Here is a 144179-nt window from a genome sequence, read left to right as displayed (position 1 = left end):
CAGTTATTAGACCCTATCTTGTGTCTGTTGTGGCTGGCAGTCATGGCTTCCAGTTCCCACCTGATGTCGTGTGGCAGTTCCGAATGCTCCAGTTTAAGTTGAATAACCACTATCTTGCATAACGTCTTCAGACTAGGACTTAGGTCTAAAATGAACAGTTCATCACAGTATCTGTTGTAACCTCTATTCACTGTAGATCTGTATCTGTATCCCCCAAATAGGATGAGAAGATCTCCCACCATGCAACAGCACATCTTAGTTATGCAACACGGGCCTTTCCCCTTGGGCTCCTCCTTCTTCCAGGAAAAAGTCTCTGGATTGAATTTCCACAGATCGTTGAAAGTCCGGACCAGCTGATAGTTGTGCCCACCAAATATGTACAGCTCTCCATTATAGGCAAAGGCTGAATGGCACGTACGTCGTTCTGGAAGAAACTGTGCCAAAGGCATGCTCAGCCAGCAGTTGGTCTCTGTGTCAAACACACCGATGTTGTTGTAGTCGATCTGATGGTCCCCTCGGCCCCCAAATACAAACATCTTTGTCCCGATGATGGTGGCAGATTGATACATTGAGGCAGGTGCCAGAGTGCCTCTGGGTGCAATTAAAGACCAGGCCATTGTGGTTGTGTCCAACTTGTAGATGTCATTAGTGTAGTATCTGGTCAGCCGATTGTATCCACCATATATATACATGACCCTCCCCAACACACAGGCTGAGTGGCCGCCTGTCCCCTCTGGGACAGTCCCAGAAACCTTGGGCTTGGACCATCTGTGGGTGTCAACAGCAAATGCATAAAGCACGTTGCAGTACTCATCTGTGTATGTGCACCCTCCCCAGATGTAGATAATGTCTTCTATCAGCACGGCTGTGTGACCGTCGCGCATGGAGGGAACCTCAAGGGTACTTTCTCCTCTTCTAGCTGTCACTGGGGGCAACTTTATCCAGTGTAAAGACACCGTGTTGAAGACATGCACATGAATCTGACTGTAATTATAGGTCTCTCCGTCACAGTTCTCTCCAAAGGAATACACTTTGTGCCCCACTGCCACAGCAGCATGGACTCCTTTTGGTCCTCCTTGCAGTGCAACCGTCCAGTCGTGTGGGAGTCCCACCTGCTTCAGGCGATACTTGATAACTGCTCGGTTGCATATCGCCTTCAGTCTAGGAGTTAACTCTAAGATGTACATGTCATTAGCAGGCACGTTTCTATTGCATGCTCTATCCACTGCAACGGACCTGTCTCTGAGTCCTCCGAAGAGGATGATATGATCTCCCACCATGCAACAGCACATCTTACTCATCCAACACGGGCCTTCGCCCTTGGGCTCAACCTTCCTCCAGGAGAAGGTTTCTGGATTGAATTTCCACAGATCATTGAAGTTCCTGACCAGCTGATAATTTACCCCGCCAAATATGTACAGCTCTCCGTTGTAGGCAAAGGCTGAATGACACGTGCGTCGTTCTGGAAGTAACTGTGTAGAAGGAGTTCTCAACCAGAGGTTGGTCTCTGTATCAAACACACTGATAATGTTGTAGTCGATCTGATGGTCCCCTCGGCCCCCAAATATAAACATCTTTGTCCCGATGATGGTGGCAGAGTGATATGCTGAAGCAGGTGCTAGAGTGCCTCTGGGTGTAATTAAAGACCAGACCATTGTGGTTGTGTCCATCTTGTAGTGGTGTACATTCGTGTAGTATCCGGTCTGGTTGAATCCGCTATAGATATACATGATCTTCCCCAACACACAGGCTGAGTGGCCACGTGTCCCCTCTGGAACAGTCCCAGAAACCTTGGGTTTGAACCATTTGTGGGTGTCAACAGCAAATCCATAAAGCACGTTGCAGTACACGTCGTCTGTACTCCCGCCCCAGATGTAGACGATATCTTCTATCAGCACAGCTGTGTGGCCGTAGCGCATGGAGGGAGCCTCAGGCGCCCTTTCTCCTCTTCCATTTGTCACTGGGGGCAACTTCACCCAGCGCTGAGACACTGTGTTGAAGACATGCACATCAAGCTGGTCATAAATGGGGGTCTGCCTGTTACAATAGTCACCAAAGGCGTACACCTTGTGCCCCACTGTCACAGCAGCATGGACTCCTTTTGGGCCTCCTTTCAGATTAAATGTCCATCTCAACATTCCACACACCAAAGAAGACTGTCGACCAAAGTCATGCTCTGTAGAAGAATGCCGTCATGTTGCGTGTGCTACCACTTATATCGTACAGCATCACGGACGTCACACGAGGCTTGGCCAATCCGCAAAGCCATTGGGTTGGGTTGACCAATCAGGGAAGCCGATTGCCTGTCAATCTCCCTAGCATGGAAAATGGATTGCCACAGCAACCCCAGTGCATGCTCTGGAAATTCCCCATGTACCACACAGCAGTCTGTTCAGATGGTCACTGTCTAAGACAGTGGTTCTCAAACATTTTCATTTCAAGGACCCCCACTTTATCATGCTTTAGGCCACGGACCCCCATAACTCAGAGAGTTACCAATCATTTAGCTGGGGACCCCGTGGAACCCCCTCAAGGACCCATGGGGGTCTCCGGACCCCACTTTAAGAACTACTGGTGAGAACATTTGAGTGTATACCGTATCTGTTTGTATCTGTCCGTCTGTGTGTCATCAGGTTGAAGCCATCTTATGAAACAAAGATATTGTTCCAGACTTTATCCCATTGACTGTATCTGAATATAAGTTGGCGTTCATGACCTAAATACTACTACTAAGTCTTTAGCTTTTAGGTACTCTGAGAAAGCACATTACATCTCCCTACCAACAGGGACTCTGAATCTCCCAGTACATGAGCTAGTTTTAAAGCAGCAGCACAGACAGCAGCAGGCAGCGGCAAATGGCAAGAAAGGAATGAGCAATGCAACTTCCCCCTTTTAACTCATTCCCTGCCATTGACGGGTTTCCACTAGATGGCGCTGTTCGCCAACCCGCAATCACCATCTGAGACCCTCAGAGGCACAGAAACAGCAAAACCACGTGATCGCAAAACAAAACCAGCACTTCCACTTCCGTGTAAAAAAAAAAAGGCTTTTTGAAAACCACCCCTCATGCAACTGCCCACAACTATAGAATGGACCATCGCGGGGGCACACATTTTTTTCTCAGAGTCTACGAGACCCCCCTACGTATTTTAAAGCGATCGGCGGGTCGATCGTTGTGAAGAAGAATATTCCATGATTTTTCACAGGTTAGTGAAAACACTCCGAAATCGCTGGCAAGGGCAGCATAGACGATGTTTTAACTCTGGCAGTCAATGAGTTAAATAGGGTGCTCTGTTATGAAGTGAGTAATGTGATTGGTTGAGAATAGAAGCATGGAGCACTGGAGCAGAGACCGACCAATGATCGGCCAGCAGCAACTGCACTGAGTTCCCTGTCAGAATTTGCTCTGCGCATGTACCGTGCGCTCATTTATTGTAAAAGTCCAGGTTTTCACATTTAACACCAGTCTCTCTCTTCTCTCTCGCCTCCTTACAGAATCTGTTTGCTCTGGCAGGGGATGAGGAAGCAGAGGTGAGGAAGAACGTGTGCCGAGCCCTAGTGATGCTGCTGGAGGTCCGAATGGACCGCTTGCTGCCGCACATGCACAACATCATAGAGGTAAACACATGCACAACATCATAGAGGTAAACACATGCACAACATCATAGAGGTAAACACATGCACAACATCATAGAGGTAAACACATATGAGGTTTCCATCCGACAGAGACAATATGAAGATACGTTGAAAATGGGTGAAGTGGTCCATTTAGTATGCAACGTGTCACATGCCAGTGAGTGTGGTATGATCATAAGTAATGCTGCTGTAATGCTTTCCAAATGAATGATTATTTAAGTAATATAAGTGTATTTCTCTGGCTCGGACCGTTGGCCTAGCGGTCCGGGCACCTAGACTATAGTATAGCTATAGCCTGACAACGCGCCGCGGTTTCGAGTTCGAATCCCGTTTTTTGCCGACGACCTTTGCTCCGTGTCTCTCCCCGTCTCTCTCTCCCTCTTTCCTGTCCATCTTCACTTACAAAAACCTCTCAATAAAGGCAGAAAAAGCCAAAAAATAACAAATCTTTAAAAGGGTATTTCTCTGATCTTTGTGTCTCAGTACATGCTGCAGAGAACCCAGGACCAGGATGAGAACGTAGCCCTGGAGGCCTGTGAATTCTGGCTCACGTTGGCCGAGCAACCAGTCTGTAAGGACGCACTGTGTGGACATCTCTCCCAGTAAGACACCACATTTGAACATTGGAACATATGAATACAATTTTTATTTCTGTTTGCCCTTTAGGCTTCGTAATAAAGAATTGCACAGGGCAGATATGACAAATAACTTAAATAGACAAAGGGATTATTCACATATTTAATAATTTAATACATGTAAAAATAGATCTACAAGCTTACAACGCGTTGTAAGCTTGTAGATCGATGTAAAACGATTATGCAAAAATAATTGCGATTATCTCAAATAATTGCGATTAGACAATTATTTAATAATTGTGACAGGCCTACACACATACACACACACATACACACACACACACACACACACACACACACACACACACACACACACACAGCACACACACACACACACACACACACACACACACACACACACACACACAGAGAGACCTTGCAGTGCACAAAAAGGACAAGGTCTTGATTCACAGCCCTTCAGGCAGACCTTGGCTGAGATTGCTCATACTGTATATATCGTTGCTGACAGTCAGAAACCTTGTATTTATATAGCGCCTTTATCCCCTACACCAAACCTCTTTGCCGAAAATAGCCGATCTACACACATTGACGGGCTATTTTGGACAAAGGTTTTCCTATTATGACATGCTCCGAATAGAGACGCTAGGGTTCAAGTGGTTGAGGAGACCATTAACCTCGGGCCAGAACAGCTGTCACACCACACTAACACATATGTGTTTGACATAAAGCAGTGAGTGGCTGCCTGTACTGTCTGTGGACCCTGACCCAATCCTCGAACCTGTGTTTGTCATCCGTCTCGTGCTCCAGGCTCACTCCGGTGCTCGTCAACGGGATGAAGTACTCCGAGATAGACATCATCTTGCTCAAGGTCAGTCTCCAAAGGTCGGATGCTCCATGATTCAAGGCCAGGTTGTGGCTCACAAGCAGGGATTCTGATCCCTATTTGATTTCAAGAACCTCCCCCCCCCACCCCCCTTCTCCAGTTTGATATGCATTAGACCACGCGCAGTTTTTTTTTGTAGAATCGGCCTCATGTCTTAATGGGTTAACTCTGAGAGCATACAAATGGGTCCATTTGGTTCCATGTGTACACTCTTAGAGTTATACAGACCCCTGGTAGCTTTCAGTTTAATACCATGTAAAATCCAGAGTGTTCGTTTAAAGGGAAACTTTGGCCATTTTGTTCTGATGTGAGATCATTATGATGAATGTAGTGTAGGGGAAATACAATCTGCACAATGCGGAAGTGTTCACCTGTGACTACAGTATGCCCGATGAAGCAAAAACGACACGACACATACGTAGTATATAGTACATGACGTGAGTTCTGGGTTACGAGCATCTGAAACCAAAACAAATTCCAAAACCTGTTTCAGAACCGTTTCATGGCACGGCACTGTCTATATCTCTATCTGCTGGCATTATCCGCAACAAGGCTTTGGTGATGTCTGCAGTGAGAGCCGTCTTGTGTGGCCTGAATTGAATTAGTACCATAGAAATATGGACAGCGTCACGCCATTGGTTTCTACAGACCGTAAACGAAGCCTATTTTGCAGCGACTTCAAATTCGCCATCTTTCTATATCCGGTTGAGACGGAAATTAATGCTATTGGCTGAAACCGCAGCGAGGGCGGGTCTTCACTGGGTAGAACCAGTTGAAACTTTATCATAATTTTTTTAATAAACCTATCCGCTTGAATAGAGCCTAATTGCTTCTGCAACCAGCAGGGGTGAAACAGCGGTGAAACAGCAAGACTACAGGCCATTCATACGAACTGTCACACATCCTATATAGCCTCAATTTACAATTCGGAAGCTAGCCCCTTGGTCTTAACAGACCAGGATTCAGTCAGCAAACACTGAGGCATGGGTTACCCGGCATCATGTGACGATGCATCAAACTCTCAAAACACCCTCAAGGTCCTTACACAATGGGGGAGCTGTTTTCACGTGATTAATGTATCCATAAATGTATGTATTTTTTCTGGTGCTTTTGCCATAAGTACATCCACATAGAAAGTTCATATTACGCAGCGACAAAACGATGGAAATGTTTATTCGGAACGAGGTTTATTTTTCCCCTCGTGTATAAAACCATCAACCTGTATGAGGCATCGACTATATAAAGTGTTGAATCATTCAACTATTCAGATTAACACTACGTGTACATTATTTATTTCATTTATATGTTTATTTGGGAGGGACAGCACATATTAAAGGAGGAGTTCACCCAAAAAATTACTTATTTTCTATCAATTACACACCCCATGAGGCCTTGATTTCATGGATTTATTTTTGTTTTTGTGGCATTCCTAAGACAATAATTTGATTACCGTGTGTATTTCCGGTAGGAGACACAAATAATCTACTTTGTGTCTCCTACCGGATACATTAGCCGGTAGGAGACGGGAATCAAATTATTAGCTTAGGATGCGACAAAAACAAAAAATAACCCATGGATTCAAGGCTTCATAGGGTGTGCAATTGATAGAAAATAAGTAATTTTTTGGGTGAACTCCTCCTTTAATGAACACCACACATACAATGCAAGAATGCTAATCCCCGCCCATACAGAAAACAAGCAACATTACAAAAAGAGCACATACTGTAAGCATTACTATAAGGGTGCAAACCGAAGAGAAAAAAGCAACAGTAAAAAAGGCCTAGTTTTGACCTAAAATACCAGAAAAGAAAACCTACATTTAAGCCTATTTTAAAATGTTCTCATGTTTGATTGGCCATGATCCATCCTTTTATTTGGACCTGTAAAGGATGGACACTCTTATGTTAGTGGGTAGATTGTTTTAAATTGCGCTTCCTTGAACTGGAAAGGCATTATAAGAAGTCTAATCCATTAATTGTTGCGTGATAAATGAGGTCCTGTGTGTAACTATGTGTGATAACAGGGTGACATTGAGGACGACGATGAAGCAATCCCTGACAACGAGCAGGACATCAGACCGCGCTTCCACCGCTCGCGCACGGTTGCCCAGCAACACGAGGGCGATGGAATTGAGGACGACGACGACGAGGACGACGATGACTTGGACGATGATGACACGATCTCTGACTGGAATCTCCGTGAGTTCGGCGCCGGTTTTAAGCACCAGTCTTAAACCACTCCACTAAGTAACATTTGTAATGACTATTACTAGCACATTATGTCCCATACAAATAAAAAGTTGCATTCAGAAGCAACACATTCCACCCTTCCCTCACGCTGTATACAGACTCAGGAGTTTCAGCGCTAGAGGCTTTATTTGGTATGTATGTATTTGTAGTGTGACCAGTGGGCGTGGCGGCCAATCCGGCCATCCGCGCTCGGAAAATTCACCATTTGTTGAATTCTTCTTAATCCATTAAGACCGGGGGAAAGCATCATTTGTCATTTTAAGATTTCTTTGGCTATAAAAAAAATAGATCTACAAGCTCATAGCACGGCACCGAGTGCCGCGCTACAAGCTTGTTGGTCTGCTATTTTTAAAAAATCGTGAAAATTTGTGCATACTGGCAAGGCAGGCAGGCAACTGTCACGCTTCTTAAGTGTACGTTGTATCGTACTTGTTGTGCGACGTGTGTCTGTATTATTTATTCGTTTGTGTTTGGTTACCAGGGAAGTGTTCGGCCGCGGCGCTGGACGTGTTGGCCAACGTGTTCAGAGACGACCTGTTGCTGCACATCCTGCCTCTGCTCAAAGAGCTGCTGTTCCATCCGGAGTGGGTTGTGAAGGAGTCTGGCATCCTGGTGCTGGGAGCCATCGCCGAGGGTGAGACAGACATCCTAGAGCAGTGGTTCTCAACCTTTCCCCCTCTGCCCTGAGCAAGCATTTCTTTGCGACTGTGGCAAGGAGAAACTCCCCTTTTTAATTGGAAGAAACCTCAAATAGAGCCAGGCTCTTGGGTGGGCCTGGTTCTGCCTGAGGTTTTTCCCATTAAAAAGGAGTCGTTCCTTGCCAACATGACATGCCCAACTTAGGGAGTTCAGGTTTAATGTGGTTACTTTTAAAAACTGGATTGATTCATCCAAGACATTATTGTTTAACACAGTGGTTCTTAAAATGGGGTCCAGGGACCCCCAGGGGTCCTTGAGGGGGCTTCAGTGGGTTCCCCAGCAAAATGAGTTAATATAACATCAAAATCAATTTAACCACTTTGGCTATTTAAAACAAAATTTGAAGAAATCTTATATATTTAGATTTATATATTTTCAGATGGAGGTCTGCGGCCAAATGCATTTCAATTTGGAGGTCCTTTACATGAAACATTTTGAGAAGCACCCGTTCTTCTAACTATCTATGTGTGTTGTTCCACATTTTCTATTTCCAGGATGTATGCAGGGCATGACACAATACCTGCCTGAGCTGATCCCCCATCTGGTGCAGTGTCTGTCGGACAAGAAGGCCCTGGTGCGCTCCATCACCTGCTGGACCCTGAGCCGCTACGCCCACTGGGTGGTCAGCCAGCCTCCAGACACCTACCTGAAGCCCCTCATGACCGAGCTGCTGAAACGCATTCTGGACGGCAATAAACGTGTCCAAGAGGCCGCCTGCAGGTGAATGGTTTCACACACCGACTTGACCCATTTATAGACATGAGAGACCGATTCCACAAAATGCCTTGTAAATCGGTAGTTTCTCGAAATTTGTAGTGCCAAGGAGGACCCCCAAAATGATATGTATTTGGCCGCGGACCCCCCCCCTGAAAAAGTTTTGTGCCAGGGACCCAGGGACTATTATCGATTATTTCCTTTTCCTATTCGATTCATCGAACAATCTTGAAGGGAGTTTTCTGTTCTTTTTTAAATGACTTTAAAATATGTATACGTATATCAACCAATCACCATAAAAATATGTGAATTCATTTTATATAATCGACTAAATTGATTAGTCTGATAAGCCTTTTTGTACGATAAATGGTGTTGACGATGCGAAGCGTTTTGATCTTGTAGATTTCCGCTATATCAGAAAAACAAAAACCTATATTTTTTCATCATTAATTAAATCAATTAGTTTGATTATCTGTTGCACCTCTCCATCCAAATACATGTATATATGAAGTCATGAAACTCATAATGCCATAATAACCTTATTGTCCTCTTTGCCTCACAGTGCCTTTGCCACTCTGGAGGAGGAGGCGTGTACAGAGCTGGTGCCCTACCTGGCCTACATCCTGGACACGCTGGTGTTTGCCTTCAACAAGTACCAGCACAAGAACCTGCTCATCCTCTACGACGCCATAGGAACCCTGGCAGACAGCGTGGGACACCATCTCAACAAACCCGTAAGCTTTATGTATAGACTTATATACGTCGTAAACTCAAGTGTCACGTTGCCCAAAATAGCCGGTCTACATATTATCGATGTGATGCCTTGTAGATCAGGCAGGATGCAGGACACATATAATCGTCCACTCACTTGTACATTTATATGTACCTACTTAATCCATTAAGAATGGGAAAAGCATCTGTGTCATTTTAGATTTCTTTGGGCTATTCAAAAATAACAGATATACAAGCTTTGAGCTTGTAGATCTGCTTTTCTTTTTTTAATCATGAAAATGTGTGCAAATCTTTGAATATAATTTTTTAACTCAAATGTTTGGTTCTGGGGGGTCCCTGGAACAAAATATTTTGAGATGGGGGGTCCACTCCGTGGACAAATACATATCATTGTGGGCGTCCTTGACATGAAAAAAGTTTGAGAACCACTGCTATTATAGCAATATACGTTTTTTTTAAAAGACATTTGTAGAATCTCCAGAAGCAATGATTTGAGTTACAAATGTTCGCTTTAAAAAAAAAATATATATATATTCAAAGATTTGCTAAAATGTTCATGTTAAATGTCAAAATAGCTCATAGTGTGGCACTCTGTGCTCTGCTATGAGCTTGTATATCTGCTATTTTTGAATAGCCAAATAAATCTAAATTAATGACAGAGATGCGTTCCCGGATTGAATGGGTTAACTCTCCCCACACCCCTTCCTGCCACCTGCTGTTCAATTGATGCTAGTGACTGACCTAGATAAGATGACCATGCAGACAGGCCTTGGTCATTTGTTCTCATGTGTTTGTTACTTAGGCTTGTTTTGTTCTTGACTACAATGCTAAAAAGCAATTGACATAGCATAATATTTAAACAGATGCTATATGCTCATTGTTTACCTGGTATCCTATAGTTTCAATGTACAGATTGTTATTCTGATAGTGTATTATTTTTTAGACTGATGCTAGTTTCTTGGTTTCCCTGTCATCCTAGTTTCTTGAGGCACTACACTGTCTCTCTTCGTTTAACCCTTTAAGACCTGAGGCGATTCTTAAAACTGTTTTCTAAATCCTAACAGTTTTTTGAAAAAAGTATTTAAAAAAAAAAAATCACGATTTTTTTTAAATTGCAGATCTACAAGCTCATAGCGCGGCACTCGGTGCCGCGCTATGAGCTTGTATATCTGCTATTTTTTAATAGCCAAAGACATCTAAAGTGACACAGATGCGTTCCAGGTCTCAATGGATTAATGTATGTGTTGGCCTTGCTTATTGTGAGTCGCACTGGATAAAAGGTGTTTTCTTAATGCCTAAATTGTAAGTTGTTTCAGTATAATTATTCCCTTCCTCAAAGGGAACCTACTGTAGGCACTGTACATAACCTAGATCAGCGTTCCCAACCACATAACAGTATGTAGGGTGTGTGACTAATCTGATCCCTCGTGTGAACAGGAATACATTGAGATGTTGATGCCTCCACTCATCGCGAAATGGAACCAGCTAAAGGATGAAGACAAAGATCTCTTCCCCTTGCTAGAGGTGAGTGTCTGGAGCAGTTTGCCAGTTGCACACATTGCGGAGCAGCTAGGGTTAAACCAGGTCTATAATAATGTGTATACACCTTGCTTGATAACCGCTCATTTGAGGTGGGAATATTAACTTGCAACTGCAAGCCGTGGAATCAAGGACTGTTCTCCACGGAATCAAAATGTATTTCTCAGCAGATTTGAATCCTGGGGAGACTAACACAGCTGGGACTGTTAGGGGTTAAAGCGATAGTTCACCCTCAAAATGACTTTTACTATCGTATCGATTAGTCACCCCATGGAGACTTGAATTCATGGATATTCTTTTGTTTTTGTCGCATTCCTATGCCAATAATTTGATGACCGGCATTGGTCACAAAGAGTCTCCTTTGTGTCTCCTACCAAAACCGCTGCCTACCGGTCCACTGGTCATCAAATTATTGGCTTAGGAATGCGACAAAAACAAATAAATATCCATGAACTCAAGTCTCCATGGGGTGACTAATCGATAGAAAACAAGTATTTTTTGGGGTGAACTATCCCATTAAAGGTGCTATAAGTGATATTCTTTTGGTTTGAAACTAAATGTTTTTTTATTCTGAGTAGCAGGGGTTTCCCCTTCTCTCCAGCTCTTTAATAAACAGAAAATACATTTTCAGGTTAGACACCAATTTTATCCAATCAGGAGAGATAAACCATTTATCAGCTGTGTGATCGTTTCTTTGTTTCATCACGTCAAATTCCACTTGTTTATCCTCTATCCTGTAAGAGTTCTCTCTTCTGATTGGATGAAATTGGTATCCTGAACTGAAATTGTATTTTCTGTTTACTAAAGAGCTAGAGAGACAGTGAAACCCCCGTTACTAAACAAACACTCTATGGCAATGATTACTATCAAGATACAGTATATCGTCTGTCGGGTGGAAACATTATGTCCAAAAACTTTTCAGGATTCAAATTCAAAAACAGCAAAAGTAGCAGATCTACAAGCTCAAAACGCGTTGTGTTTCGAACTTGTAGATCTGCTATTTTTTATGCTTTTGTGTGACGTTGTAGTATGATCAAGTAGTCACATTAATTTATGAAAAAAACACAAAAAGTTATAGAATATGGAGATAAAAGGGTTTCTCTCCGACAGCAACGATATAGTAAATATATATTATATACAGTAGTATACACACTGACTGTTAGCTTGTTGTTCCTCACTGCAGTGCCTGTCATCCGTGGCCACCGCCCTGCAGAGTGGCTTCCTGCCCTACTGTGAGCCTGTGTACCAGCGCTGTGTCAACCTGGTACAGAAGACCCTGGCCCAGGCTGTGGTGAGTCTGCAGGGCTCACACTATTATATCCCCCCCCCCCCCCCCCCCTAGGATATGGATGCAATGCTAGGGATGGGACGATAATCGTTATTATCTCTCTCTCCTTTTTCTACACGATTTCAACATGTTTCCATGAACATTTTCCCTCGCTCCAGCTTCACCAGTCTCAGCCAGACCAGTACGAGGCCCCCGACAAGGACTTCATGATCGTAGCTCTGGATCTGCTTAGTGGACTGGCTGAAGGACTGGGAGGCAACATCGAACAGCTGGTCGCTCGTAGTAATATCCTCACGCTAATGTACCAATGCATGCAGGTAAGAACTACAAACAAACACCCTAATGCACCAATGCATGCAGGTAAGAACTACACACAGTAATGTACCAATGCATGCAGGCAAGAACTACACACAGTAATGTACCAATGCATGCAGGTAAGAACTACACACAGTAATGTACCAATGCATGCAGGTAAGAAGATATCTCACCAGTATTTGGAGTGAACATCATCAAACTACACAAACCAAACCTCCACCGAAGTCCAGTTTTGCTTTAATTGCATTCGCGGGAACCAAAACGTAATTTTTCTCTGTTCACAATATTCAGGACAAAATGCCAGAGGTCCGTCAGAGTTCGTTTGCGTTGCTGGGGGATCTGACCAAAGCTTGTTTCCAGCACGTCAAACCATGCATCGGTATGTACCGTACAGCCACGCTGATGTCATCTGCTCACTGTGTGACAGACAGGTCACTGACTTATGGCCCTGTCGGTTCCTAAAGCATATTCACTTTTCCTCTTCCAGCTGATTTCATGCCCATACTGGGCACTAATTTAAACCCGGAGCTAATATCGGTATGCAACAATGCAACATGGGCAATCGGAGAGATCTCTATACAAATGGGTGAGTGCCTCACTCTGGACTGTATTCATGCTATCGAGTTGTCTCGTGAATGATCAGTCACCTGCCTTTTTTTTCATAATGTATCTTCCCACCGCCGCAGGGCCTGAAATGCAGCCTTATATTGCCGTGGTGCTGCAGCAGCTGGTGGAGATCATTAACAGGCCAAATACCCCAAAGACTCTGCTGGAGAACACAGGTACCACATGGCGGCGCTACTGAGCTAGCCAGGCCGCCACACACACACACACAGGGAGGTGGCCACACACAACAGTATACAGACAGAAGTCTCTCTCTCTGTCTGGAGTAGGGGTGCAACAGTTCATCAAAGTCATTGATTGACTCGATCATAGAAAAGAATTGATAATTTGTCATTTAATAAAATAAGCGATTCATAAGCGATCCCTATTTTGGGCATGTCATTATAGGCAAAATAAAAAAATAAGACACTTTCATTGTTTTTGAAAGTGTTTACACTGTTGTGCGACAAAGTGTAAAATAGGACTTGAGTGGTTTATCGGTTTGTTGATATATTTATAAAATATATATATACAGTATATGTATTTTTTTAAACGTGCTTCTTTAGTATTCGAGTAATCAAAAAAGTAATCGATAGGATATTAGATAAGACGATAATTTGTAGTTGCAGCCCTACTCTGGAGCGCCTGCCCTACCCTTTAATCTTGATCTGAAAACCTGCCCCAAGCCTTGGCCCTTACAGGTTCTGTCACTCTCCCCAAAATATCCAAACTATTTAACCACTTTAGCCCTGGTGTCACTATTTTGGGTGTGACATTATGGGCCAAAAATAATGACTTTGTACAAAAATAACACATATTTTCCCCACGTGAAGTGGTTTATGGGGGGGGGGGGCTAGATTGAAGGTGCTAGATTGAAGGTGCTTTTGGGTTCGAGTTCAATACTTGGATTCTTGAATCAAGCGAGCCATGTTAAGTGCCCAGGCTTGGAATGAACTGATCTGGATTCAGCAATCAGGTTAAGTAGCTTGTAGGAATGAAAGAACATGCAGAGCACAGATAGGCGGCAAGACAGCCTCATTTACAGTAAATATTACCTTAAACACTTTGGACAAAGAATGTTGATGAATTTGCAGTCAGATTATAGTTGCTCTTTAAGTCATCAAAAAAGGAAATACCTAAACTGATTCTTGTGGTGTTGAGAAAAATATATATAGGCACCTAGCCTATCGACTTTAGGAATCACGGTTACACTCTGCTCTGCACATTCAATTGAAAGTTGTGCTTTCATGAGCCTAAATTACAATTTAAATTAACAATAGCTAATTGAAGGGTGAAGTGTAACCTGCTCGAAATAATAGAACACTAGGGACTCTGTAGATTGTGTTCCTGTTTGTTTGTTGTCAGTTTATTTATTTGTTGTTTTGAGTTACTGTTCTTTAAATGTGAATGCATATCTGCCAATAGATGTTGAATGTTGTTAAGAATGGCAAATGTTTAATGCAGGATACATACTCAGCCACCAATTTAGCAAATCATTCATAGAATATCTAGAGCTATAGATTTGCACAGGAACAGGACAGATTGTAGAGAATATAATACGACACAAAGTGCACAAAACTCACGTCGTGTTCCTGTGTAAATCTATAGCTATAGAGACTTCAGTTTAAGAACCATTCCTCCACTAAGCCTTGCGTTGCCAGGCGATCAGAGATATCCACCCACAGATACGTTTAGGCCAGCGGTTCTCAAACGTTTTGTTTTTTTAATTTCAAGGACCCTCATAATTCTCAGAGTTACAGACCTGTAAGATTTGATTTGATTTGATTTTGGCAAAAATAATTACAAGTAATCACAATATAACTTAAAAACCCAGGATAAACACATAAAAGCGTAACGAAACACTTGTTTCCAATGTGATCCTGAACATTTGGAACCCACTGAAGGAACCATGAGGATCCCGCATGGACCCCGCTTTGAGAACCACTGTGTTTAGGGAAATCTACATTCAATGTATGGGCTAGAACGGCAGAGAAAGCCAGCAGTATCAAACCTACGCCTACTGCTTGGGAAACCAGTACAGTTAGTTTTTGAATCTCCTAATTGCTTTACACAGTTTTAGCCCCTACATTGAATTTAGATGTCACCAGTAAGGCCCGTCACAATTATTACATAATCTCCTGATCGTGATTATTTGAGCTAATAGCTATTATTTTTGCATAATCGTTAGAATAGTTTCCATTCATCTGTATAAAAACAACTGGATGAAATTAACAGGAATGTCATATTTCCATCATTATTCCTGTCGTTGTCCAATCTCTTTCAACCACTTTCGACTTAGCTTCCCTATTTTGGGGATGTAGTGCAAAATAAATTCCCAAAAGGTTGCGATGTGATACGTGAGCTAGTGGGTCAGCTATTTTATCTTTGAAAATGTATGAAAGTATAACATTATTAAGTATATGGCCTGTTTTGGCCACAGTACATTATTTATTTTGATTATTGGCACCGGCCATTGTCAGTCATTACTTTGTATATTTCAGTAATAGACTTTGTATATTTAAATTAATTGTCCTATCTGCGCAATGTGCAATTGTTTGTTTACAAAGCCTAAAAGGCAAACGTAAAATGGAATTTTTATTCATACCTTCCAATGTTCAATGTCAAAAACAGAATTCAATCATTCATCAAAATTATTTGTATGACAATTAATCGTCAACCAAGATTTAATGATCATGGCAACTGGAGATCTCCGATTGTCTGGCTACGCAAGACTAGTCCACGACTGGGTCTAAAATGTATGCTGAAGGCTGAAGGCCAATACATGCTCCTTTCCACGTCCAAACATTTGTTCGGAAAGGGAGGTGATATACTGTTCACTACAAATTGACGCCATTTTTTTATTGATTTATTGTCAGAAATGTTAAACAGCACGTGGTACAGTAAGACATTAAAGCTATAAGGATAACACATAAAAGTCCTGGGGACTCGTTTCTATTGTGGTCCTATGTATTCAATTCATCGACATAACATACAAAATTATCTCAATAATACATGTCATCAACAAATACGAACACTATTATGTGCAAAAGGAATTACATTTAACTCCCCTTGAGGTCTCCTGATAGATGTTTTTCAGGCCAATTTTTAAATAAACAAGTATTACACATCCTTTAATGGATTGTGTCAGGGCATTCCACATTTTGGTGGCAGAGCAGCAGAATGAGAACTTTCCCATGTTTTGTTCTAAATTTGGGTGGTACCAGATCATGGTCGCTCCGTCTAGTGTTGTGGCTGTGGGTGTCGCTCACTTTGGAAAAGTAGTTTGACAGGTACAGTATGAGGGTAATGAGGGCACTGTCTCTTTGACTATTCAGAACTTTTTTTGTTCAAGGTTTCTTTATTGGTATTTTCCTATTCACATACAGGTCAATAAGACAAAAGCATACAAAAACAGTGTATGTTACCCCTCCCAACCCCCAAAGTTCCTGCTCCAAAAGAGCCACAACCCTGGTATCTTGTTGTACCATTAACGAAAAAAAGACAATACAAAAAATAAGACACATTTGCAATGAAAGTTTAAAGAAAAAGTTAAACAAGGATAAAAAATGTCAAATAAGTTAAGTATACACAGCAGAATATGTGACTATTCGGAACTTCTAATGGCCTGTCTCAGAACTTCTTTCTCAGAAAGTTCCTGCACCCCCCAGATGTCCTGACACTCCGAACTAATTTAGTTCGGAAAGCCTGTCCAAACCGGAAGTCTTTTCCAGACATCGGAAGGAGCATGTATTGGTCCATAGTGAGTGAGTCACATAATACCACAGCAAACAGGTGGAAGTGGCATCAAAAGACACTAAAGACCGCATATGTCACAAACATATTATCTGTCTCTGATCTGTTGATCCTGCACTGAACTCACTGTTTCTAATTTAGCCTATCATCTGCTTTCTGCATGTGTCATTGGATTGTTCATAAATGCCTGTTTGTTAATGAGAATGTTGCATAGTTCTGTGTCTTTTAAACTTAGGTTCCTCCTTCCTCTGTGCCTCATAAGAACCTGCTGTACTGGACACTATTCTCCTTCCATGTAGTTGGCTTGGAGTAATCTTTCATTTCTTTAAAACACAGACAAAAACAACCACATATTTCTGTTGGTTAGGGAAAATTAACATTTTGTGAGTTTAAGGGAGAAATCTCTGAAAGCCCCAACCTTTTGTGTCAGGACACATGCTCTTCAGTTAGCTTGTTGTGTCTTACATTAATTGAACATGTTTAACATCTGCTAATGGTTTTCAAATTTCACAAACCGAATGCATGGGCTCGAACACAAGTTATTGTTTGATCGACATTATTTGGCACGCCACATTATTTGCCTCATGATTGTTGATGTGTGGTCAGTGTTCTCCCTTAAACGTGTTTGTTTTTAAGCCTGATTTGTACTTTGTCATACGACAATGTCCCGCGCCAAACAATAGCCAATCTTCAAGCTCACAACGCGTCGCATCGCAATGCGTTCCGAGCTCGTAGATTGGCTCTTTTTGCCGTGGGACACCGTCATACGACAGCGTACAAATTAGGCATTAGAGTGTCATATTTTTATGTTCTACCCCATTAGCTATGGGGGCAGTATAATAATCAACACTAGTGAAATCTTCTGTTTGTTATCACACACAGATTCTGTTGATTTATGTTGTTTCTGAGTTGTTTGTTTTGTTCTTTATTTTTCTCCCCCCTCCCCCTCCTCTTCATTGCTCATGTCTTGGTTGGCGTTTGGTGGTGTATAACCGTGATTGCGTTACCTTAGCAATAACAATTGGTCGTCTTGGTTACGTTTGTCCTCAAGAGGTGGCACCCATGCTACAGCAGTTTATAAGACCCTGGTGTGTATTATTCAATCTTTTATTTAATTCATCTCCTCTTCTCTTCTCTTCTCTTCCGATCTGTCCGTCTCTCAGGGGCCATGTCCACAGAAAGCTTCTTTTTTTTTTAGCTGTGTCAGTGCCTTTCCACCATGCATTTCTATGATAAAGACCTTTCCACCATAAAGACCTTTCCGCCATGCATTTCTATGGTAAAGATGCGCTGGAGCACTCATCTTCCTGGCACCGAGCATCGCATTTCAGCGCTCTCGGCGTCCAGTGTTTCTTTTTGTTTTGGCTGAGGCGCTAGGGCGCGCCTATCTTGCCCTATCTTATCTTTTATAATTTTGAAGAATATTTTTAAATAGTTCAAAAAAGCCGATCTACATCAACACGTTGTGAGCTTGTAGATCGGCTATTTTAACAATTTTAAAATGTTTTTCAAAATAATAAGAAATGCCTAAAAAGTTAAGGCATAAGGGGTAAGGCAAGATAGGGCCAGCGCTTCAAGTTGAAAATAGTCAAACTTTTGAAGTGGTGCGCCGCTCATCAATGTCACGTTAGATCCTCCTGGCTGCAGTCAGTGTCAGTAAATTGTTTTTTTTGATTGATTGGGTACTTTATTAAAAGTTTGCAATTTGTCGCTTTACAATGATTGTTAAAAGGATAACATCAATGTGGTCCTGTGTATTCAATTCATTAAGACCGCAGCCATGAGAAGTGCCATGTTTACTGTTATTTCAGCTAGGCTGTTTGTGCTAATAATAATGCAGATGACATGATCGTTTGAGCACAGCAACGACTAATTGGTTTGAACGTTGCGGGGATCAATAAATGTTTCTTAGTAAGAAGCGCTCTGGATACGATATCCAAAGCATTCCTCCACTCACAAACGCTTTCCGTGGACATGGCCCCTTACCTAATCTCTTTCCTACTGTCGCTGTCTTCCTCTTCTACCTCTTTACTCCTTCTCTTGCTTTCTTTATGAAAGAAAATCTTTTCTTGTTTTCCCGTTGGTTTGTTTCTCATGTATTGTTTTATTTCAATGAATCAATTCGTAATCATTGCCAACCATGTTACTAATCCTGTCCTCTTTCAAGGTCCTATCTGTGATTTGTTTTGCCTCTGTAGCACTTTCATGTATTATTACATTTGATTTGTTTTAATTTCTACTTTTTTGTCGTTGTTAACTGTCGCTAACAACCTACACGATGCATGGGATCAGACTGTCACATGCATGCTGGTTCAACGAGAGCATCCCCTTCTTATTTAGTAGTTGTCCAGCTGCATGTGCCTATCCTAGAATACCCCAAAACCTTCTCTAGTTGAAGTGTAATTTAATTTAACCACATCAACCCTAGTGGACGAAAACAGGAGGGGGCCTAGTATAGAGCCTTGGGTGTAAGGTATAAGTATATAGGGTTAAAGTGGTTAACTGCCAAGGTAGATTATGCTGAATGCCTTACTCCTAGACACAGCTAAAGTGTAGTTATTGTCAGAGCGCAGGAAGTAGGCTAATCATTTGATAAATAAATAGTACATAATAATAATAATAGCAAGTTTTGTTTTTAAATCGGTTTGATGTGCATGCTTAAATTTGCTACTTTCTTAGGCTATTTGAAAGTATTTTTTCTCCTCACAAGAAAGTTTGATATTTGCAGTATGTTTACATGCTGGAGTAGAAAAGGCACTTTCATATATGATGATACACTACTTAGCATTAGATTGCATTTTATACCTTTCCTCAACTTTTTCCTGCAATAAGAATGATGAATATGTCCAGTTTCTCCAACCTGAAAATCCCTTGTTTTGTTTGCACTAATAGAGTCAATACATACCGTATGGTATGAACATATCTATCAAGGTTTATTGGATTGTCGTTGGTGCTTAATGTGGTCGTGCTTATCGCCAGGTGCACTTCTCTACGAAACATAAGAGACAATGAGGAGAAAGATTCGGCGTTCCGCGGCATCTGTACCATGATCAGTGTGAATCCTGGAGGTGTAGTGCAGGTGAGCTCCACCACAGAGGCTGGTAACCGGAACGGTTGGTACTAGGCATGTAATGATTCACTCAACTCACGATACGATTCGAATCACGATACTAGGTTCACGATACGATTTTTCACGATTTTTTCATCACAAATTTATTTTCTAGACAAATGACAATTTTTTAAAATAATTTCTTACACAAATCCAGTATTTCCTCTCTTTTATTATAATTTTTTACAATACTGTGTTTTCTATTATCCTCTTTTCAATACAGTAGCAAATGACTTAAAACCCATTTTTAATCAATTTTCTTACAAAGATCCTGTATTTTCTTCTCTTGTTTTTTACACACCCTCTGCTGTTTGCATTGCGATACTTTTTTTATTACATTGATTTAAATTGTCACCAGTTTGAATCGATTTTAATCGATTTAAGATAAATCGTGACATGCCTACAGTACAACAAACTAGTCGTTACAACAAACTAGTCAGACCGCTCGGCCCCAGCGGTTCTTGCATTCTTGTATTCGTTTTACTGAGGTTAAGTTTAGGAATAAGGTTAGGTTTAGGCATAGTTTTACTGAGCTTACGTTTAGGAATAAAGTTACGTTTAGGCATAGTTTTACTGAGGTTAAAGTTGAGGAATACCTGGTGACGACCGTTCCGAGGTCGGCGGATTTGACCGGGTCGAACTAGGTTGTTGTACCGACCGTTCTTGTATTCCAGAGACTCCCCTCAGTAGAACAAAGAAAATGAATGTGTTTAAAGGTAGGGTAAGTGATATTGTTTATGGTTAAAACAATAAAGAAATATATCAAAAATTAAGAGTGCTTGTTCAGCAACTAGGGTCTCCCCCGTCTCTCCAGCTCTTTGATAAACAGAAAATACATTTTCAGGTGGGTTGCCAGTTTCATCCAATCAGGAGAGGATGAAACTGGCATTTATCAGCTTCAATTTGATAGTGTTCCGGTTTCAATCGTGTCCGCTCATTTCTTTGTGTCTTCACCTCCAATTTCACTTGTTAATCCTGTTTGACTTAAGAATACATTATCCGTTTACTAGTGCTGGAGATACAGGGAAACCCCTTGATACTGAACAAACACTCTATAGCAACGATTACTATCAGAATAATAGAGCTATTTAGCACTTATTTTAACAAACAAAAATCACTTACTGCACCTTCATCTCGATTGAAATACCGTGTTGCCTCAGCTTCCTCCTTCACTCTTTTAGGATTTTATATTCTTCTGTGACGCAGTGGCCTCCTGGGTCAATCCCAAGGATGATCTACGTGACATGTTCGGCAAGGTAAACACGTTTCATTACTGCGAGGCCATACACCCAAGGCATTAAGGTTAACTAATGGCTCTTTTTCGACTACATTAACGAAGTGTCGAACCGTGTCGTGCCGTGTCAAGTATTTCACAGTATTTCAGTATTTCACAGAGTTGTTTCCATACTACGCTATACGGCTGGGTTTCAGATAAGGTTATTCAGAACGTCATATGCGTTTCGCTCAGGAGGTGCTACTAAGCCTGAGATCTGTGTGGAACCTATAGACCAGACCACTGTTTCCCAAACAGTGGGTCGGAACCCATTTGTGGGTCGCGGGCCTATTTTTATTGGTCGCGAGTAGATATCCCTTTATTTTTTGTTTCCTATGTTTTGAGTTTTTTTTTTTTTTTCAAAAGATTAAAACATTGAATTCAAACATTTTTCAAATGAATTTCATGAATGAAAAAAAAAAAAAAACTTTTAAGAAGTAGTGAAAAAAGCTGATCTTCAAGCTCACAACGCGTCGCATAGCGACACGTTGTGAGTTTGTAGATCTGCTATTTTCACTAGTTTGGGTCCTGGGGAGACATCAGATTTCTCTTTTGGGTCTTGAGCTAAAAAAGGTTTGGGAACCCTTGACCTAGAAGACTATACCATCATTTTTCAAAAATTATCCATACAAGCTCATTTTTGTGAGCTTATAGATCGTCTATTTTTGCCTTTTGTGCGTACCTCCCCCTTCAGGGGTGGTTCTGGTTATAATGTGAACGTGTGACATCATTGTATGATGAAGTATACAGTACGTCAATCAGAGCTTCTTACCCTTTCTTCCGTTTCAACCTTTTCACGATTTGTGGTGCACTATGACCTTCCAAGATACAACATAGATGCTATTTTGAGAGTGAATAATGTTGTAATGGGTCTGAAGTGCTGCCTGGTGGTGCTTTTGTTTTGTTCTTTTTTTCCTTTTCAGATCCTTCATGGCTTTAAGAACCAGGTGGGCGAGGAGAACTGGAGCCGTTTCTCTGATCAGTTCCCCATGCCTCTGAAGGAACGGCTGGCAACCTTCTACGGGGTCTAACCGGTTCCATGGTCAACGGCCCTGTTCTTTGGGGTCAGTTTATTCTAATCTTGTGTTTGCCCCAATCTAGGGAAAAACCCGAAGGTTGATGGTCAAGTAGTTATCTAAGGAAAGCAGGGAGAAAGCACAGCACATACTGTATACAAAAATAACTGCTTGTGTCAAGCTGTACCCAAAACAATGAAGGCCAAAGGTGAACAACATAATAACAATATAAGGTGCAATTCTACAATAATTGCCACACAGGGTTTATTGCTTTATTATATGTCATAGTCTAACACACTGTTTCTCAACGTTGGGTCCTGGGAACACCAGGGGGTCCAAATGGATCCTTATGGGTCTGTAACTCTGAGAGTGTACAAATGGAACCAAATTGGACCCATGGAAACCGGACGAATCTGCCAGTGCAAAAAAAAATAATCCCTTAGCCTGGGATCCAGACTGCTTCGCTACGTTCGCTGAATTGTTTTTCTCACCCTCTACACTTGAAAGCCTCCTATCTCCATGCTTCTGATTGGTCTATAGGGGGGGGGGGGGGGGGGGACGGTCGGGACCAGAGGCGTACCCACTGAGGCAGGACAGGCGGTCGCCTGCCCAACTAAGATCTCGCCTCCCCTAGAAAACCCAAATAACCCGAAAAGGTGTCATGCGTGCTTAATGTCCTCAAAGTCACACATCCAACAAGCTTTGTATTGAGCAGATTGGACCTTCCGTTCCAGAGATAATGGCCAAAACATCTTGATAACGGCCACTTTCGCCGGTTTTCGATTGAGTTGAAATTTCTTTTTTGGGGCTAATAAAAATCTTGCCTGCCCTAAATGTAATTCCTGGGGACGCTACTGAGCGGGACCAGTGTTGTCCAATGTAAAACCTGCCTACGCATATCAAACTTGGGGGGGTCCTTGAAATGAAAAACAAAACATGGTTGAGAACCACTGGTCTAACGAATGCTTTCTTTTTTTCCTTTGCACAGGGTCACATTCACTATGGGAGATAGTAGGGAACCTCTTTTCACCAGGGGACATGTCACCGGTTAACCCTATACTGGGGGGAGGGGACTGCTGGGCAAGGGACAGCCTTCTGGATGGGGTTGGAGCCCCGGGACAACGCCTCCTCCATGCACAGGGGAGGGGGGCATGGAACTGGCAGAACAAGTCATTCACATCTCAATCAGGAGTCATTATATTCAGCAAGGCCACTTGTTTCTCTTCTCACTTTTGTTCAAAAAACATTGGCCTTGGGGCTAAAACGCTCTATGGAAATAGAAAAAACACAAACAAACCAACCGTAAACTGGCAATAGTTTTGCAAGCCTCAGCAAAGCATTTGCCCTTTTTTCCCTTATTTTTTTGGTGAAAAAAGAGGTTACATACATGGGGGTTGTTGCTGGAATCCTTCTTCATGGAAGAATGATTCTTTTTTTAATAAAATCCTGTTAGCCGGCACTTAATTATGCTGTAAATGATATGGCAATGAAATACACTGAATTATATAATAGAAGTAAGAGATGGTTAACAATCGGGAAATAGCTGATGGGATAGAACTAGGTGTAAGGTCCAACATAAAAAAATATGTTTTAAACTGAAACTAGATTGTATCTATTAAGGAACTCCAAGCGATGGCAACAATGCTGATAACGATCACAACGGTTCAGCGTGTGGCGATCGTGCAGCACCGCATATCTCGTCTCTGTAGCTATCAGCCAAATTGTTTCACTGATGTAACGTGTCTCAACGAAGACTCAATATTCTTAATCAGGGCAAATAAGGCTGTTGATTTTATGTGACTAGAGTGCATAACGTTTTCTTTGTGGGTTTTAAGTGGCCTGACTTAAAATTAAGGTAGCATGCTTGAATCTAAATGAGAAGCTAAGCTATACGGCGGTAGAGTGATGTGTGTTCTGTTGTGTTGTGATTGTCACCATTGCCTCTGTGATAAGGCTCTACTTTCAGCCAGTAAGTTTGAAATAAATAAGAAAATGTGTCCTTGTCCATCACGCAGAGAAATGCAGTGTTCAACTGTAGTGTAGCCGGACTGGATTCACAAACCGACTTTAGGCGTTAACGTAAGCCAGACAACAACAAATTGTAACTGAGCAAATCCCTCTACTTGGTTCTGTGCTGTGAAATTTGCGCGCTGTTGTACAAGGACATTTATCAGCAAGCATATCAAAGTGTAAGATGCTTACAAGGCTTTATATGGTCAGAGCTTCTGGAAGGAAGGTTAAGGACTGGAGGAAATAGCATATAAGGTAGTGCAATGGTCATCATTTTCTCCTCGACTGTTGCAACAATAATGGGACACGTCCTGTCCCACTGATGTGTTTGTGATATTGGCTGTCGATTCCCCTAACAAAACATCTAAAAAATGTTTAAAAACATAAGTTTCTTTTTTTTTCGGTGTACTGGAATTTTGTTATTAGTGGTTCTCCTTTCTGGTCCTAAAACGCATGATTTGTAGGATGATTGTGTAGTGCTGAACGGCTGTTGTTCTTACGGGGTACATGGATGCCTGATCCCTTGCATGTTGGTCGCCCCGTACGTCCCGACATAGATTGGGATAAGGGGGGTTGGGTGGGAGGGAAAGGGAGGGGGAGCTGCAATAAAAATGTAATTAAATGATAAAATGATGGTTTCTCAACCACTTAAACCCTATATACTATAGTTGACCGGAGTCCCCCAGGTCTCTAAACCAGGCCCGCATCCTGTTTTTGCTCTACACTAAATAGCCGATCCGCTATTGTCGCCGAATGTTCGCCCCCCAGAATACAGACGCTAAAGGGTTCATGTGGTTAACCGTTAGTTAACAGTTGGCAATTCATTTCTCAACTGAGTTTAAGTTTCATATGCCTCCTGCATGAGTGTTCTCCGTTAAAACTTTTTACCCCACAGCTTTACATTATTCTTTTCAGATACTGTGAAACAGTTCTTGGAATAGTCCTATTTGTCTTTGTTTTGTATTTTTCGTTGTTGTTTTTTTGTCGAAAGGCAAATCTGAATGTATTCCATGATGGGCTGCAGTAACGGGGAGGAGGGGTGGGACGATAATCTTTATTATCGTAGATCGCGATAAAAACCCGCTCACAATAATCGTATCGCGGAGGTTTAAATTTATCGTGAAATTGTCCTCCGTCATACACTGGGATGAATTGGTTTTTATTGAGCTGCAAATTCAGACCTGTAAACCTGGTCTGAACTCTACACAAATCCATTCGCCCAAAAATAGCAGATCTACAAGCTCACAACGTGTCGCATTGCAACGTGTTGTGAGCTTGTAGATCTGCAATTTTTGGCAAACGTTCCGCCCAGAATAGGGATGCTGGGGGTTCAAGTGGTTAAACAAAAGTGGCATTTTACATTTTAAGCATATTTTGATTATCGCGATAATATCGCTTATCACAAGTATTTTTGCCACAATAATCGCGACTTGTAATCGTCCCATCCCTAACAGGGAGGTCATTGTCTTGTGCAAACAATCACGTTTTGTTCTCTGCAGGTCAGAGTGATAATTGCAGTATTTTTAAAAACCTGGCAACGCACATGTCTGCCCATAGGAATTTATTATTAACCATCTGTATTACTATGAATCTCTTAATAAATATAACGCAATAATAGAACAATCTAAAGTCTTGATGCAGTGTTAATGAATGATGATTAAAATGAAAATAAACGAACCACTTAAGCCCTATTTTATACTACATCGAATGACGTCACCGTGTTACGCAAACAATTGCCGATCTACAAGTCCTTGTGAGATTATAGATCTGCTATTTTAGCAAAAATAAATAAAATCATATACATATTTGGAACATTTTTTAACATAAAATTAAATAATGTCTTTGCCTATAATGACATACCCAAAATGTTGCATGTCCGGTTGAAAGTGGTTAGACTAGTGTGTTGGCAGATAATTCATTGTACAAATGGTCTGCTACTAAACGTGGAGTAAAGTTTATGAAACTTTAGAAAAAAATATACAAGGGTAAAAACACTACACGATGCATCATGGAATACATAAGCATATGAACACACGCATTATTTGTGCTCCTTTGTGCGACAACATTTTTATGTCCTGAAGTTTGAAACGATTGTCTGTCTGTCTGTCTGTCTGTGTCACATTCCAAATGTTTTGGCATGCAAAAACAAACAACTATACGAAGCAACGCTTCATGGACTGTCTGCTGCCTGTCAATCTTGATTTGGTTAGAAGTAATAGGCTTTAGGGATGGGACGATAATCGCTATTATCGTTTATCGTGATAAAAAAAACGCTCACAATAATCGCATTGTGGAGATTTTAATTTATCGTGAAATTTTCCTCCGTCATACACTAGGATGAATTCGTTTTTGTTGAGCTGCAAATGTAGTACCACTTACACCCTCTACACTTGATAAAACAGACCTTTTGGTACGCTCTTAGTTCACTCTACACAAATCGATTCGCCAAAGATAGCAGATCTACAAGCTCACAACGCGTTGTGAGCTTGTAGATTCGCTATTTTTGGCCAACGTTTCCCCCCAGATTAGGGATGCTGGGGATTCAAGTGATAAAAAAAAAGTGCCATTTTAAGTTTTAAGCATATTTTGACTATTGCGATAATATTGTTAATCGTAGTTATTGTAATTAATTTCATATCGTCCCATCCCTAATAGGCTTAAAACATAGAATGAAACAATCACCATGTCTGTGCTGTATTTCTGAATTGAACGCTGCTATAGCCTACGTTCTAATAGTTTTATTTCACTACTTGAATATTTGTTGTAGTCACCTCAGGTCGTCAGTGTTTACCGTTCCTTTTTCTCTTTTGCATTATGTATGCCTTTTTCTTTTTCTCCATCTCCCTTTAACAAACAAGATTAGCAAACCTCCCCCACTGACTGAAGTCTAGTTTATATTCCGTCGTAAGGCAGATTATAAAACGCATGAAATTGATATCAGCGAGTATTCCTAATAGGCATTTGCGTATTATGTGCGATGTGATGCTGAGGTCACAAAGCACAAGCAATTATTAAATGACATGATGGGGGGAGGGGGGATGGGGCAGTGAATTGGAAAAATTGTAACTTGCACATATTTTGTATTTTTTTGTCAAGTGATTGTAAACAATTTTGGTAGGTATGTAGTCTAATAATAAGTACAAAATGCCTTGTGAGCAAATATGTTTTTGTTGGTTTTGCAATTATATATTTGAAGATGAAAAGAAACACTTGGCAAAAAAGCTATTATGATGACAGCTTACTAAAGGCATAATGTGATTTCCAGATTCAATTTGGACTAAGCAACTTTTTAGATACGAGGCTTGATACAAATTTGACTTTTATGCAGCACCAACTAATACGATTTGTCAGTTAAAGAAATGCTGTATCCTGATTATAATTTAGTCTTTGAAACATGATTAGAATGTCTGCCTTCATCTTTTCACTAACCAAATATTTTGGATCATGCAAAGAATCTATATTGTACTGTAGTAATTTTGTAACAATATTTGTAAGACAATGTAGTTTGTGTGAATGGTTATCATTGCTTGAGTCTGTAAAATGTCCAGAATAAATTGTTTACATAAACATGGGCCCCGTTTTATGTTTGTCTGCATAAACTGCTTACGGGTATGTGTACTTTTTGCAATGACAAAACTGTTTTCAAATACAGTAAGGGGTTTTAAAACGTCAGGCCAAGGACCCCTCAGCTGAGAGAAATACATGAAGCAGGGACCCCCACAGGCCCCAATACATATTGTATAAAATTGTGTTGGAGATTAAACTTTTTCATAGACTTGTTTGACAGCATTATCATTGTGTAGAATTGTGTTGGGTTCATGTTAAATGTGTATTTTCAGACAGTTAACCACTTAAACCCTCAATACTTAGAAAACTTGTGCTTGGGTTTCTCTTTTTTTCCCTCTACACCAAACCTCTTTGCCAAAAATAGCCGTTCTACAAGCTCACAATGCCTCGCAGCGTGAAGCATTGTGAGCTTGTAGATCTGCTATTTTTGGCTAATGTTCCCCTCAAAATAGGGATGCTAGGGTTGAAGTGTTTAATGTAAAAAAAATAAAACACATATTTGGCGACCCTCCTGTAGTAACTGAGGACCCCCTAAGGGTCCCGGACCCCCTGTTGAAGACACTAAGGGAATGAACATCTGTAACCTCCAACTTGAGTTAGATGCTGAATAGGTCTTGTACCCTTTGCAGTCACATTCAAAGGCTTCATGTACAGTAGGATCATTCAAGATTCACAGCTCTTTGTTCAAACCTACTTTACAGTCACAGTTTTAAAAGATGAACACGGATGCATCAGTTGAGTGGCGTTTCGTGCAGAGAAGCTGCTTTGAAAATCATTCTAGGAAATAATCATCAAAAAAAAAAGCTAGTTAATGGTTATCCACAAGTTAGACCAACAGTTATTAAGATCTAGACTCAAAGAAAAATTGTGTTATTCTTAAGTTATAGTTAAAATTACAAAATATGTATATATATATATATATATATATATATATATATATATATATATATATATATATATATATATATATATATATATATGCAATAATCTACCAAGAAAAGAGATGGGATCTTTTAATATAAGTTAATATTATTTATATATTTTCAAGTATTGTTTTAAGAAGTAACTATATCGTCAACACTTTATTATGCCATTAGTGTATTACTCTGAAGTTTAGATGCATTAAACCCCAGGTATTGGAAAACGGAGTTGTTCAAATTCAAGTTTACAATAGTAAAGCTTATTTATTTGAATTTAAGAAAACTAATATGCAAAGTAAGACATCATAGAGTTCACATATTAAAACATTTTTAAATGACAGTTTAGAGCTAAACATATAAATGTGACAAACGCCATGGTGTAGTCGTAGTAGCAGTAGTAGCAACAGTAGTAGTAATAATACTAGTAGTAGTGTGCTTGATTGATTGAATACTTTATTAACAGTTATTAACAGTTACAGAGGTATGTGTATACGATAATGCTAAAAGGATAACACAAAAAGCCCTGAGGGCTTGTTTCCATTGTGGTCCTGTGTATTCAATTCATCAAGACGTAAAGACATACAATATTATACAAGAGATCATCAATGCTAGGAGCAGTAAAAGTATATTTACAGAAAAACAGTGGAGGGCAATTTATTCTGGTTAACTAGAAGACTTGTCTAGAAAATAGCAAATTACAGACAGATGCTCTTTTATGGAATATGTCACATTTTCATCTATTTTATAAATGTGGGGCCAAATACATAGTACTCCTTTTTTTGTAATGACATTTAGGGCCTAATATTTCTAACAATTACTACAAACCTGTGGAGAGACAGATTTTGTGTGAGTAGTAGTAGTAGTAGTAGTAGTAGTAGTAGTAGTAGTAGTGTGTATTTTTTGCCACCAGTCGTCGCTGTTTCTGCAGCGCTCAAATCAGTTGCATTCTCGGGCCTCTTTCGAAAATAGTCAATCTACAAGCTGTATCTCTGCTCCTCCCCCAGGGCATTGTGAGCTTGTAGATCAGCTATTTTCTGAACAATATAGAGCAGCGGTTCCCAAACTTTGTAGCTCAAGACCCAAAAGACAAATCAGACGTTTGCCCCGGGACCCACTAGTGAAAATAGCAGAGCAGATCTACAAGCTTTGATTGATTGATTGACTAAAAGGTCCGACCAAAAAAGTCCTTGCAGACTTGTTTCCGTTGGGGTCCTTGCATTAATTTCATAGGCATATGTAGTAGCAACCAAACAGTTCAAATCAACATAAAAAACAGGGGGAAAAATACCACTATGTACATAAAAAAAATGAAACAAAATATATACAAAAAAAGGGGAGGGGGTCGTCTGTCTACAGGGAAACTGGTACTACCTCCTCTTATGGCCTCCAGAAAGATGAGTTTTTAGGGCTGTTTTGAATGAGCCCAACGAACTGCATTTTTTGAGGGATGGGGTTAGGCTATTCCATACCTTGGTGGCCGTGCTGTAGAAGGAGAATTTGCCCATGTTTGTTTTATGGGTGGGTGGTACCAGATTGTTGTTTACGCTCCCTCTAGTTTCGTGACTGTGGGTGTCACTAACTTTTTGGAGGTATTTTGACAGATAAGCGGGGCATTTCGGGCAAATCTGCATTTACAATTTTGAAGACCAGTCCCATTTTTAGTTGTTTAACCCTGCTCTGGGTGGCTCACAACGCGTCGCTTCGCACCACTACTTCTTAATCATCTGTTTTCTAATTTAGGGAATTTCTTTGATTCTTTTTTAGTTTATTCCGGACATTTTTATTGAAAAATGTTAGCATTTTATTTTCAACTCTTGAAATGTTCGTGGAAATCTTTAGAAAAATCTTTTAAAATAATAATAATGAATGAAAAAAAATTGGAAACAAAAAATAAAGGGATATTCACTCGCGACCCACTAAAAATGGATCCCGCGACCCACAAGTAGGTCCCGCCCCACAGTTTGGGAAACAGAGGTGGAGCCTGGGCTCGTTGTCCGAGGGAGGGGAGAAGAAAAAAAGAGAGGGGGGGACAGAGAGCAGAGGAAAGGAGGAGGGAGGGGAGAGAGCCAGAGGAGGGAGGAACAAATCGGGGAAAAGGCGGAGTGGACATAGAACACAGACCGGGGGGAGGAGGACTAGAGGAGGACGGCAGTGTAGGAGCAATAATACTCCTTTAAAACACAACAAATAACAACACCATCACTCCAACAAGAGGAGTAACAACTGCACCATGATAGCGCCATACTTCATAGAGAATTTCTGGGTATGTTGATGCTCTTTTCCTACGTATACATGTATGTTAATTAATATTGCTATGATTGTAAACCTCCCCCGGCACTTCTTTTTTCTTATGTATTGTCTTTCTCGCTCTCTCTCTACTAGCTAGTGGTGTGTGTGCGTGCGTGCGTGCGTGCGTGTGTGTGTGTATGTGTGTGTCTCCTCCCTGTTCCCTTCTTTACATGTCAGCCAGGAATTGCAACTATTCACCCCTGGGTTCAAATATTGACTCAGCTGCTTCGCCAGTCTTTTTTTGTTTGTTTGTTTGTTTGTTTGTTTGTCTTTTTTATCTCATTTGAGACATATTGAAGTCAAGTGTCGCTGCTTGCTTGTTTTTTTTCCTAGCTCTGTGTGCGTGTGTGTGTGTGTGTGTGTGTTATTTGTGCTGTGCCCCCCCCCCCCCACCCGCCGTGGAGAGGGGGGGTTGTGGGGTGGGGGGCGCTTTTTTTGTAATGCACTCTAACTTGAGAGCTCGCTGCTGTCTCCTCATTGGCTGCTACACGCCGTCTTGGAATGTTTATGGTCAGCTCCGCGCTTCCTATTGGCTCCCGTCGGCTGTCAATCATTTGGGCCGTGTTGCGTCACGTCACGTCCCCCCCCTTCCCCTTCCTTCCGTAACAAAGTTTCAGTGAGAGGCCAGATGTTTTAATAAAGTTTTGTAGAAGTTGTTCCGATTTATTTGTTTTGTTTTGTTTTGAACTAAGACGTTGTTTAAACGTTAATGTAAGGCCTGTTAATGTAACCGTTGGCTTATAAACGATGTCATAATGTCTGCTGCTAATAATAATAATAAGCTAATGATGTTTACAATCCTGGGGTTTCAGTTTCATGTTGTTTCTTCCTGGGTTGTTATTACCTGACGTGGCCACATTGTAGCAGGTTCAATCGTTACACTGTTACCACCATTCACATAGGCAGCTACAATGTATCTACAATGTTACAGCTACAGTGTAACTGTAGCAGATGTAGCCTAGTAGCTATCTGATAAAGTGAGTGTCTGTCTGTCTGACTCTGGCCGTTTGTCTATCAGGGCTGTTTTGGGGAAACAACAAACACATTAATAGTAACCCTGGAAAATACTCTACCGTAAAATCTTTTCCTGACTGCTAGTTCCAATAATCCATAAAGGTCTGTCTGCATGTCAATCTATCTGTCTACCTTTGTAACTCTGGTTACAATATGGAATATGTAACCAAATGGGTCCATTTGGTTACATGATTTGTAAACTCAGCGTTACTGACGGGTAAATATACTCAGGATTCGACTGTGTATTATTGTACTATACTGCTGTGCTTAATGCTACAGCTGTGTTGGGGAAACACCAAACCCAATTATAGTAACCCTGAAAAAAGACATGGGTTATATACTCTACCGTAAAATCCATTCCTGACTGTTAGTTTCAATAATCCGTAAAGCTCTATATGTCTGTCTGTACTGTATGTATATACTGTCTGTCTGTCTGGCAGTCTTTGACTGTCTGTCTACCTTTGTAACTCTGAGACGACACAAATATGTAACCAAATGGGTCCATTTGGTTACATTTGTAAACACGCCGTTACTGATGGGTAAATAGACTGAGGATTGGACTGTGTATTATTGTACTATACTGTGTGCTTAATGCTACAGCCGGAGGCGTGTTGTGTATGCACTGAAATAGTGCCTGTGGATCATATTCTAGATACTGTAACTGCAGACTCACACCAAGTCAGGTCAACTTAGGTACAGGTACAAATAGTGATACTGTAATCTATGTGGATGGGAATGTGGTCATCTTTGTTTTTTTGTTTCTGATAGTGATACCAGTATCGGAAAAGCTGCCGATACCGCCTAAAATGCTGGTTTCGGTATCGGCGAGTCTGTGCCAATGCTATACCACGTCATTTATTACATGATGATATTTCATTTACATTCATATTTTGAATGCTTCAGTTGATGCACTGCTGTTTCATACTCTTACTGTACTACTTCCATTTTTTTCCTAGATCAGTGGTTCTCAAACCTTTTTTAATTTTAAGGACCCCCATTCTTGAGAGTGTACAAATGGAACCAAATGGAATTTGTACACTCTCAGAGTTACAGACCTGGAAGGGTCCATCTGGAACTCCCTCAAGGAACCCAGATGGTCCCTGGACCGCACTTTGAGAACCACTGTCCTAGATGTTTTTTAAATTACACACTGGTATCGAATCGGTTCTTGGTATCGACCGATTCTCAAGTTGTGGGTATCGGTATCGGGATGGAACAACTGGTATCGGTACATCTCTGGAGACATGAACTCTATAGTGTCCACCGTCCCTATTCTTGTGGGGATAACTTTTCTTGAAAATGGCAAAGATCTACAAGCTCACAATGCGTTGCCTTGTGAACTTGTAGATCTGCTATTTGCTGCGAAGAAAGTGTGAAGCGAAAACAGGAGAGGGCCAAGTGCTAGTGTTTCTCAAAGTGGGTGCCGTGGCACCCTAGGGTGCCATGATGAGGCAAGTCCAGGGGTGCCGCAGAAAGCTTTGATAATATATATCACTTCAGTCTCAAATCTGTTTGACCAAAAATAGCCGATCTACAAGCTATTTTTGACAATGTTCCCCCCCCAGAACAAAACGTTAAGTATAAAGTTATTTTCAATCTGTCCTTATAGAAACTGATATTCTCGGAGTCTCATGTTTTCCTCGTGAAATACTGTGTCTTTGAGGGAAAGATTTACCTGCAGGTATTTATGTACCATAATGTAAGATGCAGTAAAGTAGCAATGTAATTCAGGGGTGGCGTGGATGAAAAAGTTATTTGCAGGGGTGCCTTTTCTCCTCCTCTATCTTTCTCCTTCTCCCTTTCCTGACAACTGCAAATGATGGAGCTCGCACGGAAAGAATTTCACCCACTTCTTTACACCTGTATACCTAGGCTGTGATGTGACAATAACATTTATTCAGATTCAGATATAGAGTTTAAAGTGGTTATTAAGTGAACGGTGAACACTAACTTAAAAAAAAAAAAAAAAAAAAAAAAAACGTGATTAATGTAGAACAGTCAGAAAGTAAAGCTTTACATATATATTTTTTACATACTATAAGATGAACATTAATGTCCCACACCGCATGGGGAAACCAAGAGTCTGTGTTTATCCACTTAAACCCTACTCTGCCCCCTCCTTTTTTTTCACCTTCATCAAATCTCTTCATAGAAAATGGCCAGAATCAGAATAAACCTTATTGTCACACCACAGGTTTACAGAGGTGTAAAACAGTGGGTGAAATTCGTTTTCGTGCAAGCTCCATCGTTTCTTGTTATTTCCATAAAAAAAGAGAAAGGGTAGAAGAAGAAGGGGGGGTTGTGTTAGGGGAAGAGAAGGGGATCAATAAAAACTTATCAAACTTATCTACATATTTACACATAGTATATCTATACGGTGCGGTAATTACCTGAGGTAAGACATAAAGGTGTGTGAGCATAATGAGCATAGCAGCAGATATATATACTGTACATCAGAGGTCTTCAACAGGCGGTCCGGGATCCCTAGGGGTCCTCAGAGTTACTACAGGGGGTCTGCCAAATCTTTGCGTGATCGGGAGTTTTTTCCTCTTTTTATTTTTACATTAACCACTTGAATCCTAGCATCCCTATTCTGAGGAGAACTTTAGCCAAAAATAGCAGATCCGCAAGCTCATAACGCCTTGTAGATCGTCTATTTTCGGCAAAGAGGTTTGATGTAGAGCGGGAAAAAGAGCAGACCAAGTACAGAGCCAAAGGGTCAAGTTTACTAAGTATTTAGGGTTTAAGTGGTTAAATGTCTGAAAATACATATTAACATGAATCCAACACTGACAGTGCTGTCAAAGAAGTCTATGAAGTTTTCTATGAAGTTATCGATGAAATCTATTTTATACAATATGTAGTGGGGGGGCCCTACTTCCTCTCTCTCTCAGCTAAGGGGTCCTTGGCCTGAAAAACGTTGAAGACCCCTGCTGTACATGATATACTATGGACGTTAGTTAAGGTGCGAGAAATAAAATAATCAGCGCGTTGTACATCAATCTACAAGCTCACTACACAGCGTAACATGACGAGTTGTGAACTTGTGGATCGGCTATTTTTGTTGAATGTCCATTCTGCTATGTTCGCCAAAGCTTACATTTCTTAGTTTAGAATATTGGCCTGTTATGGTTTATTAGGACGCTAAGAGTTCATTTGGTTAAAGTAACTTTGGAAGTGCCTTTTTTAAATTTCCAATGCCATTTTTCTTTTACTAAGAATATGGGGATTCATCATCAACTTGATGCAAGAAGAGGAGAGCAAAAAAAAAGACGTACCCATGATCCCTCAATCTGCCCTTTGTGCCCCCGTGATGAGACACAAGAGCAGCCAGTGACAGCCACATCAGCTGTGCTTTTAACATGCAGGACACACACACACACACACACACACACACACACACACACACACACACACACACACACACACACACACACACACACACACACACACACACACACACACACACACACACACACACACACACACACGCAAACTCTTTCATTCACACATTCTCTGAGTGTGTATGTACAAATGGCCATACAAAATGCTAAATGCACACAGTAATTCTTGAGATTGTATTGCTAGTTTAAATTTTAAGCAGTTGCCGGTCTTCAGAGTCCATACTTATTATTATTTAAATCCTAAATCCTATTTTCTTCAAGCAATTGGCTGATTTTGTTCCTCCTTTGAACTACCTACCGGATGCATTTGTTTCTCTCTCTTGTTGCCGTACAGTGTATCGTGACGGCCTTAAAGTACAATTATGAGGTATTTTACTTTACTGGAGTATTTCCAGTTTTCAGTACTTTTACTTCTACTCCACTACATCTCAGAGGCAAATATTGTACTCCACTACATTTATTTGAAAACTTTAGTTACTTTGTAGATTTTGATTATTATTACAAAACCACTTCAACCCTACAGTATATACATTTCGGCCATTTGAAAATCTGCCGATCTACAAGCTCACAATCTGCCGATCTACAAGCTCACAATGCGTCGCAATGCGACGCATTGTGAGCTTGTAGATCGGCTATTTTCAAAAGATCGTTATCCTCATAATGAGTGCTTTTACTTTTGTACTTTAAGTATATTTTGATACCAATATCTTTGCACTTTTACTCAAGTAAAAAATTGTACGTTTTCCACCACTGAAAGTAACAACCCAGAGCGTTTCAGGATGTTGGTCATCATTGCCAGTCACAAAACATTATAGACGAATCCACACTAGCGATGCCCTGTAGTTGCGCAATCATCGTTATTGCGGTTGTCAGACGCCTGCTGCACTGTGCATTCTGCTCACTTTGCCTGCTATTTTACTAACTAAATACTCTGGCAGATACAAAGTGTCACTGACTTGCCTCAAGTTACTCCATCACTTGTCGGATTCGTCTATAATGAAGCCACCTGAGGTTGGACCAGTGGTTCTCAAAATGCTTTGCCCCATAGGGTGCCACACTGCACCCACTTTGAGAAACCGCTGGCACTGACTGCAAAATGTTAGTCGGGAGACCTGCCGTTTTAAGCAGTGTATAACCCATATCTCTGTAGTGGTCGCGGACCCCCTTCTGAAAAAGTTTTGTGCCATGGACCCCCAGAAGAGAAGATTTGTGTTTAAAATAAAAAACGGTTTGCTGGGGACCCCCTGGAACCTGTCCAACCCTGGGGGTCCACGGACCCCACTTTGAGAACCACTGTTTTAGAGACATGATTTCTCTTTTGCTTTATTGGTTGCAGTCTTGACTTGGGACTATCACTATAGTATTTGGACAGAATCTCCCCTCAGCTGAATAAACAAGTAGTTTTAAGAATGAGCTATAATCGGACTTGAAGGCGGTATAGCTTGTCTGCCAACTTACGGTTGCATCACTTGATGCACCGCTTCCCTTATTTGACAACTGATTATACACATCCACTCCACTGGCCATGACTCATTTCAGTTCAAATACAATGTTGTTTTGTTCTCTTAAGTCTGTGGTTCTCAAAGTGGGGCCCCGGCAGAGACCCCCAGGGATCCTTGAGGGGGTCCCCCCCAGAAAAAGTAGATTATATAGCATAAAAATGAGTTGTTTTCATCAGTTGTATTAAAAAAATAACCAATCTACGATAAGCTGCTACAAACGCATGCAACATGTTGTTGTGAGCTTGTTGTGGATCTGCTGGTTCCAAAGGATCCTGATCCTGACAAATAGTGTAAAACTTTGAAAATAACACAAATCTTCTCCTCCCTGGCACAACAACCTTTCAGAGGGGGGCTTTGACATTAAATTGTTTGATAACCACTTCTCTTAAACCATTCACGCATACTGTGTCATTTTAGATCTTTAGCTATAACCATTATTTTATACTTTTGGCTATTCAAAAATAGTAGATCTACAAGCTCTACAAACTTGTAGATCTGCAATTTCTTGTTGTTTTTTAAGCGAACATTTTAACTCAAATCTTTGCTTCTGGGGATTCTACAAATGTCTTCTAAATCCTTTTTTTCTTTTACTCAAGTTGCTATAATATCAGTGGTTCTCAAACTTCTACTACAAGTGCCACGCTATGAGCTTGTAGATCTACTATTTTTGAATAGCCAAAGTAATCTTAAAATGACACGGATGCGTTCCCGGATTGAATGGGTTAAAGTCTTGTCATGTACTTGTTTAATTAAATATAATCATGTATCTCACACTTGCTTTAAGAAACTGTATTTGGGTGTATATAAGGTTCTGTTAATTAATGCACAGTTGAAGCCAGGCCGCCTCACAGTGCCGGACACAAAGTGCCAGGCAGCCAGTGTGAGACCATGTGACCAGCGCTGGTTACAGTGGTGCCATGACCCGGATAATACGTTGAGCCACAGCTCTCATGCAGTGGTGGACAAAGTACTCAAACCCCCAGTATACTTGAGTCCCAAGTACAGATAGTTACTCCTCCTGGTCAGATTTACTCACTGCGAAAGTGAAAGTTGCTATGTCAAATTTCAAGTTGAGTTAAACTAACTCAAATGCTTTTTAAAAAAGTACAAATTACAAAGTATATTTTGTTTTTAATATCAATGCATTGCAGTTTTACATTTTTGATTATGAAAACGTTATCAATCAATCAATTGTGAAAATAGCAAATCTACAAGCTTGTTGATCACTATTTGAAATAAGGCTTAAGTGGTTAATTTATAATGTACTTTTTCCCTGCCTAGAAATGGAGTGGAGTCAAAAGTACAACAGTTGTCTTTGAAATGCAGTGGAGTGAAAGTCACAAGTATCCAAAAATACAAATACTCAAGTAAAGTGGAGAAACAAAACAAATGTACTTCATTACTCTCATGTTAGGCTAACTAACTGCAGTGTGAGGGTGAGTTACTCACTATAACCAGATGGGGGCTATAATCTCCCACTGTGGTGTAAACGAAACATCCCCACCTTGCATGTCAATTGGATGTTCGAGCTCTGTACCACTAGAATATTTTAACTAATCCTCAAGGACCACCCCACCCCACCTCCCCAACAACAACATTCCGTATATATTATTGTATATAAGAAGACATAAGGTTCCCAGATTGAAGAAGACATAACACAGTCATTTCCAGTCATAAAACATTGTTATGTTAGCTGCCTGGCACCACACGCGACAGAAGTAAATCAAGTCTTTACAGTGAATATTTCATTTCAAGCTTTTTTCCCCGCTACGTCAAAATTGTTCTTACATTTAGTGGACTTGCCATGGATCGCTAGTGGTCCGTGGAACACTGGTTGACAAACAGTGGACTGGACAAGGCTGTGTGAATTGAACTTCAGGGCTGGTGAGTGGAATGGTTTAGATTTATTTTAGCATGTGGCTGCTGCCACTGTATGCATTGAATTAACCACTTCACTTTTTCGTGTCAAGGACCCCCAACAAATTGATACATATTTGGCTACGGACCCCCTTCTATAAATGTTTTGTGTGAGGGACCTCCTGAAGAGAAGATCTGTTTTTCTATTCAACATTTTCCAAACATTTTAGATATTTTCCAAATATTTTCAAATATAGCAGATCTTAAAGCTTAAAAGTGCCTGCCAGTATAGCTGTGTGGTCACTGAGCCTGGTTTATAATGAGTTGACAGTGTTGCGCACGGAAAATAGCCAATCTACAAGCTCGCAACGCTTTGTGAGCTTTTAGATTGGCAATTTTCGATTAGCCCAAGTAACAACATACTGAGCTAATGTTTCAGTAGGTTAGAGTTGTATAGCACTATCGATGACACACTGATATTTCAGTAGGTTCTAGAGTTGAACTAGATGACATACTGATGTTTCAGTAGGTTATAGAGTTGAACTAGATGACATACTGATGTTACAGTAGGTTCTAGAGTTGAACTAGATGACATACTGATGTTTCAGTAGGTTATAGCAGGGGTCTTCAACCTTTTCAGGCCAGGGACCCCCAAACTGATGGGTAGATGGAGCAGGGACCCCCTACCTCGTAGGGTAGGGGGGGCTACCACATATATTGTATATTTATGTATACATTTGTGTTTTATATTGCCTGCTCCTACGCACCTGCCCCAGTAGGTGTGCAAAATAAAAATTCTCTACAAAATATGTATAAACATGCCATGTTATTGTGCATTGTGCCTCCATTTATCTGTTTGCTATGGATTCATGTTATGTTTAAAGACAATTTGACATTTTGGGGGAAAAAAAGAAAAAAAACGTTTTTTTTTTTTTTTCAAAATATTGTATAATCAAACAACAATTTCGCGGACCCCCTGCAGTACCTCCGCGGACCCCCTAGGGGTCGCGGACCCCCTGTTGAAGACCTCTGGGTTATAGCGTTGAACTAGATGACATACTGATGTTTCAGTAGGTTATAGAGTTGAACTAGGTGACATACTGATGTTTCAGTAGGTTATAGAGTTGAACTAGATGACAAACTGATGTTTCAGTAGGTTATAGAGTTGAACTAGATGACACACTGATGTTTCAGTAGGTTCTAGAGTTGAACTAGATGACAAACTGATGTTTCAGTAGGTTATAGAGTTGAACTAGATGACATAACTGATGTTTCAGTAGGTTATAGAGTTGAACTAGATGACATACTGATGTTTCAGTAGGTTATAGAGTTGAACTAGATGACATACTGATGTTTCAGTAGGTTATAGAGTTGAACTAGATGACATACTGATGTTTCAGTAGGTTATAGAGTTGAACTAGATGACAAACTGATGTTTCAGTAGGTTATAGAGTTGAACTAGATGACAAACTGATGTTTCAGTAGGTTATAGAGTTGAACTAGATGACAAACTGATGTTTCAGTAGGTTATAGAGTTGAACTAGATGACAAACTGATGTTTCAGTAGGTTATAGAGTTGAACTAGATGACAAACTGATGTTTCAGTAGGTTATAGAGTTGAACTAGATGACATACTGATGTTTCAGTAGGTTATAGAGTTGAACTAGATGACAAACTGATGTTTCAGTAGGTTATAGAGTTGAACTAGATGACAAACTGATGTTTCAGTAGCTTATAGAGTTGAACTAGATGACAAACTGATGTTTCAGTAGGTTATAATAGAGTTGAACTAGATGACAAACTGATGTTTCAGTAGGTTATAGAGTTGAACTAGATGACAAACTGATGTTTCAGTAGGTTGTATGTGGAGCACTAGACCTCCTAACACACTGAGCTGATTTTCCCCCGAGAGTCTCTTGAGTAAATACGCTGTCAGTGTCATGCGCAAACAATGAAAGTCAACAGTCTCCTGATGGACAGCCTTCTCCTCGTGTGTGTGTGTGTGTGTGTGTGTGTGTGTGATAATAGTTTATCACATCGCTGTCTGTACTGTAGGCTCATACTGCAAAACACACATTAATGCTTAGAAGTGTTAAAGTTACATTGAGTGATATGCTTGATGGTCACAATGCCCATAAACACTGTATTATCATTTCATTGAGACCAAAACACTCCGGGTCCAATGTGCAGCCATGTTGTTTTATCTCTGCTAGCAGCGTGGCTCTAAGGATAGAGAGCCATGTCACTCGGTTCGTCGGTCCGTCCGTCCACCACTTTGGTCCCAAACAACATTACAGGATAAGGGGTGGCCATAGCTGAGTGGTTAGTGAGCCCGCCTAGGGAGCCAGAGGCCCTGGTTGCCTCAGGTACGATTCCAGGCCAGGCCAGCAAATGTGTCGATGTAATGAAATTTGTCCCTGAGCAAGACTCTTAACCCCTAATTGCTCACAGGCCCTCATTGGAAACAAGACCGCAAGGACTTTCATGAGCGGACCTGTTAAAGGAATTATCCTTATTCTTATTACGTCAAAAAGTACTGAATTGTCTGTGCACCCTCATGAACTCCAGAGGATGAACCCTATTGATTTTGGTGACCAGATGCCTTTCCTCTAGCACCTTCGTTAGGTCAAATTTCCACTTGCGTACAGGATATCTCCAAATCTAATGTGCAGATTGCAGGATGAAGCCTGGGCCTATACTTGTTTTGGTGTCCACAGGCTTTAGAGCACCTCCTTCAGTGAATATACAAGGTGTTGAAACACCTATAGGTGTTGAAACGCCTTGCGTTGGCACCTAACGTTAGTCACGCTTTAACCACTTAAACCCCCATGTACTTTGTCGCACGGCAAATAGCGAAAAGATCTACAAGCTCACAACGCATTGCATCGCGACATCTTGTGAGCTAGTAGATCTGCCATTTTTGCTATAAAAATATATAAAACTTGACAGTTTTTGCCTAGAAGGACATGCCCAAAATAGGGACGCCAGGTTGTACAGTAAGTGGTTCAAATCTGCCCATACTCCTCCCATACCAACACGTAACACTTACAGCATTATGGCAGATTATTACCGCCGGCACAGAATGACTTCTTCTAACTGGAGTTTGGATAATTTGCCATTTAGAATGATCTGCAGCCTTTGCAAAAAGTTAATAACCAATTGTGAGATACATTTAAACTTCATGCCTCTTCACTTTTACATGATAAAACTGGGAAGAAAAACTGATTGGAAGCAACTCAGTCTAAATGTAGAAGCTGTGGGAACGGCAACCTTTTTGACATGAAGTGCCATGTTTTCATTTTCTTGATAGTCCATAGTACCATATCATCATTAATCTTTTAATTATGACACCACTTCAAAATGTTGTATTTCCAACTGATTTTGTCCATAGGCTATACATAACAACCTTTATTTATTTGTTTCTTCCTTCTTAAGAAATATTTTCTTTCACATCAGGATGTATGATCATCATTAGACAATAACCCACCTATCTCCCAGACTCCCTCCCCAGTCAGAGTTAGGAGTTTGAATGAATGTAGAATTATGTGCAGGATGTAATTTGTATATAGATGTGAGGAGACTTCATTTAACTTTATATTTACACTTATGCCAGTGTGCCAGTGATCACCCTCCTGTGCCAATGTTGGCACCCGTGCCTAAGGTTGCCTATTCCCCCGTAGCATGTTGAGGGGAAGGTGGGAGAGCGAACTAGTTTTACACTTGAACTCCAGCGTCCATATTCTGGAGGGAACATTAGTCAAAAATATCTTATAGATTTGCTGTAGATGGGGAAAAAAAGTACAGAGCCAACTCGTTTGCAGTTTACTTAGTCTGAGGGTTTAAGTGGTTTACAAAATGACTTACGCAAATTGTTATGCATGAAAAGATAGTGCACATCCACTCAACCTGGGCATAACAACAATTCAACATATAGACAAATGATCTGAAGTCTGCAGTGCACACTGATAGAAAAAGCTCCGCTATTTGTTTTTTTAATAGCTGTCAACGTTTCGATCCGCAGATCTCATTAGGAATTTTGCTCAAAGTATTACCAGTTTTTTATTGTGTAAATAGTAATTACACATCCCGCAATGCAGCTTCATTTGTCCCAGACTCAGTACAGTAAAGCTAGATGTTTAGAATGATGGATGCTTTTCTTTCAGTTATCTTGTCTCTTCCTGAAATGAATCTTAAATCTTAAGTGAGGTAAATATCTTGCTTGGGATTTCTTTGTGACGTGAACCAATAGAATCATGACCCCAGAAGTGTGAGATGAGGATGTTTTGGTCAACATAGCCTCTGTTTGTACAGAAACACAACTGCTGCCTCACTGTCTGTCACAGACTGACCTTGTATATTAATCATATATTGTTGCTATTGGGCAGAAACCTTGTATCTCCATATTTTTCATGTTGTTATTTTTTTCCTTTGTAAATGAATGCCCCATACTTTGTCATACTACAGTCAGTGTCACACAAATGTAGCAAAAATAGCTCACAACGCGTAGCGATGCAACTCGTGAGCTTGCAGATCTGCAATTTTTTTTAAGATTTCCACCAGACAGCAACAGAATATATCTAGCAACCCAGACATGGAGTACTATACGTAATAACTGCACTCAGTCAGGATAGAATGTCAGGGGTCAAGCTACCAGACGGGGTCAGCACATACTTAGCCATTTAGCCCCATAGCCATTAGTATACGACGTTGCAATGCATTCTTAACCAAAGGACAGGGCATTCCTAACCACAGACAAACCCTGTTTCTGTTTTATTTACAAGGTAAATCATGTACCACAACTGAGCCAAGCTTATGTGTGATTTGCGCAAGTGCCTCTTTGTGTAGTTGTGATGAGTTGTGACAGCTCAATGCTCTGCAGCACTCCTCCCAGACCAGTCTGAATCACATGACCCCGAGGCAGGCTGGTGATGTCATTGGGTTTGTCTGAGTTCCTCCCATAGAGCATAATATAAACCCAATGGTTCCTCCCCATGTGTGCGGCGTGCGCTGCCGCTAAGTAAGGACTTCCTGGTTATACAGGCTACACTAGGCCAGTTGTTTTCAAACTTCTTCATGTCAAGGACCCACAGAATGATATGTATTTGGCCGCGGGCCCCCCATCTGAAAATATTTTGTGCCAGGGACCCCCAGAAGAGAAGATTTGGGGTTAAAAATTCAAAATCGTTAAAACATTTCCAAACATTTTCCATATTTTTCAAGTATTTTCAAAAATAGCAGATCTACAAGCCCGCAGCGTGGCACGAAGTGACACGCTGTGAGCTTGTAGATCTGCCAATGTGATGTGGCACTGAATGACACCGCCTTTCTATGGGAAATTGCATTTATCTCCCCTTGTGGTCTCCTGATAGGTGATTTTTTTTCAGGCCAGTTTTTAAAGAATCCAATGGTTTACATCTTTTAATGGATGGTGTTCAGGGCATTCCACATTTTGGTGGCAGAGGAGTAGTAGTAGAACCAAATAGTTTTGACCCCGAGGACAAGGGCTGCAGCACCCTAGAGAGGCAAGGAGGGAGAATTGCAGTTAATGCATTTATATACTGTACAGGTGATGCAGTGTTTTCAGCTTGTAATTTGTAAATGTCTTTGACAAAACGTACAGTAATAAGCTCATAAATACATTCTTCGACTACAATAAGAGGCTGATCTTTAGAGTACTTTGGCTCTTAGCCAGCTTCAACAACTCATGAAACCAATGTTGCCAAGTCCGCTTATTACAAGCAACTATGGGCTTGTTTGTCTGTAGTCGCTTGTAAATATTGGTAGTTGCAGTTTTTTGGGGGGGGGGGGGGGGGGGGGCTTGTTTCCTAATGTTGTTTAAACCAGTGGTTCTCGAACATTTTCTTGTCAAGAAAGAACCCCCAAATGAATATGCATTTGTCTGCAGAGACTCCTATCTAAAAATATTCCAAATATATATTTTTTATTTCTCTATTTATTTTTTTAAATAGCAGATCTACAAGCTCACAATGCATTGTGTAACTCATTTTGCTGCGGACCGTGTGTGTGTGTGTGTGTGTGTGTGTGTGTGTGTGTGTGTGTGTGTGTGTGTGTGTGTGTGTGTGTGTGTGTGTGTGTGTGTGTGTGTGTGTGTGTGTGTGTGTGTGTGTGTGTGTGTGTGTGTGTGTGTGTGTGTGTGTGTGTGTGTGTGTGTGTGTGTGTGTGTGTCATCATGCGGCCTTGTCGCTTCTTTTGGGGCTTGTTTTTCTTAGACCTGGCCGCTTGTTTCTCGCACAAAATCTGGCAACACTGCCACGATAACACTGGGACAGTCATTGACAGTCAAATATGATGTCGTTTATGCAGATCAGCTGCCCAACATAACCTTTGATCAGCAGCCTGACATAACCCTCATGCCACCGACTCACATCACCAGATTCAACAACTCATACGTCCTCTTTACATTGTCTCAATATCATTTTCTTTAATTATACAATTATAATTTTTTCCTTGGTCTGCTCTTTTTTCCTTCTACACCAAACCTCTGTGCCAAAAATAGCCGATCTACAAGCTCACAACGCCTCGCAGCACGAGGCATTGTGAGCTTGTAGATCTGCTATTTTCGGCTAATGTTCCCCTCAGAATAGGGATTGCTAGGGTTCAAGTGGTTAATGTAAAAAAAAAACATCCTCTCACACAAAGATTTTGCGGACCCCCTATAGTAGCTCTGAGGACCCCCTACCCTAGGGCTCCCGGACCCCCTGTTTAAGACCCCTGGTGTAGGGCATCTGAGGCAGTAAATGACATCATCGCTGTCATAACGGACCCTACACGCAGTTCGTCAGGTTCTCCTCTCTGTATGTCCGAAACTGAACAATGTGGGCTATTTGTATTTTTCTTTCTCCTCCTTTCTGTTATTTTATATGTGTTTTTAATTGTGGTATAGAATCTTCCTGGCAAGGAAATAAAGATTGAATTGAATTGAATTACTGCGGGACCCCCTCCTGCTAGAAAATTAGAGCTCTTAGAACTGTCTCTCTGAGTGAGTGAAGCCAAATGGCACTAGCCAGAGCAACATGAATTATTTACATAAATCATGTTGAGGACAGCTGGACGCACCTTTCAGAGGCTTTCACTGTCTCTTTTGTTCTAGTTTTGGCAAGCTGACTGACCGAGTTGGGCACAGGACGCAAAATCATTCATTTTTGTTGTTGTCGGGCAGATCAACCTCTTATTTCCATTTTCCTTTTTATGTTATTTTTCGTAAATTAATGCCCTACTTCATCATTCAAGAGTGTTGCACAAAAGTAGTGAAAATAGCAGGTCGGCTATTTTCTTTTTTTTTATGGTGGCAGGTGGATGTGGAGAAAATAATCATATTCTTCTCTTCAATTGGTTTTAATCCGTTTTTTTTACAATTTATTTTCATGTCCTTCATAATAATTTATCTCCAGGGTTCGTCCCACTTTATTAAAGGATCTACACCATGAATTTAAAAAAAATATTTGATATTTAATATCATATGGTGTATGTCCCTCAAACCTTTTTCAAAAGGTTTGAGCCTAAATCATCACTCAGATATACTCATCCCAAGTCAATTGTCTCTGGCTTATACAGCACTTTCAGCTGCAATACCAAAACGTCCTTTTGGGCACGGGGGGGCTACTGAGCAATTCTGTCTGGCCATCATCAATGCAATGGCATTCTGAAATGGCCTGTTCAGACACGCCCATTCTGAAAATCTCTGAAATGAGAATGAATGACTGAATGTTAAAAAAAAATATTTTTTGGGGTACAAGAGACACTGGGGAGCCCAAAAAATACCCCCCCCCCAAAAAAAAATGAAATTCATGGTGTGGCCCCTTTAAGCTCTTTCTGTCCATACTTGTCTGTACGAATCATTAGTTGCATGTCTTGTGTTTGGGGTTGGGTATTAGAGCCAGCGGTGGTGGACAGTAATGAAGCACATTTACTTGAGTACTGTGCTGAAGTACATTTTCTCCCCCAGTACATCTGAATTGTATTTGAAATTGAATTGTGCTGTACTTGAGTATTAGTATTATTGGATGCTTATGACTTTCACTCCACCACATTTAAAAGACAAACATTGTACTTTTGACTCCACTGCATTTCCAGGATGGGAAAAAAGTACTTTATGAATTAACCACTGAAGCCAATATAGCTTGAGCCCTATTTCACATATACAGTAGTGAACATAGCTGATCTACAAGCTCACAACGTGACACAGATTGCATTGCGCCGCCTTATGAGCTTGTAGAGCCGCTATTTTCACTATATTGATTTTTAAATTTTTTATTATGGAAAATCTTTGATAAATAATATTTTTTTAGCCCAGATTTATTTTGGGTCTGTTGCCGATCCAGATTTTTGGAAAGTCCTCGGCCACCGATTACCAATGTATTGAACAATATTTTGTCAAGAAGTGCAAAATCAATTACAAATTCTAGACATTTTTTAAATTGCCGATTCTACATTCTCCAACATGTCACAACGCGCTGTGATCTTGTAGATCTGCTATTTTAGAAATGTCCTTTTCTTTTTACTTTTATTACATCGGTACACATCGGCTGCAATAACTGCCCATATCGATTCCATAAAAAAAAAAGGTCAAATAACTAAGATCTATCGGTTAGTTCTGGCTCTAGTAATTGAAATACATAAAAGCTCCAAAGTGTAATGAGTGCATCTGAATTTCCCAATGCGTGGTGTGAATATTAATCAGCTCTTGTGAGAAGCCTTGGTAAATGAGTCTCCAAAACGAAGCCTTTGAAGCTGCGTAGCGCTCTGGTGTCACGTCTCACTTCTTCTAATGCTATAAAGAAGGCAAGGCAGCCACTCAGTCACAAGCTAGTGCTCTCACACCAGCACTGGATTTAATAGCTTACTTACAAATGTAGGCCAGTTGTTCTCAGACTTTCTCAAGTCAAGAACTCCCAAATTAATATGTATTTGGCCCGCGGACATCCACCTGAAAATATTGCCAGGGACTCCCATAGAAGATTTCTGAAATGTTTAAAAAATGTTTTTATATTTTTTTAATAGCAGACCTAGCTCACGATGTGTGTAGAGATTGGCTATTTTCTTATAGCCAAAGTATAAAATAGGGTTTATAGTGCTTAAACTTATTGTGATGCTATATTAAAGGACCACTTCACTCATTTTCAACCTTTCTTCATATAATTGGTTCTCACTAATACTAGATGTAAGCACAGATGGGTGTTCCTGCTGGGCATTGCTGCCTTTCGCATCTCCGCTGCAGGCCTGGGTCCCATTTTTGTCTATCCACTCTGTGTCTCAGAGGAGGGCTGTGGACAGTTCAGAAACCTGCCTACCTGCCTGTGAGAACAATGGCTTCTATTATAGCATGCTTTCCAGGAATAGAAAGGCTGCGGTTTCTATTAGCTTGGATTCCCCATCGATGATGTCACTGGTAGGCGGGTTTCTGAACTGTCCACACCCCTCCTCTGAGACACAGACCAAGTAGACAAAACGGTGCCATGTTACAATGAGCATTAGTGAGGACCAATTATATGATGATACTAGGTTGAAAATCGGGCAGAAGCGTTGTATGTCCAAAAATATGGGAAGAAATATGTGTAGTGTTAGTGCAGTTAATTAGTCACACTCTCTTGTTAATACTTTACATTGTTAAAATATTTATAAAACCCACAGACACACTTTCACTTTCAACATTTTTCAAAACCAGCTTGAGCTTTTTATAGATCGGCTATTTTCGATACATGTACAACAAAGTAGAACGTTAATTTATTTTTATTTTTTTGAAATATGGAGACACAAGGCAACATTAGTAACCTAGAGGAAAAAGAACAAATAAAATAACGCCCAGAACAGTTTCCTGTATTTGTTTTTATTGTACTTTAGTTGGTCTTTGATACAGCTGCATTCCACATGAACATGTTAGGCTGCACAGAATGCACTTTCTTCCTGTTCCCATACTCCTTTGTTCTGCTGCGTTTTGAACTGCTCTCTCTCTCTGTCTCGCATTCTCCTCCTCACTTCCCTGTTTTGTTTTGAGCCAGAAGAACGATATGCAGTATCGGTTTGGCCAATATACATTTCGGCCATCATTTGACTTTTCCTTTTTAACCACTTTCAACATATCGATTGCTATTTTGGGCATGTTGATAATACAGTTACAGTAGGAGAAGTTGAACATAAAAAAGTAGAAAAAAAATAGCTGATCTACAACCTCATAACGCATTTCAATGAGACGTGAGCTTGTAGATCAGCTATTTTTATATTTAAAAATAATTGTACAAGTTAAATCTACGTTTTTCACATTTATTAGAAAATGTTGCACTTTTTGATAAATATATGGGTCAAAACATCAGTCATGCATGGATGAAAGTTCTCTGTCGTCACGACTGATTTCAGTCATTTGGATTCCATGGAAGTCAGCGTCGTGTCTTCTATGGAAGCATGTCACACAATGTAAATAGCAGATCTACAAGCTCACAACACATCGCGCTGCGACGTGTTGTGAGCTTGTAGATCGGCTATTTTCAGTTATTTGTCATTTTAAGATGAAAGATTATTTGAAGTGGTCAAACTAGCAATAGACAACACTACACGCTGCGACGTGTTGTGAGCTTGTAGATCGGCTATTTTCAGTTATTTGTCATTTTAAGATGAAAGATTATTTGAAGTGGTCAAACTAGCAATAGACTACACTACATGTTCAGCTTCTGATATGCTTCTGAACAGACTGATATGACAGATGCCTGCAACTGTGATTTGTTCTTGTATGCTGATGATTCTGCTCTGCTGATGATGTCCCATAAGGATCATGGAGAGTTCCCTGAGTGAGGAATTGGCAAATGTTAATTCCTGGCTTATTGATAACAAGTTATCTTTACACTCTGGGAAGACAGAATCAATTCAGTTTGGCTCCAAAATCAAATTAGGGAAGAGCCCTGATTTCTTGAAGGTCAAATTAAATTCGGACTTCATAGCAGCAAAATCATCTGCCTAGGTTGTATCTTGGAGGGTAACTTAGAGTACGGCAGAAATATGTACAGGAAGGTACTGAGCAAGGTCTCCAGACTGACAAAGTTTTTGGCACGGACAGCAAGGTACTTAGACAGGGAGACTAAACTGGTGGTGGCCAACTCCCTTATTCTGTGCCACTTTGATTTTGCATGTACATCTTGGTTCGAGGCGTTAATGAAATCCCTCAAAACCAAGCTACAGTCATCTCAGACTAGACTTATCAGGGTCATTCTAGGGTTGGGACCCAGAACCCATATAGGTAGGAACCAGTTTAGAAAGCTCAACTGGCTCCCAGAATAATCCAGGTTTACCATGGTTCATATTATATTAAGATCATATTTGGCGAGGTCCCCATATATTTAAAGACATGTTTTACTCAGGTAAACAAAGTACACCATTTTTTCACCAGAGCCAGTGTAGCAGTTGTGAGCTATCCTGCTTTTAAAAGTAAAGTGGGCAAGGGATCATTTACTTACATAGGAGCCACACAGTGGAACGACCTCGAAACCAGTGTCAAACTGACAATCAATCTGAGGTCTTTTAAGCAGCAGACAAAAGCATGTCTATTGGAAAAGGTTCCCCTATAGAGGTCATTAGTCTACAAGGGAGCACTTGTGTGTGTGTGTGTATGTATGTACTGTACATGTTATTGTCATGTGTTTTGTATTGTAATGTATTTTAACGTATTGACTGGTGAGAGGACCTCAATGGAAATAAGTCTCAGGAATTTCTTGTGTAATCCTTGAACTGCTGTAACCATGTGGTTTTGCTTTTCAAATAAATCAAATCAAATCAAGCATCTTCCATGAAACATGAATGGTCTCGGATATTTCATAAAAGCAAAGGTCAAAGCCTCAATCTGGGATTTCTTCAACTGATTGGCTGTATGTAGAACAGCAGAGCGATACCTTAACATCGTCATCTTACATACTGTGTTAAAAAATGATTGTAAACGGAGCACTAGTCACAAATCATAGATTGGGACAAAGTGGTTCAGTTTTTTCAGGAGATTTTATTTTACTTTATTCCATGAGTGATGGGGGTGGTCTGGGACTCAGTTGAACTCTACTGTTCTGTAGGCTTATTATTGCCATGTTCATTGTGTTCTCCACCTCTCTCTGTCTGTTATCAAAGAATGTGATTGTGTCTGTTGTACTTTGTATCAGATCATTAGTAGCAGGATGTGCTTTATACACTAGTCATAACACACCATTGCTGTTATGTTTTTTTATAATTGTCACAAATAGGGAGAAGGTCAATAAGATGTGGCCTAGGCAAAGATTTTATGTTTAGTTCTTTTTTTTTCGCTCTTTGCTCTGTAAATATAACCTTATTTAGCGCCGTGCTTCATTTTGGCTGGCATGAGGTTTCCTGACTTTTGATCTGGTGGTCTGATTGATCTGTGTGTGTGAAAACGGGGTTAAAACCAGAAGTGATGCACCAAACCGCTGACTGTGTGCTGCTTCAGGAACCAGGAAATGTGTGTGGAGTGATTCTGGGCAGAGGTTGTCAACCACACACTGTGCGATCACACACGCACACGCGCGCACACACACACACACACACACACACACACACACACACACACACACACACACACACGTACGTTTGAGTGAGGCCGATATGATCAGGGACACACCTCATGTTAACCCTGACAGAGGTAATGAAGGTTCATCCTCATTCTTGTCTGTCTGTCTGGAGCTAATCTTGAAAACCGCTGGACTGACCAAACTTTGTATGCATGCTGCCAGTAAGCCACAGAGGAACCCCCACCAATGTATATGTTAGAAGTTACTTTAGCAATTCATGTTTAACCACATGAACCCTAGCATCCCTTTCTGGACATGTGATGTCACAGTAGGCAAACATTCAGTGGAATATGTATGAGGAAGAATCCAGGGTTTAAGCGGTTCAAAAACAAACAAACAAAACTCCAATATATTCTATAAAGTAATTGTAACAAGTGTTGTTTGAACTCTAGCAAAGGGAACACTATATGCGGGCATTATGATTGGTTTGTTGAAATACATTAACTCTGTTATTATGGATGGGGAAATTACCACAATAGAAGTGCACTTTGGTAGGACTGGGAGTTAAGGAAATCCGTGGTTCCCAAACCTTTTTTCAGCTTGAGACCCAGCAGAGACATTTGGTGTCTAATCACTTAAACCCTGTTTACACAAAAATAGTGAAGCCATGAGGTTGTAGATTTTCAAAATGTTTTGATAGTATTCAGTAGACTGACAGGAAATGGGGAGAGAGAGATGGGGAGTGACACGCAGCAAAAGTCGTCGGGATCGGGATTCGAACCCGCAACACACTGTCAAGGCTGCATTAGTAGCCTAGGTGCCCAAACCGCTACGCCAGTCTCCCGGGCCAATTTTCACTATTTATTACGTGTTTTTTTTGAATAGTTTTAGAAATGTCTATTTTTCATTACAGTATATCTGAGAATATTTTATTGTAGGAAGCCTAACAAAGGGGATATTTACTGACCCATAACAATGGGTCCTGACCCAGTGTCTGGGGAAGCGCTGGTATCTAGTAGGGTGCAAGCCTTCAGATATTTATATAATCTTTTTTTGTTCTACCATCATTATGTTTTGCATGTGTGTATGCTGTATGTTAAATGTATATTTCTCTTTTATTATCTACAAACTTAAAAAGAGCCAACAACACATTTTCAGTTCATATAAATTATTAATTGGGCAGCGTACACGGTATGCATTTTTTAAAGCCCTCAGTGCTACCAGACACCTTCACAGAGCAGCCGTATAGTTGCTGTCCCCACAACCAAACAGGCAGCCATCATTCAGGTCCTGGGACGGTACATAGACGACCCGTCTTAACACGCTTCTGAAACATCCTTTAACTTCCATTACTCATCAGAAACTATGGCCAGCAGGATGTCTATGGTCGACCAGAAACTGCTCCAAATGCAGCTGGGAGACACCATGCAAGCCATGCGCATGGTGCTGGTAGAGAAGGCCTTCATGGTAAAAACAAAAAGCAAGCAGGGGGACAACTTGTTGAGGAAGAAGTGTTATTTAACGTTGTTCTTTTTGGACCTGAATTCTGCTACAACTGATCTGTCAACATTCTGTTTCCTCTTTCCCGTTCTGGATGACAGGGTGACAAAAACAATGGATTCGATGTGCTCTACCATAACATGAAGCATGGCCAAATCTCCTCCAAGGAGCTCACAGAGTTCATCAGGGAACGGTAAGACATGTTTACCCTCATCGACTACTAGACTGAATCTAAGGCGTGCAGCAGTTAATCGAACTAATTGATTGAATTGATTATAAAATAAATAATCGATTTGATTTAAAATAATCGATTGAGGGGTGTTTTTGAAACGTTTTTTCTGTTTCTTTTGTTTCTTTTCCCCCCAGATATAACGAAACTAGCTCATAACAATACAGTCACATAACGTGTCGTGTTGTGAGCTTGTAGATCGGATATTTTGGGGATTTTTGTATAACATCATAAAAAATCTATTTGAATCGATTATTTGATTATCAAAAAAGGAACAATACACTAATTTCAACAAAAAGAAAGAAAAAGAAAAGAAAATGATAGTTGAAACCCTGATATTAAACACTCATTTTGGGTAATTACAAAATGTGTAATTAATACAACTTAGGTCAATACAAAATGTGCATTACACATATTGAGCAGTAATGAGGTCATACTATACCATGACATATTGGCACTGGTGAGTCATAGCACATCAGTGACATTATCTCATGGCATGGCAGGACCTGGAGTGTATTGTTACAATCATATCACAGTTTAATCAATAATATCTCCGATTAGAACGTGGAAAAATAGGCTAAATGCACAGCTGCTGGCGGCCGTTGCTAGGTTACAGGAAAGGCAAACAAGGTGGAATTGCTTGGAGTGCTGTTGTGGTGAGAAGAATGGCCACTAATTAGAACGCCTCCCAGTCCCAGCCAATAACAATGCTGGGTCAGAATGCCTTCCAGCCAATAACAATGCTGCGCCACTCATTTAGAATGCCTCCTACCTGCCAATAACAATGCAGGGTCACAACTAATGGTGGTTAAGTATAATTAACCATTAACCGGATTGTCCTGTTCTCGCACAGATGACTTTAGTGGCTTCTGGTTTACCGAGTGTAAATGACACGCACCCGTTGGTGACCTGTTTTGTAATGTGACTCAACACTCAAATGTTTATTTTTAACCCATTAAGACCTGAGGCCGATTCTACAAATGCCTTCTAAATCAGTCGTTCTCAAGTCGTTTTCGTAATTCAAAATGATTCTATTATTTTTCAAACCCTTTCAAGATGTTTACAAAAATAGCAGATGTACAAGCTGTACAAGCACGGCACAAAGTGACGCGCTGTGAGCTTGTATATCTGCTATTTTTTTTTCAAAAATCTAAAATGACATGCTTTCCCGGTTTTAATGGGTTAAGCACTGGTTCTCAAACACTTTCATGTCAAGAACCCCCAAATTGATGTGCATTTGGCTGAGGACACCCCTCTGGAAAGAAAACTGTGCCAGAGACCCCCATTTGAAAAGATTTGTGAACATTTGAAAATAAAACAATTTGAAAATAGCCAATGAACAAGATCACAAAGTCTTGCATTGCGATTTGTTTTTGAGCTTGTAAATTGGCATTTTTCGACAAGTAAAAAAAACTCTTATTGCGGAGGAAACAAAAGTTCTCTTCTCATGGAAACATTGAAACAATGCAGGGAATGTGTTTCAGAATCACTGTAACCCAATGGCTCATGTCCAACAGACATCTGTGACATATCAACTTAATATTCACATGCTCATTCTCAGTTAGGTTATTATATATTAACCCATTCAATCTGGGAAAGCATCTGTGTCATTTTAATATTTCTTTGGCTATTCAAAAATAGCAGATATACAAGCTTGTAGATCTGCTTTTTTTTTGTGAACATTTGTGCAAATCTTTGCGCGGCCAAATGCATATCTAAAAATGTTTTCTAAATCCTAATAGTATGTTGCTATATCAGTGGAGCGCCAACTTTTCCATGTGAAGGACCCCCAAAATTATATGTATTTTGCCGCGGACCCCCATCTCAAAATATTTTGTTCCAGAAGCAAAGATTTGAGTTAAAAAATATATAGATTCAAAAGATTTGCACACATTTTCAAGATTTTTCCAAAAATAGCAGATCTACAAGCTTGTATATCTGCTATTTTTGAATAGCCAAAGAAATCTAAAATGACCATGATCATGCCACCCATGAACAAAAAGGATATTCATTTTGTATTTTAAAACAAAACGCCAGAGGAGCATGCCCAATGCCAGTGTGTTCTGATCAATGTGGGGAACTACAGAGACAGACAAAGATATGGGCACTTTTGATTCTATTTGTACACTCTCACAGTCACAGACCTGTAAGGATCCATTTGATTCTTAACCTATCAATCATTTAGCTGGGGACCCCCTGGAACCCCCTCAGGGGGGTCCCCAGCCCCCCTTGAAAACCACTGATACTGTACAGTATAACCAAAGAATGAGAACATAATCGTCGCTGTCAGGAGGATACCTTGTAATGTACACGATTGTTACTTTTCAGGAAATGGAAAAAAGAACCGTGTGTTCCAATGAATCCGGTGCAGTTATTATTTAGTCATAAGTTCTTGTTAATACTTTAGTTGTTTCAATATTCGTAACAAAAAACCACAGACACAGTTAACCACTTTCACTTTCAAAATCTTTCCAATGTAGCGAAAATAGTAGATCTACAAGCTCACGATGCCTCTCGAGGGATCTCCCAGGCCAGAAGGGGTTTATTTCTCAGTAATGACCTGCTCACCATTCATTATCCTGCTCATTACACAGCTATTTAACCCATTAAGACCTGAGGCCGAGTTTACAAATGTCTTAAAAGCCTAACAGTTTCCTGACAAATGTATTGTTTCTATATCAGTGGTGCTCAAACTTTTTCATGTCAAATACCCCCAAAATTATATGTATTGTATTTGGCCGCCCACCCCCATCTCAAAATATTTTGTTTCAGGGACCCCAAGAAGCAAAGCTTTGAGTTAAAAATGTTCGCTTTAAAAAATATGTATATTCAAAGGTTTGCACACATTTTCAAGATTTTTCAAAAATAGCAGATCTACAAGTGTCATAGCGTGGCATGAAGTGACGCGCTATGAGCTTGTATATCTGCTATTTTTTAATAGCCAAGGTATAAAATATGGTTAAAGTGGTTACACAGATGCTTTCCCGGTTTGAATGGGTTAATAAAATAAATCATTCTTTAAAGGTAGGGTAAGTGATTTTCTTTGGTTAAAATAAGTATTAGATAGCTCTATATTGTGTGCCCATTGCTATAGAGTGCTTGTTCAGTAACAGGAGTCTCCTTGTCTCTCCAGCTCTATAAACAGAAAATGCATTTTCATTCCGGGATACCAATTTTAGCTTTTTAATGTACTGTTTAGCTATACAATGACATTGCGTGTTTGTTCACATGTTTCCTTGTTGAATACGTCAACAACCAAGCAACAGAGGATTGATTGATTGATTGATTGATTCATCCAGTGATTGACCAGTCAGAATCAAGCATTCAACCAAGCTGTGTAATAAACACATTTATTTGTAGATAGCAGCAAGATTTTGGAAGCCAGAGCAGATGTAAAGTGCTGTCATCACAGAAGCACTCTGTGTGGGGTTAATGACTGATTTATGTGCATGCACAACAGGTGTATGGGTATGTGGTGCGGCCTGAATCCAAACTAATTGGACTGTGAGCTGGGTGTGACTGCACACCTTTAGTGCATCAATTCTAATTGATGCAAACAGGATTTCACCCTTTCCCCCAAAATCGATTATTTCATCACTATTGTTTATTTTGTTTTACTGTTCTAATCGATTAAAGTCATTAGTTCAATTAACTGTTGCATCCCTAGTTCAAAATGTGTTTTATTACAGATGGTTTAAAAAGTTTATTTTTGTGTAAGGCATAACTTACTTTTTAGGTCTTTTCTTTTACGTAAACATGTGTCTCTAGGGTGAAGTGCTTGTTCAGGTATGTGATGTGACTATAGATATTTTCAGATAATGTACTGGTGAAAGAGAAGAGCATTTTTTTAGTATAGATGTTATCATGTTTAGCTTTGTTCTTTTCATGTAGGAACAAACACAGACCATTTGAGTGCAGGTTCACTTGGGTTGTGCGTGTCATAGTTTTGAACTCTGAAATATAGCATGATGGCACCCTCTGGTGGCCAAGTTAACACATTGCATGCATGTGCATTTCATGTGCATTTCATGCAATGTCATCATATAACAGTGCTGTTATGTACTATGTAATTAATATGTATACACTATATGGCACAGTGGTGCATGTGAATCCTGAAGAATAATTACCTCGGACGGCATATTTAGTTGCTAGTTATTATCAAGTTACTATAGAATGTACTATCATTTTAGAATTACTTTGGATGTACACTTGAGACCCCCACAATGATATGTATTCGGCCGCAGACCCCCACTTGAACAGATTTTGTGCCAGGGACCCCCATAATAGAATATATGTCTGAATTTTCTTTTTAAAGCAACGTTTTTCTACAAGTTCACAACACGTTGCATCGCGCCGCTTGTAGATCGGCTATCTTCGAATAGCTGAAAAATAAAACGGGGTTTAAATGCTTAGGCTGTTTCTTATTTTGCTTGGGGCCCCCTGGAACCCCCTCAAGGACCCCACGTTGAGAAGAACCAGTGCACTAAAGCACCAGGAGAGTTGCATGATTAAGTTAACAGCTGTAAATGTTTGACCACAGACAGATGGCATATAGTTCATTATACACTGTTGATGTTGACTAACGGAACACATAATATATATACATTATCCTTATACACTCTTTGTAGGCTGGCTGATACTCTACATATTTCAGTCTCATATATCCACTGTCAATAGTCAGTACTGTACATCTGTACTGTGTATTTCCCAAACTGTTACTTTTCAGGAAATGGAAAACAAAAGAACCTACAATATGTTCCAATGGATCCAATGTAGTTAATTATTCACAAGCTCTTGTTAATGCTTTTCATTGGTTCAATATTTATAAAACCCACAGACACACTTAACCACTTTCACAAAATTATTTTATTGGCAAAAACAGCAGATCAACAAGCTCACATCGCTCACATGTTGTGAGCTTGTAGATCTGCTATTTTTGCTACTTTTAATTGACAAAAAAAAAGATATATATATCCATTCATTGAAAATGTAATTTCATGGTGATAGATTATACATTGTACTTACGCCTATATTGTATTTATTAATAGTTTACTGATTATGCTGAACCAGTCAGTCAAAGTGCAGATGGCTTGATCAGACTTTATCACATTTTTATTGTATTTTCATTCATCTTAGATTGTAGCTCTCTACTCTTAGCCCACAGGGATAAATAAAGATCTGTCTGTCTGTCTGTCTGTCTGTCTGTCTGTCTGTCTGTCTGTCTGTCGTCTGTCTCGCTATGACAATACCAAGACATTTGCTGTCATTGCTTTTGAATTATATTATGTCATTAATTAACATGATTTTGTCTGTTGAGTTAAATGTGTTCGGTATATTCAACCACATGCTGTTTATGTTGTGTCCTATAGGAGTACTATAGAGGAAGCATACGCCAGGTCTATGACCAAACTCGCCAAGTCAGCTGGCAACTTCTCTCAACTCGGGTAAGTGTGTAAAAAGTTCACTATACAGTAGATAGGTGAAGATAAGTGTGTAAGCAGTTCACTATACAGTAGATAGGTGAAGATATTAAGTGTGTAAACAGTTCATTATACAGTAGATAGGTGAAGATAAGTGTGTAAGCAGTTCACTATTCAGTAGATTTAGGTTACGGTTAACTTCATGTTTTGTGCTTGTTTGAGACCTGCGTTGTGACTGTGTATGTTGCAGGACTTTCGCTCCAGTGTGGGATGTGTTTAAGAGCTCCACAGAGAAGCTGGCCATCTGCCATCTAGAACTAGTGCGGAAGCTGCAAGAGCTCATCAAAGAGGTGCAGAAGTATGTGGACGACCAAGCCAAGGCTCACAAAAAGGTACTTTGATGTAAAATCAGAAACTTTTAAGGCACGAGAACACATTGGCTTCATACGCATCAGATGTGTCAGCTTCCCTGTTCACTTCCATTCTATGGCAGCAAAGGGGTGGAGCTTACACTCCGTGTGAAGTTCACCCTGTTTGAAGCTAGGAGTTCAACATTGGTGAACTTTGCCTGGGCATCAACAAATAGGAAAGAAGTGCCGTGGTTGACCCCACTTGGCAGCCATTTTGCTTGTAGTTTTGTGTCAGTGAGCCGTCCACTACAACGCAAGTCCAACGAAAAAAACAAACCAGAGCCGCCTCTGACCGGCACCGCCACAACCTGCAAGGCATCATGGGAAATTGAGGCGTCTGACGCCTCAGCTTGCGTCGGCTACAACGGTCCAGACACAGATGTGTGACCGTAGACTTACAGTTAAATATCTCTGTCTGAATCTTTGTCTGTCTCTGTCTGTGCTCACAAATAGTTGTCTCTGTCTTTGCTTACAAATAGTTGCAGCACAGAAAAGTTGTTCTTGTCTCGCGTTACAAATCTCTTACGGAGGATAGTTGCATAGCAAGACTGCATTCTCTCACAAAGGAAGGTTGTGCATAGCAAGACTGCATTTCTCTCTCAAGGAAAGGTTGCACATTGCAAGACTGCATTTCTCTCTCAAGGAAAGGTTGCATTCCAACGTGAAGAGTTGTGAGCCTGTAGACAAGAGATATTGTGTAAAGGGAAAAAAGGAGGGGACCCTGGGAGACACCGTTCTATTGGATCCAATTGTAGTTATAATTTAGTTACAAGCTCTGGTTAATACTTAATAATACTATATAATAATAACTCTTTGGTTCAATATTTATAAAACCCACAGACACCACTTTCAAAATAGCCAATCTAGGAGCTCACAAACGAGTTGCATCACAGGGTGTTTTTGCTACTTTTCTCAGCATCGTCATATGACGAAGTAGGGCATTAAATGACACATAAATCATGAAAAGTTGAAATATGGAGATACACGGTTTCTGCCTGGCAGCGACGTTATGTAATATTTTATCTGTACTCACTCCCAACTTTCTGCCGTTTTCTGAAGACTCAGCTCCTCAGACTCCACCTCATCCCCCTAGCACTCACCTCTTCAGTCTCCACCTCATCCTCCTAGCACTCACCTCTTCAGTCTCCACCTCATCCTCCTAGCACTCACCTCTTCAGTCTCCACCTCATCCTCCTAGCACTCACCTCTTCACACTCCACCTCATCCTCCTAGCACTCACCTCTTCAGACTCCACCTCACCCCCTAGCACTCACCTCTTCACACTCCACCTCATCCTCCTAGCACTCACCTCTTCAGTCTCCACCTCATCCCCCTAGCACTCACCTCTTCAGTCTCCACCTCATCCTCCTAGCACTCACCTCTTCAGTCTCCACCTCATCCTCCTAGCACTCACCTCTTCACACTCCACCTCATCCTCCTAGCACTCACCTCTTCAGACTCCACCTCATCCTCCTAGCACTCACCTCTTCAGACTCCACCTCACCCCCTAGCACTCACCTCTTCAGTCTCCACCTCATCCTCCTAGCACTCACCTCTTCAGTCTCCACCTCATCCCCCTAGCACTCACCTCTTCAGTCTCCACCTCATCCTCCTAGCACTCACCTCTTCACACTCCACCTCACCCCCTAGCACTCACCTCTTCAGAGTCCACCTTTTTCATATTTCTTTTGAAAATAGTAGCTGTGAACGCTCATAATGCGTTGGATTGTGACCTACATCAGCTATTCTCAAATAGCCGATGTATATACAATGGGGGTACCCCCCCCCATAAACAGTAAAGCTGTGTGTGTGTGTGTGTGTGTGTGTGTGTGTGTGTGTGTGTGTGTGTGTGTGTGTGTGTGTGTGTGTGTGTGTGTGTGTGTGTGTGTGTGTGTGTGTGTGTGTGTGTGTGTGTGTGTGTGTGTGTGTGTGTGTGTGTGTGTGTGTGTGTTCCTATTGTCTGGCTGCAGTGTTTTCCTATTGTCTGACTGAGTGTTTATGTCCTTTGTACAAGGCGTTCTTGTACTTCTGTTTATGTGGACATAAATAAATATTTTGTGTGTGTGTGTCTGCAGACGAAGGAGGAGGTGGCGTCCACTCTGGAGGCGGTCCAGAACATCCAGAGCATCTCTGGAGCGCTGCAGAAGTCCAAGGAGATGTACAACACCAAGGCTGTGGAGCAGGAACGCCTCCGCAAGGAGGGGGCCGCACAGAGGGAGCTGGACAAGGTAACACACACACACACACACACACACACACACACACACACACACACACACACACACACACACACACACACACACACACACACACACACACACACCCACACCCACACCCACACACACAGAGAGAGAGACCTCAACATGGTCACACATACACACACATGCTAAATAAACTTCACACTGATTATAGAGGGTTATAATGCTACAAAAGAACACGTCCATTTAACCATTTGTAACACATGGGGCCCTATTTTGCACGTCTTAAGTACCAGGTCTTATGACTTAACACATTCACTGTCAGGGGTATTCTACTATTGGCAGGTAGCTTCTGCCAGCATTTTTAAGCATTCTTTCTCATTTTTCAAGAACCACAGAATAACCCTGATGGTTGCTAATCACAGAGGAAATCACTGTGCTTAAGTGAAAGAAAAAAAAATGTCATTGTGACCTCCAGTTCTCTTGTTTTACCCAGTTGAAAATAGCATGTTTGGCCAAAAATACATAGTAAAACACAGGAGCCGAAATACAGGATTTTAAAGTAATAAGTTAACCAGGAAGTGAATGGAGCAGTACATCTTCGCATCACATTATCTTGGGTTCTGGACGTTTTTCCTTTTTTTTGTGGCAGTAAACGGGTGGATTTGAAATGACGGAGATCTCCGTCAATGGCAGGGAATGTCTTAACTTAAGACCTGGAGCTCAAAATAGTGAAATGGCATTGGCCATGCCTCCAGGTCTTAAGATAAGTCATAAGACATGGTACTTAAGACTTGCAAAATTGGGCCCTATAGGTTTGGGCTGCTATGCGGCTCTCACATCTAGAGTTCGGGCCGCTATGCAGCCCTCATACCGTACGTCGCACCGCGGATCCCACCGATATGTCTGAGTCATAGTGTCGGGGGCTTTGTCAGAGTACCCGTTGTACCCGTCTGTCTCTTTTGCGCCCATATATGGAGATCTCTGTATTTGTCTGCCTACCTGTGTCCCTTTCATGCCCATATATGGAGATCTCTCTCCATATTGTCATTAGTATATGCCCATACCCTGTATATTGGCATGCCCATACATGTATATGGGCATATTGGTTGGCTCAGCGGTTCTGGATATCCACAGGCCTACATATGCCAAATTGACCCTGAAAGGTTGCATTTGTACACTCTCTAGAGTTCAATAATACATTTTAATACAATTATTTTGTGTTGGGGATTTTTTTTTGTTGAGTTTTTTCATTATTATATACTTATTTCACACCAGAATAGGGGCGCTAGCGTTGATGTGGTTAAACTGTCTCTGGGATAGTGAAATGAAGCTAAGCTTTTCCTGGCTGTTCTGCCACCTGGATCCAGAAGACTGAAAGGGGATATGATATCGTTATTATGACTTATGATGAGCTCATCTTTTGTTTTTGTCCAAATGTAAATCTACTACAGGCTGGAGTGAAGGCCAAAAAAGCCACTGAATCCTACAAGTCCTATGTGGAGAAATACGCCACCGCCAAGTCTGAGTTCGAACTGAAGATGGCAGAAACGGCACAGGTACAGTAGTTCAATGGTTCTTAAACATTTTCATGTCAAATACCGCCAAAATGTATTTGTAATTGGCCATGGACCTCCATCTGAAAATTATTTTGTGCTAGGGACCCCCATAATGTCAAGCACTCATGTGGGCGTGTTGGCATGTTTATGGTATAACTGCTTGTTTCTTTTTTTCTTCTTTTTTTTTGTGTGTTTTCCTCGTTCTTTGCCCAAATAACATCTCCAGCTTGCGTTCCTTTCCTCCCCCCGAAAACGGAATGGTTTCGTAAAAGGCCTGATTGAATCCATCTGAAGGAACTGATTAGATAAAACTCCAAATTAAAGTCAGATCGAGACAATTTGGAGTCCATACCGTTGCTGTCGGACAGGAAACCTTGTATTTCCATATTTCAACTTTTTTCCCCGTAAATTAATGCCGTACTTTCATCATACAGGAGTGTCGCACAAAAGTAATAATTTTAGAGATCTGCTATTTAATTTTACTAATAATTTTTTAAATAATGATGGTTACCTGAGGAAGAGTTATAGTACTCGAAACGCGTTTCTGAGTAGTCTGTAAGATTTTAAGCCAATTGTTTGTTCGTTTGCCTTAACACATTGATTGCCAAGATCGAGTTTTTAAAGGTATCATGACATTCATTTTCACTTTTTTTTATTTTCAATGTTTTATTTGGGGTTTTATGACCTCAATTACACCCAAAAAACTGAACTTAGAACATTCAGTGGATTTTCTGTGGTCTGGGGTTTTCTGAATAATTAGGCTGAAAAGTAATCTGAGCTTGGCCCTTCGACAGTGAGGTCACAGTCGATTAATCCCGCCCACTCTCCTCCTCGCCCCTCCCCTCCCCTATCCTTTCCTTTGGGGGGGGCGGAGCAGAGGCGATGATTGACAGGCAAAATCCCTCACCAGCGACACCCGCAGGCAAAGATTTCTTTTTTCATTGCAGTTGAAAAGGCTTTAGAAATGTGAGAGAAAAACACCTGCCATTGATCACTGGAATGGAATTTTCACTTAAAACTCTTTGTACACTTTTGAAGGACCAGGACAAAGACTTTGAATGTGGTGTAAAAGTGAATGTCATTAAACCTTTAAGAAAAAAAATGCTAAATAAACTTCACACTGATTATAGAGGGTTATAATGCTACAAAAGAACACGTCCATTTAACCATTTGTAACACATGGGGCCCTATTTTGCACATCTTAAGTACCAGGTCTTATGACTTAACACATTCACTGTCAGGGGTATTCTACTATTGGCAGGTAGCTTCTGCCAGCATTTTTAAGCATTCTTTCTCATTTTTCAAGAACCACAGAATAACCCTGATGGTTGCTAATCACAGAGGAAATCACTGTGCTTAACTCATTCACTGCCAGAACTTAATTTTTTTTTTCACAAAAAAGTCCTGGGATCGTGTTTTCCACTGTGGTCCTATGTATTCAATTCATCAACATGGCATAACACATAATAATACATGTCATCAACAAATACAAAATGCTAAAAGTAGAAAAGGGAAAAATGGCGGCAGTGAATGACACCTCGTTTCGATGGGAATTTACATTTACCTCCCCTTGTGGCCTCCTGATAGACGTTTTTTCAGGCCAATTTCGAAAGAAACCAGTGATACACATCATTCAAAACTATTTTTTTGGCATTACACAGTGGTCTCCCTCCTCAATAGTTGTTTTTGCTTTGGACATGGGGACATACAAGGTTCCCACCCGACAGCGACGCTGTCCTCTGGCACCACGGCCGCCCATCCAGCGGAGATGGTTCCACTTACCCCGAGGTTTTTGTTTTCCTCCAGAGAGGAGCAGCATGGCAGCTCTGCTTCCTCAGATCACAGTAAAGAACGGCTCATCTCCAATGCAGCACATGTGGACAACCACTTATAAACACTGCACACATGTGCTCTCTGAGACGCATCACTGCCAGTGCCGTGTGTGTGTTCGCCTGTATTACTACTCTTGTGAGGGCCAAATGTCCCCACAAGTGTAGTAGAATTTGAGAAATAGAAACAAAAATAGACTTAGGTTTACGATTAGGAAAAGCCTCAGATTAGGATTAGGCATTTGGAGGTTAGGGGTTGGAGTTATGCATGCCTGAATTATACTTAGTTGAGGGCCGATGTCGTGCACAGAAAATAGCCTGTGTACAAGCTCACTGTGAAATTGTTGCTTGGCCTTCGGCTTTAGATTAAAGTCCAAAGATCTGAAAATGCATCTGTGATGATTTCACCTCAAACTATGAAGTCGTTGATGCCTCATACATTCAGGTTGACGCTTTTATTCGTGGTGAAAAATACGCCCATACGAAATTAAAATGTCGCTTCATGGTCACGTTCTGTGTGAATGAACTCTCATGACTCAAACAGCAGTTTAAATGAGTGTGAATTGATCGCACAAAATAAATGCCATCCTCAAGTGTTTGTCCTCACAAGGATAGTAATAAAAACATGCGTGTGTGTGCGTGCATGTGTATGTAGTACATGTCTGTGGTCAGAAATGCATCATCTCGCTGTCTGTTCCACACTGTGATTTTCCGGGTTTATGATTATTTATAGTTCTATCTTCTCGGTTTACCCCGACGGCCCAGAGCCCTGGCCCGAGATGAGCATAAACACTCGGGCAGAAACCTTGTATCTCCATATTTATGTGTTGTTTTGTTCGTAAAATAAGGCCCTTACTTGGTCATACAAGGGTGTCCTGAAAAAGTAGTGAAAATAACCGATTTACAAGCTAACACTGGTAACAATGTATATTAATATTATAATGCATTATAATCACATTTATAATGCATTAGAATGGTCTTATAAACACTCGTTATAAATATTTATAATTATGTATGACAACTTATAACAACGTTTATGACATTATGAATGCTGTTCATAATGAATTATAAGCTTAGCAGAACAGCACATTATACACTTAGTCAGTTATAAAGTGTCTTTGTTATAAGTTGTTGTAATAATTATAAACACTCATAACAAGGGTTATGAAGCCTTATCAGTGCATTATAACGCATAATAAATGCATTTATAATGCATTATAGACATGACCTTTAAGTTAAGTGTTACCTGGTAGTTATAATTTGCTGTTCTGCTGAGCTTATAATTTATTATGACCAGCACTTATAATTCTTCATAAACCTTGGCACAAGTTGTTGATGCATGATTATAAACATTTATAATGAGGTTTATGCCTTATAAGCGCATTATTATGCCTTATAAATGCACTTATAATGCATTATAGACACGACTTTAATATCGTGTCTGTTGGGTGGGAACCTCATAATATGAGGTTTCCTCAGGATTCAAATGAAAAAATAGCAGATCTGCAAGCTTAATACGCGTTGCTTCGTGCCGTGTTTTCGAAACGCATCGCTCGCAAATCTGCTTTCTTTGATACTTTTGTGTGACGCTGTAGTATGATTATTAAGTAGTTCATTCATTCGCGAAAAAACACAAAAAGTTAAAATATGGAGATAGTAGGATTTTTAATCAAAGGGAAAGTTTTTGGACATAATATGAGGTTTCCACCCGACAGCGATGGCAGTTATAGTGGCGTTTACCGCCCAATGTACTACGCCCACACTGACCACCCCAAACCCACAGATAAGACCCTCTCACTGGCTCTCCTTCTGGACGCAGCCCCCCCGCCCCAGATAACTGCAGTGGTGTGCCAGTGTCACGCACTGAAAAATAGCTGATATACAAGCTCAAATAGTGTCGCAGTGCTTGTAGATCTGCTATTTTTCAGCTTTAGGCTTACAGTTAAAAATGGCTAAATTGATCAAAATTGCATTCATAAAATCGCTGTCCTAAAATGTTGATGTCCTCGCAAGTATAGGAATACAAATGTGTGTGTGTGTGTGTGTGTGTGCGCGCGTGTTCGTGTGTGTGTGTGTGTGTGTGTGTGTGGAGCATCCTCGGTTCCAGACCACCCAAATTGACACACACGGCACACAGGAAGTGGCAGCTAGGGAACACAACGGGGAAGTGAAACTTCCTTTGGTGTGTTTTTTTGTATAAATAATGTAATGATTGAGGGTCTCTGGCAGCGCCGCTCGCCCCGGGAATGTGTGTCTCGTGCACGTTGCTCTGTGACACGTTGTTGTCTTCCACATACCGTGCGTGACACGTTGTTTTCCACATACCGTGTGACACATTGTTTTCCACCCAGCTTCATCCTCAAACCCGTTAGAATGTCACAATGTTGAAGGGTGTGGATGTGCTACTTTGTTTGCTGTCGGGGGCAGAAACCTCCTATCTCCATATTCTAACTTTCTGTGTTTTTTCCCCGTAAATTAACGGCCCTACTTGATCATACTACAGTGTCACACAAAATCATCAGAAGTAGCAGATCCTGTTTCGAGCTTGTAGATCTGCTACTTTTGCTACTTTTTAATTAATTTGAATCTTTGGAGTTTTGGACGCAATAAATCTCTCTCTCTTTCTCTGTCCGTCTGTCTGTCTGTCTGTCTGTCTGTCTGTCTGTCTGTCTGTGTGTCTCTCTCCATCTCTCTCTCTCTCTGTCTGTCTCTCTTTTTGTTGTTGTTCCTTTCTAAATTTAGTTGATCAATATTATTGGGACATCCTGTTGATATTGCCTTTGACATTTAACCCATTAAGACCTGAGGCCGATTATACAAATGCCTTCTAAATCAGTAGTTCTCAAACTTTTTCACAATAAAAGATTATTCAACATTTTTCAAGCACTTTCAAGATAAAAAAAATGTGAAAATAGCAGATGTACAAGCTCGCAGTGCGGCACGAAGTGGCGCGTTGTGAGCTTGTACATCTGCTATTTTTGAATAGCCAACACAAAAAATCTAAAATGACACAGGTGCGGTTCCCGGTTTTAATGGGTTAATTCAGTGGCGCCTCTGCAGTATCTTATGACTTGATGTTCATTCATATTTACTGTTGTATCTGTATATGTATGCACACATTAATGGTCGTTACAAACCGTTGTCACACAGAATTATAAACATTTATAACGAGTGTTATGAAGCCTTATAAGTGCACTATAATGCATTATAAATGCGATTATAATGCATTATAGACCCAACCTTAAGCTTTGAAATAATTGTGATATTGATTTGAAGTCTTATCGCCCAATTTCTATTTCTAAAGCACCCGTAGCACTTGCCCTAGCCTCGACGACCCTGCAGGCTTATGCAAAGGCTAAAATGTAATTTAGATACAGCATGTTATGTAGACAGATGCCAGGTCATTGTAGACCTGGCATCCTAATAGTGTGTATAGTTTCAATATACAGATTATAGATTTTTCGAATAATGTACTGTTAGAATGATGATAGGTTCTTTCTTGGTTTACCTATGATCCTAGATTACTATCTCTATGCATTTGATGTATTGCCTTGTGTTTACCGTGCTTACTGTAAAATTGCTCTGGATTAAGAGCGTCTGCTAAATGCCTAAATTGTAAAGCCTGAAAATAGCCCATATACAAGCTCACACCGCCCGCGGTGAGCTCGTAGATCGGCGATTTCTGGCGTACGACACCGCCGTACAACAATTTATATTATATATACTGTAAATTAAGCATATTATTTACTCTTTGGTCTTGTCTTCTTTTCAGAAATTTCAGGACATTGAAGAAAGCCACATTGTGCACATGCAGGAGATCATCCAGTCATACGCACAGTCTGTGGAAGAAACACACATTCAAATAGGAGAGGTGAGCACACGCGCACACACACACACGCACGCACGCACGCACGCACGCACGCACGCACGCACGCACGCACGCACACACACACATATTTGTATTGGCATGTGATACTTGTGATGAGGACATCAGCATTTTAGAACTGCATTGAAAATATAGCCGACAAAAACTGGAAAATATCAGATTTACAAGCTCACAACGCGTCACAAACGCATTCTGAGCTTGTGGATCGGCAATTTTCCGGCGTGTGACATCGCCTTATAACTACGTATAAAACAGGTAAAACTGTCATAATACAAATCTATAAAGTAACTAGTAACTAAAGTTGTCAAATAATCGTAGTGGAGTAAAAGTATAATATTTGCCACTGAGATGTAGTGGAGTAGAAGTAAAACTACTGAAAATTGGAAATACTAATAAATAGTAAAAATACCTCAAGTACAGTACTTGAGTTAATTTACTTAGTTACTTTACACCACTGAATACAAGTACACACACACACACACACACACACACACACACACACACACACACACACACACACACACACACACACAGAGACATACATTCCTGTGGGCGGGGCGGGTGTGTAGTTGACCTGACACCGTGCTCAGTGTGTGTCACGTCAATTAGTGTCGCCTTTGATCTGTGTAATCAACTAACTGAGAAGCAGGAAACGTTCCATTCAGCCTCTGATACCGAGCAATTAAAAACTGATCAAAACTCTCCTCTCTCCACCAATCCAAACCAAGCGCTTCCACAGCGTTCATTTTGACAGCACGTTTAGATTTAGTTTTTAGTCGCTGTCGAGGCAGAACCCTCTTACCTCCAGATTTGAACTTGTTGTGTTTTTTTCCCCGTAAATTAACGCCCTACTTGATCACACTACTACAGCGTCACACAAAAGTATCAAAAGTAGCAGATCTGCACGCTCGAAACGCTGTGCGAGCTTGTAGATCTGATACCTTTGTCATTTTTGAATTTTGGATTAAAATAGTGAATTTGAATCCTCAGAAGTAACAGTTTTGGACATATGAGGTTTCCACCCGACAGAGATGTCATGGTCTTCTGAATGAAATTCCATGTCATCGATGTCAGGTGAAAACGTCCAAAACCGTTCCTTTTTTATTATTATAAAACACACACAATTAAAATACTGAAAATGGCCGATCTATATGCTTGTAGATCTGCTATTTTCACTAGTTTTATGCAACAGTATGATGAGGTACGGCATTAATTTACGAAAGCACATCAAATAAGTTGCCCGAGATATTTTAGTCATCTGAAATTTCTTAGTTATCGTCTAGTTTTAGTTGACTAAATTTCGTAAGATTTTAGTCGACTAGGCCTAAATATACAGTTGATTTAGTGGACTGAAATGTAACAGGTTTAGTTAAAGTGTAATGAATTGTTTTAAATGATTCTCAAACGTACATTCTTCTTTTTTTTAATATTTGTTTCCATTTGTGGACAGTGAAACTGTTAGTACACTCATTCAGCATGTAAATCAATAACTCAATTCTCAAATTAAGATAAGAAACTCTGGCTCCTTCACTTCTCTAATCAGTACAGGTGGTTTCTTTAGCTTGCATTGTATTTCAAGTAACTTACCATATAAAATAACAACGGCTTGTGTGCTTAGTTACCTTTGTATGAAATTCGGAATGAGTTGTCTTAGTTCTACTGGATCTCTTCTCTCCACTAGTCCCTCCCCAACATTTTAGTGTAGTTTTTTTATTTGTTGACGTCATAGTTTTAGTCATTATAGCTTAGTTTTTACTTTAGTTTTTATTTAGGGTTCGTCAGTGGAAAAAGGTAGTCGACGAACATTTTTCGTGTGGTGGTTCTCAAACTTTTCCATGTCAAGGACCCCTAAATTAATGAATATGTATTTGGCTGTGGACCCTCATCTGAAAATATTTTGTGCCAGGGATGCGTCGTGAGATTGTAGATCGGATATTTTCAAATAGCTTATGTACGTACAGTATATCGGGTTAAAGCGGGGAACTGATTTTGCCGGGGACCCCCTAGAACCCCCCTCATAGACCCCTGGGGGTTCCCGGACCCCACTTTTAGAACCACTGATCTAAAACACCCTCTGCTTACAATACACAGTTTGACATGAATAATAATATACAGTACGCTTTTTTCTTTGGAAGTGAATATGTTGTAGCAAATTGTTAAATGTTTGCAATTATATTACTGTTTAAAAGGTTCATACTTTAACATAGAAAATCATAAGGTTCATACATACAGCACCTTGTTGATAATGTGAAGTCTGTTGCCTTTGCCATTCTGCTGTCCATTTAAGCTGCTGCTGTAGTGCCATCTCTGTCCATAGGGGGAGATAGAGCTCCACCATGAGTAGTTGAGGCCCAGCTTCAGCCTGTGCAAGGTTAGGTTAGAGCTTAGAGCAGTGATGGAAGAACCACTCAAGATTGTTTTACTTCAGTAAAGGTATCAATACCACTATGTAGAAATACTGTACAAGTAAAATACCTGTATATATATTTTTTTACCTGAGTAAAGGTACACAAGTTTTGGCATCAAAATATACTTGAAGTACCAAAGTAAAAGTACTCACATTTTTCTAAATGTGTCACACTTTTTCGCAAATAGCAGATCTTGTGAGCTATTGTATTTACAGCCAACATTTTTGTAAAAACAAATCATGCAGAATATCCCATTTCACAAGTTTTAAAAGTAGGGAAAGTTATTTATTTATCTTTATTGATTGATTTATTGCAAGTGTTAAATAGCTCTATATTCTGATAGTAATCATTGCTATTGACTTGAGTGTTTGTTCAGTAAGAGGAGTGAGTCTACGTGTCTCTCCAGCTTTTTAGGAAACTAAAAATAAAATTTCAGGTCAGGTTACCACTTTTATCTAATGAAGAGAGAGAGAACCCCTACAGGATACAGGACAAACAAGTGAAATTGGGAGTGATGACACAAAGAAATGAGCAGACAAAATGAAACTGGAACACAAATTGAAGATGATAAATGGGTACTCTCTCCTGATTGGGTGAAATTTGCAACCCAACTGAAAATATGTATAATATAGAACAGTACTTGAGTAAATGTACTTAGTTGCTTTCCACCACTGCTAACCCTAACCCTGGGTTCAGGGGTGTCATTTGCCACCCACTAGCTTCCACGTTTAACCTTTTTTTAGATCATCATCACAGATTCATTAATCACTTTAAAACTGGCCTCCCTATTCTGGCATGTCATTTTTTTTCTATAGCTGATCGGCTATTTTTTGCTATTTTTGAAATTGGCTCAAGTGGACACCTTTTATGAAATAACGATTTTAATGAAATGACGCCCCTGCCTGGGTTACCTGTTCTAAAGGCCCTAGGTGAGGGAACAGACAGTAGTGCTTCTGCCTCTAGCTGGCCTTCATTAAGATGAAGATGCCTGAAGGTTTGGTGAGCAGCCTGCTAAACAGATGGACAGTTTGGAGAAGCCAAAGGAATTATGATTTTTACACGTGAGTGTAAAAAAAGTGAGTGAAGGGACTTGGAGATGGCTGTGGTCTCTTAATGTTGGTTCAACATCAGTGAGTCTATAGACTCACGCGCACGCGCATGCACATGCACATGCACATGCACACACATGCTTGCACACAGACACAGACACACACACACACACACACACACACACACACACACACACACACACACACACACACACACACACACACACACACACACACACACACACACACATTTGAAAGCATACACATGCATATTTATTGTTGTCTCTGTTTTATATGCAGAGCAACTTCACTTAATTAGCTGATAACTATATTTTGTCTGTTTTGCCTTTTTTGTTTTAGTTATATAGCACAATTTTAACAATTGTCTGTTTTTATTGTATTAATTTTCTGTGGACCCCAGGAAGACTAGCGACCACTTTGTGGAACTAATGGGGATCCTGATAAAGAATAAAGAAAACACCAACAAAATGACCCACAAACACACGCACACACACACACACACACACACACACACACACACGCACACGCACACGCACACGCACACGCACGCGCTGCGCGCGCGCGCACACACACACACACACACACACACACACACACACACACACACGCACACACACTGTAAAGTGTAAACATGCAATGCACAGTTCATCTGTCAGTGATTCATGGCATTGTGTAACCCTAATCCTTGGTTTGGGGAATTTGTTTTTTCTGTGCTTCTAATAAGAAGCAGCCTCTAATAAAATAGGATATGTCAACTTATGAACCATAAATAATTGGACATCTTTGTATATTTCAGTAATAGGCCTTGTATATTTAAGTTAGTTACATGTCTGCCCGGTGCATGTGTATATGTTTACACAGCCTAAAAGGTAAACAGAAATGTTTTTTATTATAATTATGATGATGATATAATCCTACTATAAAATGAAGAAACATCTGTCTGTCTGGAACCGTGTTTTCTGCTCTGTGGGTTGACCAATTGATCTGAACTTGCACACGGGCATTGACCATTGGCATATGAAGAGATGTTTTCCCAAATTTCAGCTTTTTATTAGAGTTTTTGTGAACGGTCCTTGCAGACTATGGGATCTGTAGTCGTGATTGTCGTGATACACTGAAGACTTTATTTGATTAATAATGAACAAGGTTTAATATGATTTGATATGATATGATGAGTGTGACACATAGATGGTCAGGCATCTCTGGGGTCAACGAGAGAACAGGATGAGATATATATAGAGTGATAGAGAACCTCTCCTGATTGGATGAAATTGGTATCCCAACCGTTTCTGTTTATTAAAGAGATGGGTAGACCCCTGTTACTGAACAATGATTACTATTAAATATCACCCTCCCCGCTCCTGAACACGGGCCAATTGTGTTTGTATAGAGATAGACCTCGACAAAGGCAGATCTACCGCGGCGGTGGATTCGAACCCCTAGCCTCCGCGATGGTGGGCAGGCGCCATTGCGCCACCTGAGCGCCCCATGTAACACTTATTTTAACAAACAAATATCACATACAGTGTTACAAAGTCTTCTTATGCTCTAAAACCCAAATTAGTTGGAACTGAATACTTGGCCTGTCACAATTATTACATAATCGTCAAATCGTAATTATGTGAGATAATCGCAATTATTTTTGCATAATCGTTTCCATGTAGAAACATTTTCAAATATTAAAAAGAAGTGACGCGTTTGTCAGTAATTTCTTTGTATATTTAAGTTATTTGTCACATCTGCCCCGTGCGCGATTTGTGATTACGGAGCCTAAAAGGCAAACAGACATTAAGTGTTTATTCATATGTTTAGCATGACAGGAGAGAGAAAGGAAGAGGAGAGCATGTGTTGTGTTCGGCACGGGTTACCGTTATACGATGAAGTATAAGTCTATGTAACATTCATCTTAAGTCCTTTTGACAACGCCGGTCATTACGGTGTTTGCCACTCAAAAGGAAGGAAGTAGGTTGACTCACAGTCACAACCTACTTCTAGTCTGCTTTAAGAGGCGGGGCAGCCAACTACGTCACACACAGATACAGGAAGTAAAGTGGAGATGTGTGTGTGTTGCTTTTCTATTGTCTGTCTCGGGTTGACTGACTCGCACAGAGACGGGTGTGAGTGGCGCTATGCGTGCTGCTGTCTGTCTATGAGGCAGATGTATGTTTAGCGTGTGTGAGGAAACATTAGTTAAGCTTGAGAGGAGTTGTGTGTATGTGTGCGTGTGTGTGCGTGCGCACATATGTACATGGTGCGCACATATGTACGTGGCATGTAGGAGATGACATCACCACCACAGCAGCCTCCCTCATGGCCAGCGTACGTAGCACTTGACAGCTCGCGTGTGCTCAAACACACAAGGAGTGTCCCTTCTGTCTCTCTCCACGGCAACCGACAACATCCCCCACCCCCCCCCCCCCCCCTGTATATATCTACCAAGGGCTAATGCACTCCACCTCGCCACAGGGGCGGTGGGGGGTTGGGGGGCGCTTCCAGTATCACGCACATCCACAGTAAATGGTTTGGTGAGATGGCACAAAGCCACTTCCTTGTTGTTCTTCAGTCCCATGTCTGTACATCTACCCCCCCCCCCCCCCCCCAGTAAAAACACACACATACGTGCACATTCCAAAACAAACAAACAAACAAACTAACAGCGTCCTATCCTTGGGCATCTGGAGACCACACTGTAACCGTTGAAACTAGCCGGGATGGAATGATAGCAGAATATATTATGTAAGCATGTTGTCTCCATACATGACTGTTGGGGGGGAAAGCAGTGCTGCGGTACTGTACTGGCCATAGAGGCTAACTTAGTAAACTACCCTCCACATTTTTTTTGTCCACAAATTTATTTTCCTTCACATATCGTTGCTATCAGACCTTGTATCTCCATGCTTCAATGTTTTATGTTTTTCTCCATAAAGTAATGCCATACTTCATTGGATTACAGTGTCACATAAAAGTAGCAAGAACAGTTGAAAAAGTGAACGTGGTTAACTCTTTCTTTTTTTTAATATAGCCTTTTACTTGTAACTTGTATTATTTATATTGTGTTATTGATACTTTTACAAGTACAAAACAATCAGAGTACTTCATCCAACACTGGAAGCAGGATCCTGAGGTCCAAATAATTTGATTTATGAAACGGGGCTTAAGCACACAGTATCCCAAACCTTTAGTGAAAATAGGTGAACATTGGCGATGGGTAGAGGGGAGAAAAGGGTAGAGCCCGGGGGGAGCCCGGTAAATGAAATATTTAGGGGTTGAAGTGGTTAAATGTAGGTTAAAACAAAAGGTTTTTTGTTAAAAGGTTAAGGCACTATATTCTAGTAATCTAGTAATCATTGCTATAGTGTTTGTTCAGTCACAGGGGTTTCCTTGTCTCTCCAGCTCTTCAATAAACAGAAAATACATTTTCAGTTATAGGTGAATTTCAGCCAATCAGGAGAGGGTACCCATTTATCAGCTTCATTTTTATAGTGTTCCAGTTGTCATTTTGTCTGCTGCTCATTTCTTTGTGTCATCACTTCCAATTCCACTTGTTTAATCTGCACCCTGACTGTTCAGTAACAGAAGGCTCCATGTCTCACCAGCTCTTTATTAAACTGAAAATGCACTTTCAGGTCGAGATACCAATTTTATCCAATCAGGCTAGAGAACTCAAACACTCTATAGCAATGAGTACTATCAGAATATAGAGCTATTTAACACTTATTTCAACCAAAGAAACTCACTAACCATTAATTGGTTAACGACATCCCTTAAGCACACTAAAACACTTGGACACCCAATGAACGATCAGGCAATGGTTTCAATTTGGCTTCTGTTGAGACCGATTCTTTTGTTTGTTTGTTGTTGTTGTTTTTTGGTTTTGTAAAGAAACAAGTTGATGAAATGAATGTGCTTTTTGTTCTGTCGACTGTTGTAGGTCCACACTGAGTTTGTGAGGAACATGGAGAACACGTCGGTGGAGAGCTTGATCCAGAAGCTGGCAGAGAGCAAAGGAACCGGGAAGGAGAGACCAGGTGAGCTGTCTGATCATGATCGTACTGTACATACGTGTGCATGTTGTTGGATTATGGGTCCATTTGGTTCAATCTTTACACTCGCGGAGTTAAATAAACATGATGATAATGATGGGGTCCTAAACATGTTTTATTTATTTTTTAAATCAAATGAGGGTCCGTGGCCTCAAACTGGGGGTCCTTGAAATGAAAGAAAAAGGTCGAGAACCTCTGCTTTAGAGTGTGTCTGAGGCAGGGTTAATAGAGAGGGGCAATTAGAGAGAAAGGGAGGGGGGTCCATCACAGTCAATCCCAGTAATGTGTTGTAAAGGTAGGCAGGCTTGGCATTCCATTCCATTCCATTCCAGCCAGGCAGCATGTGACATGTGAGAGGCCTGATTTATACATAGTTGCACGCAGATGTTGCATGCCGTAAATAGCAGATATACAAGCTCACCAACGCGTCACGAATGTGACGCGTTGGTGAGTTTGTAGATCTGATACATACTGAGCATGACATCCGGCACACAACTAAGTATAAACCTTAGCTTAACCACTTAAACCACAGCATCCGTATTGTGGGGGAAATCTTTCGCAGGAAAATAGCCGATCCGACGAGCTTGTTCGATCGGCTATTTCCAGCGAAAGCTTTTCCCCACAATAACAGAAAACAGAAAATACACTAGTATGGAGCCCTGAGGGACCCGGGTCAACCATGATGGGGTTTCGGTGGTTTAGAGGCCTGGCCGCGCTGCCCTGCTCCACTCTGCTCACAGGGTCGCTGTGCTGCCATGACCCTGCTCCACCCTATTATCCAAATACTAGGGCAGGGGTCTTCAACAGGGGGTCCGGGACCCCTAGGGGGTCCTCAGGCCTACTATAGGGGGTCCGCCAAATCTTTGTGTGGTAGTATTTAGTTTTTTACATTAACCACTTGAACCATAGAATTCCTTTTCCGAGGGGAACATTAGCCAAAAATAGCAGATCTACAAGCTCTCAACGCCTCGCAGCGCGAGGCGTTGAGAGCTTGTAGATCGGCTATTTTTGGCTAAGAGGTATAGGTGTAGAGGGAAAAAAGAACAGACTAAGTAAAAAAAAAAAACTTGAATCTGAAACACAATTTTATACAAAATAGAGTAGGGGGTCCCTGCTTCATCTCTCTCTCAGCTAGGGGTTCCTTGGCCTGAAAACGTTGAAGACCCCTGTACTAGGGGACAGTATTTCACAGAGTATTTCATCAGCATTTTGCCAAACGCTGATGAAGGCCTGAGTTGCTGAAACGCGCCCGTTTGTCAAAAATTCAAAGAAGATTCACCTTGTTGTGAGTGTGGACTGTTTCTATAGCCTGCTCCACCCTCTGCCCTCAGGGGTCACTGTAATGCCACGACCCTGCTCCACCCTGCTCCACCCTGCTCCACCTGTTCACACTGTCAGGGCTCAACTAGAACTCTTGTGTAAACTTTGCCATGCCACAGTAATCAAGAGAAAACACTAAAGCCTACTTAAGACTACTTCCACTTCTATCCCTCCTCCTCCTCCACCCCTGTCTCACTCATTCACTCACTTTCTTTCCCTCTCTCTTTCATTCTCACATTCTCTCTCTCTCTCTCTCTCTCTCTCTCTCTCTCTCTCTCTCTCTCTCTCTCTCTCTCTCTCTCTCTCTCTCTCTCTCTCTCTCTCTCTCAGTGACATGCCCCAAAATAGCGATTCATTGATGAATCAACTATTTTTATTAAATTCTCAATTATTGATTACTTTTAATAATCGATCATGTTTGATTAACTGTTAAACCCCTAAAGACATTGGTTCTCAAAATGGGGTCTGGGGACCCCCAGGGGTCCTTGGGGGGGGGTTCCAGGGGGTCCCTAGCAAAAATAGTTAATATAGTGTCACAATCATTTTAACCACTTTATCCATTTAAAAAAATGTCCATTCAAAAATATCGAAAATGTTAAGACAATTTTTTATAATTTAGACTTCAGGGGAGTCTCTGGCACAAACTATTTTCAAATGGGGGGTCCGTGGCCAAATACATATCAATTTGGGGGTCCTTGACTTGAAAAAGTTTGAGAAGCACTGTAAAATAATCTTTCAGGTTGTATGTGGATGACACTCGTGCGGTATTACCTCATGTTCCACCTCCGCTGTGTTAGTGTGCACACAAAGCGCTGACCCCCCCCGTCCGTCCGGCAAGCGGTGGGCTCCGTTTGTTGGGACAACACATTTAAAGGCTTAGAAACGGTTTGAGAATTCCACTTGGTATCAAGCTGTTCATTAGGGATCACACAGCAGTCTCAGTCCTGTCAGAAAAATAACCTGGCAGTCCCCTGATGACACAGCAGAATGGAGAGTGAGAGAGAGAAAGAGAGGGGTGGGGGGAGGAGAGAAAGATAGGTGGGGGGGAGAGGAGAGAGACGGATAAGAGAGAGAGGGGGGGGGATGGCAAGAGAGAGAGACAGAGAGATATAAGAGATGGGGAGAGGAGAGAGACAGAGAGAGAGAGAGAGAGAGAGAAGGGGTAAGAGAGTGAGAAGGAAAGAGAGGGGAGAGGAGAGAGAGACGGAGAGGAGAGAGATGGGGTAAGAGAGATAGAGGGGGGAGAGGTGAGAGAGACAGAGAAGGGGGAGAGGAGAGAGACAGAGAGAGAGAGAAGGGGTAAGAGAGTGAGAAGGAAAGAGAGGGGAGAGGAGAGAGAGACAGAGAGGGGGAGAGGAGAGAGATGGGGTAAGAGAGATAGAGGGGGGAGAGGAGAGAGAGACAGAGGGGGGAGAGGAGAGAGATGGGGTAAGAGAGAGAGAGAGGGGGGAGAGGAGAGAGAGACAGAGAGAGACGGAGAGGAGAGGGAGACGGAGAGAGGGGGGAGAGGAGAGACGGAGACAGGGGGTAAGAGAGAGAGAGAGATGGGGGAGAGGAGAGAGAGGTTGAATAAACTTTCTATGCGGAAACAATTCCAAAGTGACACGCTGCGAGGCAGGGGGGTCTGGGGGGAGGGGGGAGGTGGGCAGTGTTCACTGATATCCAGCTGAGCTGTCAACTGGCGAAGGGCCAGACACGCAAACCCTTCCACCCCTGTCCCCTCCCCTCCCCTCCCCTCGCAGCAGCCATGTGAAGCATATGCAATTTAAAAAACCAATCCTCCACTCATGCGTGGCCGCATGCTTCCCTCCTCACAGAGAGTTACTAGAATGAAAAGAAAGCCATCTCTTCCTGTGTAAACAGAGTCGTCCGTCTGTTTACCAGACGTTCCTAAACAGTCCCCTGTAATGTCGGCCCACATTTAGGTAAGATTGGCGTGTCTGGTGTTTAGACGTATTATTGTAGGTGGTTAGCTTTGGATGTTTTGCTTAGATCCAACGTTTGGGATATCATGCCTTCAGGCACGCGGGGCTCTCTTCTCTGTCTGGGGTTTATTTCAGCGCCGCAACAGCTCTTGTTAAGACATCTCAGAGCCTGGGCAAAGTAACTCATGTCTCAGAAATCGTCAGATCTTGCAGAAATCTACAGATGGGTTGTATAATTTTCCAGTAACTTGCCTCCGTGCCGGATCCCCCCCCCCTTTTTTTTGGAAGACTTTTTAGACCCTCCAGAAAAACACGATTATGCGCATAATATGCGATTATGCATATTTAAAAAAGGGGCGCATCGCATCACATAATAATTGCATTTTTCACATGTTTTGCAACTTTTCACATATTTCACAACTTTTCGCATATTTCGCCGCATAAAATCACATAAAAGCTGCGCACATTTCATCGCAAGATCAAGGATTTTAGCCCGAATAAATAAGGATTTTTGCCCGTGTTTTTCTGAAGGGTCTAGCTTTTGTTTAGTAACATCATCAGCTGACGCAACAAATGAAAAGGCTGAAGTCAGACTCGAATGATTATGGTAATGTTTATTTATTCTTCTTCTCTAAACGTACCTGGTGTGCATCATTAAGTACCTGCTTTGTGTGTGTGTGTGCGTGTGTCTCTCTCACACACACCACCTCACTCTCGTGGGAGAAAGTTCTTGAATGAGCCTTTTGCCTTTGTTTTGATTGGAGCGAAACGCTCACACACACACACACAAACAGCATTCGTGTCAGTAGTGTGTGTATTCACTGGTGGAGAAGAGCCCCTGATATTGCACAGTAGAGTAGCTCGCTCATCGTCGGTGTGGTTTTTTTTTATATCCACTTCACTTGGCGTGATGCGTGCCTCTCGTGACTCGCCGCTTGCCTGCGCTTCAGACCCCGGCATGGCATACGATGACGGAACAATGCGTCAATTCTGCTTGTGAGTGGGCATCCTCTGGGGAGACCGCCGCTTGCTTTTGACCGCGGCTACTGTATACGTTGGAGTAAAATATCATTAGCTTTGTTTTTTCAGGTCAAGGCATGTTGGTGCATCGGAAATATCGCCACGGGCCCCTACCCCCATCTCTCTCTCTCTCTCCCTCTCTCTCTTGATGTCTCTCTCGTCTGCTTGTAAACACAGTCTGCGTGTCCTGGCGGCCATGCGTTAGCTTTTAAGAAGATAAACACAAAGGCGAACGCTCTAAAAAGGGGGGGGTGCTTCTTCTTGGGACAGATCTTTTCTCCCATGTCAGTGTTGGCTTTCTGCAAGGTCACACAACTGCACAATCGCTCCATCAATGGCTTCACAGTGTAAGAATTTGAAATAAAACAGCTGTATGTGTGGCATTCAATAGACCAGTGGTTCTCAATCTTTGTCACGTTAAGGACCCCCAAATTGATATATATTTGGCCACAGAACCCCATCTGAAAAAGATTTTGTGCCACTGATCCAAATACAAGATTTTTGTTGTTAAAATGTTTCAAAAATGTTCATAATTCTTCAAACTTTTTTCATGATTTTTTTTTTAAATAGCCGATGTGTGTAGGGTTAAAGTGAGCTTGATGCTATAGTAACTAACATTACTGGGGACCCCCTGTAACCCCTTCACTGGGGGTCCCCGGACCCCACTTTGTGAATCACTGCAATAGACACAGCATGGAACATGCATCACTTTCAGAGATATTACTCTGAAACTGTATATTAAATCACTTGGACCTTACAGGTCCATTTGGTGCCATTTGTACAGTATTGGGAGTTACTGTAAATTAACGGCAAGGATTTGACTGTGTAAAGACACATGCACACACATGTACAAGTGATTGTGGCATGATAGTAACAGTTTTGGGGGGACATTTTGAAGTTTTGTTTAAAAACAAAATAGTGAAAATAGACGGCCTACAAGCTCACAATGTGTCACGATGTGATGATAGAATAATTGCTAACAAAATAATTGATATTGCAGCCCTAATTGGCATTCGCGTTCATGTTTTCTTGCCTTTGGCTTTACCACAGTTTGTAGTGTGTGTGTGTCTGTGTGCGTGACTGCCGGTGTGTGTGTGTGTGTGTCTGTAGCTTTTAGTGTGTGTGTGTTCATCAGTGCACGACACTGCTCGTGTGTGTGTGCGTGAGCCCATGTGTGTGAGTTTGTGTGTGTTCTATCCATCATCTTTTAAAGCTTCCATAAATGTTTGTGGTGACGCACTGTGAGCGTGACACTCCAAGTGCAATGGCTCAGAGCAAAATATGTATTATTGATGAGCAGTAAATTAAGCTGTTGTTGTTTTGGTACAGGTTCTGTTCATATTCATCTAATTGTCTCTAAAAGAATAAGCGGATAGTTTTGTCTTTGTGGTACTTGACTTGGCGCGTGTTTGACCTTTTTGTTTTGTTTTGTTTTGAGTTTAACCACTTGAACCCTAAGCGTCCATTTTCTGGGCATGTCATAATAGGCGAAGAGATATGGTGCATAAGGGGGGGGGGGAAAGGAAGAGGGCCAAGTTTAGACCCCTGGGGGACCCCGGCCAGTGAAGTATATAGGGTTTAAGTGGTGAAACCGTTAATTGCAATAACTGTCATGATCACTCCAGTTTGACTGAATGAGGACCAGCTCACTGGTTCGATCATGTCTTGTCAAGTTAGGGCTAAGTTGAGCGTGTGCGTGCGTGCGTGCGTGCGTGCGTGCGTGCGTGCGTGCGTGCGTGCGTGCGTGCGTGCGTGCGTGCGTGCGTGCGTGCGTGCGTGCGTGCGTGCGCGCGTGCGTGCGTGCTATCTCATTGGCTGTTCTGGGACAACGTCTGAGCTTGTGAAAGAATTTGTACTTTAACCCATTGAGACCTGAAGCCGATTCTACATGTCTCCTAAATCTCAACAGAATTCTGAAAAACGTATGTTTCTATATCAGTGGTGCTCAAACTTTTTCATGTCAAGGACCCCCAAAATTATATGTATTTGGCCGCAGACCCCCATCAAAATATTTTGTTCCAGGGACCCCCCAGAAGCAAAGATTTGAGTTTAAAATGTTCGCTTTAAAAATATATAAATTCAAAGATTTGCACACATTTTCACGATTTTTCAAAAATAGCAGATCTACAAGCTCGTAGCGCGGCACTCGGTGCCGCGCTATGAGCTTGTAGATCTGCTATTTTTGAATAGCCCAAAGTGTAAAATAATCTAAAAATGACACAGTTCCAGGTCTTAATGGGTTAAACACCATTTAAATGTTGTCTTGTTTATGTCTTATTGTAGTAGGGTTTAGTGAGTATGTTTATGTCTTATTGTAGTAGGGTTTAGTGAGTATGTTTATGTCTTGTTGTAGTAGGGTTTAGTGAGTATGCACATACTGTGTGTGTAGATTTAGTTGTTAGCAGCGAGCCTCTATCTGATGCTCTCATCTAGAGTTTTCATTGCTTTATGAGCCTGATAATTCATGTGTCTAAGTTGATGTTTTTGGCAGGAGGTGTGTTTGTGTGCATGTCATTTGAGAGTGAGTCTATGAGAACGACTGCATGCTGTAGAATGGTAGAGTTTTTTTTCCCCCCTCTCTTGGTGTCACATCAGTTTGGTGATGGTGAGCGCTCACCAGTTGACTCTACAATTGACCCGTCTGCCCCGCGGGATCCAAACCCAGCCATGTTTGTATATGCTTTCTATAGAACACGGCTGACTGCGTGCTGTGTGTGTGTGTGTGTGTGTGTGTATGTATGTGTGTGCTGCGTGTGTGTGTGCGTGATCATTGCGTGATGTACATTCACAGCATTCTCAGCAGTAGGCCATGTAGGTCCTTTCCAGGTCAAACAAACTATAAAGGATTATTTTTGTGTGTGTCTCTTTTAGGACCCATTGAGTTTGAGGAGTGCAACACATCTATCGCCACTGAAGGTAAGTTTTGTAAAAAAAAAAAAAACTAAAGACAAATGAACTGAAAATGAAAATATGGCATTACATTCAAACGTGAACATAATCCATTTACAATATAGACACTCTGGTTACACGTTATTAAGCCTAAGACGGTATGAATCTGATCATTCATCTTAATTTTTATTCATGGTTAAAAATTAAACGTATTCAAATAAGATTGTTATCCACATCCAAACAGTCGCTGGTGGTGCAGGGCAATTTAAAAAATTTGCAAAATGTTTTCGACCAAGTGGTCTTCTTCAGGTGACCCGAACCACATGAACACCAGCATGTCATGATAGGTGAACATTCAGCGAAAATAGGCGAACATTCAGCCGATCTAGAAGCTTGTTCAATATTTATAGAACCCGCAGACCAGCGAAACTAGCCGATCTACAAGCTCACAATGCATCGCTTCACGACGCGTTGTGAGCATGGAGATGGACAATCTTTGCTACTTTTTCATAAAAAAAACATACAAATACATGGTTTCTGCCCGACAGCAACGATTATACCTTGTTGTGTTGTATGTTGCAAGGTGCCAAACCCAGGAAGAGGAAACCGTTTGCCATCCCACTCAGAAGAAAAGACACCAAGGACACAGACTCTACGTGAGTGTAAAACTTAGGGTTCATTTAGTCCTAGTCGTACCACTGTGTTGCTTGCTGGAAAACAGAAGTGGAAATCCATGTTTTTTTTTTGTTTTTTTTTTGGCAAATTATTTTTGTCGAGAAACAGTCATACGAAGACATTTTTTTATTTATTTTAGGAGTAGTTTTCGGTCTAGTTATAGGCAGTCTTAGTTTACCATATCATTTCCCCATGTTCTGTTATTTTCTACATTTAATTAAAAGCTATGTTTTTTTTCTCTCCAGAGAATCGACTGAAGTTGACCCTGCTGTTGGTGTAAGCATACTTTTGTTTTCAGAGAAACGTTTTATACCCGATTTATACTGTATTATATTTTAAGTCAGAACAGTCCCGGTTCCTCTGTGTCATCTTATGTGTAAAATGAAAACAAGCAGCGAAATGAAAATAAATAACGAAATAAATAAGTCAAACAATTCCAAATTTTGAGACACTGTATCAACAGTTCAAAAGAGTTAATGATTATTTATTAATTATGTACATAATATCTATTAATTTGCTTTTCGTTGTTGTCATGCGGAAACCTCTTACTCTTATCTCCATGTTTCAACTTTTTATGGTATTCTTTTCGTAAATTAATGCCCTAGTTGCACAAGAGTAATAGATACAAGAGTGTCGCACCAAAGAAATTGCAGATCTCACAACGCAGGATTGGTTGTAGATCAGCTATTTTCACTATTTAAAACACTTTTTTTTAAATAATAATAAAAGTGGTTTTGGATGTTTTGTTGGCATATTCATTCACATCCCTGTTGTTGTGTCTACAGAACACTGCCAATGGAGCTCCACCAGGCTTCTATGGAGCCATCGACTTCCAGAATGCTGTAAGCACGCACGCACGCACAAACACACACACACACACACACACACACACACACACACACACACACACACACACACACACACACACACACACACACACACACACACACACACACACACACACACACACACACACACACACTTACTTACTTACTTACTTACTTGTTTAGCCTTGCATGTGAAGTTTGAGTAACTGTTAATGTTATGTGAAATAATTTGCACTCAGTTGTTGAACCGTGTTTTTCCCCTCCCTTTTCTTCTTCGATGTTGAGAGAATATAGGCTATTGCATAGATATTAGAGTGAAAACTGTACATGAATCAATTTTGACTGTTTTTTTAATCTTTTTCTTCTAGAATGTACCCCAGGTGGATGCGGAGGGCTTCTGTATCAGACCAGAAGCAAATGAAAATAATGATATCCTCTTCAATTGGTTTTAGACTATTTTTTACAATTCCCCCCGCCTTATTTCCTTATTAATAATTTATCTTTGGGGTTCATCCCACTTTATTAAGCTCTCTAAGACATCAATATATATATTTTTTCTCTCTGTTTGTATTAGAATAATTTGGGGGGCTTTGACATGAAAAGGTTTGAGTGTTTTGAGAACCTACTAGTCTATAGCACCTGGCCATCTGCACTTGGATTCACCAGGTTTGCATAACATAAGAACCATTAGAAGATATATGCATGGATTAAAGTTCTCAGTGCACTGAAAATAGCCAATCTACAAGCTCAAAACACGTCACACGTGACATGTTGTGAGCTTGTAGATCTGCTATTTTCAGGTATTCATTATTTTAAGATTAAAACACTATTTGAAGGGGTCAAATGAGATTTTATTTTAGCTTTAGTAAAGGCATTAAGTGTCATGGCTCCTTAACCAACGTGTTGCACATGCCAAAGAGAATTCCTTCTATTCGTCGAGTGACTCGGAGGACGAGGACGAGCCCCGGAAGTTCCACGTGGAGATCAAGCCCGTTCAGCCCAACAACGGCACGCACCAGAACCGAGCCACCATCGACGAGCTCAAAGCCTCCATCGGAAACATCATCCTGTCTCCACCTCTCGCCACCACGGTACGGCCTATATACATCTTTTAGACCTTATCCCTTTAAAGGCCGTTCACACTGAGCACTTTAACTATAACTATAAAAATACAGTTTTAAAAATCGTTTTAAGTCTAGTGGATGGCAGAGTTCACACCAACTATAAAAACATCTCTGCTTCAAAGGGAAACTTTTAATTCCCCTAAGCCTCATGTATACTTAGTCACGTAATGTTCAAAAATAGCAGATATACAAGCTCACAATCCGTCCGGGGGAGGGGGATTACTACACAGGCCTACCTAGGCCCAGGGTCCCAAGAGTTCAGGGAGGGGGGCCCCCTAAACCGGAGCCTTTGTGTGAATATAAGGTTATTAACTTTGCATTTCTTGTCAAAGGGCTTAGTCATTCATGGCAATAACACAGTTACCCAAAAGTCCTGTTTATCCTTCCAGTTTATCTATACAACCTAGGACTTAAAAGAGAGGCATGCAGACAAGCAAGTGCAAAACAGCATTGGAAGCTTAAAAATGCTGTTGAGATGCATAATATCATTGCTGTCGGGGTGGAAACCTCATATATGTCCAGAACTGTTACTTTTCCGGATTCAAATACAAAAAAATGCAATACATTGTCGATCTGCAAGTTTGAGCTTGTAGTTTGAATATTTTTGCTACTTTTGTGTGCCATTGGAGTATGATGACGTAGGGCATAAATGTATGAAACAAAACATAAAAAGGGAAAACAAGTTAAAATATGGAGATAAATAATAGGTGACAACATACGATATGCAAGTGCACTCACTGTACTGACCTCTTGGCAGTTGAAATAGTGGTAACACTTGCTATGCATCCACATGTCTTATAACACAAGAGACATTGTGGTGTTGACTGCGAGGGGCCGTTTGTCTCATAATCTGTCTATAAACACGTACCGCATCGCAACACGTTGTGAGCTTGTAGATCTGGGTTTTTTTTTGGAGCAGGAAACCAGTCGATTTACTGGGTCCAACCTTCACTCCAGTTGGACCCAGTGTGTGGACATGAACCTGTTGCTCTGCAACTTCCACATGTTTGTTCTGCCTTACCACCACTAGGGGGCAACAGCAGAATGTCAAACACCACTGTTCATTCATGGAAAGCCAGTTCCATGCAGCCAAAAGCTCTATAAAATAATGATATCACATGAAGTTAGTTAACGAGATGCTGATGTAAAAATAATAGCAATAATAATTGTATTTAATGTACATTGGATGGTTTGAAATTTTAGAGATAAATATATCAATTAATAAAATATAGATAGAAGTGCAAAAAAGACTTTCTGCAAGGTTTCTGTTTATGTCGAGCTTCATGTATTTTTTGCTTTTATTTATTACTGTGCTGAAACCCATGTTAGCTTGTGATAATTGATCATTTAAATTTTTGAAAAAGTAGGTTAAGTATAAAATAGGGCTTAATGTTAGTAACCACACACACACACACACACACACACACACACGCGCGCGCGCATTCACATCATTGACTGGCATGCAGATACAGTCAGCAGGCAGCATGCCTTAGCCGGGTCATAAGGCGTTTCCTCATGCCTTATGAGCGAACCTCCTCCAGTCAACTTATTTCCTTGTTCAGCAGCCTTGAGTCACTCAATCTGTGCTCTACAGTCGCAGCTACTCGCCATTAAAATTTTACAAAACCATCACTACATGTTTGCAGACATCCGCCGCGTGTAAGTGTGTGTGTGTGTGTCTGTATTTGTTTATTTTATTTATGCGTGTGTGTGTGGAGTGAGTGAGTGAGAGGGCATGCTCAACGTAGCAAAGTGGGTTGAGTGAGTTCCGCCCTGCCTGCCGCTCGCCCACCACACTCTCTTACTAAACGTTAAATAACGTCACGAAACCTTACGCTGCTAATGCTCTCTCTGTCACGTTCTCTCTCTCTCTTTCTGTCTCTCTCTCACACACACTCTCTCACACTCTCTGTCTGTATCTCTGTCTCTCTTATCTGTCTCTCTCTGTGTGTCTCTCTCTCTCTCTCTCTCTCTCTCTCTGTCTCTCTCTCTACCCCTCCTCTCTCCCTCCCTCCCTCCCTTTCTCTCTCTTGGCCTTCTTTCTCTCTCTCTCTCTTTCTCTCCCCCCCAGTAGGTTTTATTTTCCTTTTTTGTTTTGTTTCACTCTATTCCTTGTCTTTTATTAGTGCCATTTGGCCGCTTGCGTTGGACATAAGTCATTTGTTTTTATTTGTGGAGTCTATGGAGTTTTTAGTTTCCTATTAAACTTGACAAAAAATGTCTTGTTTTTCTCCAGAAATGGGCAGAATTCAACTGTTTGTTTTAAAGTAAAATAATCAGCCGGGAATCCTGCATTTACGAAAAATTAAAGACTTAAATTGATTTTGTTTCTGTCGGGTGTCCAAAACCGTTTTTATTATTAATTACATTTCTTTTGACAATAGTGAAAGTAGCTGATCTACAAGCTCACAACGCGCTGCATCGCGACGTGTTGTGAGCATGTAGATCCGATATTTTCACGACATCTGTGCAACATTCTTGTATGCTGCATTCATTCATGAAACAGCTAACAAAGCAAAACAAAAAAAGTTGAAAAAATATGGAGATACAAGGTTTCTGCCCGACAGCAACGATTAATTTATGTGCAGTAATAGGCATCTGGAGGAGAAGAATTGTCATTATTTACAGACATTAACCTCAGATTTTTCTCCTACAATTAATTTTGGGGGGATTATATTTTTTTTTAAGAAAAAACATTGATCATCGTTCTGATCTTTTTGTCTGTGATTATCAGCTACTGTAAATATTTGCCAACACGTCTTTACTCCATGACATAAATGCTAAATGTTCTAGAATAAGAAAGAAAGAAAGAGACAGAAAGAAAGAAAGAAAGAAAGAAAAAGCAAATGCAGTCAAGGTGATGACGAACATTGCATCATCTGGTGTGAATTATTGACGGAGATTTTCTTTTCTTTTTTTCTTTTCCCCCCAGTTCTCAGTTTTTCCCCCCTTCTTCATCTTCTTCTTCCCTCTGTCTTCAGTTCAGTTCTCCTCCTGTTTGGTTCCCCTCCACAGTCTTTTTCTTTCCGTTTTTTCCTCCTTTTTTGGGGGTTTTATTGAAACAGCAGTGTGTGGATGTTGTGTGTGTGGGCCAGGGGGGCCGGAGAGGCGGAGAAGAGCCGTAATTGGACCCATTTGCCGCTTAGCGCCTGTGGGACTAAACTCTGGCCTCACACTGCTATGCTGGTTTAACGCTTTAGCTACGTTCCTTAACCCTTTCAAACCGGCAGGAACGCATCTGTGATTTAATTTTTTTTCTTTGGCTATTAAAAAAATAGCAGATATACAAGCTCAAAGCGCGGCACTGAGTGCCGTGCTATATGAGCTTGTAGATCTGCTTTTTTTTTGTTTTTAATAGCAGCGAAAATAGCAGCGAACATTTTTAACTCAAATCTTTGCATCTGGGGATTCTACAAATGTCCTCTAAATCCTGACAGTTTTTCTTTTGAAAAAAACTTATGTTGCTATAATAGCAGTGGTTCTCAAATTTTTTTCATGTCAAGGACCACCCAAAATGATATGTATTTGTCTGCGGACCCCTCCCCCCCCCTCCAACTCAAAATATTGTTCCAGGGACCCCCAGTAGTAAGTTTTGAGTAAAAAATGTTTGCTTAAAAAAATATGTATATTCACCATTCACCATTTTCCAAAAATAGCAGATCTACAAGCTCATAGCACGGCTCTCGGTGGCGCGCTAGGAGCTTGTACATCTGCTATTTCTTAATAACCAAAGTATAAAATAATGGTTTAAGTGGTTACACAGATGCGTTCCCCGGTCTAAATGGGTTAAACCCCATTCTGTTGCTCTTTCAACTCCCCCTCCCCAAAACCTCCCTTCAACCCCCCCCCCCCACCGCCCCCTTCTCGTGTGAATAAATTCTTTCTTGAAATTGATGCGGTAAAGTTTCCATAGGGGCCTTACGGTGGTCCACGACGTCGTCCATATCTTATGTTAGGGGGCAGCGTGACATGGCAGATTTATGTAGCAGGTCACAGCTCTGTCGAGGGGGAAGTTACAGTATGCTTAATGGGTAAAAATCCGTCGCGCGGCGGTGCCGCACGTCATAATAATAATAATCAGACTTGCGTAGCGCTTTTCTTAGCACCCAAAGTTGCTTTACAAAACAAAATAAACAACTTTATTAACACATTGAGTGCCAGGGTTTTTTTAAAACAGGGTACAGTCAGTGCCTGGATTTTTAACCATTTTTGAACCTTTTTCAAGTAGTCACAAAATATTTTCAGTGATCACCGTCCTCACGGTGATCCCCTCATTACACACATAGAGGTCTCGTACAATCGGGGGAAAAAAATTAAAAACATTCGGTAATCCGTTCCATAGTTGCAGCCAGTTGAAAATAGTCAAAAATAGTCAAAAATACATAGTAAAAAAAAAAAGTACACAGGAGCCGAGATACAGGCTTTTGAAGTCATAAGTTAACCAGGAAGTGGATTAAAGTCTAAATCTTCGAAAAATGATATCTCCTGGTGCTGTGAAGGAAAAAAAATAATAATAATTGTTTTTTCCACACACCTGGCACACCTCGTTTGGATTATGAAAAACGGCCCGGACCGTTTTTGGCACTCAATGTGTTAGGAGCGAAAAAGTCTAAGTCTAAGGCTAAAAACATTAAGCTAAGACTAAAAAGCAGAAAGGGAGATTTTGTTTTACGTTGAAAATAGACGATACGTAAGCTCGCTAGTGCGCTTGCAGATTGGCTATTTTCGGCGCACGGTGACATCTAAATGGGGCTTTTCGTTGCAGTGTTGGAAGGGGGCACCACCACCAGGTTGTGTACCTGATTGATGGTTGGTTGTAGCGCGGGGGGGGGGGGGGTGGGGGGGGGGGGGGGTTGGAGGGAGACGCATAGCCCTGTGCTGACGAATTCTTCACCCTAGGTTTAATGTCTGGTATGTGTGAGTGCACACTAATCCTGTGATATATACACTGTCTTTTTAACTGTGAAGTGGAAAATTGCCTCCGCCGCTTGGGAATAAGTTAATAATATAGTTTTCAGGCCCTTTTTAAAGTGTCAGTTATACTTTTTTTTTCATTGCGGTTCCGTAGATCTGCAGTCTCTCTCTTAAGCTTTTATTTATTCGTTTTTTTCCAAAGACGGTTCTTGAGAAAACAAGGCGTCGTTCCGCATATAAATAAACGTTTAAAAAGTGACACATTGTGGACCTTTGAACTTGAGCCATGTTGTTGTTGTGAATGTTACAGTTGTGATGTTAAAGTTAGAAAAAGTCGTAGAATTGAACACTCCAAAGCCTTTACTATGTGTATTATGCTCTACTTTTATTTACTGTATTCTACTGTGCGTGTACCTTACAGCATGTTACTTTATGTATTGCTCTACCTGGGAATGATGATTAGTGGAGGTTTAATATATGGTCACTGTCGAGCTTGTAGATCGGCTATTTTCGCTACTTTTGTGTGACTCTGTAGTACGACAAAGTAGGGCATTAATTTACCAAAAAAAACTATACCGTTGAAATATGGAGATACAAGGTTTCTGCCCGACAGCGACGATATATAGTGGAGTATTAGTAGAAAGTTAAACGGTGGGTCTTTTGCACGGCTGTGCTTTGATTAATGAAGGCCTGTTTGTGTTTTTCAGGGTCAGCTACGGAGGAACCAGTCCAGTAAGTATTTTCCCCCCTTCGTCTGTCCGATGTGTGTATGTGTGTGATGTTTGATGACTGTACAGGGGGGCCAGCGCTACCACTTCTCCACCACATTTCACTTGACCCCGGCTCGCTTTTTTTTGACAACTCGTCTTTAAAAAAAGACACCAGAATCCTTGCCAAAAGCAACACGTCCGACCGAGGCAAAAGTGCACAGCAGTTCTTTTCTGTACGTGAGGGGATTCTCCCTTCTAACGTACAAATAAGATTTACGTCTTTATTATCTTTTATTATTTTTGTATTATTTCACATGTCAGAAATTATCTTTAAAAAAATGTTTGGAACACAGCTTTTATTTGTTTTGCTGTTTTAAGAGTTTTACCAGTGGATATTGTTAAAACCTAAGAAAGGTTTTTACATATGAGTCAGGAATACACGTTTTTATAATGACTTATTTGAGCCTTTTTATCGATTTCAGAGGTGTTTATTTTAAAGGTAAGATACATTTTCAGGTCAGGATACCAGTTCTTCACCAATGTACCAAATCAGGAGATCAAACCTCATCAGCTTAAAATTTTAAATGTTCCAATTTGGTATGCTCTTGATGTTGATTTTCATCACTTCCAATTTCACTAGTTTATCCCGTATTCCGAGAAGAGTTCTTTCTCCTGATTAGATTAGATTATATTGGTATCCCGACCTGAAAATTAAGCTAGAGAGACGAGGAAACCCCAGTTACTGAACAAACACTCTATAATGTAGTAATGATTACTACACTTATTTCAACAAAACTATTTTATTTTACATAATAGTGCTGTTGACCACATGACTACAGTGTTATATTTTATCACTGAAACACTGTCATAGAGTTTAAGTTGATTAATCAAAGGTATTGACATTGATAGATATATACTCTACACATGCGTAGGGGTGTCAGGAGCATCTTCACTAAGCCCTAAGGCTCAGGTAGCAGGTGAGTAGCAGGTGTTATGTACTGTACTTTAAGCTGGAGAAGCCTCCTCCTCACCCACAGCTGTCACTCTACCTATCACACCATCCCCATCATCACAGAACCTGCCACTATGATGCTACAACCTGCTAACAACAAGCTAATTAAGGCTGTGTCCACAAAAGTGTTTTTACCCCCCAGCTCCGGAGTTGAAATATTCACCTTCGTCACAAAATAATAATAATAAAAATACTTGGGACGATATTTAAACTCTGGGTGACCAGATAATAAGCCAGATGTGAACGCACAGCATAAAATAGACGCTCAGTCACGCTGCTGGTGTTTCCAGCATAGCGTAAATATGTGGCGCTCCCATTGAAAACGTTTCGGAGGGGGGAAAAAATCACCTTGGTGGACACAGCCTCCTAACAGCTATTTCACAACTTCTGATATTATGTTCTCTTACTGTAAACTGTGTCGAATGCCAAAATAGCAGATCTACAAGCTTACAACATGTTGCGTTGTGAGCTTGTTGATCTGCTATTTTCGGTCTGCAACAAAGTAATAAATCAGGCTTAACCACATGAATCCAAGCATCGCTATTTTGGGATGTACATTTGGCAAAAATAGTAGATCTACAAGCTTACAATGCGGCAGTTTTCAGCAAAGAGACTTGGTGTAGTCAGTGAAACAAGGAGGAGGCCTACTAGAGAGCCATGGGATGGGGGACCCCGGGCAAAGTACATAGAGGGTTTAAAGCGCAATGCATACGCCTTCCAACGTCCAAACCTTTCTTCGGAAAGGGAGGTGATATAACTAACGACCAAATTGACGTAATTCTGAACTTCTGAGAACTTCTCAGAACTTTCCTTGGGAACCTGTGCACCTCCAGCTGTCCGAACCCCCGCGTCGGAAGGTTGTATGTTTTGCGCTTAAGTGGTTACGCCTACAGTGTGTGACTTATGTCGATTATTGAGGTGGGTCTTCTTACTGCTGTTGTCAGAATTACTTAAATTACTTAAAACAAACATGTTTGTCGCAAAGTGTTTGACAGAGACAAAGGGAAAATCATTACCCGTTAAACAGGGCAGATGATAAAACAATAACCAATCAACTGCATAAAAAGCAAAGAAATGAGGCCAAGTTGGTAGTGTGATGGACAGGAGGAAAGATAAGTGGACAACATTTAAGCTGGTAAAGATGAGAGAGTTTAATTGAAGTAAGCTTTATTACCTAATGGTTCTTGAGTCTGGATTAAATTATGAGAAAGGGTTTGGCTGAGATGTTGAGGCTAGATATTTGTGGATTCTTCTTTGGGATTCTGGTTAGTGTACAACACTGTTCAAAAAACAGACTGGCCGATGCCATGTGGCACAGAGCAGTTTGACGGTCATTCGTTATACTGCACTGGTTCTCAAAGTGTGAGGTCCGGGGACCCCCAGGGGTCCTTGAGGGGGTTCCAGGGGGTTCCCCTGCTAAATGATTGGTAACTCTGAGAATGTTATGGGGGTCCGTGGCCCTAATGGGTAGTAAACTGGGGGTCCTTGGAATTAAAACGTTTGAGAATCACTGCTGTACTGTACAGTATATGACTTTTGACAAAATAATCTTTGGATAAAGATTATATAACCTAATTATGTGATGATAAACCGAATCTAAATACAATGTGATATGTAACAACAAAGAACAATGGGGGGATGTGCTTCCAAACTGGCCCAAAAGTATGAAAATATATTAAATGGGAAGCTCCTTGAATGCAGAACAATTATATATTTCTTTTTAATGGTGCTATAAAGCATTGCAGTTCAACAAGCACCTTTTAAAAGCAAGGAACACTGGATTAGGCTAGGTTAGGCTGTCAACAGACAATGTGTTTCCAACTAGAGCTGGAAATGGAGCATCCTTTTTCGTTTGTTTTCATATTTTTCATGTCACTGTCGGCCAACAATGACTCAACAGAAGCACTCCATCTTTGTTTACTTCAGCCCCAGTGCAAGCAGGCAGCCATTAACATAGACAGCGTCCAGCAATGGGACTAGACTAGCAGAAAGACTTGTGTTGTTGGAATACTACGGTCCAAACCGATCTCTTCCGTTTGTTGTTGTTGTTTTTTTTGGTCAATCAAAAACTTTTGACTGGTTTCCTTGTTATGTCTCCCGACTTCTTCAGTGTTTTCTGACGCACAAAGCATCCAAACTGATTCAAGATTCACACAAGTTTTATTTGTCACTGACTCGTGCAAGTAATAAAGTACTGTATGTGCCAATGAAATGTTGGTGGGACGTTGAGGAATACTCTGGAGCCCATGAGCAAGGCTGTCAAATGCTAACTTAACATTTTCTTGCTGGTGATTTTTTTTACTGATCACTGTGGGCCATGGTCTCTTTTACTAGATTCTTCTTAAAGACTTAGATGACAATTATTATTTCCATATGACATGTCTGTGACATTAAATATGCTAATTATTTGTTTCTCACCCTAATAGGTGATGAGCTGGCCAAACCCAGAATGCCAACATCGTTTAATGAGTAAGTATTTGAGCAAAAGTCTTACTGTAAAGGACCGGGAGTGTTTTACACCTGTGATGTGACAATAAAATTGACTCAGATTCATTTCATTCTTTTGTCTCTCTGTCTCTATAGCAAGCTGACCAACAATGACCTGCTCTCCTTGGATCCCTTTGGACCCTCCACCCTGGCAGGCTCTTCATCCTCTGTATCTCCATCAACAGGTAAAACCCTCGCTCCTGTTTCCGTTTTTGCTATAAAGGAAAAAAAAAACGTGCACATTTTTTATTCCCTTAACCCACAAGACCGGGAATGCATCTCTGTCATTTTAAGATTTCTTTGGCTATTAAAAAATAGCAGACATACAAGCTCGTCGCGCGGCACCGAGTGCCGTGCTACGAGCTTGTAGATCTGTTTTTTTTTTTTAATCGTGAAAATGTGTGCAAATCTTTACAAATGTCTTCTAATTTTTTTCTGAAAAACTTATGTTGCTATAATATCAGTGGTTCTCAAACTTTTTCATGTTGAGGACCCGCAAATGTATATGTATTTGGCCGCCGACCACCATTAAAATATGTTGTTCCAGGGACCAGCCAGAAGCAAAGATTTTAGTTAAAATGTTTGTTTCCAAAAATATATGTATTCAAAGATTTGCACAAATGTTCAAGATATTTCAAAAATAGCAGATCTACAAGCTCGTAGTGCGGCACTCGGTGCCGTGCTATGAGCTTGTAGATCTGTTATTTTTGAATAGCCAAAGTATAAAAGAATGGTTATAGCTCACATCTAAAATGTCACAGATGCGTTCCCGGATTGAATTGGGTTAAGCCTGATTTATACTTAGTCATACGCTGGTGTCGCCCATGCCGGACACAGCAGCTCTACGAGCTTGTAAGTTATCTGCTGTTTCCCCTGCGGTACGGACTACAAAACATTACTTTCATCCCCTTTTTACATTCCATTTCTCAAGTAAAACTCTTTGTGTGAAATCCTAACGTGTCCATAGGTTCAGGGGGGATAATAATAATAATAATAATCTTGTGGGCTAACTCCCTCTTTCCTCCAGTGGTCATTCAAAGTTAAACACTTAAACCACTATATGTATGTAACCTTTATTTAACCCATCTGTGTCATTTTAGATTTTTAGCTATAAGCATTATTTTATACTTTTGGCCTTGACAAGAAAAGGCTTGAGCACCACTGATATAGCAACAATAGTTTTTTAGAAGACATTTGTCAAATGTTTGACAAATGAACCAAAAAATATGTATTCAAAGATTTGCTCACAATTTCACGATTAAAAAAAAATCGCAGGTCTATAAGCTCATAGTGCAGCACTCGGTGCTGCGCTATGAGCTTGTATATCTGCTATTTTTGAATAGCCAAAGAAATCTAAAATGACACAGATGCGTTCCCGGATTGAATGGCTTAAAGGTCGGGTCTATAATGCATAATAATGCACTTATGAGGCTTCATAACACTCGTTATAAATGTTCATACAACTTATAACAACGTTTATGACATAATTATTATAAGTGCTGGTCATAATGCATTATAAGCTCAGCGGAACAGCACATAACTACCATAACTTTAACGTGTCTTTGTTATATAAGTTGTTATGCATAATTATAAACATTTATGAGTAACGAGTGTTATGAAGCCGTATACAGTAAGTGCATTATAATGCATTATAAATGCAATTATAATGCATTATAGACCCGACCTCTAAGTAAAGTGTTACCTGATAGTTATAATGGGCTGTTCTGCTGAGCTTATAATGCATATGCCCCCCCTCATCCCTAGAAAGGCAGTAGTTTAAAGTATTTAAAACGTTTTTGACAATTTGTATAAAACATTAAAAAACTCTTCGTAATCAATAGAATAATCGCTAAGACAATAATTTCAATCATTTAAGTCTACTCACATACTTTTACTAGTCTTTGTATTGTCCATAGTCGCTGGGTTGGAAACGTTTAGTCTCAGGTCAGTGGCAGATCAGAGAGCTGACCCCTGCTACCAACACATGAGAGCGGTAGCACTGTTCTGTTCTATCTGATGCTACTGACGGTGTTCTGAACCAGTGGTTTTCAACACTTTTCATATCAAGGTCCATTATTTATTCGGCATTCGAGCCACGGAACACCATTTGATGAGATTTAGCCTCTCAGACCCCAGACGTTAATATTTTGTAATCTTTGGATGAGATTTTGTCCACAATTTCATGTTGTACTGATGTTGGTTACATAGGAGAGATAACAGGCAAATAACAATGGTCCATTTGGTTACCAACTCTCCATCATTTAGCTGGGGACCACCTGGAACCACGTCAAGGACCACTGGTGGTCCCCGGACCACTGGTTGAGAACCACTGTTCTGAACCATTTCAATCTATGTATCTGCCTTGTCTGTCTGTCACCTTCATAGATAAGAGTTCATATTTATCAATGTATTTGTAGTTTGTTGGGGGAATCTGTCTCGGAGGCCTAAATGCCCTAACCACTTAAACCCTATAATATAGGCTATAATATAGGGTTTAAGAGTCATTAGCCACAACAACAAAGTATATTATACAGTACTTTGTTGTCTTCCAGGGGTCTGTGCTAGACCTCCTCCTTTTGTTCCCTACACCAAATCTCTGCTGAAAATAGCCAATCTACATAGTGTAGCTTGTAGATGTGCAATTTTCGGGTATTTTGACATGCCCAGAAGAAGGCCACTATGGTTCATGTGTTTAATTCCAAATGTAATCTTATGAAAATGTCCGTGCCTTTGCTGGGTGAGATTTCTGCAACATTGTTAGATTGACGGTGTGATTTCTCATGGTCTCAGCGTTTAAACAGAGTGACGTTAGCACTGACCCATTGCCTGGGCTAAGCGTAATCCACAGTTAATTGGCACCTCGTCCGGGGTCAGAGGGCCGGCTATAAGGCCCACTGGCACGTAATGTTGTCAAACAGTATCTCGTTACTGTCAAAGGTCCCGGCTTAGAAGCCAAAAGAGCAGCGCAAAGTACCCCGATTACCATACGCCGGCCGGGACTTAAGGCCCTGCTTAGGGCCGGTTAAATCTCCCTGTGTGTACAGTGTGGAGGCAGTGGTTGGTCGTTGCCAGAGTTTGCGAGAGAAATAAGCAACCAGGTTTATGGAAATAAGCCCGAAAAGAAGTGACTTGGCCACATGACCACTTCAAACCTATTAATGAAGTGCATCGACTATTTGAAAATAGCCGTTCTACAAGCTCACAACGCGTCGTGTGAGCTTGTACATCTGCTATTTACAAATCTAGGGGCACAAAAATAAATGAAAATGTATTCGTTTTTAAACAACACCATGGGGGTCCCTGGCATTTTCAAATGGGGGTCCGAGGACAAATACATTAAAATTTGTGGGTCCTTGACTTGAAAATGTTTGAGAAGAACCACTGGTTTAAACAATAATTTAACAATTTGAAAGCAAGCCCAAATAAAGCCTCCCAATAAAAAAATGCAACCAGCAACTACCAATATTTACAAGCAGACATGGCAACACTGGTGTGGACATACAGTACATGGCGAAAATCCTGAGTGTTAGTTTAACTCTGAAAGTGTGAAAAATAGACTTTGGGGGAGTGAAGTGAGCACTGAGGATTGTGCTGTGTATTAGCATGCTCTTAACACACTCATGACACATTCTAGGCTGTGAAGAAGGTAATCTGCTGTTGAGGGAGTTTTGTCGCTTGGAAAATAATTATTCTTGGTTGTTGCTTGATTTATTTTCTACTTATCTGTTTATATTTTATTTATTTCACTGTATTCTTTCGTCATACTTTAATTTAGATTTTACTGCACCGACCTTTTTCTGAGTTCGTTTTATTTGCTGTAATGTTGTTTAGCTCGTACTCTGTCGCAAGATGGTGTCACGTGCCGAAAATAGCCTATCTACGAGCTCACAAGCTCATAAGTGAGCTATTTTTGGCACTCGACACCGTCGTACGATGAAGTAGAATTCAGGTTTCACCGTTTATTCTATTCTCTTGTGGTTTTTACCTGTGTGTCATCTCTTCCACCTGCCCCATGTCAGACCTTGCGTCTATTTTCCTACCGATCCCTACATCACCGTCTCTTCTAAGGAGTGACTTAGAAATCTTATTGCCACAGGCCCCAGGTAAATTGTGTGTGTGCTCCATTCGGTTAACACCCAACGGAAGAATGCTTTTTCAGCATGCAATTTGACCCCACATTTTTTTTTATTGCACATTAAGAGATTAACCTTTGCCGTTTTAATTGCTGTTTGTAGTTTAGATGTTTGTAAATCTTTAATTTATTTTATTTTTACAAGAGATTTGACACGAATACATTTCATGTACCATTCAGCCTTGAACGTGCATGGCAATGCGTCACATTGCGACACTTTGTGAGCTTGTAGATCGGCCATTTTTGCCAAAGTTGGCCTGTTATGAATAGGCAGGCTAGAGTTAACGTGGTTGATGTTCCGTAGAGGTTGCAGGTGGTTGACTAACTGGCTGACGTTAGATCTTTATGATAACCACTGCTTCTTATCATGAAAGTCACATTTCATCATCATCTGAAACACCACCGTGCATTACTGACTCGCTCTTTAACGTGACAAAAATGGTTCTAATTGTGCAAGTGGACATTTGTGTAATTTATATATATACATGTGTGTGTATATATATATATATATATATATATATATATATATATATATATATATATATATATATATATATATATATATATATATATATATATATATATATATAATATAACAGATGTTTTACTAAATGTTTCATGTTTCAGCATTAATTTCTATACATCGTTGCTGTCAGACAGAAACCTTGTAATCTCCATATTTGAACGTACTTAAACGTAAGAGTGGCGTGCAAAAGTAGCAAAAATAGCAGATCAACAGGCTCACAAAGCATCACAACGCGTTGTGAGCTTGTGAATTGGCTATTTTTGGAGGATTTTTGGGTGTGAGAAAGTGGCTAAGTGTGTCTGCTTTTACAAATATTGAGCTAATGAAATGTACTAGAGTAAATAACAACTCAATTGGCACGCAGGTTCTTTTTTTTCCATTATTGTGAAAAGTAACTTTTGCGACTTGCTTTTGTGATCCTACTCTGCTCTATCCCCCCCACCCACCCCACCCATACCCCTCTGCACGCCGTACCCACCCTCACCTCAGCTGAGTTGGCACCGCCACAAGAGGCCCAATCCCCTCCCTTAACAGTAGTAACCCAGCAGTCCAAAGACGTCTCCTCTCTGGCCTCGCCTTCGTCGTCTCCCTGGGACTGTCCCGAAAACGCTTTTGAGTTACTGCAGCCCACCCCGGCCCCCCGGGCCCAGAGCGCTCCCATCACCCGTCCCCCTGCCGAGCCGCTCCCAGACCCAGATAGCCCTCCCAAGAGCGTAGACGCTCTCTCCTCGTTGTCGTGGACCCAGAGCCAGTGGATCGCCTTCAGCGATAACTTTGCCCCGCCTCGACGCCTTCAGAGCCCGGGCCAGCTGGTAAACGCCAACGTCACCTACAGGGCAACCCGCTTCTTCTCTGACGACCCTGCTGACCCCTACAACAACGACGAAATAGGCAACGGTGGCGATAGAGGAGGAGATGGCGCCCCCTGTGTCTCGGAGGCGTCCTCTGTACTTTCAGATAGGAGAGTGTCTCCACCAAGCCAAGTGCAACATGGTAACGCCGTAATAATTGCTGCGAGTGTTGTGAGTGGTGTTTTGCGCTTGGGTTTTCTTTTGTTTGTCTGTTGTTTTGCTTGAATTTGTTGTTTTCCTTTTTTGGACATTTTCATTTGTATCTTTTCATTTACTTATTGTTTATTTGCCTTGTTATTTTTTGACTTTTGTTAAGAGAACTGTCTTGTTTTTTTTTGGTTGGTTTTTCTGAGGCATGTATTCATTTGGTTTGCTAATTAGTTTGCATAAGAGTTATTTTATTTTCATTATTGAGTTTTGGAATGTACTTCTTTTGGAATGTACTTCTTTGAGTGTCATTTGTTTTTGATGGTTGTTTGTCATGTTTGAGAACTTGCTAGAAAATTTGCAAATCTAAATCCCATTGTGCTGCTATGAGGAGATCAGCATTATAGCGTGGCAAAAAGAATCTATCTCTATTCGTTAATTTCACATATACATAACTTACACTCGACGTGAAACAACCAAGTGAATCGGCAAAGTTTCCCTTTAACGCATGATGGTTTTCTTTGCACTTACTGAGTGAAATACGTATTGTGACTGTGTTGTAACATGTTGTGATGGTTTTCATTCCTCTAGCCTAGTTCAGACCCAAGATTCGATCCGAGATGATAAAAAAAAAATCATTTTGAGCCCGATTTATACTTCGTCATATGACTTTGTCGCATGTCGAAAATAGTCAACCTACAAGCTCACAACGCGGCGCGGATGCGACGCGTTGTGAGCCTCTAGGTCTGCGTGCGACCCATCACCCGATGGAGCATGAATTAGGCTTCAGAATGGTGTGGAGAAACATTGCAGCCGTCTGCATTCCGCGTTGGATTCTCCTTGTTTTGTCGTATGCCTGACCGTGACTGTGTTTGTTCATGTTTAGTGCCAGCCGCCCCCAACCGACCCACCACCCCGCTGACAGCAGGAGCCCTGGTGCCCCCGCCACGACCCTCCTCAAGACCCAAAATACCCACCGGCGCCAAACTCACCGGCATCACTGAGATTGTAAGTGCCACACACCATCACCTTGTATCTCCATTATTTCATCTTCATATGTTTATTTTCTTTTTCATAAATGAATGCCCTGTTTTCTACTTCGTCGTTTGACAACGTCAAGTGAAATGAGAGAAAATAGCTGATCTACGAGCTCACAACCTGTCGTGATGCGACTCGCCGTGAACTCATAGATTTTTTTTTTTTATTGCCCAATTTTTTGCCCAAAATAGGGATGCCAGGTTGAAAATGGTTAAGTGTGTCTGTGAATTTGATAAATATTGAACCAATGAAAAGTATTAACAAGAGCTTGCAACTAAATAATAACTCCACAGATCCACTGGAACACAGGTTCTTTTTTTTCCTCTTCTATTTCCTGAAAAGTAACGTGTAAGGTTTCCACCAGACGGCGACAACATGCAATTTCTATTGATGAACGTTGAAAAGGCTGAATATTAAAATAGGAAATGACTCTGAAATCCATCCAATCAGGTACGACCGTTCAGCCCGCCCAAGATGGCCAACGCCAGCCCGCCGCCCACGGCGGCACCGTTGGCCCGGGCAGAAAGCTCCTCCTCCCTGTCATCCAACTCCAACGCATCGCTCAGCGCCAGCAACACGCCCACAGTTGGTAAGGACACGCCCCCCCCCAGAGAGCCTCCACATTACCTTGATATAAGCCCCTTGATATGGTCCCCTCCTTTTTCCCCTCTACACCAAATCTCTTTGCCGAAAGAGCTGCTATTTTCGCTGAATGTTCACCTGATTTCACCGAATGTTCTCCTGTTATGACATGCCCAGAATATAGATGCTAGAGCTCTATGTGGTTAATGATACTTTTACTTAGTTTTCTTCTACAGACCATATTCACACAGCGGCTATTTACATTTTAGCAAAATGACCTCTCTGTGAATATAGTCAACTGTCCTACTTTCCTTTAGTTTCCCCTCTGCACATCCCTCCACTCCTACCCAACTCCTTACTTATGTTCCCTTTAAGGCTGCAGTATACGTCTTGCCAAAACGAAGGTCTTAAGAAGAAAATGGTGTCATTGCATCAAAAACAAACAAACACGCTTTGTGCCGAAGTTTTTGCAGATCTTGTACCTCCTAGGTTTTCTAACTATAGCTGAACATCACCACAGATGACACCAGTGCGAACATCATCTCGCGTGTGATTGGTCAGAAATTCAATGTGCATGTCGGTTTATTTGGTTTTATTTCCACAATCAGATCCAGGTGTCAGTTTCAGCAAGCCGAAAAAACAACGTTATACTTCTTTTGAAGTACAGCTGTGAAAGTGGGGTCCAGGGACCCTTTGGGTTCCTTGAGGTGGTCCCAAAAGGACCCTTAAAGGTCTGTAACACTGAGAGTGAACCAAATGGACCCTTACGGATCCATTTGGTTCCATTTGTACACTCTCAGTGTTATGGAGATCCCTAACATTTTAAAGTTTGAGAACCACTTAAGTACAGTCTGCTGCCAGCTTTACTCCTCCTCCTTCACTTGTCTCCTCCTTCACTCCTCCCCTCCTCCTCCCTCCTTCACTCCTTTCCTCTCCTTCACTGGTCTACATACAGATCGGGAGCAGAGCCGCGCTCCCTCCCTCTCCTCTCCTCCTCCAGAGACCGAGCTCCTCCTCTCTCCCTCTCCTTTGTTTCTGCTCAGTCAAAGTGAGTCTGCCTTTCTCCCTGCTCCTCCCTGCACCTCCATCTCTACCATAGATCCTTCTGATGCCCCCCCCCTTCTTAAAAAACCTTCATTTACCCGTTAAAGCTGCAATCCATAACTTATGTCCCACTGTTTCCTGGGATTAGAAACCCTGGTCTTCCGTTGCACGAGAGACCAAATTTCACCGCTTCGTCCAGGGGAGATATGAGCTTATAAGCTTCAGGCAGTACTACTTGTCATACCACGACACCGGGGTGTAAATGTCTCAACGGAAGAGCAGGGAGACTACCTCCAACCACTGCACATGTAATAGTTGTATTGTATTAACATACTCTACCATACAGATTGGTTAAAATACCCTTTTATTCATTAGAATAAGTTCCGGATTGCAAGTTTTATCTGCTTCTCGTTTATCTCTGTGCAACCTAATCGCTTACGTCAGCTAAGGACCCATAGCTGCTTCTATCAAATCCAACAGGTTCTAAGACTGGGAACGCATCTGTTGTCATTTTAGATTTTAGCTATAGCCATTATTTTTATTCTTTGGCTATTCAAAAACAGCAGATATGAGCACCGAGCACCACGCTATGAGCTTGTAGATCTGCTATTTTTGAAAACTCTTGAACATTTTGTGCAAGTCTATCTGAATACATATATTTTTTTAAACAACATTTTTTACTCAAAACTTTGCTTCTGGGGGTCCCTAGAACAAAATATTTTGATGGGGGTCTGTGGCCAAAAACATTTTGGGGGTCCTTGACGTGAAAAAGTTTGAGAACCACTGATTATAGATAGCAACATACGTTCTTTTTTTTTTTTAAACTGGATTTAGAAGACATTTTGTAGAATCCCCAGAAGCAAAGATTTGAGTGGCTAAAATCTAAAATGACAGACGCTTTCCCGGTCTTAATGGGTTAACGCATATATCTCTGAATGACCGAAAACTTGCCATCCTTTGTCAGTATCCCTTGATTCAGATTCGTAACTTAGAGAAGCGTGTTTTGTGGTACAGAGTAGCGGTAGTGGTACTGTATCCCAATGAGTGAGCATTTTTGCACATCACCACCGCATCTCATTATTCATGCACCCAGGGTTTCGCTTTATCTCCTTCTTGTTTCCTTTGTTTTATGCGTTTCATTGGTGGCTGTAAAGAGGATGATGTGTTCATATCAAAGCTGCCTACCTTTGAGAAGCGCTGTGAGACACCGGCAGGTATGGGTTATGGTTGAAACAACAGGAAGGAAAAAAAATCTGTTTTTAACTAACAATACAGCCTGATTCGGATACTTTGTTGCACGCCTGTGTCGCGTGCCGAAACTAAGCAATCCTACAGGCTCACAACACGACACGTTGTCAGCTTGTAGATTACTTAGTTTTGGCACGCGACATTGACGCGCAACTACAGTATGTATGAATCAAGCTTTTAACACCTGTCTTTTTAATGAATTGACTATTTTGTAATAGCAACGTCTACTACTGCTGTTTCCTGGATGCTCGTCTCAACCTCGTCTCTCTGTCAACAGCTTAACAAAAACATGTCTAGCATGGTTGTATTTCGTTTAATTGTGGAAAAAAAATGAAAATAAAAATGGTTAATCAAGTTGTACTGTAACAGGTTCATGTTGCCCTTAATTCTTGTACCCGACTGTCTACTGTATTACTGTAAGTCACTGACAAGCTTGATGTCACTCTGACATAATCTAATACAACAGTTGAACGGTGATAGCATGTCCTTTGGAATTTTTGCTAAATGTATGCTAATTTGTGTTTAATCCTCAAATAACCCAAAATGTACTGTACTGATCTGCGATTGATATGCAATATCAGTGTGTAAACACACACAAATTGTATTCATGTGTTTATTATTGATTAATCGTTGCTGTCGTGTTGAAACCTTGTGTGTCCAAAACCGTTTTTATAATTATATTTAAAAAAAGAAATGAAAGTGAAAATATCCGTTTGCCATAGCCTAAGCGGTTCCTCCCAACAGCGATGATATGCATTTTTTTCAGTATAATCACACACAAAAACACACACACACACACACACACACACACACACACACACACACACACACACACACACACACACACACACACGCAGGTACCAACGTTGGATAATAGTCGTGAAGGTAGGAAACCCAGTTTATTCAACAGAACATTGACTTTGACTTTCTGGTTCTCAGGGACGTCGCGCGGCCCCAGCCCTGTGACCTTGGCGTCCCAGGATGCATTGCCCATCGCCGTGGCCTTCACAGAGTCGGTTAATGCTTACTTCAAAGGAGCTGATCCCACCAAGTGAGTCTCACATGATCTCACACTGCTCAAAGGCCTCCACTCCGCTCTACACGCACGCACACGCACACACACACACACACACACACACACACACACACACACACACACACACACACACACTGTACACACACTCACAAGTATATGTAATAAAAGGAGGGAGTTTGGGAACCACAGAACTGTAACAATAGTTTGATGTAGCAAATGCTGCGACACGTTTCAAGCTTGTAGATCGGCTATTTTCCATGCACACCACCTATGCAATTAAGCATAAATCAGGCATAATTTACACCAGCCCTTAAACCTAACCTCTAAATGCCTAATCCTAACCTTAATCCCAACCTGAATCTTTTCTTAATTCTAAAACTGAACTCTAAAATCTTATTTGTTACCATAAAACAACAATTTCTCTTGTGAGGACCAGGAAAACTGTCCTCTCAAAGTCTATTTCATCTCATTTTACTTTGGCCCTCACAGGTATAGTAATACAAGTACACACACACACACACACACACACACACACACACACACACACACACACACACACACACACACACACACACACACACACACACACACACACACACACACACACACACACACACATAGCTGACCAGTGATGGTGCCTCTAACAATGTGTGTGTATCTCCCTCCCTCCCTCCCTCCCTCCCTCCCTCCCTCTCTCTCTCTCTGTGCGTGTGGAGAGTGTTTTAGATTTGCGTTAGGGTCGACACCATTCTTTCAGGGTGGATCAGCCACATGGGGCAGATTATAGTCTGGGGCAGAGAAAACATACAGTCTTTTATTGGTTAACTGCTGTTAAATTGCTGCTGTGCAAAAGGCTTATTTTCGCAGGGATTAGCGAATGGAACATTTCAGAGCAGAGCGAGCAGACACAGAGCAGGGTTGGCCACCAAAGGGCCTGGTCCCCCCCCCAGATAAACCACCCGTCCCTCCAGATAAACCTCCCGTCCAGAACTTACATTTGTTTAGATAAGTACGACTGCGCTACACCAGCGGTTCTCAAACTTATTTAGTTTTAAGGACCCTCAATTTGCCCCAGCATTAGGCCACGGACCCCCATAAGGAAAGATCCGAGCACTAAAGAAATTACGGAAGAGATGGCGTAAAATCAAGGCACTTTAATCATGTTTGCATAAAGCTTTACCCATTAGTACTTTGAGGCCAGTCTATGACGTCAGTCCTATGACATCATATTGAAACGATGACATCAGGAATCTCCTTACATGGGGATTTTTTAATATTTTTTGGAGAACCGCTGATCCGACTGACTTCACACCAGGAACTGCCTTGGCCTCGGGCCCTCTGCGACACGCACGCCGAGTTTTAAGTCGATCGGTCCGACGGTTCTCGAGATACGACAAGGAAAGATGCCCCACACACAGACGTACGCAGAGATTTCACACATTTATGCTTAGATTTAGTGTTTACCCTTGAATTTTATTTTAACTGGATCAGACCACAGGGCCTAGTTTAATGGGATATTTCAATAGGCCTTGGCTCCACTATTTTGGGGCGTTTTTGATAGCTATACCGCATAGAGAGACGGGAAACACGGAGAGAATAGGGGAGTGACAATGAACAAACGGTCTGGCCGGCCGGTAATCAAACCAGGGACTCGCTGTCAGGCATTAGAGACCACTTTTAGGAAAATAAATAACTTATTTGACAAAATATGTGTCATATTTGGACCTAATAAGTGTATCATTTGTGGTGCACATACAAGAAAGGTAGCATGTAGAGGCTTAAAGTGACCCACAATGATTCCCTGAGGATTCTACTTTAAGTCCCTAGATGGTGTGGAATCCATAGACGTGAGGCTCTCTGAGGGCACTCTATGTATGGATGAGTCCCGGAACAGTATTATTGATGATATAGTCAATCCTGGGAAGAGCTGTCAACGGTACTCGTCCAGGCTCTTTTTATGATTTTTAACGGTTTAATTGTCTGGAATAAAGTTTGAATGTGAAAATATCTAAGCTAAAACACATTAATGACACATCGGTAACGGTCCTGTTTTGCTACAGGTGCATCGTGAAGATCACAGGCGACATGACGCTGTCGTTCCCCATGGGCATCATCAAGGTGTTCACCTCCAACCCCTCCCCCGCCGTGCTCACCTTCAAGCTGCGCAACACCAGCCGACTGGAGCAGATCCTACCGAACCAGCAGCTGCTCTTCAGGTATGTTACCGTGGTGTTACAGTATGTCATGAATACACAGGTGTGTATTGCCAATGTTTTGATAATGTTAGGCCTGTCACAATCTCTATTCATACAATTGGCTTGTGGTTCGTGACTTCCTGTTTATCCACATTCGTTGTTGAGCTATGTTTTAGCAGACCACGCACCACGTGTCCAATTTCCTACACATTTAGCCTAAAAATCAATCATGCCTGCAGCCTTTGGATAGTCTACTTTTAATGTAGTTCACCACACATTTGTATTTATTTTTTGGCCCATATTTGACGCACTACATGATTACGCAACATTTCTACATCATTAAGCAACATCTTTAACCGGAAACGCGCGCGCACACGCATGCGTGCGACTCACGCTGGATGCACTACATAATTACGGCAGCAGCAACTCAACTCTCCAAGTAGCAGGAAGACACTTGAGCTTTGGAACGCCATATACCATGTCAGTTATGAAAAGGTCTTGTGTGTGTGTGTGTGTGTGTGTGTGTGTGTGTGTGTGTGTGTGTGTGTGTGTGTGTGTGTGTGTGTGTGTGTGTGTGTGTGTGTGTGTGTGTGTGTGTGTGTGTGTGTGTGTGTGTGTGTGTGTGTGTGTGTGTTCACTGGCGGTCCACGACACACACGCGTGTGTGTGTTACTTCACCTGAAAATGTATTTTCTGTTTACTAAAGAGTTGGAGAGACAGGTTGACTTCTGTTACTGAACAAACACTCTATAGCAATGATTACTATGGGAATATGGAGCTATTTTACACTTAATGTCGGCACTTAAAAAGAATTCTTACACCAACTTTAACATTCAACTTTTGAAGAATACAAAATCGTCTTTTACCTACAGTATAATGGCATGGCCAAAATAGGGGGCGTCAGGGTTAAAGTTTAGACAAGAGCGTGTCTAAATCCTGGTAAATTGAGAGATGTGTAGAGATGGGTTTTTGAAAGATGCTGACGGAGGATGGGGGAACCTTCTCTCTGCGTCAATGAGAGGAAATTCAGTTAAATAGTGACATAAACCCATCATTAGACTGCCAGGGAAATACTTTCCACCGTCTTAAACAATCAGGTCTTCAGCTGCCCATGTCTCTTCAATAAACACTGTCACGCTAACTTTACCTCAGAGAGCAACACTTTCATTTGCATATTAGTCTAACTGTTGTCAAAACCTTCTGCACTTTCACAGCAAATCTATATGCCCATAATTCCTGTAAAAATGGTCCATAGCATGTCTATTTTTAACCACTTAAACCCTATTTACTTCATTGACCGGAGTCCCCCAGGGATCTACTGTATACTTGGTCCGCTTGTTTTCCTTACACCAAATATAAAAATAGCCAACCTACACATGTAGATTGTCTATTTTCGGCGCATATTTGTACCAGAATATGGACACGAGGGTTCATGCGGTTAATAAGTTAAAACCTCCCATCTGTGGAAGTTGTGTTAGCTTAATTTGCCTAAAACTAAAGAGAAAGGTTTTCTTTTTTTTTCCTTCTCTCAGTCTGGTTCCTGAGACCACATGGCTGGACTAATTGAATCAAACAGAATTCATCATTTAATAGCCGGGTCGTTTTAACCGGGTCATATTTTCCGAGCTATTGAAGCTTCACACACAAAGCCAAGCAGAGATGAATAATTGTGCCTCTGATCACTCCTCTGCTATAACCACCACTCTGTGTGCGTGCGTGCGTGCGTGTCTTTGTGCCTTTGTGACTGTGTTTGTCTTCCATACAGCGATCCTTCGCAAAGTGACTCAAACTCCAAGGACTTTTGGTTCAACATGCAAGCGTTGACATCCTACCTCAGAAAGGCCTCGGAGCACAGTCCTACAGCCTCCTACTATAACGTGGACATCCTGAAATACCAGGTCAGTCATCAACACATTCATAGAATTATGTATCACCATGATCTGGGAAAAAGATCCACTATGTGTCAGTCGATTTGATTTGAAGTACGGTGCACATTGCAGTCTCAAACCCCCGACGTGCTTTCTTCATAATTAACCACTTAAAACACTATATTGACCGGAGTCCCCCCAGGGGTCAATACTAGGCCACCCTCCTTTTCCCCTCTACAACAAATATCTTCACTGAAAATAGCCGATCAATCGTAGGCTCTCGACCTACGAGAAGAGCACGGCGTTACGTGTCTGCCAATCTGGCTTCGGGAAATGGCACGTAAAACCTCCTGGACGAAGTAATTTAGAAGCTTCGTAGCCTACGTAGTGCTGTCCTATGCAGCAGTTTGTTACGCCCCAGGCGCTCGTAACACCCTTCGTAGCGCATATATAGAGTGAAATAGAGCGATAAAAAGACCACGCAGGCACGTGCACACACACACACACACACACACACACACACACACACACACACACACACACACACACACACACACACACACACACACACACACACACACACACACACACACACAACGTTTACAAATTGTACTCTCACGGGAGTCACAGATGATCTGATCATCTTATAAATAAAAAAATATTTTGAAAATAGCAGATCTACAAGCTCAGCTTGTAGATCTGCTATTTTCAAAAGATTTTTATACATATAAAATTTGTGAAATGGGACATTCTGCAGTTTATGTATATTTAATGTACATGTTTATCTCAGCATCATCTATCTACCTTTAGTTAACTTGGCATATGCTTAATATTTTAAATATTACATTCTATATTTTATTTATAAGATGATCAGATCATCCGTGACTTCCGTGAGAGTACAATTTGTAAACGACGGGTTCATGCATAGGGCATGGCGTCGCAGGCTATATATATATATATATATATATATATATATATATATATATATATATATATATAAAAATAACGACGCGTAAAGTGTGACGCCTACCCCAAAAAACAGACATACAAGCTATCAACACACCGCGACATGGCGTGTCGACAGCTTATAGATCTGTTCTTTTTGGTAGGGTGAGCTGCTGCGCTGGTTCATGCCCTATGCATGAACCCGACGTATACAAATTGTACTCTCACGGGAGTCACGGATGATCTGATCATCTTATGAATAAGATATAAAATATAATATTTAAAATATTAAGCATATGCCAAGTTAACTAAAGGTAGATAGATGATGCTGAGATAAACATGTAAATTAACCCATTAAGACCTGGAACTGTGTCATTTTTTGATTTGAGCTAAAAAGCATTATTTTACACTTTGGGCTATTCAAAAATAGCAGATATACAAGCTCATAGCGCGGCACCGAGTGCCGCGCTACGAGCTTGTAGATCTGCTATTTTTGAAAAATCGTGAAAATGTGTGCAAATCTTTGAATATATATTTTTTTAAAGCGAACATTTTTAACTAAATTTTTTGCTTCTGGGGGTCCCTGGAACAAGATATTTTGATGGGGGTCCGCGGCCAAATACATATAATTTTGGGGGTCCTTGACATGAAAAAGATTGAGCACCATTGATATAGAAACATACGTTTTTCAGAATAATGTTGGGATTTAGGAGACATGTAGAATCGGCTTCAGGTCTCAATGGGTTAAATATACATAAACTGCAGAATGTCCCATTTCACAAGTTTAATATGTATACAAATCTTTTGAAAATACGCACGCGTTGTGAGCTTGTAGATCTGCTATTTTCAAAAGAATTATGCAAGTAAATGAATTAGAATAACATTCGATTGTGGGTTAATAAATAGGCCTATATATTAAATAGGATCGCTCACGTGCACGTGTATGCGCAAGTGTGTACACGCGCGCCTGACGTTGCACTCCATTACTTTAAACATCCACAGTACACCACCATCTATCTTCATATTATAGCCTACATTGATATAGAAAGAGGAAGTCATAGAGTTTAAAATTAAAACAAGGGTATTGTGCAGTCACAGTTACCACCAGCGCTTAAAGCGTGTTAATTTTCAGCATTTTTTTATTGATGGGCAGAGTACAATCCCACTTGTTTACAGCCAAACTCAGTGGAACAATCGGTTAGTCTGGCATCGAGGACAGCTCCGACCTTCCGTGCTTGCTAAGGTACCGCGTAGCCTTTGTGGAGAGAGGCTCTTACATGCGGTTTTGGGAAACCGCACGTAAGACCCTTCGTAAGGACCGCACGTAACTCCCTGGCCTACGCAGCATCTCTTTGGGAAACCCGGCCATTGTCTTGTACTGTAGGTGCAAACAACACAGGTATCAGCATTGGGTTTGTGGGATGGATCGTATACAGCGGTGGTCTTCAACGTTTTTCGGCCCAATGACCCCTTAGCTGAGAAAGAGATGAAGCAGGGACCCCCCCACTACATATTGTATAAAACTGTGTTGCAGATTAGCATGAATCGAACTATGGAATCAATGAAAAAGTTTAATGTGTATTTTCAGACAGTTAACCTTTTAAACCCTCAATACTTAGTCAACTTGACCGTTGGTTCTGTACTTGGTCTGCTCTTTTTCCCTCTACACCAACTCTCCGAAAATAGCCGCTCAGCTATAATGTTCCCTATCACACCAAGATTTGACCCCCTGTAGTAACTCTGAGGACCCCCTGTTGAAGACCCCTGGTATACAGTGGTGCAGTGGTGATTTTAGGGACGGCCAGGTTTGAAAGCTGTGGGACCTTTGTTTGTGTGTGTGTGTGCAGGTGCAGTCTAACGGCATCCAGTCCACTCCTCTGAACCTGGCTGTGTACTGGAAATGCAGCCCCACCCAGCACCACAGACCTGCGTCTGGACTACCGCTACAACCCAGAGTCCATGGCCTGTCCCGGCGCACTGTCCAACGTCCAGATCCTGGTCCCCATGGATGGAGGCGTCACCAACATGCAGGCTCTACCCAACGCCATCTGGTAAGGAGCATCACCCCTTCCACGTTAATAAAAAAGATCATTTATAGATAATAAAAATATATATTTATAGATAATAATTTATATTTATGTTTGAAATCATAAAAATGAAGGGGAAAAAAGTGCTCTAACAATCTTTCCGGCCATTTTAGAAGCTTTTTTTTCCCCTTTTTATGTTTTTATATTTCTTGCATGTGTGGGTGTCTAAGAACGTATCATTTCATCCTTCTCTCATAGGAATTCAGAGCAGAATAAGTTTCTATGGAAGCTGAGCGACATATCGGAAAAGTCTGAAAACGAAGGTAAAAAAAAGACGTTTCTTGCGTATCTATTAGGGATTCACTATTGAAAATCCCAGAGTCATCAATTTTTATTTTTTTTGCAACACAGTTCTTATATGATGCGATCTAAGATTTCCCTATGGGATTTTCAATAGAAAAAATACTTCCGTGACCCAGGGGTAGCGGGAGTGACATCAGGACTTTATTACATTTATTACATTTTTTTGCCTAATAAAATATTCAATCAATCAAATTATGCCTACTGATGCACATATTAGTTCAAACAACTTGTTGACGGATATTGCTGATACCGGATATCATATGAAGCGTGCATCCCTAGTAACTATGAGCGACAACACTTGAAAGCATACATCCACTACATATTTGTGTGTGTGTGTGTGTGTGTGTGTTTGACCACAGGCGCTGGGTCTCTGAGGGCAAAGTTTGACCTTTCGGACGGTCCGTCGACCCCGGCCACCCTGGCGGTGCAGTTTATGAGCGAGGGCGGCACCCTGTCCGGAGTGGACCTGGAGCTGCAGGGTTCTGGGTACAGACTGTCACTCAACAAGAAGAGATTTGCCACAGGTACCGTATGCACACAAATCAGTGATGGAAGACGTACTCACATTTTTTTACTTCGCAAAGCTAAGCTTGCAGATCTCCTATTTTCAAATTGCCAGTGTATATATATATAGGTCTAAAGTGTTTTTGCGATAATAATCTTCAAAGTAACTAGCAATAATAATCTACAAAGTAACTAACAAATAATTATAGTGGCGTAAAAGTACATTTTTTTAGATGTAATGGAGTAGCAGTAAAAGTGTATTGAAAATTGAAAATTGTAAAGTAAAAAATACCTCACAATGGACCCTTCGCTAGACCCCACCCCAAAAAGCGATGTCCAATGCCAGCTTAGCAACCGTTGTTAGCCTGGCATAGGTCTGGCAAACTTTCGTCACCTGCCATAGCTCAATGTTATTTCGCCCGCACACACACAATCATTTGCAATATAATAGCAAGAATAGGAATACCACGATAACGCAATGTTATGAACCACGTACCCAAACCCGTTTGAGGCTGCTTTTCCCAAGCTGAAAGCTGCACTTAAACTACAAGGCTGAATGGCTGTGTTGTTGAACACATACACAGCTTCTTCAGGAAAGTTACACGATACGACTCACTCGCCCAGGTGGTGTCAATAATAGGCTACTAATCACTGTAATCGTAACAAAATTCAGAATCACAGCGCTGCCTGTTTCGGATTCCGCACGTTAAAGTATATTAATTCATTTGTTCGTCTATTTATTAACTGCTCCTGGCAGTCTTACCCTGCGGTACATGAAAACTCCTGTTACAGTCTTGGATCAACTTTAACCTGGTGTTTGCACTTTCTCCATTTACGGTCCCGTACATCTATATAAACGTTCAGATTTCAAATATAAAGTGCTTACCCCATGGCCACGGATGTTGAAATTATGCACGGGACTCTCAAAAGTACCCGTATATTCTGTATTGTTCAATAAAAAGCATTTTAATCCGATCAGTGGCCATTTTCTCATAATGTATCAGAGTGCAATACACCTACAAACCGATAGGGTCGCCTAGTTGAAAGCGCATGGAGAAAATTGCCACCGATCAGATTAAAATGCTTTTTATTGAACAATATGGATGATACGGGTACTTCTGAGAGCCCGTACATAAATGTAACATCCGTGGCCATGGGATAAGCACTTTATTTTTGAAATATGAACGTTTATGTAGATGTACGGGCCATAAATGGAGAAAGTGCAAACACCAGGTTGAAGTTCATCCATGACGGTCGTGACAGTCGACCGTTGTGTATCCATGGCTATTACTCCCTCTAACATTTCCCATGTTTTTAGTTTATTGAAATAATGTCATGCACATTTGTCCAGTGCATAGCCTACTGCAGGCCTTGTTGACTAGATTTAGAAGAGATTTTGAAGCTCTTGCTCCTGAAATGATCGATTATTTTTAAGGTGAAAAGCCATCATTTAACATGAAAGTCAATGGGTGAGAAGCAAAGTTTGCCAGGCGCTGCCAGGCCTGGGTGTGACTAACTTCGCACCACCAGTCACAGAGTGGAGTGGGTGGGGCTTAGCGAAGGGTCCATTGAACTTAAGTACAGTACTTCAGTAAATGTACTTAGTTACTTTCCACCACTGACACAAATAGTTTAACAATAACAGTTTGTTATTATATTAACATAATTCTACCTTACAGTTTGGTTAAAATAACGTTCGACATTGAAGCTTTAACTATTAGAGTTACATATAAAATAACCCTGAGGATTTTACTGTATAGCCTATCTGCATGACGTCACCTTGCTAAAATAGTTTTTCAGAAAACAGAAAAAAACTGAACCAAAACAAACTACATGATATTTCGTAATCATTTCACCCTAAAAGTTTATAGCAATATATGACTATTGACTTACAAATAATGCTGTCTGTCAGTTATATAACATAGGAGAATTAAATGGCAATTGTAAACCTGACCCAAATTATTTATTGAGTAAGTCACTTAGGCGACTTAGGCAGCATAAAATGGCCTAGGTCACACTCCTGAGATACTTATAAATGTCCTCAAAAAATGACATAGGCCATTATTTTAGCAATGTAACGATGAGTAACCTTTGTATGATTTAATCTCTGTTGACTCTTAATAGAAATGTTTTTACATTGTGATTATCTTTTTCTTTCTTTTTCTAGGGCGTTACATGGCAGACTGCTGAGTAAAGCCTACCACTTTGATCAAGAACAAAAAGGTTCTTCCTTCCTCTTCTGTTTTTTTACTCCTTATTACATATTTATCAAAGGATAAGATCGGTTGAATGTGCAGACCTTTGCAACGCCTCCTGAAACTCTGGAACCATCTATGTGCTGGTGTCTAAATGCGCTTTTTAAACCTCTGGAACCATCTATGTGCTGGTGTCTAAATGCGCTTTTTAAACCTCTGGAACCATCTATGTGCTGGTGTCTAAAACGCTTTTACCTGGGAAGCAAGACTCTCACTACAGTAAAGTACCGTAGCACTGAGTATTGAACACTGTTTAAAAGGAAAAGGAATAACTGTTAGTAAATGTATAGATATGATATAAAGTGTAATTGCTTTCTGATCAAGTCTGACTTTTATAAAGTCAGAAACAATGTATGAATTAGATAATAATAATAAAAAAATTATATTATATTTGAAATCATAAAAATGAAAGAAAAAAAAAGTGCACTAACAATCTTTCCGGCCATTTTTAGAAGCTTATTTTTTTTTCTTTTCATGTTTTTATATTTCTTGTAGACTCTTGTAAAATGAAACAGATTATAGATGGGAGATTCTAAAGATGGGAATTAACACTTTGTTTTGCCCCTCTTGTTTCTCTCCAACTGTAAATAGTAACACTGAATATTCAAGATTTTTATATGTTGACTTTGTCTTTTTTTTTGTCTTTTGATTTTTCTTTTTGTGATCATGTGCAATGAAGGTCGAATCTGTCTTAAACAATATGAATCCTCTCTCACACACTTGTGGCACAAATGTGATTTGATATAATATTTTAAAACCATTTTGAAGTGCTTTCAAAAATGCAAAAAGATGTCTGACCTCAGTGCCTCCTCTTACTGTGGATATTCAAGCAACAAATTTGTGTTATTGTACTTTTACCCAAATGTGGGGTTCTGGGTTTTTTAATGGGAAAATGCCTGGTTAAACGATGATCCCTCCCTGGTCCTGTGATCAACATGGGCCCTTTGTCCCTTTTTTGTTTTGTTTCGGTTAAGGCTGGATTTTAATTTAATTATGAAGGGTTCATGGAGAAAAATTGCTTGAGGCAATCTTGCTTGTTAAACAAAAGTGTGTGTGTGTGTCTATATATATATATATACACACACACACACACACACACACACACACACACACACACACACACACACACACACACACACACACACACACACACACACACACACACACACACACACACAATAAAAAGATTCAAAGGATGCTGCCCATAGTAAGTGTGAAGGAAAAACTTCACGTTTTCACCCAAGTTTTATTGAAATGGAAACACTTTCATAACACTTTTGTGCCCCTTTTGACAGAGAAATGTGCCTAAATCTTAACTTTTCTCTAATCGTGTTTGTGTATCATTAAGCACAGTTTAATGAGAATAGCACCAATATTGCGCCAGTCGTTTTATACTCTTTTACTTGTTGGGATGTTGAAGGGAAAACCTGCGCCTAGCTTGCTTGTACGTACGCAGCCGAGCCCAGCTGTCTTCCACTTAATGAACTAATCATGTTTTGACTTGTGAAATGCAGTTAAATCAGTCAACTTTGTTGTATAACTGGTCTTTTTCAATTTTATATTTGTCAATAGACCTTTTATCCTTTTTTATGTACCCATTGAACGATAACAGCATAACCTAGGCCAAATGAATTATTGAAATGCCTTATGAAAATGTACCCAGCGCTGAATAATCAAGTGTGATGACTGTGATTAGATGCTATTGTGACATAATACTGCCATGCTTGGTTGTTGGTGCTGAACCTTTTAGTAGTGAGCTCTATTCGTCCTTTAGACCATTGGTTCTCAAATTGGGTCCCAGGGGTCCTTGGGGGGGGGGCGGGGTTTCAGGGGGTCCCCAGCAAAATGTGTTAATGCAGCATCACAATCATTTTAACCACTTGATCCATTTATAGGTTGGCTATTCAAAAATAGCTGATCTACAAGCTCACAGCACGTCACTTTGTGCCACGCTGCGAGCTTGTACATATGCTATTTCTTTTACATTTTTGAAAAATATCCAAAATGTTTGCACATTTTTGAATAATTTAGATTTTTTTTTTACATAAATCTTCTCTTCTGGGAGTCCCTGGCACAAAACATTTTCAGATGGGGGTCCGCGACCAAATACATATCAATTTGGGGGTCCTTGACAAGACTCTCAGAGTTATACAGATCTGACCTGGAACCCCCTCAAGGAACCCTGAGGGGGTCCCTGGACCCCACTTTGAGAACCACTGCTTGTGTACTAATGGAGGGTCACTGCATTGAAGTCTGTTGGTCAATACTTCTCCTTGATGGAGAGACAGACTTTATTCTTCCACTATTGTTCCATACAGTTTAATTGTGTATCTCTCCTTTTTTTTCAGTGATGATGTTTGTATACATTCATTACTTTAAACCTGGCATCTCTCTTTTTTTTGGCCATGTCATTATAGGGCGGAAGAAATATAAAAGGAAATCTGAGGTTTTCGAAAATAGCCGATCTACAAGCTGACAACGCGTTGCGGTGCAATGTTCTGCTGTCGGCTTTTACTGTAGATCTGCAAATTTCACTGTTGAAAGTGGTTAATTCATAATGTACACATTTTTTTTCCCTTCCTAGAAATGTAGTGGAGTCAAAAAGCACAATATTTGTCTATGAAACGTAGTGGAGTGAAAGTCACAAGTATCGACAAAAGAATATATACAAATACTCAAGCACAGCTACTCAAATAATTGCTTTAACACATTCAATCCGGATAACGCATCTCTGTCATTTTTAGATGTCTTTGGCTATTAAAAAATAGCAGATATATATCTGCTATTTTTGAATAGCCAAAGTATAAAACAATGGTTATATAGCTCAAATCTAAAATGACACAGATGCGTTCCCGGATTGAATGGGGTTTGAAAGTACAGTACTCAAGTAAATGTACTTGGTTACCGTCCACCACTCACACAGTACCTGCATCACATGGCCATTCAAACCTACTCGGAACTCGATGAAAATACCTAACTTTAGATGTTTTCTAACCTGTCGTCCCCACGTTGGTCAAACAGGATGGTCTTATTTCGTTTCTGTCGGGCAGAAATCTCTTATCTCTATATTTCAACTTCACCTCCGTTTGTTCAACAGTGTCACACAAAAGGAGTAAAAATAGACCGATCTACAACTTGTAGATCGGCTTTTTTTTAAATGATAATAAAAAAAGAAATGTTTTTTAGACATACAGAAGGTTTCCACCCGACATCAACGATTTCCATCTTGTTGGTCATTAACGATGTTGTATGTCTGCCCGTATCTGGTAAAAACATGAATTAATATGGCATTATTTACTCTGAACCATCAGGGTTTTCTTTATTTTTATTTGTATTTTGTTTAGCTGTTCTCTATAATGCGTTTAACAGAGATATTTGCACCTGGCTTAAAGACTAGACCTTCAGTGATAGTGTGTAGATATAGAGGCTACTAACCTGAAATGAATGGAGAATGCCACTTCATCTGTTGTCTCTGTGACTTAAGCCTTCAAGACCGGGAACGCATCTGTGTCATTTTTAGATTTCTTTGGCTATTAAAAACATAGCAGATATACAAGCTCATAGCGCGGCACCGAGTGCCAGGCTATGAGCTTGTAGATCTGTTATTTTTGAAGAATCGTGAACATTGGTGCAAATCTTTGAGGATATATGTTTTTAAAGCGAATATTTGTAACTCAAATCTTTGCTTATGGGGGATTCTACAAATGTCTTCTAAATCCTAACAGTTTTTTGAAAAAAACGTATGTTGCTATAGATCAGTGATGCTCAAACTTTCTCATGTCAAGGACCACCCAAAATTATATGTATTTGGCCACGGACCCCATCTCAAAATGTTTTGTTCCAGGGACCCCCAGAAGCAAAGATTTGTTCGCTTTAAAAATATATATATTCAAGAAGTTGCACACATTTCCACGATTTTTCAAAAATAGCAGATCTACAAGCTCATATCGCGGCACCGAGTGCGAGAGCTTGTATATCTTGTATATCTGCTATTTTTGGATAGCCCAAAAAAAATCTTAAAATGACACAGATGCGTTCCCGGTCTTAATGGGTTAAATTATGTGCCTCACTTTGTACTTTTTTTTAAAAAAAGATTTATTTTTGGGCTTTTATTGATAGGACAGTAGGCTGACAGGAAATGGGGAGAGAGAAGGGGAGTGACATGCAGCGAAGGCCGTCGAGATCGTGACTCGAACCCGCGACGCGCTGACGGGCTACTTTGAGCCTAGGTGCCCGGACCGCTACACCAGCGATCCGAGCCCTCACTTTGTACTTTTAATCAACCAAATATTATAGGCTAGTTAAAGGAGTAGTTCACCCCAAAAAATATCTTATTTTCTATCAATTACACACCCCATAAATGGATTATGGATTAGTTTTGTTTTTGTCGCATTCCTAACCCTACTTTGATGACCGGCGGAATCTCTGGTAGGTCATCAAATTATTGGCTTAAGAATGCGACAAAAACTAAAAAAATATCCATGAATTCAAGGCTTCATGGGGTGTGTAATTGATAGAAAATAGGTAATTTTTTGGGTGAACTATTCCTTTAAAGTGGAGTTTACATTACAAATCCTGAAATTGTAGCATCAGATTTTTTTTTTCTTTGTTTAGTAAAGTGAGATATCCATTTGTGGAATTGGAAACCATTGTGTTCTCTTAACCACTTAAACCCTAGATACTTAACTTGACCGGGGTCCCCCAGGGGTCTACCCTTGGGGCCCCCCTCCTTTTTGCCCTCTACACCAAAATGTCTTCATCGCAAATAGCTGGCCTACAAGCCCACAACGCGGTGCGTTGCAAGTTCGCGTTGTGGGGCTTGTAGATCGGCCATTTTCACCGAAAGTTTGCCTTATTATTATGACATGCCCTGAATAGGGACGCGAGGGTTCAAGTGGTTAAATAAGTACCGATGTATTCAGTAAGACAAGCCCTATGCATGAACAGAATACAGCTGATGTACTCGGATTCAATATTATAGCAAGCTGGTTCTTGCTGTCTCTACAAAACATTCAGAAGAAATTATCAAGGCTTATTTTTTTTTGTCCTTTTTGGTCACTTTCACATTCTTTCATTGTGTGATATTATAAAATGGAGAGTTAAAAAAAAAAGAAAAGAAAAATTGTGTAAATGATTCTCATGAAATGTACATTTTTACCCAATATCTCACCCACGTTATTTGTCTTCACTTTATGATTTCTCATTGTGCCTGTATTAAATGTGTAATATATGAATATATACAAATATATAAATATGACTACTTCATCATGGACTCTGTGTTTTTTTTTGTGCTTTCAGAAACTTGGTTGCTTTTGTTCTGAAAGGTGCATTTCTGACCAGCAGATTTAGGCTTACAGTATCATGTAGCAGTATAGTAGTGTTAGCAGAATCTGTCTTGAGAGATTATACTATTGACGTTTTTTGACAACATTGTATCATGCATGTTGTCATAGTATACCATTGTGATGGCCAGCTATGTAGTGTATGGTTGGTCTTGGGCAGTGGTGGAAAAAGTACTCAAATGTTTTACTTAAGTAGAAGTATTAATACTGCAATGTAGTAATACTCTGTTACAAGTAAAAGTACAAAAGTATTGGTATCTGAGCTTGAGCTTGTGAGCTTGTAGATCGGCTATTTTCAAATGGTCGAAATGTATATAGTGCTGAAGTGGTTAATGTATAATAGTATAATAAAGTATAATATTTGCCTCTGAGATGTAGTGGAGTAGAAGCAAAAGTACTGGAAATTGGAACCAATCGTTAACAACACTACACACATTGACTACAAAACGGAAAAACGTTAATAAAAACAATATGCAAGTATAATCAATCATTCAGACGCTCAGGCTCCCGCAGCAAGGAGCAGTATGGGGCCTTATATGTGTGTGTGTGTGTGTGTGTGTTTAGTTTATTTATTTCAGTCAATTTTGTGGTAACATTTAAAATTTCATAGGTAATACAAAAAACCTGCTTATTTCGCCTACCCTTTTACAAAACAAACAGATGAAAAACAGTCAAAATACAGAGAAGTGTGTGTATGTGTGTCTCTCTCTCATCCACAATAAGACACAAGAAAAAGCACAGTGAAACAAGGAGCATGTTGGCTCACTGTGGTAAGACACTCTCCATATTTCTGAGGTCCTGGGTTCAAATCCCTTAAAGGGTGGTATTGGGACCCGGAAAAGAAATGTGGCATATTATTAGAAATGAGTATGCACCACACACTATTTAGTAGCTATTAAGCTTTCGGACATACTAAAAAGTAATCGAATACCACAATGTAGAAAAACTCTGTTACATATTGATAGAGTTATTCTTTTTGATAATAATTTGTCTAGTGTCATAACCTGCTTAAAATGTCATCTCTGATATAATAATGTCAAGCAGTCTCCTATTTTCTCTCTCTCTGTGCAAGGCCATTTTTGCTGGCTCCAGTCTGAGATAGCATTCTCTCCTTTACAGAGTCCCACTAACTTTATTTTGCTCTGATGGGTCCAGGCTGGTATGTTAACCATAACACTAGGAGGTTCATCTCGGATTGTTTTAGGAACATTCAGGTCACACCAACTTCGGACACCTAACATGAACTTGAGTCGAAATAAGCTTGGAGGAAAGTGGTTGCCACGGAAACGAACCAAGATGGCCACCACTGACGACGACGTATCATCATTCCTCTCATCCAGTCCAAGGAGTCCACCTTTGCCTGGAAACTCATCGATCTCACATCCTATGATGTAATTGTTTATGTTACCAAACTGATAACGGGCCCTGTAAAAGCCCAGTCTTTTAGTTCTCTTATTGTGTGAGAGATGCCGACCGATGATGCGTGCCACCTGTGACACTGTAAACCTTCCCATGATCTCTCTGTCTGACTAAATACAATATTTCATTTTACCCAATGGCTGCCTGTCTTCAAGTCTGCATTTCCTTGTCGCCTGTCTGAAAGTTAGCGGTACTTTATATGGGTGATAGGGAAAAACAGCTCCATCACAAATAAAAGTATGAACCATGATGGTGATGGTATAATGGTAAGACATAGAACTCAAAGAACAGAGACTGCAGAAGTAGTTGTTTCAAATCTACCTTTTGCAAGATCATCACTCTGCATGTGAACTCCACTATGTATCTAAATGCTAAGTCATTCGTTCTCACGGAGGTCACGTATGCTCCTGTGGTGTGGGAGATAAGTCTTTGCTTTGGAAACCAGAGGTTCTTGGTTCAAAAGCAAAATTAGGTGTTTTTTCCAGTTTTTTTTTCTCCAGTGTTTTTTCACTCTCCAACTAAATTCTAAAAGGTGGGTTAACAAGAGATATATCAGGGGTTTATAAGCCAAAGGTTTAGGGTTCCATTCTTCTGTAGAATATGTTTCACTCTCCATCTAAATTCTAAAAGGTTGGTTAAGTATTACATACTCATGTGTAGCTTCCATACCAACCTGGCTCAAGGGATACATCAGGGGTTCATAAACAGAAGGTTAAGAGTTCAAAAATCCAAAAGAACAATTTTCACTCTCCATCTAAATTCTAAAAGGTTGGTTAACTATTACATACTCATGTAGCTTCCATACCAACCTGGCTCAAGGGATACATCAGGGGTTCATAAACAGAAGGTTAAGAGTTCAAAACTCCAAAAGAACAATTTTCACTCTCCATCTAAATTCTAAAAGGTTAAAAAAAACTCAAACTACTATCTTTCTTCCTCCTTTAAATGGCCATTGACAATGCATTGGACGCTTAAAGTTAAATATTTAAAAAACTACACATTATTTAAAAGTAAAAATCTCTTGACCATGCTGGGGGTCCCCCCCAGGACATTTTTAACAGAGTAGATGTGATTTCCAGTATTCTGGTGGATTTTGGGAGTTTGACACTTTTATCTGGTTTTACTTACATAGGATCCACTAAAAAGTTAAAAGTAGCAACAAAAGAGCCATATTTAATAATATCCTTTTTCTGGGGACCCCCTGGAACCAGGTGTCAATAGACAACTGATAGCTCACTGTGTAAAGATGCTGTGCACATGATCCAGAGGTTGTGGGTTTGAATTCCATCTGCTCTTTAATTTGAAGCTTTTCTGGAAGACTGACTTCCAGAAGAACAACTTCAAAACAGCACAGAAAGCAGAGTCAAGTGTCCCGGTAAAGTGGGGCAGCGGATAATTTTCGATGATATCCGGAGCGTTTCCTGTTGGATTGTGCTGGTTCAAATCCAGTCACCACCTATTTGAAGAGAAAATAGTCAAAGGAGAACAGAAGCTGTGTCACAGCGGTCAGGTAATAGCTCACTATGTAGAGCTGCTGTGTACATGATCCAGAGGTCGTGAGTTCTAATCCCTCCCTGCTCTTTCCTATCTAATGTTCAGACTCTCAGCACAGAGATTCCATGTTCAAATCACAGTTATTTTACATAAAGAAATTCAAAACCATCAAATTCAATTATCTCTCCCTGCTGTAAAGTATAGGCCACAGGGCTCTACTCTTGTACAAAAGCCAATGGATGTTTCTTTTGATTGACCAACTATTGACTTGATTGTTTTGATTTTGTAAAATGTCAGGCATAGGGTTATCCCCCTCAAGGATCCCTGGGGTCCCCGGACCCCACTATTTGAGAACCACTGGCCACCACAGAATACAATTTCTCACTAAATCTATTTACTAAACCAATAACCAGCATATATGTAGTGTGCTTGCTTGGGTTGCTCATTTGGCATTTGAATCATACTCAGTGTATGATTACACAATGTCAAAAGATAAGATAAATAATCAACTAAGTGTTCTTTATAATTTGTTGTATAACTGTTGCGTTGGCATTGATTAAACATTTTCAGGGCTGGATTTTGTCACCTCACTGTAATGACCATTTTTTTGGCATCACAGATACAGAATATTATAGTCTTCATGAGTTACTTAGGCTACAGGTTGGGAAAAGCCATGTGAACACTTAAAAGCTCAATACGAAACCCATAATTCAACGTTGCACAAATACGGCAATCTGGGAACCCATGTAAATAAAAAGGGGAAACAGCGCCCCCTGCGACGTCGTATGGACGTCCAAAACGGACGTCCAAACGACGTCTGAGTCAGGACCTCAGTCAGTAAGTAGCTGAATGAGTGAGATCCGACTCGGACGTCGTCTGGGCGTCCGTTTTGGACGTCCATACGACGTCGCAGGGGGCGCTGTTTCCCCCTTTTTTTTTGCAACGGCGTATGCACGGCGTATGGACGTAACGTTGTATGGACGTCATATGGTTGTGCGCACAGTGGGGGTAGTGCGTTGCAAAATGTATTTCCTAGGCTGTGTGTTTTCCACTTCCTGTCAATTTGATCCAATGAAATCCAATGAAACTGGTCAGATGACCAATCATATCCAATGAAATCGACAGGAAGTGGAAAACACAGCCTAGGAAACAGGTGAATAAAGAAATAGTTGAATATATTCCTTCACTTCAATAAATCAAATATGATTGTATGATTGTTCTACCATAAAGAACATAATGTAAAGCAGACTAAAATAATTATGTCAACAAGGCAGGGATGTTAGCTGGTATTATTATTATTATTATTACTATTATTATTATTCATGAGTCACATGACTATCAAGTATATTGCTCATGTTGACATTTGCTCAATTAGTGCATTTCCCCCCCACTGATATAATAATAGTATTCTGTATTTTTTGTGATATAGTGTAGTGTAGTACAGTGCGGTTCTCAAACCTTTTATTTTTTAATATATATTATCAAGGACCCCCGAATTAATGTATTTGGCCGTGGACCTCAATACAAGATTTGTGTTGACTAATTATGGGTCCTGATCTACCCAAAACTTATCATTTTAGGGTGCCTACTGGCCTAGTGGTCTAGGTACATATAACATTGGTGATCCAGCTTGACAGTGTGTCATGGGTTCAACTCCTGATCCGATCCCAATCGACCTTTATAATAGGAGATCTTTTCCCAGGGGTGGGGGGTTCTTGACCACGCTGGGGGTCCCCCCCCAGGACATTTTTAACATTGTAGATGTAATTTCCAGAATTCTGGTGGATTTTGGGAGTTTGACACTTTTATCAGGCTTTACTTACATAGGATCCATTAAAAAGTTAAAAGTAGCAATAAAAGTGCCATATTTAATAATACCATTTTGCTGGGGACCCCCTGGAACCCCCCAAAGGACCCCTGGGGGTCCCCAGACCCCATTTTGCTTAACGCTTTTTGAAAGTCCTGAAAAACAATATAAATATAAATATATTGTCTGTCGGGCGGAAACCTCATTATGGCCAAAACTGTTACTTTTCAGCATAAACATTCTAAAATAGCAAAAACAGCAGATTCAGCAGAACAGTAAAAAAACATTTTCAGTAATCCCATCAGCGTCTTTTAGCGATGAGGCAAGACACACCATCTCCGGTTTACTTATCTGCATAGTCTCGCGTCTCGCGTAAATATCTGCGTGAAGTGGGCGGACGCCTTTTTAGGAGACCGGAAGCAGGTTGGCGTCCGCCCACTTCACGCAGAAAGCTACGCGAGACGCGAGACTATGCAGATACGGGAAGTAAACGGGAGATGGTGTGTCTTGCCGATTTTGGTGAGGAGAGTCTTGTTTTTTTGCAATATTTCTGCTGAATCAGCTGTTTTTGATTAAAGTCAGCTGCGTTGCAAAAACACCATCAAAAAAGTCCGTATGACGTCCATACAACGTCCAAGAAGAGGTAGACCTCTGCTTTAGAATGTTTATGCTGAAAAGTAACAGTTTTGGCCATAATGAGGTTTCCGCCCGACAGACAATATATTTATATTTATATTGTACATGCAAAATTGCTGCTACACGAAAACGTATTGTTACTGCACTGTTTCTTATTTTTATTTTCATTTGTAATAAAATGTCACTGACATCACAAGGTATTCTTACGTATGGTCCAGTATATTCATTCATATCAGTCACTGTATTCCAGTGGGGCAAGGTAGCCTACTGTAAGTCTTAAACAAAATATATAAAACATAACAGAGGGATAAAATCAATATGGTAACGTCTTATGCAAATGAGCCATGCGGTCGAATGTAAACACATTGCTAGTGCAGTCTGGATCTGTCCTGACCGTCATGGATGAATTTAAACCTGCCTACTAGGTGGAATTTTTAAATTGCTAATCAAGTTTATGGATTAAATTATGAAGGAACAGCAAGGTGCCAAAGTTTTCAGTTTTAAAAGTTAAATATCTCAAAAACTACAAAACTTTTCAAAGTAAAAAGTTCAATATTATATTGCACATTTTTGAGAATAGCAGATCTACAAGCGATGCATTGTGATGTTGCTTATTTCTCTCACAAAATATGGCAACACTGACGTCCGAGTCCGACTCCACTGTAACCATCAAAAAGACATCCATACAACAACGCCAATACAGCATTCATACGACGTCTATACGACGTCCAGGTAACCACAAAAAAAAAACAATACCAACCAGACATCTTATACAACGCCGATACGCCGTCCATACGACGTCTACACGAAGTCGCACTGACAACATCATTATTCATCATACCTGCCAACCTCACACCGTCCGATAACAGGAGATTTTTTTCCCAGGGGGGAGGGGGGGGCTCTTGACCACGCTGGGGGTCCCCCCCCCAGGACATTTTTAACAGAGTAGATGTAATTTCCAGTGTTCTGGTGGATTTTGGCAACTCGCTGTTCCTTCATACTTTAACCTATAAACTTGATTCACAATTTAAAAATTCCACCTTACTGTGGACATGCATGCTTGAAATAATGTGTAGTTTTTGAAATATTTAACTTTAAGCGCCCAATGCAATGTCAATGGCAATAAATGGACATTTAAAGGAAAAGAGTGCAAACTTTGGCAGGCTACTAGTTCTACATACTTACATCTATAAACCCCATTCAAACTTTAAAATGTTCATCTCACTGTGGACATGTTTGCCTGAAAATGAATCTTTTAAATGTTTCATGGTTTTAGAAATATACTCCTTTAAAAGTTCAGAAAATTATAATGGCGGTCGATGGAAGATTGTGACGCCTAAAAAAACCCACAAAAAATACTTTCACCTAGAGACTCCATTCACACGTTTTTATAATTCAGCTTACTGTGGACACACATGCGTGAACTTTTTACTTTGAAATGTTTTGTAGTTTTTGAGATATTTCACTTTTAAAACTTACATCTGAAAACTTTGGCAACTCGCTGTTCCTTCATACTTTAACCTATAAACTTCATTCACAATTTAAAAATTCCACCTTACTGTGGACATGCATGGTTGAGATTTTTACTTTTAAATAATGTGTAGTTTTTTTTAATATTTAACTTTAAGCGCCCAATGCATTGTCAATGGCCATTTAAAGGAGGAAGAAAAATACTAGATTGAGTTGGTAACTGTTTTGGTGGTTTTAATTATTTTAGTTGAGCTTTGAACACTAAACCCTTGGTGTATGAACCTTTGATTTATCTGTTGAGCCACGCTGGCATGGAGAATGCAATTGAGAATGTAATACTTATCCCACGTTAGAATTTAGATGGAGAGTGAAAATTGTTCTTTTGGAGTTTTGAACCCCAAGTCATCAGCTTATAAACCCCTGATTTACATCTTAAGCCACACTGTCCTGGACACTGCAAATGAGAATGTAATAATTAACCAACCTTTTAGAATTTAGATGGAGAGTGAAAATTGTTCTTTTAGAGTTTTGAACCCCAAGTCATCAGCTTATAAACCCCTGATTTATCTCTTAAGCCACACTGTCATGGAAGATGTAACTGAGAATGTAATACTTAACGAACCTTTTAGAATTTACATGGAGAGTGAAAATTGTTCTTTTAGTGTTTTGAACCCCAAGTCATCAGCTTACAACCCCCTGATTTATCTCTTAAGCCACACTGTCATGGAAGATGTAACTGAGAATGTAATACTTAAGGAACCTTTTAGAATTTAGATGGAGAGTGAAAATTGCTCTTTTAGAGTTTTGAACCCCAAGTTATCAGCTTATAAACCCCTGATTTATCTCTTAAGCCACACTGTCATGGAAGATAGAACGGAGAATGTGATACTTAACCAACCTTTTAGAATTTAGATGGAGAGTGAAAATCGTTCTTTTAGAGTTTTGAACCCCAAATCATCAGCTCATAAAGCCCTGATTTATCTCTTAAGCCACACTGTCATGATATTATTGAATGGATCCCCATTATGGAACATGCAACTGAGAATGTAATACTTAACCAACCTTTTAGAATTTAGATGGAGTGAAAATTGTTCTTTTGGAGTTTTGAACTCTTAACCTTCTGTTTATGAACCCCTGATGTATCCCTTGAGCCAGGTTGGTATGAAAGCTACATGAGTATGTAATACTTAACCAACCTTTTAGAATTTAGATGGAGAGTGAAACATATTCTACAGAAGAATGGAACCCTAAACCTTTGGCTTATAAACCCCTGATATATCTCTTAAGCCACGGTCATAAAAGATACAACTGAAAATGTAATACTTAACCCACCTTTTAGAATTTAGTTGGAGAGTGAAAAAATATATTTTTAAATGTTCTTCAGTGAAAGATCAGAGCCAGGTACAAACCTGGAAAAAACACTCAATCTTGCTTTTGAACCAAGAACCTCTGGTTTCCAAAGCACAGACTTATCTCCCACACCACAGGAGCATACTTGACCTCTGTGAGAACAAATTACGTAGCATTTAGATACGTAGTGGAGTTCACATGCAGAGTGATGATCTTGCAAAAGGTAGATTTGAAACAACTACTTCTGCAGTCTCTGTTCTTTGAGTTCTATGTCTTACCATTATACCATCATGGTTCATACTTTTATTTGTGATGGAGCTATTTTTCCCTATCACCCATATAAAGAACCGCTAACTTTCAGATAGGCGACAAGGAAATGCAGACTCGAAGACAGGCAGCCATTGGGTAAAATGAATTTAATTTTCAGACAGAGAGATCATGGGAAGGTTTACAGTGTCAGAGGTGGCACGCATCATCGGTCGGCATCTCTCACACAATAAGAGAACTAAAAGACTGGGCTTTTACAGGGCCCGTTATCAGTTTGGTAACATAAACAATGACATCATAGGATGTGACATAGATGAGTTTCCGGGCGAAGGTGGACTCCTTGGATTGGATGAGAGGAATGATGATACGTCGTCATCAGTGGTGGCCATTTCCTCCAAGCTTATTTCGACTCAAGTTCATGTTAGGTGTCCGAAGTTTGTGTGACCTGAATGTTCCTAAAACAATCCGAGATTAACCTCCTAGTGTTATGGTTAACATACCAGCCTGGACCCATCAGAGCAAAACAAAGTTAGTGGGACTCTGTAAAGGAGAGAATGTTATCTCAGACCGGAGCCAGCTAAAATGGCCTTGCACAGAGAGAGAGAAAATACGAGACTGCTTGACATTATTATATCAGAGTTGACATTTTAAGCAGGTTATGAGACTAGACAAATTATTATCAAAAAGAATAACTCTATCAATATGTAACAGAGTTTTTCTACATTGTGGAATTCGATTACTTTTTAGTATGTCCGAAAGCTTAATAGCTACTAAATAGTGTGTGGTGCATACTCATTTCTAATAATATGCCAAATTTCTTTTCCAATACCACCCTATAAGGGATTTGAAACCAGGACCTCAGGAACATGGAAGAGCGTCTTACCACAGTGAGCCACCATGCTCCTTGTTTCACTGCTCCTTTTCTTGTGTCTTAACTGTTATTGTGAGAGACACACTTTTCTTTCTCTGTATTTTGACAGTTTTTCATCTGTTCTTTGTTTTGTAAAAGGATAGGCAAAATAAGGATTTTTTTTTTTACCTTTTTGGTCAGAAATGTGTTTTTTTTCTAAATTAGTTTTGTTGTATTACCTATGAAATTTTAATACCACAAAATTGACTGAAATAAACCACACACACACACACACACACACACACACACACACACACACACACACACACACACACACACACACACACACACACACACACACACACACACACACACACACACACACACACACACACACACACACACACACACACACACACACACACACACACACACACACACACACACACACACACACACACACACATACTGCTCCTTGCTGCGGGAGCCTGAGCTTCTGAACTAACTGTTCTTCTGCCCATTGCAGGAGGAGTATTTGGTCTTCACCGTCGAACCATCTCAGATATGTTTGTCCAAAGGCCCACCGGAGCCATAGAGTTGAGTTATTCTACAATCCAGAGAGCGAGTACTACATCAGTAACTTTCATGGACAATTTGCAATTGATGTGACCATTTGATCTCTGGCTCAGACATGAGGAAAACCATCTGAACAAACAGGGATGGTGTTGGTTTATTGCATTAATATGGATTCCCCCTCCTCCTTTCCCCCTGTTCTCCCAAAGTCCCAGAAGACCTCTGCAGAATAATTCAAATTCTGAACAGGTCACACTCACATCCAGATTTTCCACAAGAGGAGCAGAAATCTCTATATTATTTCTGTCCTGCAACAATAAAAAAAAATACAAACATAAAAAATGTGTAACTAGAGGTTCAGACCCTCACACCTATGTCGCACCGCCGATCCGACCAATATGTCTGAGTCTATTGTCGGGGGCTTTGTCAGAGTACCCTAAATACCCTTTTGTGCCCATAATGGAGATGTCTGTTTCTGTCTGTCTTACCTATGTCCTTTTTATGCCCATATATGGATATCTCTGTATCTGTCAGTCCATGTCCCTTTTATGCTACATATGGAGATACCTGATGTCATTAGTATATGCCCATATATTGGAATGCCCATATATGAGCATATTGGTTGGATCGGCGGCTCTGGACAACTGGATATCCGAACTACTCGAGTATCTCAAATAATTGCAATTAGACGATTATGTCATAATAACTGACAGGCCTACCCCTAGATTGAAGTAAGGTCTTTGGCTGGCCATCGGCTTTGTGTTAAAATATACTCTTATGCCAGTTATCCAGTTAAATCTGAATCTTGAACAGTAACACTCCTTCAAGCTTCTCATCTGATGAATGCTGCAGCCACGCTTCATCAAGCTTAACTTAACCCTTTGCCCTGGGAGCAATTCTTTATCCCTGTAAGAATGTCCCCAGACAGTGTTCAATGTCCATCATTCTGTCAGTGGTTTCCGTTGGGAGATAATGACATATTAATTAGATGGTCATATAAAGACTGGCGATTCCAGCTCAACTGCACATTAACAAATCTAGTTTCTGTTTTTGCAAGCATCAGAACCTAGGTGGTACGCGCCTTGACTCGGCTATCGCTATGTAACACAGGCTCCAATGGGCTAAGTCAGTCAGACAGATATACTGTATACAGACAGACAGACCGACCGATCTTGAAATAGACGGCTATAGCCTCTTGCAGAGCCATGCTGTAAAATAAGTCAAAACGTGTCAAACAAAAATGGCTAGAATAGCAATGTGAGTCGCTGTGAGCTTGTAGATCGGCTATTTTCACGATTCTTCTGTGTGATGAAGTATAATCAGGCTAAAGTGGTTCAATGCTTTGTTTCCTGTGTATCTGGAAGTGATGCAGTCACCATCTGCTGATGTAGGCTATATTAAATCATGGACTCTGATTGGCTGGTGTTCAAAGGTACCAGCTGTGGATGCTGTTTTGAGTCTGTCTCCCAAGCCCACTTCCTCTCTGTTTTCTCTCTTTCTCTCTCTCTCTCTCCCCCCCCTCCACACACTCTCTCTCGTCTCTCCCTGTCACAGAGAAAGATGGCAAGAGCTTGGAGGTCAAGGGATCATGGAGAACAGTTAACCGTGTCTGAAGCACTACTTCCTGTCAGAGCGCTTGGACCCGCCCTGTGATAGTAAAATTGTTAAAGGAGCACTGGCGACATTTCTGTTTACTCACTGTCACACCTGCCCACCAGTGACGTCATCGGTAAGCAAGTTTGTTCATTGAAAAAAATATTATATATCTTTTTTTTATTAATGCAAGAACAATGGCTTTTATTTCAGCATGCAAACCTTCCAGGAAGAGAGAGGCTGTAGTTTCTATTAGCTTGGAATCCCATGATGTCATTGGTAGGTAGGTAGGTTTCTGACCTGTCCACAGACCACCAATGAGACGCGAAGTGAGTGAGGAGATGGAAATGTTGCCATCTTATAATGGACATTGGTGAGTGTTCCTCACCTTTTTTGGGCCAGTGCCCCCTATCCAATAACCAGGTCCCTTACTGCCCCCCCCCCAATTAAAATGTAAACTTTTGTGTGCTGTGTTGCTTTCACAATTTAGCCTGTTACGTTTATAATTAGATACTGACGTCATGTCACTCAGTATCATGGTCAGAATCATGTCAGTACCATGTTAGTATCATGATCAGCATCATGGTCAGTATCATGACAGTATCATGTTCAGTGTCATGGTCAGTATCATGGTGACATCCCAGTGACATCCCTGTCAGGAACACACACACACACACACACACACACACACACACGCAATTAATTCAAATCAAATGATTTCTCAACCTTGCCGCAGAACCAAAACGGTTCCAAACATTAAAAAAAGATCACGCATTTCCAGAAATCCTGTGGACTGGACTGTGTAAAAAAGGATTCCGTGTCAATTACAGTCATATAAATCCTGCCTTACGGAAATCCCTGGTGTTGTGAAACGTGTTAAGCTCTTTCCGCTTTTTCACAATCATGAGTTATACTCCTCTAATGTCAAGGCCAAATGTGTGGGTTATGAAATCCCTTTTTTATTCAACCCTTTTGTTTTGAACACATAAGAGGATAATACCCAAAATATGTCTATTGATTACATACCCATGTAGCCTGTAGCTGTCCTGGATGAGGGGTGATAAAAAAGACCAAGAGGGTAATGAGTTTACATCAGTGATTCTCAAGGAAGGACCCCAAGTTTAATATGTATTAGGCCGCGGACCCCCTTTTGATTTGAAAACATTTAATAGGCTATAGATCTCTGGGACCCCAATCTACACTGTAAATTCCTCAGTGATAATTTACACATTTGGTTCCTTTTGTACACCCTCAGAGTTACAAACCTGTAAGGGATCCATTTGGTTCCATTTGTACACCCTCAGAGTTACAAACCTGTTAGGGATCCATTTGGTTCCATTTATTACACTCTCAGAGTTACATATCTGTAAGGGTCCATTTGGACCACCTGGTGGTCCTGGGACCTCACGTTGAGAACCAGTGGTACACACTGATTGGCCAGCTGCCATATCGTATCTGTAGGGACGATACAGCAGCTGACCAATCAGAGCACGCGTGTTGAAGTGCCAGCGAGCTCACCATGGAAGGAAGCCAACATGTCGGCTTCACTAACATGGTCAAGACTCAGCCAGATGTCCACTCCCTATATCTACACAACCTCAAAACTAACCTAAAATAAAATAATGGATGACCGTAATTCTATCAATTACACACCCAACGAAGCCTTGAATTCATGGAGATTTTTTTGTTTTTGTCGCATTCCTAAACCAATAATTTGATGACCGGGTGTATTTCCGGTAGGACACTCAAAGAGTCTACTTTGAGTCTCCTACCGGATACATTAGCATCTTTCCGCCGCCGGTAATGATTTTTTTGTCTCAGGAATGCGACAGAAACAAAATAATCTCCATGAATTCAATGCTTCATGGGGTGTGTAATTGATAGAAAATAAGTAATCTTTTGGGTGAACTACTCCTTTAAAACCGGGGAAACAGAGATGCGTCATTTTAGATTTTTAGCTCTATATAGTTTCTGTCGGGTGGAAACCTCATATGCCCAAAACTGTTATTTTTCAGGATTCAAATTCAAAAGCAGCAAAAGTAGCAGATCTACAAGCTCGAAAAGCATGGCTTCGCACGAGCTTGTGGATCTGCTACTTTTGATGGTTTTGTGTGACGCTGTAGTATATGAAGTAGGTGGCGTTAATTTACGTAAAAAACACAAAATGTTAAAATATGGAGATAAGGTTTCCGCCCGACAGCAACAATATATAGGTTTTTCATAAACTATTAGGATTTAGGAGGCATATGTAGAATCGGTCTTAATTGGTTTAAATACAATCAGGCGATCAGGCTTAGTACAATACCTTTGAACACCTTGGTAGTAGCATCATAAGCCCACCCCCACCCCTCCTCCTTGTGTTGTATGTATGTATGTATTGTATGTGCATGTCTTACTGATGAATTGAGTACAACGGACCACAATGGAAACAAGCCCCTGGGGCTTTTTTGTGCTATCCTTTTAGCATAACTTTTGACTGTACCTGTACTGTTACCAAGTATTCAATCAATCAATCAATCAAACAAACAATCAAGTGTTGGATAATGCTGTGGTAGAATTCATAACTAGAAAAGGTCTCTGCCAGGCCGGGTTGCTTACCCAGGGCCTGCAAAGTTTAGAACTCAGTCATGGCCAATCGGAATGGAATGAAAACTCTTGACTGTTGTTTATAATATATATTTTGTGGGCACATATGGGCACATATTGTGGGCATATATATATATATATATATATATATATACACACAGTACACACACACACACACACACACACACACACACACACACACACACACACACACACACACACAGTCCGTTCTACCCTATGGAACCCTGGGGACAGGGAGGGGACCCTTCCGTGCCATGTTCACAGAGGCACGTCACAGGCTATTTGTCACAGGGGTGAGTGTGTGTGTGTGTGTGTGTGTGTGTGTGTGTGTGTGTGTGTGTGTGTGTGTGTCTGGGGGAGGGGATGACTGAGAAAGAGTCACATCTCAAGTCCTATGTTGCTGTTTCATTGCCCCCCCCCCCCTGTCCGTCCGTCTGTCTGTCTCTCTCTGTGTCTGTCTCTCGGTCTCTCTCTGTCTGTCTCTCTCTCCTCTGTCCCATGCATGCGTGCATGTGTGTGAGTAAAGAGAGGTAGGCAGGCTGCAGGATCATCTTAAATTATATAAAAGTGTGTGTGTATGATATTATCAATGAAATCTAATCATCCCGCCCTTCACATCATGATGATGCAGATTTGGTAAAGCTACAGTATAAATGAAATGACGCACACATTCAGGGGATCAATGCAACACAGACACACACGCACGTTTTTACCAAACTTGTGAGGACGTCGACGTTTTATGATGTCGATTTTAGGATTGGCATTTTTGACCGTAGCCCTAAAGCAGAAAATAGCAGCTCTACAAGCTCATAACGCATTGCGCTGCAACACGTTGTGAGCTTATAGATTGCTTATTTCTGGTTTGCAACACTGGCACGCACGCACCTGAGCATAAATAATACATAATAACTTTAACCCCAACCCCCAACCCTGACCTCTAAATACCTAAATCATAATCAAAATTATAACCCCAAACTGAATATTTTCCTAATTGCATGCCTACCCCCCCCATAAAACCATAAAACAACCACTTCTCTTGTGAGGACCAAGAAAATTATCCTCATAATGTGTATTTCGCTGATCAATCGATAAATGGATCGATCGATAGATAGATCGATCGATACCTTTATTGATCCTGTGGGGGAAATTCAGGCGCCAGAGCCAGCATAGCAGTACAACTTAGATACAGGACAAAGCAGTACAATAGGTACAGAAGAATAACATCACACTAAATACACCTTCAAACAAATATGAATAGATTATACTGATGTATACATCCTATGCAATCATCCTGCCTGGTGCAGAACAATAGACACTGTCATTAAATATAATTTACAGACGTACACACTCTACTGTATACTTCTGTGGATATTTTCCCCTCAAAAGGATAGTTATACAATAACACACACACACACACACACACACACACACACACACACACACACACACACACACACACACACACACACACACACACACACACACACACACACACACACACACACACACACACACACACACACACACACACACACACACACACAGGGGATCAATGCAAGCAGGACAGCAGTGCACACACATGCGCTCCATTCTCATCGCATCCAGAGAGGAAATGTTCACATTATAAATATTTGGAGTTTGTTAATTGAAAGAACGTGTGGAGCTCACATTCTGGGGGGTTCTTTAAACACTGCACTGTCTTTGTCCCTGCTGTTCATTATGGGAAACACACACACACACATCTTTCTTATAGCAATGAAAATGACCATTTCCCTCATGGACCTACAATTTTTCAAGTTTGACAGGCCTTACTATCCTTGTGGGGACAAGGATACAAGGATAGTGGGGGACAAAAATAGTAACAAAACACACACACACACACACACACACACACACACACACACACACACTTTATTTTAGAGGTATTAAAAGGTCTCAACAGTCCTTAAGGATGTCACTTTAGAAATGTGCAGATACCCTGAATGCACTTACTGTATACTGTATGTTGTTGGGTTTTTTTTTGTAAACAATGCTGCATGTTAAGCAACCCCAAATCATTTGGGGACCCCCCTGAGTAGCATGTGCTGTATGTATGGGCGTTGTTTGTTATGAAGACCTCGTGTTTTGTGTTGTATTGTGCAGCGCTCAGCTGTCAGCCTGTCACACGCAATACAGGCTGCATGCATGCATGCTGCACCTTTATATAGACAAACAAACGCAAGGCCTCTCTCCTCGGGGACGCCATGCAGCAGACTGCTCAGAAATGCAAGTGAAAAACATGTTTGCATGTCACTGTGTTTGCATTATGTATGTATTATTCATGATGCCGAGGTGATGATGACTGTAGTATACAGACACAAGGCTGGTTATAGCAGGAGACTACACAGTAGATATACATGAATGTAAAGGAACTTTAAAATAATAATGAAAGTTTTCTTTTTTTTTTACATTAAAGCTTCGCAGTAGAGCAGTGATTCCCAACCTGTGGGCCGGGGCCCGGTGTTGGGCCGTGAGGACCTTGCAACTGGTCCCATGCAAAATACTTTTGATAAACACAATGTTGTGTGAAACAAATATCATGGTATTTTTTTCTTTTAAGACCTTGAAAAAATTGTTTTACGTTAGACTCCATTGATCCAAGCCGGAACACGATGCCGTGTTAAGTGGTCAGACTCAGATGGGTGGGCCGCGAACATCGAAACACCCCCCCCCCCCCCCGCGCCCCCAGCAAATTACAACCCTGGACAAAAGGACCCTAAAATAAGAATGAGAGCTTCAACAAAATAATCCAAGCAAATGATTAGTGTAAATGTCTATGGTTGTAAAAAAAAAGAAAAAAAGAAGAGGTTTCGACCCTAAAAGCCTGTGCAACGCAAAACTACTGAGTGTTACTTTAACCCTCGTGTCGCGAGTCAGACTGTTGCCTCCAATGTTCAAATGCTTCCAGTCATTCAGTCTGGAGCAATGGAAATCTCCAAAAATGATCCGGTAATAAAGCGGATGTGACACCTCCTCCCCGCTTCCGCTTTGTCTTTACAGTCACGTACATTTCTCCTAATATGAATCACAATAATCAAAGCCTATATAGCTTGCTGCTTATTATAAATGAAAAAAATAAATAATAATAAGTAAAGATATTTTTAAACATATTTTCGAGAACGGAAGTGACGATCAGATGAAAGCTTCCTTTCTCGGCTTTCGGGAGGTGTAGACTATAGTTCCAGACTCTATATAGCAGTCAGAGATTGTGGAATAGTTGTCTGGCTACACGAGACTACTTTATCCCTGAAAGTGTAAAAAAAAAAGAGAAAGTGAACATCATTAGAACATGATGAAGTAATTTGGCTGTCATGGTAATAATGTATGATCATTCAGGACAAGCTTTCCAATTTCTCATGTCAATAAAATGTACTTCTTCTATACACAATGACAGACGATACAGCAGCCGATGGTTTGCAGTTCAGACATGAGGAGAAGTCATCAGTTGGTGGAAGAAGTTGTCCCACCGTCCAGGGTAAGGATGAATTGTAACATGAAGGTTGGGAGTGAAACCCGTTTATTATTTTAGGTTTACAAGTGTGTGATTTTAAAACACAATTTTAAACATTAAAAGAAACGTGACATACGGTGCAACTCAATAAATAAACTAAATCAATCTAAACCTAATCTTTAGTTAGTTTTAAACACTAACTAACCTATCCAACATAAAACTAAATCCTAATGTCATCTGCCACACTCTAAACTAATCTACCCAAAATGTACTTTTACAAAAACCTGGCGACCGTTACACTATTATGGCTAGTTTGACAGAAAAATCAAGCTCAACCAATCTGATAACTGATCATTACAAACCGTTACCATAAACTACACACCTTCAGAAACACACAAGTTAGCTTTAATCAGGGTTTAACTGACAAAGAAGTAGGGATGGCAAGTGACACAAACGCATAAACAAGAGCATGGCAAGCGTGCAGAGGGTTTACCAGGCTAGCAGAGGACAGCACTACTACAAATGCTGCCGTCAACGGATAGGCAGCACCTCGAATTATCCACACACTCACAGACCCACTCTCCAGACTCTGACACACTATACTGACACACGTAACAGAAATACTCCGTTTTTTTTTACTTAAGTAAAAGTATCAATACTACCATGTAGAAATACTCAAATATTCAAAATATTACTAACATAAGAATATACTTAAAGCACCTAAAGTGTGTTTTTTTTGTTCAAGTTTTCCAAATTTGTCAAACTTTAAAAGAAATAGCAGCTCTACAAGCTCCCATCAATATTTGTTTTGCGAGCTTGTAGATCGGCTATTGTCCAATGGCCAATTAAGTATAAAATAGGGCTGATTTGTGTGTTTTCTAATAATAATCTAAATACGCAAAGTAACCAGTAACTAAGGTTTTCAAATAATTGCGTATTGAGTAAAAAGTACAATATTTGCCTCAGGGAACGAGTCCAGTAGAAGTTCAATTCACTGAAAAAAATCTAAACAATCAAGTAAAGTACAAGTACCTCAAAGTCCTACTTAAGTACAGTAGGCTACTTGAGTAAATGTACTTAGTAATTCCGCCACTGCAGTTATCAGGCGTGAGAAGTCATCCAAGCACTTAGAGAATAGTAAATGACTCATTCACCTAACGTGTGACTTCAGACTTCAGGCAGCAGCAGCAGCACACACACAACATTCAACTTGTGAGACTGCGCCGGCACCTTGGCTTTAAAGTGCTGAAGCTCTATTACACAGGATCGTCGCTGTCGGGTGGAAACCTTGTACAGTATAGTCCAAAACCTACAGGAAATGGAAAGAGAAAAAAAATGCACCCTATGTAACTATTATTCAGTCACATTACAAGCTCTTGTAAATACTTTAAAAAACCCATAGACACGCTTAACCGCTTTCACTTTTAGTCTTTGATTTTTTTTAAATAGCGAAAATAGCAGATCTACAAAGTCACGACGATCGGCTATTTTCGCTCCTTTTGAGCGACTCTCTTGTACGACAAAGTAGTGCTGGGGGAAACGACATCAAAAGATGAAATATGGAGATGCAAGGTTTTCTGCCCGACGTCTTCATGCCGGCTGCGTGTTATGTGTGGCTTCCATTCAGCGCTGATCTCATTGAGCTCCCGCTCTCACTACATGCAACGCACATTGCGTGATGCGTTTTTAAGCCCCCATCCACTTAACCTGCTACACTTGATTGTTCAACCACCGCAGCATGGCTCGTCTGTGATAAGTTATGTATAGAGTGCTGCAGTCGGAGCTGAATTAATCTATAGTCCTGTGAGCGTGCAGAAACACCCTTTTAATGCTTATTTCACCTTATTGAACCTCTGCCATCCCTCTTCTCTTACCGTGTTGTTCTCATGCAGGCGTTTAACTTTAAGGGCTTGTAAAAGAGTACATTTTCAACCTCACGAATGCTCATCATAAGGATGGCACCGTTTCTGTCTATACTGTGTCTCAGAAGAGGGATGTGCACAGTTCATGTATCTTACTCTAATGATGACATCATTGATGGTCATTTCAAACGAGATTTCAAACTTTTAAGGTTTTTGTTTTAATCGATGCGAGAACAATAGCTTCAGCATGCTAACTTTCCTGGAAGAAAAAGGCCATAGTTTCCAATAGCCTAGAATCCACATCGATGATGTAATCGGAGTAAGGTTTCTGAACTGTCCACACACAGCCCTCCTCCGAGACACGTACAGAGTGAGTGTAGATGTACTGTAAATGGTAACGTTTTATAATGAGCATTAGTGAGGACCAATTATATGAACATAAGGTTGAAAATGGGTGCTCCCTCAAAACTTAAAGTTTATATGACATTCATTTTCACTTTTTTTTATGTTTATGTTTCTTTGGGGGTTTTATGACCTCAATTACACCCACAAAATCTGAACTTTGAACATTCAGTGGATTTTCTTAGGTCTGGGGTTTTCTGAATAATTAGGCTGAAAAGTAATCTGAGCTTGGCCCTTGGGCAGTGAAGTCACAGGCCATTAATCCCGCCCACTCTCCTCCTCGCCCCTCCCCTCTCCTTTCCTTTGGGGGGGGGCGGAGCAGAGGCAATGATTGACAGGCAAAATCCCTCAACAGCGACACCCGCAGGCAAAGATTTATTTTTTCATTGCAGTTGAAAAGGCTTTAGAAATGTGAGAGAAAAACACCTACCATGGATCACTGGAGTGGAATTTTTTGACTTTTAATGTGTGGTAAAACTGAATGTCATGAAACCTTTAAAGCCTAGTCAGACCAAAGATTTGTGACGAGACAAACCGTTTTTTAAGTCTTATTTACAGTACTAAATCATACGAACAGCACAGTAGCACAGATACAGTATATCATACAGTATAGCATGACCTCAAGTTTATAATGGTTACCACAGTTTCATAATTAATATTTATAATTTCTTAAGTGATGAAAACATAATTTTATAAAGTGAAAGTGGATCACAGCCATCAAGATAAACCTGAGTTTGGAGTTCTTTATGTGGTTCTTTTGGTTTAGAATTCTTCTCTATGTGAGCTCACAACAAACTATGGTATAATACAGAATATATGAATTATAGTCACTGGTTTCTTAAATTGTATTCCGCAATTTCAATCTTCAAAGCCTTACACAAACTTGTTTGCTCTGTGAATTTTTCTAAACAAACTCACGGTTTTGAATATGGATATACTAGCATTCATGTTTCAACAACGTAATTTCCATATTTACATGTAGCCGTGGTGACCAGATCCAAACAAACCAAATGTGGGACAAAGAGTATGTTTGTGTGTGGGTCAATGTGGGACATGTTACCAACCCTGAGAGGTATAGTCGAAAAATGTTATAATGTTTAGCTAACTTACAAAATAAACAATTCTATCTGCCGCTAAGCTTGTCACATCTCTATGCTTTCCCTTCTTCAGGGGCACACAATAGATTGGCAGATTATAGGTTAGGTCTTTAGCATGTGGACTTTTATTTTATTTGAACTTTCCAATATCCAAATATCTAACAAGGGCATGTTTTTGTATTTGATTTTAAATTGCATGGGGAGGGGGGAGACAGCAAATGTCCTCCAATTGTGGAATGACCCACATACACTGACCCATATAGTTTAAATGTGCACAGCTTGTGACTTTGCGGTGACTCAGAATGTTCCCGGTCGTTGGGCGTAGCGTAGGCACTTGTGCCACCGTTTGATTGATGTCAAACAAGGTCCTGTCCTCAGATTTTTGATTGAACCTTTATTTCAGGGAAATCCATTGAGACAGACCAGGGTCTCTTTTTCAATGGTGCCCTGTGTACAAAAAGACATTTACAACAATGGTTTTACAGATGTGACAAGGACAACAAGGTACATAAAAACAAAAAGGTTGCAAAAGTTATATATTAAAACCATCTAAAACCATGATGACAAGCCGTCCCTGCTTTCGTCACAGCCGTTGGACACAAGCCAGATATTACAAAATCGTCTGTCCTCCTGACCTGCAGTGACTGACTGCACTGCTTTGACTTAAACAAAAAACTAGAGCCAATCAAAATGTTGGACAACACGCAAACAAATCCGTTGCAGTCACACATAAAATGGAACACCTTGGTCACCCGAAGTTGTCCATAAATCGTTGATTTGCCTAATGTCTTTTAATTGAGACATGGTGCTGGGAACAGAGGCTACCTGGTGTACTCACACCATACTGTACACAAACAGAGCTTTTGGCCAACAAAGGTCAAGAGTTGGTTAAGTTATAACCTGCCCCATCTCTGTTAGTTAGTGTATTTAAAGGTGCACTCAGCATTCCTCAATGTTCCCACAGTGAGAGGGGGCCACTGTCGGCCACACACACACACACACACACACACACACACACACACACACACACACACACACACACACACACAGTCCTCTGCAGGTACAGTAACAGTTCACCTCCCTCTTGTCACCACAACGGTTTGGCTGCACGATGAAGCCAGTAGGATTAGGGTTAGGGGGGGGGGCTCACGTAGAGGACAACAGTAGCAGCCCCAGAAGTCCACAAGCGGTCATCAATATGTCGCCTGACGACCTCTCTCAGAACGCTCATCTTCGGGAGGGTCGGTCGGACAGCGCCGCCGCGTTGGACAGCGATAAGGCCGGGGCCGCGCTGCTGTTCTCCGGGATCTTTTTGGGTCTGATGGGCATGACGTTCACCGCCATGGGCTGGCTCAACTACGACGACGGAGAGGTTTTTGAATGGACCCAGCTCCTGGGGCCCATCCTGCTCTCCGTGGGCGGCACCTTCATGCTCATCAGCGTCTGCAAGTTCGGGATGCTGTCCTGCCTGCCCTGTAGGCAACGCCGGGCCGACGAGGACGATACGATGCCCGAGAGACTGGAGCACATACCAGCCTTTGTGTTTAACGCCGGTGGTCAGCCCATGATGTTCCACGGTGCTACAGTGGTTCAGTATAGTATTCCACCTCCCTATGCTGCCGTTAGCCAGGGAGCCAGGCCTGCGGCAGCTGAGCTGAACTGCAGTCCCGGCTCGCCTCCACAGTACCACACCGTGTGTCCTCGAGATAACCCAGCCTTCACCAGGGATGAAGGCAGTTCAGCCCGCGTCATAGTGACACACCACCGAGCTAGCAGGTAAGCCTGACTGATACTTGGTTGTGTGCCGGTGTTGCGTGGCAAAATGTTCAGCTTGCAGATCTGTAGATCAGCTTGTAGATCTGCTATTTTTTTTGTCACATGACACCAGCGCCACTAATTAAGCAGTAGCTAGCCAGGCAATCACAGTCTTACAACAACTCACTATTGGCTATAAGTGGAAAAGATGTTGTTAAGACCTGAGGCCGCTTCTAAACATTTTCTAAATCCTTTCGGAAAAAAATACAAAATAAAAAAAAATCACGATCTTTCAAAAATAGCAGATCTACAAGCTAACCAAAGAAATCTCAAGTGACACGGATGCGTTCCAGGTCTTAATGGGTTAAAGTAGCACTTTACCAATTTTCAACCCTATCTTATCTTAACCCTATTTAATTGTCCTCACTCGTTCTCGTTATGAGATGGCACACTTTCTGTCTAC

At 40.8% G+C, this 144179-nt stretch overlaps 4 protein-coding genes across 5 annotated transcripts in view; 3 read left to right on the top strand and 1 right to left on the bottom strand.

The window, feature by feature from the left end:
- Positions 1–1292, bottom strand: part of LOC308078232 (kelch domain-containing protein 3-like) — a gene marked incomplete at both ends in the record, with an annotated part of 1317 nt that extends 25 nt beyond the window's left edge. The window contains one exon of the mRNA XM_080419352.1: positions 1–1292. This exon is cut by the window's left edge and continues 25 nt beyond it. Within this exon, the coding sequence (XP_080275478.1) occupies positions 1–1292 (1292 nt within the window).
- tnpo1 (transportin 1) overlaps positions 1–24962 on the top strand; it is a 49309-nt gene extending 24347 nt beyond the window's left edge. For both annotated transcript variants that reach the window (XM_080419204.1, XM_080419205.1), the window contains 18 exons: positions 3496–3618; positions 4120–4238; positions 5040–5100; positions 7139–7313; positions 7846–7998; positions 8558–8783; positions 9340–9511; positions 10947–11033; positions 12232–12339; positions 12495–12653; positions 12943–13030; positions 13139–13237; positions 13338–13433; positions 18020–18095; positions 19987–20086; positions 21298–21372; positions 22313–22453; positions 23394–24962. In XM_080419204.1, coding sequence (XP_080275330.1) covers positions 3496–3618; positions 4120–4238; positions 5040–5100; positions 7139–7313; positions 7846–7998; positions 8558–8783; positions 9340–9511; positions 10947–11033; positions 12232–12339; positions 12495–12653; positions 12943–13030; positions 13139–13237; positions 13338–13433; positions 18020–18095; positions 19987–20086; positions 21298–21372; positions 22313–22420 — 2025 coding nt within the window. In that variant the 3' untranslated portion in view covers positions 22421–22453; positions 23394–24962. The remainder of the gene's footprint in view (positions 1–3495; positions 3619–4119; positions 4239–5039; positions 5101–7138; positions 7314–7845; positions 7999–8557; positions 8784–9339; positions 9512–10946; positions 11034–12231; positions 12340–12494; positions 12654–12942; positions 13031–13138; positions 13238–13337; positions 13434–18019; positions 18096–19986; positions 20087–21297; positions 21373–22312; positions 22454–23393) is intronic.
- Positions 24963–30996: 6034 nt separating this feature from the next.
- LOC308078599 (F-BAR domain only protein 2-like) lies at positions 30997–120967 on the top strand. Its single transcript, XM_080419834.1, is given in 28 exon segments — positions 30997–31165; positions 53088–53179; positions 58585–58659; positions 58886–59027; positions 61121–61273; positions 62698–62802; positions 68404–68502; positions 75927–76023; positions 83175–83219; positions 83776–83848; positions 84113–84143; positions 84653–84709; positions 85063–85125; positions 85606–85785; positions 91440–91464; positions 92375–92419; positions 94881–94923; positions 95038–95126; positions 101484–101605; positions 102086–102224; positions 105449–105560; positions 107606–107761; positions 109506–109638; positions 112401–112468; positions 112470–112604; positions 112839–112903; positions 113303–113467; positions 115615–120967. Coding segments are annotated over 28 exon segments (2565 nt in total). The 5' UTR covers positions 30997–31132; the 3' UTR covers positions 115638–120967.
- LOC308078231 (uncharacterized protein) lies at positions 97660–101193 on the top strand (the record flags this gene model as incomplete). The annotated part of the gene is made up of 5 exons (XM_080419351.1): positions 97660–97678; positions 98576–98587; positions 98961–99044; positions 100089–100592; positions 101189–101193. 5 exons carry the CDS (start codon positions 97660–97662, stop codon positions 101191–101193), a joined length of 624 nt encoding a protein of 207 aa, XP_080275477.1.
- Positions 120968–144179: the final 23212 nt, after the last annotated feature.

This window comes from Gymnoscopelus braueri (assembly GCF_963280865.1).
Source record: "Gymnoscopelus braueri genome assembly, chromosome: 22".
Lineage (NCBI taxonomy): Eukaryota > Metazoa > Chordata > Actinopteri > Myctophiformes > Myctophidae > Gymnoscopelus > Gymnoscopelus braueri.
This window is presented reverse-complemented; position numbering and strand designations above follow the sequence as displayed.